General features: G+C 39.7%; 1 protein-coding gene and 1 long non-coding RNA gene across 3 annotated transcripts; both read right to left on the bottom strand.

The window, feature by feature from the left end:
* Positions 1-25,983: 25,983 nt before the first annotated feature.
* PDCD6IP (programmed cell death 6 interacting protein) lies at positions 25,984-114,554 on the bottom strand. 2 transcript variants are annotated; one of them, XM_077865916.1, is made up of 18 exons: positions 114,232-114,554; positions 95,666-95,720; positions 93,509-93,578; positions 89,351-89,478; positions 86,546-86,699; positions 83,522-83,622; positions 81,151-81,282; positions 73,175-73,397; positions 72,034-72,157; positions 69,266-69,443; positions 60,842-60,953; positions 59,093-59,262; positions 42,935-43,183; positions 42,454-42,588; positions 40,760-40,854; positions 32,935-33,058; positions 30,853-31,043; positions 25,984-29,536 (listed from the first exon to the last, which is right to left on the bottom strand). In XM_077865916.1, the coding sequence occupies exons 1-18, from the start codon at positions 114,438-114,440 to the stop codon at positions 29,362-29,364; spliced, it is 2,625 nt and encodes an 874-aa protein (XP_077722042.1). In that variant the 5' UTR covers positions 114,441-114,554; the 3' UTR covers positions 25,984-29,361. The 2 variants fall into 2 exon arrangements, with proteins under 2 accessions (XP_077722042.1, XP_077722043.1); XM_077865917.1 differs by having other exon boundaries at positions 81,151-81,267; positions 114,232-114,553.
* Positions 114,555-137,086: 22,532 nt separating this feature from the next.
* LOC144294390 (uncharacterized) lies at positions 137,087-141,376 on the bottom strand. Its single transcript, XR_013361789.1, has 3 exons — positions 141,306-141,376; positions 137,522-137,688; positions 137,087-137,413 (listed from the first exon to the last, which is right to left on the bottom strand). It is a non-coding gene; the product is annotated as an uncharacterized LOC144294390 (long non-coding RNA).
* Between the last annotated feature and the right edge of the window lie 2,166 nt (positions 141,377-143,542).

Here is a 143,542-nt window from a genome sequence, read left to right on the forward strand (position 1 = left end):
AAAAAGAAAATAGGATAAAAAAATGAAGATAGCTTAAAAGATTTATAGGACAACATCAAATGGAATAATATTTGCATCAAGGGGCTCCCAGAGGGAAGAGAGAGAGAAAGAAAGGGGCAGAAATCTTATTTGAAGAAATAATGGCTGAAAACTTCCCTAACCTTGGCAAGGAACCAGGCATCCAGATGCAAGAAGCCCAGGATATTTTAAATAAGATGAGCCCAAAAGACACATACCATTAAAAAAAAAAAAAAAAGACACATACCATTATAATTGACATGTGAAAAGCTAAAGACAAGGAGATAATATCAAAAGTAGCAAGAGAAAAACAACTTGTTACACACAAAGGAACTCCCATAGGACTACGAGCAGATTTTTCACTGGAAACTTTGCAGGCCAGAAAGAGAGTGGCACGATATGTTCAAAGTGCTAAAAGCAAAAAATGCCACCCCAGCAAAAATGCTCTACCCAGCAAGATTGTCATTCAGAATTGAAGGAGAGATAGTTTTCCAGATAAGTAAAAGCTAAAGGAGTTCATCATCACTAAATTGATCTTACAAGTAATGTTAAAGGGACTTCTTTCAGCTGAAAAGAAAGGGTGCCAATTAGTAACAAGAACACAAATAGGGGCACCTGGGTGGTTCAGCCAGTTTAGCATTTGACCCTTGACTTCAGCTCAGGTCTTGATCTCAGGGTCATGAGACTGCACCCCATGTCAGGCTCCATGCTCAATGGGGAGTCTGCTTGAGATTCTCTCTCTCCCTCTCTCTCTCTGCTGCTCTCCCACTCTCAAAAAAAATAAATAAATCTTTTAAAACAGAACACATATAAAAAAATCTCATTGAAAAGATAAATATAAAGGTAGCAAATTAATCACTTATAAAGCTAGTATGAGGATTAAAGGACAAGAGTAGTAAAAAAAATCATTACAATAATTAGTTAATGGATATACAAGATAAAAAGATGTAAAATGTGACATCAAAAACATAAAAGTTGGGAGTAATAATAACGTTTAGCTTTAGAGTAGGATTAAATTTAAGTTGTTACTAACTTAAAATAGACTATTACAGCTTTATGCTGTTATATGTAAGCCTCATGATAACAACAAAACAAAAACCTATATTATATACCAAAGATAAAGAGAAAAGAATATAAGCATACTACTAAAGAAAGTCATTAAATGACAAAGGAAGCCATCAGAGGAGAAAAGAACAGAAAGGAACTACAAAAAGAGTCAGAAAACAATGAACAAAATAGCAATAAGCACATGCTTAGCAATAATTACTTCAAATGTAAATGGATAAATTATCTAATCAAAAGACATAGAGTGGTTGAATAGGTAAATAAACAAGCCCCATCTAGGGGTGCCTGGATGGCTCAATCAGTTGAGTGTCCAGATCAATTTTGGCTGAGGTATGATCTCAGGGCCCTGGAATTGGGCCCCACATCAGGCTCCCCACTCCATGGGGAGTCTGCTTGTCTCCATCTCCCTCTGCCTCACCTCCTGCTCACACTCTTTTTCTCAAATAAATAAATAAATAAATATTTGTTTTAAAAGCCGTCAAGGCTGCCTACAAGAGACTCACTTTAAATGTAAGAACACATACAGGGACGCCTGAGTGGCTCAGCAGTTGAGTGTCTGCCTTTGGCTCAGGGCGTGATCCTGGGTCCAAGGATCCAGTCCCACATTGGGCTCCCTGCGAGAAGCCTGCTTCCCCCTCTGCCTCTGTCGCTGTTTCTCTCTGTGTGTCTCTTATGAATAAATAAATAAAAATCTTTTGAAAAAAATGTAAGGACACATACAGACTGAAAATGACAGGATGGAAAAACATATTCCATGCAAATGGAAACCAAAAGAAAGCTGGAGTGGCTATACTTACATCAAACAAAACAGACTAAAACAAAGATTGTAATAAAAGACAAAGAAAAATGTTACACAATGACAAAGGGGTCAATCCAGTGAGAAGATATAACATTTGTAAATATCTACAGACCCAACATAGGAGCACCTAAACATAAAAGCAAATATTAACAGACCTATTAGAAGAAACAGACAGCAGTATAATAGTGGATTTAAATACCCCATTTTCATCAATGGATAGATCATTGAGACAGAAAATCAATAAGGAAACAGTAGTTATAAATGGCACATTAGATCAGATGGACTTACAGAACATTCCATCCAAAAGCAACAAAATACACATTCTTCTCAAGTGCCAATAAAACATTTTCCAAGATAGTTCCTATGTTAGGCCACAAGAGAAGTTTTAGTAAATTAAGAGAATTAAAACCATATCAACCATGTTTTCCAGTCACAATGGTATGAAACTAGAAATTAATTACACAAATAAAACTTGAAAATTCACAAATATGTGGAAATTAAATAATATGCTACTGAAAAACCGCTGGGTCAGGGAAGAAATAAAGATAGAAATCAAAAAATACTTTGAGACAAATAAAAATGAAAATATAACATACCAAAATTTATGGGATGCATCAAAAGCAGCTCTAAGAGAAAAGTTCATGGTAATAACTGCCTACCCTTAGAAGCAAAAACAAAAGTCTCAAATAAACTACATAACTTTACAACTCAAAGATCTAGAAAAAGAACAAACAAAGCCCAAACTTAATAGATTGAAGGAAATAATAAAGATTAGAGCAGAAATAAATGAAATCAAGACTAAAAAGACAAGAGAAAATATCAGTGAAACTAAGAGTTGGTTCTTTGTAGACATAAACACAATTGACAAACTATTAGCTAGACTCACCAATAAAAAGGCAAAAGGCTCAAATAAATAAAATCAGAAAAGAAAGAAATGTTATAACTGATATCACAAAAATACAAAGGATCATAAGAACAATTATACACTAACAAATTTGACCTAGAATAAATGGACAAATTCCCAGAAACATGTAACCTACCAAAACAGAATATTGATTAAATAAACAATCTGAACAGATCAATCACTGTAAGAGTATTGAATTGGTAATCAAAAATTTTCCAACAAACATAAGTCCACGACCAGATGGCTTCCCTGGTGAATTCTACCAAACATTCAAATAAGAATTAATACTAATCCTCTTCAAACTTAAAAAAAAAAAAAAGAAAGAAAAAAAAAGGAAGAAGAGGGAATTCTTCCAAACTCACTTTACAGGACCAGCAATACCCTGATGCCAAAACCAAACAGGGATGCCACAAAAAACAAAGATTATAGGCCAATATCCCTGATGAACATAGACATATAAATCCTCAACAAAGTATTAACAAACTGAATTGAACAATACATTGAAAGGATTATACACCATGATCAAATGGGATATATTCTAAGGATGCGAGATAGTTCAATCCCTGTAAACCAGTCAATGTTATAATCATATTAATACAATGAAGACTAAAAATTACATGATTATCTCAATAGATGCAGTTATAGCCTTTGACAAAATTCAATATCCATTTATGATGAAAATTTTCAATAAAACAAGTATAGAGGGAATGTACTTCCACATCATATTCAATGGTGAAAACTAAAAATATTTCCTAAGGTGAGGAACAAGACAAGAATACCCATTCTCACCACTCTTATCCAAGATAATATTTGAAATCCCAGTCAGAAAAATTGAACAAGAAAAAGAAATATAAGGCATCCAATTGGGAAGGAAGAAGTAACATTGTCATTATTTGTAGATGATATTTAGAGAAACCCCTAAAGACTCCAACAGAAAACTGTTAGAACTGATAACCAAATATATTAAAGTTGCAGATATAGGGGCCCCTGGGTGACTCAGTCGGTTAAGCATCTGCCTTCAGCTCAGGTCATGATCTCGGGGTCCTGAGATAGAGCCCAGATCAGGCTTCCTGCTCAGCAGGGAATCTGCTTATCCCTCTCCCTCTGCCCCTCCCCCTGATTGTGCTATCTCTCTCACAAATAAATAAGTAAAATCTTTTTTATAAAGCAGCGATAAAATACCAATACAGAAAAATATGTTGCAATTTTATACACTAATAAGGAACTACCAGAAAGAAAAATTAAGAAATTAATCCCATTTACAATTGCATAAAAAAGGATAAATACCCAGGAATAAATTTAACCAAGGAGGTAAAATACCTGCACCCTTAAAATATGACATTAATTACAGAAACTGAAGAAGACACAAAAAATAAATGGAAAGATATTCCATGCTTGTGGGTTGGAAGAATTAATTCTATTAAAATGTCCATACTGGGGCCCCTGAGTGGTTCAGTCGGTTAAGCATCTGCCTTCAGTTCAAGTCATGATCCCAGGGTCCTGAGATTAAGCCTAACATCAGGCTCCCTCAGTGGAGAACTTGCTTCTCCTCCTCCCTCTGCTGCTCCTCCTGCTTATGCACTCTGTGTGTGTGTATGTATCAAATAATTAAAATCTTTTAAAATAAATAAATAAATAAATAGATAAATAAATCCATACTACCCAAAGCTATATAGAGATGCAGTGCAATCCTGTCAAAATTACAACTTCTTTTTTCACAGAAATAGAACATTTGTATGGAACCATAAAGGACTTTGAAAAGCCAAAAGCAATCTTGAGAAAGTAGTACAAAGCCAGAGGCATCATGCTGCCTGATTTCAAACTGTATTACAAAGCTATATTAATTAGAAGAGTGCCATATTGGAATAAAAACAGATGCACTGATCAATGGACCATAATAGAGAGCCCAGAAATAAACCCACATATATATGGTCTATTAACTTACAATGAAGGAGCTAAGAATATACAACGGGGGAGTTTCTTCAATCAGTGGTTCTGGGAAAACTGGACAGCTACATGCAAAAGAATGAAACTGGAACCCTATCTTACACTATACACAAAAAAAAATCAAAATGGATCAAAGAGGGGTGCCTGGATGGCTTAGTCAACTAAGCATCCAACTCTTGATTTCAGCTGAGGTCATGATCTCAGGGCTGTGAGACTGAGCCCCAATCAGGCTCTGTTCCAAGTGTGGAACCTGCTTAGGATTCTTTCTCCCCTCTCTGTCTGCCCCTTCACTCTCTCTCCCCTGCTCTCACTCTGTCTTTAAAAAAACAAACAAACAAAAACAGATAAAAGACCTGAACATGAAACCTAAAACCATAAAACTCCTAAAAGAAAACACAGGTGGCAAGCTCGTTGACTTAAGTCTTGGCAATTTTTTGTACCTGGAACCAAAAGCAAAGACAAAAAAATGGAACTACATCAGACTAAAAATCTTCTGCACAGGAAAGGAAGCCATCAGTAGAATAAAAAGGCAACCCACTGAATGAGAGAAAATATTTGCTAATCATATACCTAGTAAGGGACTGGTATCCAAAATATATAAAGAACTCCTATAACTCAGCAAAAAAAAAAAAAAAAATCCAATTTAAAAATTGGCAGGGTATCTGAATAGACATTTTTCCAAAGAAGACAAACAGATGACCAAGAGATGCATGAAAAGATGCTCTACATCATTAATCATCAAGGAAATGCAAAACCAGAGCAAGACACCATCTCATACCGATTGCAACAGCTTTTATCAAAAAAGCTAGAAATCACAAGTGTTGGCAAGGATGAGGAAAAAGGGAACCCTGTGCACAGTTGGTGGGAATGTAGACTGGTACAGCCACTATGGAAAATAGTATGAAAGTTCCTAAAAAAATTAAAAACAGAACTATCATATATGATCCCATATCTCTACTTCTGGGTATTTATCCAAAGAAAACAAAAACACTAATTCAAAAGGACAAATGCACCTCCATGTTCATTGCAGCATTATTTACAATAGCTAAGATATGGAAACGACTTAAGTGTCCATCAATGGATGAATGGATAAAGCAGATGTGATATGTATATCAGATACACATACACACATTACTCAACTATAAAAAATGAATTCTTGCCATTTGTGACCATGTGGATAGACCTTAAGGACATAATACCTAGTGAAATAAGCCAAAGAAAGAAAAATACCATATGTCTCTCTTATATATGGAATCTAAAGATATATAACCAAGCTCATAGATACAGAGAACAGATTGGTGTTTGGCAGAGGTGAGGGGAGCAAGGGGGACATGTGAATTGTTTTTGGTTTTTTAGCTTAAATAAATTGACTATTTTTTTAAAAAGAGACAGACTTTCTTTGAGATACCACAAAAAAAATTTAAAAATAAGGGGCACCTGGGTGGCTCCGTGGTTGAGCATCTGCCTTTGGCTCATGTTGCAATCCCAGGGTCCTAGGATCAAGTCCCACATTGTGCTCCCCACAGGGAGCTTGCCTCTCTCTCTGCCTATGTCTCAGCCCCTCTCTCTGTCTTTCATGAATAAATAAATAAAATCTTTTTAAAAAATCAAAAAAGTTGCTTGTTTTCTTAGAACTCCATCCAGCCACGTGAAATATTCATTCTAGCCTTTTGGAGGATAAAATATACATGGCCAAGTCACTCCCATCATGCCAGGTATCCCTTCAACACCCAATAACACATTATCTGACTGTCTAGCTGCAGACCACAGATACATGATTGACTCTAGTCAAGACCAGAAAAATCACTCTCCTGACCCCATCACAAATTATCAATGCACAGAATGAGCTAAATGTATTTTTTAATCACTAAGTTTTAGAATAGTTTGTTACACAGCATACACTAACTGATGACTTGTTATTAAATTGTTACAGTTCTTCTGTATCAGTTAGTAAATATTCACTACCTAATCCACCACCACCAGCAAATGGACCCCTGGACTGTTCTACATTCCAACCACAAAAGAGTTGATGCTTGGCCCAGCAGGGGTTTCCAGGTCTTTCTCTGTTTCCATAGCCTGGTCTATTCTGATTGATCAGTATTAATAACATATCAGTTGTTAAGTATTTTTAAATATTTCTGATCAAAAGGAAATCCCTAAGTCATCTATAGCATATCTGAATATTATATTTTTGCTAAAATAACTATGTTGAACTGTCAGTCCATAAAACCATGTCTATAAAATAATGTTAAATGGAAAAGAACAGATCACTACCAAATGGAATGCACCCATTGTAATAAACTTAAATGCCTATTTGTACAATGACAAAGATGAGAGTTGAAATTACAGTTCCAAGAGCTCGATTTTACTCTCTGTAATTATTTTATTTTAGTGTATGATAAGGGAAGGACAACTATAATCTTTCTAAGTAGATTGTATTTGCAACCTTATCTTTTTGGAATTGAGATCTCTCAGAGTTAAGCCTAATGTTAGCTATAACACATTAAGAAAAAAAACAGCCGGGCAGCCTGGGTGGCTCAGCGGTTTAGCGCCGCCTTCAGCCTGGGGTGATCCTGGAGACCCAGAATCAAGTCCCACATCGGGCTCCCTGCATGGAGCCTGCTTCTCCGTCTGCCTGTGTCTATGACTCTCTCTCTCTGTGTGTCTCTCATAAATAGAAAAAATCTTTAAAAAGAAAAAGAAAAGAAAAAAACTGCCTATAGGCAAATTATCAGAAATGTCTTTTTAAATTTCCAGCTTATTTTTATAGGTCAAAAATTTGCAAAATGAAAACAAATCAATGTGCTCTAGAATGGGTCATACTCGTTTGAGCAAATATTAATTCACTTGTGAATAACTTTGCCTCATCAGCTTCTTACCCCCTTCTCAACATGGAGAAGGGCTCTGTTTTTGCCAGATCGGTCCCCAAGCCTTTTGTAATACAAAATTTAGAAGATGAGTATGCCAGACATTGCCAGCTTCTAACCCAATGTCTAATCTTCCCTTCTTCAGTAACATGACCTTGCTTATTTTTTCAATGCTGCAAGGTGACCAGTTATACATCCCTTCCCAGCTACCCTTGCAGCTAGTGATGATGATGTGACCATTTCTGGCCAATGAGATGTAACTGGAAATCTACAGGATGTGGCTTCTGGAAAAACAACTGTTTTCCTGATAAACAGAACATATTCAGCAGGCACACATCTTTTGCCTTTGGCTATACCCCCCTCCTCTGGCCTTGAATGTAAATATGGTGCCGAAAGATACAGCAACCATCTGTGAGAAAGAGGAAGAAAGCCATACACCATAAATGGCAGAGCAGAGAGGCAGAAGGAGCTGCTGAACCAGCCGTGGAACACCTTCCTATGAACGTCTTGACTGGGGAGAAAAACACACCTCTTATCTGTTTTAAGCACTGTAATGATGTTCCTGCAATATGCAGCCAGACACAGGCCTGACTAATGCAAGAGGAGGGATGGGTCCTGAGAGACGGGAAGAAGGTAAGGAGGCTCTGCACAGAGAGGCCAGCCCCCCATTTAATAAAGAACTAGACAAGAGGAAAGACGGAGCAAGAGAAGATTCAGCTCCAGGCTGTGGACTTAGAGAAGTAGTTTGGGTGTTGGCACAAGAGATCATCTGGAGAAGCTGAGCCAAGTGGAGGACAGAGACTTTGAGAGGCATTACTGTAGCTCATGAATCATGGCCCCGTAAAGCTCTTCAACAGTCACGTAACAAATGGAATTCCTTATCGATTCCTTCTGGCGGCTGGAATTTGCTTCCGTGCACTAGGGGGAGGAGGGTCTCTGCAACGGCTGAGCCATGTGGAGGCGCAGGGCTAACTAGAGTTGTGTAAGCATGAACTTAGGAAAGTTCTACGTGACTAACGCATGGGTTCTGGGAGCAGGAGATGTGAGCTCAGGTCCTCATTCTTTCATGGTTTGCTGTGCAGCCTTCAGCAAGTATTTTGCCATGTCAGGCATCAGGTCCCCCTTTGCGAAAGGAGAAAGCTTCCAGCTCTGTGATGATAGTATTCTACGAGCTACTGTAAGAAGAGGACATCTGTACGCCGAGAAGGATATCTGTTCTTCCATAGCTTCTCCTGGGCTCCGATGGTAATATATGGTATGGAAGAGAGAAGAGTACGCACAAGGAAAACCAAGTCCACCCCAATTCAACAAGCATCATTGGCCAGCTGCTCTGAGTTGAGCACTCAGGTAAAGATGGCAAAAGGACATGGTCTAAGCACCTTAATCAGAGCCACAAGCCCTCCACTTCCAGCCCTGTCTGACTCTTCAGCCTCTCTCTCTGTGGTTCTTCACACACACCCTCACTTCCAGCATCTTGAGCTACTCACAGTGTGTCCTCAGCCTCTTGTGATAGGCGATGTCTTCCTCTCTCTTCTCCAGCTACACCCCTCTCTGCTGGAGTTGTCTTCCCCTTTTGATCGGAAAACTCCTACTCATCCTCCTGTTCCCAGATCAAGCATTTTGAGAAAAGCAGCCCTAAGAATTCTTATCCAGTAGTTGGCCTAGTTGCTACCAGCTAGGCTGTGATACTCCTCTAATGAAAAAGCAATTTCAGAGTATCAACATCAGTGGAGAACTCCAAGAAAACAAAAGCAATATCACTCCATAATCATCCATGAACAGAGATAAAAACGAAGACACTGTCCAACCACAAGAATGACCAAACATCCCCTCCCTAAGCTAACATGAGTCTCTATTGCTTCTTTTCCAGTGATCTTTCTAACCCTGTTCCATTTCTCCTACCTCCTAGATTAAAAGTATTAAGATGGCTAGTTATCAAATTGCTCCACTTTCTAACACCACCATTCCAGAAAACATCCCTTATTTCCTTGCACTCAAATTACCAAACACAAGCCAAGATCCCGTACTAAGCCTCCCCGAACCCAGAGACTCCCTGCTTGTCTGTCATGTGTGTTCTCCTTTTTCATAGCAAGTTACGAACCCAACTTTAACCATATGTGTGTTCCTGGGGACCTTTGCCAAAGTGGCCATTGACGATCCCTTCCTCTCTGACCTTCTCCAATCCAGCAGAACAGAACTTATCCTTCATGTGTTCCTGTGTTACCTGTGTATGCTTCCAGCTGCCTTGAGCCTTATTCAGAACAATGCCCTCCCCAACATTTCTTCCTGTGTTGCACTTCTTGCTATAACTGTCCCTCTACCCCTCCCATAAGACTGTTTATTCCCTGATGGCAGGATCCAGGTACTCCTCATCCCTAAGCAGGCCACTAGGATGCCCGTGGAATAAATATCTCAAGATTCCACATCCCAAAGCCCCTCAGAATCCCAGAACCATGCACCAAATTGTTCTAATTGTTTCTCCTTCTCAGCTCCCATCTGACGTGGAACCACAGGACGAGAATATTAGAAAGTTGCTCTTCATCAGCATTTCAGATACTGCTGCTCATTTTTGCCTTACGTGCTGTTCTTAAATAGGCAAGGTTGCCACCACTGTTGATCATCCACTGAGGCCACCTCTGTGACTTCAGCATCCCCCTACAGTGCTGTGCCACTTTATTGAAAGCAAGGACTGCAACAGCAGGCAAATAACAGGAACACGAGTTAATGAGTTGCTAACACCAAGATCCTTCACCAGGGAGAGGAAAGGAAGAGAGGCCTAAGGTTTAAATCACCTCCATAAAACATCTGCAAAGAGGAGTCGGAGAGGCTGCCAGGAGCCTCGGGTTCCTGTTCAACATGCACAATTAGCAGTTTTAGGAAGCAGCCTTTTGAAGATGAGCATGTCCTGAAGTGTTACCCTTTTGTTTCTTTTTCAGGCAGAATACAGTAGCCTGCAGGCAAGCCCGACCTGCCGGGCCCATGCCACTGACCGCCTCTCAGGCTCTGCAGCCCATCCTCACAGGTGCCCTGGAAGAAATGGCAGCTGCTTTGTTCCAGGAAACTGTGATGTTCCCCAGCTTTATTGTATGTGGAGCCAATTTTTTTAAGCGGTCAAAAATATCAGGTTTGCTTATTACAGTTGTTTTCTCTCCAAAACCATTCCCTATTGGCCAGGGCAGGGCCCGTGCCCCTCACTCAGCCAAGTTTTGGGGTTTTTTTTTTTTTTTTTGGTTTTTTAAGATTTTTTTAATTTATTTATTCATGAGAGATACAGAGAGAAAGAGAGGCAGAGACACAGGCAGAGGGAGAAGCAGGCTCCATGCAGGGAGCCCAATGTGGGATCCATCCTGGGACTCTGGGGGTCATGCCACACCCTGGGCCCAAGGCAGGCGCTAAACCACTGAGCCCCCAGGTGTCCCTTAGCCAAGTTTCAAATGAGAACTTCACGTCTACCCTGCAACCTCCCCCCTGCTGCAGCCTCAGCCCCCCAGCCCTGGACCCTGGTCTCATGAGGAAGGAACTGGGCTCACAGACAAATACACAGGAGACAAGGTGCCCAGTAGGACTCCGGAAAAGGAAAGAGCTTTTCTTTCTCCATAGTTGAGGGGAGGTTGAAATATAATGACATGATCCCATTTTTTTCAACAAACATTAATTCGGCCAGGAAGACTTGTAAACCAGATGCCATTTCTCAATAGTCTAAGAAACATGTGAGCAGAGGCACCTGGAGGCTCAGTGGTTGAGCATCTGTCTTCAGCTCAGGGCGTGATCCTGGGGTCCTGGGATCGAGTCCCCCATCGGGCTCCCTGTAGGGAGCCTGCCTCTCCCTCTGCCTGTGTCTCTGCCTCTCTCTGTGTGTCTCTCATGAATAAATAAATAAAATCTTTAAAAAACAAAAACAAAACGAAACCACAATGACCTGTGATCCTTAATAACAGTCAGGCACAGGGCAGAGTACTTGCTTTGTTTTCTTAGTTCTCACAATAATTTCATGAGGTAGATAATATTACTCTCATTTTATATTTGAGGAAACTGAGACTTGGAGCAGATCAACACCTTGCCTGACAGTCATGCAGCAGACAGATTTGAAATGCCCCTCTTCAGAATGGTCGCTTTTACCCAACATGTGCCAAGCACCCCATGGCACCTGAATGGCCCCGCACTCAGGAAAGCACCTGAACAGGCAGCTCTCAATAGATGAGGTCTTCTGGAGATGTGTGCATGCACACACGAATGAGTGAATGAGGCAGTACTGCCCGTAAGTCAAACTGCAAAAATAACAGCCAACAATCCTCAAAGGTCAGAGAAGCAGGTAAGGTAGCAAATGCTACTTTGAGAGTTGGAACTCAGAGCCAGCTGCAGCGCCGCGGCGACCGGCCCACAGAGACACTTCGCTGTGTCTCCTTCAGCCTGACCCAGTTCAGTGCTTGCGAGGGTTTGCAGAGCTGTTCCTTGGTTCCATGCTGACTTGTAAAAGTGGCTGCTGCCCTTTGCAATTAGACGTTCTAGGCCTCCATTCTGAGCCCTTAAATATATACAGTGACCTGTGTGCTGATGTGGCCAAAGGAGAAGGAACGCGTGAAATTGTTCCCATTAAAATCAGCCCTGGGGGCAGCCACTGCATTAGCAAGTGGCCTTTCTCTGCCTGTTAAATTCTGTCCCCCCCTCCCTCACACACAAACACAACACCTTCTCTGAGCAGCCATTGATTTCATGGAGAACTTTCTGCCACATTTCTGATAGAGGGTCTGTAGCTACGAGGATCACAAAACCAAATATACCGTCCACGTCCGCTTCACGAGGCTGGGATTTGGCGGGTAGGTAGGGCTCTAAGCTTCAGGTCTCTAGGGCTGGGAGACCCACTCTTTCATAGCACAACCACCTGGATTCCCAGCACAAGATCCCTGGCAGCGTATCAGCCACAGAGCCTCACGACAGGGCCCCAATTACATTGCTAGCAGTAAAGAAGCTAACTTGAACCAATTTTAGAACGAGTTAAAAAGGAATACAGAAAAGGCCCTGCAGTGTTCTTTTAAAGCATTAGTTGGGAAATATTTCCCTCTTGTGGTCGAACTGGAAACCGCCGTTCTTACCCAGAAAGTTTTCCACTGCTTGAAATGCATAAAAGTTTTTGTGCCATTAACCATACCAGCTGCTAAGTAAAGCCAAGGGACCTCTTCCCAAATTCATAAGGTAAAATACACAGGATTACAAGAAAAACCAATTAAACCTAGATTTATTTACACAATTATTAAATAAGTGGGGGCTCTATGAATATATGTGCTTCTTTTTCACAATAAATAACAAGGCCTAGTGGCAAGTCTTATTACTATAAATAAAAAGTAGTGATGAGAATAAATGATGTTTTGAGAAATCAGTGACTCTTGGGATGTGATATGCAAATAGGTGGGATTTCCAGAAGTGACAAAGTCACAGGCTCTGACACTACTATAAAGGTCGGCATTTGACCTTTTACTGCCATTTATAATTGAAGGAAATTCTGTATTCCAGTTACAGGTCAAGCTCCAACCTTTCTCCAGTCTAGTACATGGGTCTCCTGAATTCATCCACAGACCCCTTTGGGGTCGCTGGGGCCCAGCTATCCTAACCTAGCTTGATCTACCCAATGAGCAGCTTCTGCACACGAGGCAAGGTTCCCAATTGGTAGTATTGCAGAGGCAAAAATGCTATGGCGATCTCCAGGGTGTATGAAAACATGGGGATCTCAATAAAATGGCCAATCCAATACGTTTAATGTAACAGAAATGACACTGATCCCAAAGCCAGGAGCGCCAGCTTCTGACCCATCCTAGCTGAACATGCACAGAATGGAAGCAAGACCAAGCTCAGATAAGCCAGAAGTCATAGAAAGGCTGACAATCCCACCCAGTTCTCCACAAGTTAGGGGGGACTTTGCCTGTGCTGGTGTGGTAGGATTTCTACTCCATTAGTGCCCATAGTTCTTGGTCACAGCACTTCAACGAGTGAAGACGTAGACCAGACCAAGAGCAGTGGGCAGCAAAGCAAGGTTTATTGAATGATAGTACAAAGCTCCAAAAGAGGGAGGAGACCTGAGAGGGTTGGCGTTTGGGCATTCAAATCTAGGGGTCCTTCTGAGCTCTTTTGCAGAACTATCTTAAGCAATCAGGGTGCGCTGAGTCGTGCCAATCAGGGCTTTGGTCACATGTCTAACTGTTAGGTTATTGTCAATGTGCTGATGGTCTTCTTTTTTGCTGACATCTGGGGGCTTAGGTCTTAACTGTCCTTTACTCGTGATGGTGGCAAATGTTTTGTGGTTGTTTTATTTTAGGACGTTTTGCAGAAGCCATTTCTGCAAAGGCTACAAAACAGTGCAAGTGTGCTCCTGTCTAAGCTGTAAAATGGGATGTTAGTGCTGCTTTAATTGTTCTGACTCCATGTTTTCTTGTTGGGAACCTTGGCCCTGACTTCCTAATTGTCCAACTAACTCCTAGCACTAGGAATCATTGAAACAACCCAGTGTGGCCCCTCCCGGGAGCCAGTCTTCCCGGCATTCTGCCATTCTGAGGAAGGCACTGGTACCTGTTTCATCAGGAGGAAATGGAAGCTAGTGGCAGAAGCGTCTGCTCAGAATCACACAGCTGGCTGGTGGGAAGGCCAGGACTGGAACCCAGGGCAGTCCAGCTCTGGCCATCAAGTCTTCAACCCTGTTGGTTTGCCAAGTCAGGAACTTCCCAGGTACTCACGGGCAGGGAAGACCAAAGAGGGAGGCCACTCCAGATTGGCAAGTGGCAGTTTTAACAAGCAAGGGAAATGACATGCGAGGCTTGTCTTGGGCAGCTGCAAGATGCACAGCTCTCCACACTCACTGCCGGAATCTGGAGGTTTATAGAGACACCTTAATAGGTCGGCCACCTATACCATTGGGTCTCAAAAACACACTGCTCTCTCAAGGCTGCATCCTTGAAAATGGCTCCCACAGTGAGAAAAGTGGGTAGAACATAAATTTCGAGGACAGAGGAGGAGGTGAGGAGCTTTCAAATGCCCTGTTCAGTTCATGGATCAAATGGATGACCTCCTCCAAAGGTTAACCCCTTGTGACCCACTCTTATGATCCTACAATCCCTCTTACTCCACAATGGGCTCCAAGGGGTCACAAGGAGTTTCATTAGCATGGATATGACAGTTTGGTGGTTCTCGGGCTGCATCGGAGGCAGATACCATAGCAACAATCTAGGCACATGTAAGAGAAAACACAGGGTAAAATAATGACACCTCCCACACACAAGTAACAGTTTTTTCCATTAAGAGCTCCGTGGGCACCTGTTCTACCTTTCACCCAGGGCGTGATCCTGGGGTCCTGGGATCGAGTCCCACATCGGGCTCCCTGCATGGAACCTGCTTCTCCCTCTGCCTGTGTCTCTGCCTCTCTGTGTGTGTGTCTCTCATGAATAAATAAATAAATAAAATCTTTATAAAAAAAGAAAGCTCCATAATGCAAACCACTGATTTATTAACTCCCCCAAGTGTAAAGGGGGATCATACCCCTCAGGGTATTCACCTGTGTCCTCATTTAGTAAAGAAAATACAGTAGCAGACTTATCAGGTATGAACACAACACCCTGGATAGTGACACAGGTGCCTTCCTGCAATGCAGCAACTATGTCCAAGGCCACCATATTTTGGAAGACAGCTTTTCTTGTTAAAGACATTTCAGTGTTCCTAAAGATATGTTTTGTTGGCTAGTATTTAAAACTTATTGGGAATAAATAAATAAATAAATAAATAAATAAATAAACAAACAAACTAACTTATTGGGTGAATTTAGCAATGGCTCCTATTTGTGCTATAAAGGCTTCCAGGCCAATGGAGGGAGCACAGACAGTAGCCAGATGGACTGTATCAGTAGAAAACAGAACATCCATCTATCTGGTCTGCAGGAGAAGCAGGTTGGCAGCTTTGGAAATTTTATCAGGCTGTGCATACCATCCATGTTGGCCAGAGGAGGCAGCTGCCAGGCATGAGGAAGTGGACTGGGGCAGGATATGTCACAAGAGAACCCCTACCTTTTCCCATGTTGATGGGGTGTGTTGCATCCCATGTCTAGTGGGTTTCAACAGACCTGGCTACAGCAAGACATTGGGATCGCAGTAGAGACAGAGCAGTTCCCTCTCTCCCAAGAGTGCAGAGCACCCCACCCATACTAGAAGGACATCCCATTGCATGTCCCAGTAGATAACACCTTTCCCAGTCACGATGGGACTCGGTGTTCTCAGCAGCTCAGCACATTCATCCTGGGTGGGAGTCCAGGTGATGGCTGTCTCCCTCAACTTCCATGTCTTTACAGGATTGGGTGCCTCAGCAGGGGTCTCCAATATGGCCTATAGGGCACCAAGCCCTACTGGTTGACCATTCAAATGTATTAAAGCTTGAGACTGTACTTTAGTCCACCCAGCCGAGGTGATTTTCCTGTTAGTAATCTAATCTGCTGCTTTAATATTCCACTGTTTTTCTTTCTACCAGCCCTGCTGCTTGTAGGTTACGGGAGAGATGGCACCTACACTCAATGTCACATTCTTTTGCCCAATCTTACACAACCTGACCTTCCAAATGTGACCCCTAATCACTGACAAATCAGTGAGGGTATCCACACATGGTACTCAGCTTCTCTAACCTCTTGATGGTAGCAGGCTTCGTTTGCATGGCGACAAGGGAAAGCTTGGGTTAGGCTGGCTCCAGTGTCCACACACACCAAGGCCTGTTTAGAACACTCACTCAGGGGGAGGGGGCCAATATAATCAATCTGTTGCCTCAACAGCTGCCTCAGTGGGAAGGACCCCTACCCCCAAAGGACACCAGTGATAGCCACTACTTGGAATGATAAATCGGAGGGGAAGCCAGCACACAGGGCAAACCTCCGTCCCATCAGTGCTTCTGGGAAAGGCAGCATGTAAGCAAGTCCTAACAGGTCAGCTGAGGGCCGACGGCCATGGAGATTGACCCACACAATATGGCAACCAGGGGCCTCCTGGCTAGCGTGCCTGGCCCACTTATCACAAGCCTCTACTCTACCAAGCAATTCCACAGCAAGTCCAGACATGTCCCTTCTCCCCACTGGGCTGTCTAAACTTCATCTGACCACATCACTCCTCTTGGGCCCTTTTATTGCCAGGTGAGGTCTCTCGCCTGCTGCCCTCTCACCTCTGGGACTTCCCACACATTGCCTTCGCCGAACCAGCACCACCTCCCCTGTCACACACACACACATGCACGCACAGGTGAGGGGAAGTCTCTCTCATTCATCTGGACATCGTTGGAAGGAACACCAATGGTTTCTGACTGGCTATACTCTGTATACTTTCCCTGGATCCCACTCTCAGCCATTTCACCAACTACAATTTCTCTCTATGGCTGAAAAGCCTGTGAAATACCTTGTATATCCTCCATGGGCAGGCAGTGCTTCTTCAGGACCATCTTTTCTGAGGATGGGCATAACTGGCTCACCACACTGTCCCTCCTGAGCAAGTCACTCCCCAGAGCAACCCCAATAACAACAGACCGAGGGTCACCCTCACCCAGGATCCAGGCTCCACCACCCATTTCCCAGGGGCCTGAAACACATCGTCATTTGTTGGCCTACTGTATCAGGACCTGCTTTGGAGACACTAAAACCAGCCTTTCTGACTGGTTCCTCTCACCCACCAGTTCCCAGTCTTTACAGCATCAGTGGCCAGGAGGCATGAGGTGAGAGTCTCAGAACTCATATCCCTTGGGTTGGGATATGCCACTCAAGTCTGTCAACTCCTACTGTGAATGTACAGGCCCTGCTTATGAAGTCCAGAACTCTCTTGGGAAGGGCCTTCTACACCTTCTCTCCTCACCTGTAGGTGCGGTCTCAACAGCCAGCCACGTGCTCTTGAGGATTGCAACCCCCTGAAACTCTGCTCTGGCTCTAAGAAGCAGGTCTCAGCAATTGAACCTTTGCTCCAAGAGCCCTGGAGGCCCAGGGCCTCAACCCTGGGATTCCACAGTCTCTCAGCCACCCATCTGCTGTACCTCAAAAATGGGCCCGAGTAAAGCTCAAGGACTTTTCTCCCAGGACCAAGTCATAGCTTTATCTCCCCAGAACACCCATGCCTTTAGTGGGCTCATTTCCACCACAGCAAAATAGGTATCCCCAGAATTTGGGCAACTGTGTGGCCTAGGCCTTATGTGGTATGACCAGGCTGCAGCCATTTAGGATCCAGGCACTACCTCCCACAGGGAGCTGCCTGCTGGGAATGAGAAAAATCAATCTCCTCGGGCCCACCACATAAATGATTTACCTCCTCTCCACTCTCCCAGCCCCCAGACCTGACCAGTGCAAAACCATTTACTCTTTTGAACTCAAACTCATCATGTACCCAGCAGAGGCACTGAGACACCCCCTTATTTCTGCTTGCCAATTCTCCAGCGGGATCTCAGCCAATCCATCAAAATGCATTGCTGTCCTCAAACCATGAGTGTGGCTGCGCACAGCATAAACATTCCTTGCTATCCCAGAGATGGCCCAGATACAGTAGTACAGCACAAGAAACATCCAATTCTTTATTCATCGAAGTCTGTTTCTGACACTGAAGCCCATCCCACAGGGTGATGAGAAGTTCCGTTTCAGCCATTACTGACTCCCCATATGAATGCCCAAGGTAGTGCCTGGTACGGGGTCACTATGCCATGCTGCCCAGCCTCACAGCCCCTCCGGACATAGATGCCCCACTTCATGTGGAGTGAGACACCCTCTGGGAAAGCTGTGATCCCTCTACACCAAAAAGCAATTTTGAGATTTTGCCACTTTCTTCAACTCTTGCTCCCAGCGACTCCAGGGGCAGGAACAAGCAAGGAGCTTAGCTACCCCGCTGGAGCTGCAAACATGGAGAGCACCCTCACACAAATTCACACCTTAATATAACACCCGCCTTATACCCACTATCATTTCCAGGCCAGCTTCACTCTTTTCTGGACTGGAAACTCCTTAGGGGCACAGTTGCCTCCCAGGACCAAGAACAATGAGTAGTCTCTCAACATACAACATTGAATTACTGGGGAGAAGAAAATGAATGGGTAAGGAGATAGATGCATGTAAGAAATGGGGACAAAGGGACCCCTGAGTGGCTCAGTGATTGGGCACCTGCCTTCAGCTTAGGGCATGGTCCCGGGGTCCTGGGATCGAGTCCTGCATTGGGCTCCCTGCGGGGAGTCTGCTTCTCCCTCTGCCTGTGTCACTGCCTCTCTCTCTGTGTGTCTCTCATAGTAAATAAATAAAATATCTTTAAAAAAAAAGAAATGGAAACAAATGCCCTCTTATAAAACATACACTCCAAGCAACAAGGGAGACTTTAGAAACTCTTTAATTTCTCATCTCGATGAGGGCTCAGCTCCATTACATGCCAGCCCCAGGTACTCAGACTCTCCATGCCTTGTTTTCTCCTCTCCTGTAAACTGGAGGGAAGCTAGTGGCCACTTCATAAGTGGCTGCTCAGATAAGTTAGTGGATTTTTGAAAGCCTAGAAAAGGACCTGGAAGCTGACGGACAATCAATGTTAGCTAGTTTGGGCAACAGCAGCAACAGCAGCACAGAAGAGGAGCTCTCGTTAGAGGTATTAAGATCAGAGACAATAGGTGAGCCACCCAAGCTCCAGCTCAACTACTAGGCAGCCATGTGGCCGCAGACAAGTGGTTCAACTTGTCTACAACCAGTGACTCCCATATTTGGAGTGTGAATCAAAATATCACTTTCATAGGGTTCTTATGAAGTGTAATAAATTATTATTTAAACATGAAGTAGAGTGCCTAGAACTAGAAGTGTATAGTGGATGTTGAGCAAGTCACTATTATATGAAATAGAGTAACGACCATGATGTCAATGTGTTTCATTATGGAAGGAAATGTGAGATCCCTGAAGATGGCAATAAAAATACATCTGTGACAGTCCAATTTTAGATGCTTTGGAGATGGTGTGTGGAAGAGTAAATGTTGAAGAAAAATGAATTCTGAATTAGACATCTGTGATAGTTCATGTTACCTGTTGACCTGACCGGGCCAGCGGGTGCCCAGGTTGAGTTTAACATTATTCTGGTGTGTCTGTGAGGGTGTTTCTGAGTAAGATTATCACCTGAATCAGTAGGCTGAGTAAAGCAGACTTCCCTCCCAGATATGGGCAGGCTTCATGGAATCTACTGAAAGCCTGAATACAATAAAAGGCTGAGCCAGAGAGAATCTGCTGTCTGCCTGGGTTCTCAGAGTCAGGCATGTCTTCTCCTGGTTCTCAGGACTTGACACTGTAGATCTTAGAACTGCTCTGCCTCCATAAATATGTGAGCCAATTCCTTATAACTAATACAAAAACCATTTCAGGGCACCCAAGTGGCTCAGCCAGTTGAGCATCCAACTCTTGATTTCAGCTCAGGTATTGATCTCACCGTTGTGCGTTCAATCCCCATGTTGGGCTCCGTGATGGATGTAGAACCTACTTAAGGAAAAAGGGGAAGGGGCCAAATCATCTCAAGAAACTCTCCCAGAATTTAGAAAGAAAAGTTTGAAGATTAAAATAATGGCTAATATTATTGAATATATGCTAGGTACACAGAAAACATATGGGGGGGATTGAGCATCATAACAGTAGGAATGCCAGAGGGCAATCAAAAAGCATGTGGAAGAGAGATAATTCTCTAAATTTAAGAAAGGCTTGAGTTTTGTTGTTGTTTTGTTTCTTAGAGAAAGAATGCAAGCGTGCATGCACATGCATGAGTGGGAAGAGAGGCAGAGGGAGAGGGAGAGGGAGAACCTCAAGCAGACTCCCTGCTGCACAGCTCTACGCAAGTCTCGATCTCACAACCCCTGAGATCATGACCTGAGTCAAAATCAAGAGTCAGAGCTTCACCAACTGAGCCACCCAGGCCCCCTAGGCTCGAGTTTTTATATCAAAAGTTCATTTGATCTCTCGGTTTCTGCTCTGACATGTGTAAAGCTTAGATATCACCACTCCATACACACACAAGAAAAAGGCTGAACAAACTGAAAACCAACCATTCTTTTTAAAGAACTGAGGTCACAGGGGAAACAGACATGCCCCAAACTGGAGAAAGGCAAAGGCAGGAAATCACAGCTCCCTCCCCAGGAGCAGAAGCCACTGGAGCCAGGATCTGGGAGAAAAATACACAGGAGTGGACAAAACGCTGCAACAGAATGTGAACTAGCGCAAGAGCTGAAAATTTCTGGGGGCCAGGCTTAGATGGAAGTGATTCTTTCATGAGTTTTGCCTCCAGGAGCCTCACCACATTTCTAGGGGGGAAGATTGAGAAAAATCTCCTCTGACTTCCAGCAGGGGAAAAGGAAAGGAACCAAAGGAGTGTTCTGTTCTCTGCCTGCCCTCAAGGGGAGCCACTTCATCAGAGGCAAACCAGCCTTGGAGAAGGGGCAATATTCCATTCTGGGGTCCTCTAGCCCCAGTGTCTTCAAAGAGGTCAGGGGAAGGCTGGGCGGCACTTGTGAAAGTTACAGCCCAGGGCCACGGGCTCGGCCTGATCGCGGGATGCTAGCACACTCCTCTCCCTCCAGCCTGACTGCCCCATTCACAGGGCTCCTAGATAATTAGAGGCCCACAGCTGGGAGGACTGGGAGGCCCGGATTCTATTTGAAGAGTTCCTAGGGAAATGCAAGACAATAAAAGAAACAAACAAACAAAAAAAAACCATGGACACTAGAGGGAACTTGTTGTGCCCAAGATTGCGAATCCGAGAAACCGCCAAGGAGCCGACGCCCATGCAAGTACATGAGGGCTTATTTACAAGCCTGAGCTTGGGTCCAAGTATACTCCATACAGCAGAGCAGGGACTTGGACCCCGAGACTAAGAAGCATAGTAGTGTTATAGGGGCCCGTGGCCAATGAGATTGTAACATACATAGAAAGTTGCACAGTCACGTTGGTCCACACGCAGGTGGCCAATTGATTTACGATTCACCCTATAGTGACCATTTGAACTAGCCTATTATTCTGGTTAGAATTGGCGCGTAGGTTTTGGGGGCAAAAGGGGTTTTCATTCCTTGGTGATTAAAGGTCAGAGGTCCCGCATTCCTAGGTGTGCTAGTTTCCGATAAGGGTGTGCTTAATAGCTAAACTAGGGTGAGGGAGAGCCTTCAGCAATAGGCAGGGCGTGTGGGGGGTTAGCACAGAATGGAGTTAGTCCTGCTCTGCTTGTCCAGGGGTAGGGGGAGTTTCTTAAGATCTGATACGGAAAAAAAAAAAGATCTGATACGGGATTCTCTGCTGAGGGCATTCTAAGCTTTATTGTCCTTCCGATATGGGATTCCCTGCCTAGGACAATCTGCAGTTTTTCCTGTAAAGTTCAGCTCTTACTCCCAGGGACCTAAGATGGCTATACTTGTGCTTATGCTAAACTTGAGGTGGAATGGCCTTAGTTTTTCTCGGCCACCACAAACTGAAGTTTACAAACCTACAGAATACCATAAACACAATCTAACTGCTCTCCAGAAAAATATAAACCCTCTCGCTAAAGGCCTATTTTTTTTTTAAAGGCCTATTTTTTAATTTTTTTTTTCCTAAAGGCCTATTTACCTCGGCTTCTCTTACCCAACGGAACATGTCTGCCTCTCAACAAACAGCTATAAGGTGTGCTAAAAGGCAAGAAAAAAAAGACCCAGGTTGCTCATTTTGTTTGCTTTTGGTTTTTGACACTTGGGCCAACATGTCCTTTGAGGAGTCACCATTGTTTGTAAATCTCCACCTTCCTGCTCCCAAGAGAAGCAGGGAGCCCAATGGGGAAACAATTAATAAACCAAACTGATGGGATCCCTGAGTGGCGCAGCGGTTTGGCGCCTGCCTTTGGCCCAGGGCGCGATCCTGGAGACCCGGGATCGAATCCCATGTTGGGCAAATCCCACGTCGGGCTCCCTGCATGGAGCCTGCTTCTCCCTCTGCCTCTCTCTCTCTGTGTGACTATCATAAATAAATTAAAAAAAAAAACCAAACTGATTATAATTCTCTTACTATCGCTGTTATAATGACCATAAACTTAGTGACTTAAACAACACTAATAATCTGATGCTTCTGGAGCATCAGAAGTTTGGTCTCGCTGGGCTACACTCAAGGCGTTGGCAGAACAGTGTTCACTTTGTAGGCTGTAGGGGAGAATCTGTTCCCTCACCTTTTCCTGTTTCTAGAAGCTACAACTTTCCTTGGCTCATGTTCCCACGGCTCCAGCTTCAAAGCCAGCAGCGTTAATGCAGCTGAGTCCTTCTCAGGCTGCCATCTGTTTGTCCCTTGTCTGCCCTCCTTTTCCACGATTAAGACAACCTATGATTACATTGGGCCCACTAGTAATTCAGGATAAACTACCCACTTTAAGGTCAGCAGGGTAGCAAGCCTAATTCTACCAACAACCGTAATTCTCCTGCTATGCAGCCTAATACACACATGGGTCCTGAGGAGTAAGACAGAGATGTGTTTGGGAGGCCATTATATCACAGAGTAAAAAGAAAATTAAATGTGCTTATGATCTGTTCTCTCTCTTAGCTGTAGCTTATCTTCTATGATCCAATGTTAAAAGTTTTCTTGCTAAAAAATTAAGTATCAGGGATGCCTGAGTGGCTTAGCGGTTGAACGTCTGCATTTCACTCAGGGTGTGATCCCAGGTCCCAGGATTGAGTCCCACGTCGGGCTCCCTGCCATGGAGCCTGCTTCTCCTGCTGCCTGTGTCTCTGCCTCTCTCTCTCTCTCTCTCTCTCTCTCTCATGAATAAATTTTTAAAAAATTAAAATAAAAAATAATTATCAGTCTGAAATGTAAATATTGTCAAAAATTATGAGACATACTCTGGGTAATTATGAAAACTCATATAGCATAGTGGGAATAGAGATAAGTGATCATTCAACACATGTTTTAGTGCAAAATAGTGCCAGGTGTACCTGAACTTCGAATTAAGTCTGTGACATTTCCAGCTCTAAGTGCAGGTTTGGTCTCTGTGAAAGAAGGCAAAGCCAGGGCAGACTTTGGTTTTAGATGCAACGGTTCACTGCATCCCTTCCAGCGAAGGTCACACCACATCTGCTTCTGGGAGTTTATGACCTAAAGACAATCTGAACTCTGTGCGTGCTGGTAGCAGAGATTGTTTCTAGGAAAGGGAACTGGATAAGAGACACTTTATCACGTTTTGTTTTTTTGTGTTTTTTTTTTTTTTACCTTTTGAAATTTATACGTATATATAACTATTCAAAAAGTGTATTATTTTTTAAAGAATGTATTATGCAGCCCAGTGTATTGTGGTGGGTGGTGAAGGTTGAAGGGATGAAGGTTCTTTATCCCTTCTTCCAGGTTCCGGTAGAAAAAGAAGGCACTGGCCCCTCAGGGGAATCCCTTGCCTGGCACCACTGGTGCTTACTGGCAACAGAGAGGTCATACAACTGGAGGCACTAAGGGATTTGACGTAAGAGAGAACATCAAACATCCTGAATGCTAAAAGGACACCCCAAAAAGAGAAAAGGAAGAAGACCAAGCTCTGTCATGTTTATGTATTTTGTAAACTGAGTAATATAAAACTGAAGAGAAATAGAAACAAACTGCAAAGGCCAATTATTACAATCCAGAGAGGATGCCTACTGTAAAAATAGTATATTAACAATAATTTAAGTCTAAACCCCACTTATAAAAATATTTACAAAAAAAACAATAAAAAAAGACAAGATTTGGCTGAGGATAGGCGGAGAGGAGTAAGAAAATTAAAGTATTAATGTTCCAAATAACTAGGAGAGAAAACATAATCCAAGCAACGAAAGACAAAAGGAAACAGGACAAAATATACCAAACAAAATGATCAAAACAAAGTATTATTAATGTTAACAAAGCTGCAAATTAAGCTTTCCAATTACCGCTCCCCCCCCCAAAAAAAAAATACCTGATTGGGTTAAATAACTAAATCTGACACCTAAAACCAAGACAAACACACACAAATTATTTTGCTAAAGCATCCAAAAAGAAAACAATGGTGGCAATGTTAATAAAGAAATATATTACAAGGTGAAAAAGGAAGGGTCATTTCATGTTCACAATAGACATAATTAACATGAATATTGAATCACGGGGCTTCAAAATGTGTAAAAAGAGTTAAAATTACAAGAAAACTCAAGAAGAAATAAAATGGTAATAGACTGGAACCTAGTCACCTGTACCACTTGGGTGTTCATTAGCTGAAAGGGACTTACACAACTTTTAAACAAGAAGGAATATCGGGAACCACAGAACAGAAAGAAGCCAGGGCCCCTGTAGGCAGGATGCTAAGGCAGACACCTTGGATGTGCCCGGACTGATTATCTACAAACGCAAGCCTGTCAGCCAATGGGGATGCTGGTTGGCAGTAGCCTGAGGCTCTCGGTGCAGGGTCTGGACAAGTTCCTGCCTGCTCACCACAGTTCCTAAGCCAGCTCCACGTGCCAGAATAAATGCTAACGCCACCCAGGCACACGGAGCTGCTCCTTTCCCTTTAGGCTGCAACACAACCCATTGCCAGGCAGGGGCCCTGAGGCTTCCACTGGCCTCTCATCACAGACATCTTGGTGTCCAAGCCCCTGGAGTGATTTCCGTACTCTCCAACCCGGATGCCAGGTAAGTGAAAACAAAAGTAAGATTTAACTATGCCCATCTGATATATTTAAAATTTATATAAGGGGACACTGGGGGCCCAGCGGTTAAGCATCTACCTTAGGCCCAGGGCATGAGCCTGGGATCCTGGGATCGAGTCCCACATCAGGCTCCCTGCATGGAGCCTGTGTCTCTGTGTGTCTTTCATGAATAAATAAATAAAATCTTATAAATAAATTAATTAATTTTAGATAATAGGGATCCAGACTATTGATTCATTCCTGGGGCCGGCTTGTTCAACAAATTTGGAAGACATACAACATTGACACATTTTCTGATAAATTGTGCATTGTGAGCTACATAATAAAACAGTTGCATCTGACCTTAAAACATGGCAGTAGGAAGAAAATAAATGTTTTAAAAGATGAACACATTTCAAAAAACTTTAAAAATAAGAGATGAACACATTTCACCATCTCCCCTTTCCTAACCGAGTGAAAATATGCTACACATTTCCAAAAATCAACCCCCAAAATTACACTTAAAGCGATTCTTCATCTCAAATAACTAGGGCAAATCATAAGTAATGAAAAACATGGTCCATTCATAATAAAGTATGGGGCTGACCGCTGTAAGAAGACATTCAAACGCTGTCTCATGCATTTAGTCAAAGTGGATATTTTATTTCCCAAACCACCATTTGTCAAATAAACTGCAGAAACTATAAAGCTGAAGGATAAAACTTCAAATAAGAATTCATACTCCAAGCAAGTAAGAATCTTTCAATTTTTATTTCTAGGATACATTCATCTGGAACCTTTTTTGTTGCTTTACAATTTTCCCCCTAAGAGAAATGAATACAATAAAAATATAATCCAACTACCAGCAATGTTTGTAACCAGAAAAGAATCTAAAATCTCTGGTGTGATAATATAGGATTTTTTTTTAAAAAATATAAACTTCATACCAGAAATAAAGCCTGAATATTCTCTTTTTCTTTAAAAATATAATTTTTCCTTCTTAGCTCTTCCATGTAAATCTTATAATCAATCATTTAGTTCTACAGTCTATTTTTTAAACTAGTAATTGTAACACTATAGCAGTTTTTCCCTACTTTGTATCCTGTTCTGTAGTGTGTCATTAACTAATAATTGCAGAAGTGTTTACAAAGAGAGATGCCACTAGGTTGTAGCAAGATTCTTCAAGATATACTGATCATTAAAAGAAAAAAAAAATCCCCATTAGCAAACTGAAACCTACTTAACAAACTGCATTTTATTTATGAAATTAGAAAATGTGTATAAAGCACTTTTGCAAACTTTGTAAAGCTCTAACGGAAAACATTTTTAAAATCTGTTTTAACTACAAAGGCTGCTGACTGAGCTAGAATGTCAGGGACAGAAGGTTCTGTGAAGTCTTTTTGTTGTTGTTCTTAATTACTTACACTTGGGGAAGGAGAGATTATAAACTGCAAAGAAGCTAGGGGGATGGGTACAAGAATATCTCACAAAGATTGACTGGTTTGCAGTGATAGGTGGCTGTTTTTCTTAACCGAGAATAAAGACCAAAGGACATAGGAGTAGACCAATATTTTACACTAGACTGAGAAGTCAAGCCATTTGTCTCCAACTAGGAACCAGAAATAAGAGAAGTGAGGCTTTTCCCCACTTCTGACTAGCTCGATGCAGAGCTTCATTACCTACAGTCCATTTTAAAAACAGTATTCCAAACCCAAACATAAATGGTCTGGGAATGGTTTCTTTAGTTTAGGAAAATAATCAAAAAGCCATAGATAACAACATACCTGAACCAGAGTTGACAGCTTTCCTACCTCTAAATAAATAGCATTGTCCTTAACAACCTTTTAGGGTATTATGTGTGTTACAGAAGTCAAGCAAAGAGCAAATTCTGGTAACAAAAATAATCCCAGGGAGGGCTTCCTTGTTTGCTAGAATGCAAAACAGATGTTAAGAGAAACTTCTTTCCATGAGCTATCCTAGTGAAACTAGAAAGGCTATGAAGACAGCCCCAGCAATGATGGGCTTCAGAAATCTGGTCATCTGTACCCAGATGGGATCAAAATAAAGTATCCTCAATTATCTAAAGGATGAGTGAAGTGTCAAGAGGGACTGGGTCTGCGTTATTGCACTAAAAAAGCTTTGAGCGAGTCAGGCATGCTGGAAGAGGCTACCACTTGGGGCTTTGGAGCCTCCTTTCTAACAGTTTCGCAACAATCTTCTTCCATGGCTCTCTGGGAGCAGGCCTAGCTCAGCACAGGGAATGGGGCTAAGCACCTTATAACCTCTTTTGCCCCTCTGATGAGCTTACTCTTCTTACTGCCTTCTTTCCCCCAAGAGAATATTCAGGCCAATTTGTTTTTGTTTTTTCTGCATTAGTAAGAATAAACTAGCAATTTGGAATACCCTTAACTCTCATTGCGTATTTCATATTAGTATATGATACCTTGAATAATAATGTAGAACTTTAATGTCTTTTACATAAGAATCAAACAAGCCTATGCCATAGTTTGATGATTCTACATTAATAATATTTAGCTATGATATGTAAAAAACTACTTTTGCCAAGGTTTTAACTATTGGACTTTAAACCAATTTCAATATTCCATGGGAAAGGTCATTTATATTAGAGTAACATGCCATGTTTTCTACGTACAACAACAAAGTAAGTTTTTTTTTTAATGTACATATATTTTTTAACCAATACACTCCCTTTTACAGTCACACCTTCAGCCCAACATTTAAAATATAAACCCAAACTGTCAAGGAAAAAAGAACAGTGGACCAAATGACAGTATCATTTAAATGTAACAATAATGCAAGAAAAGGTGAGCATCAAGACTTAAAAAATAAACAGTCATTGGAAATCTGCTCATATGCCTGTGTTCAGACATGAACCTCAAACAAAACAGATCCCACTATTAGACAACTCATTCCTTTCTCATTTACTCACTCCATGATGCATGTCTCACTATTTTTACTGAGGTCTATACAGTGATTAATTATCCTAAAGAGCGGAGATTAATATTCAATATACAGCCTCGTCCAGAACTGGCATATGCTCCCAACAATTGTTTTTGTATGCTCCCTGAATTATAAAACAGTCTAATTTTTTAGGAGCATAAAAAAGAAAGGGCTTACATCTATTCATATACATTGTGCATTAAATGTTACTAAGTTAAGACAGTAAGGTGGAAAAAGGAATAGAAGGGTACAGTAAATTTTCTTTAAAACAATTCCATTACATTAGATAGTACTGTCAATGATACGTATTTATTTTAACCAGGTTATGAAAAAAAGGAAAGAATTATTTATCAGAATTTGTATCCATTTCTTGGAGAAACTAATGATAAAACTTTAAATATACATATTTATTTGTATATTTATTTGAAGAATCTTTGGTAGCAATTGTGTTTCTTCCACATTATAGGACTTTTCAAAATAAATGTCAAAATTTATTTACTAATCAGCATATGAAAGATAAATTATGGTACTATTCTTTTGGTTTTCCTATAAACCCATTAACTTGCACTAATCATGCACTTAAACACAGTTATCTGTTTAACTTATGTACATATAAAATGAGAGACTAATACCAGAAAGACAGTAATGAGAATCAATGACAAAACATAACAATGACAACTGTTCTTAAGTAATTTATTTTTAAATTATAAGATTTACAATGCTTTGATTATGCAAAATAGTATAATGGAAATTAAACCAAACTGATAAACCAAAAGAGAAAGAAAACTTACTTTTCTTGAATATCAGTACTTAAACCATCATTATAAGTATCTGATGTCCCAACCACGTCTTATGTAGACATAAGTATAATTCAAACGTTTCACTTGTGGGTTTAATTTCTCATTTTCAACTTTTATGAACAGAAATGTAATTTATTTCAAATTCTATTATACCTATTATAGTGTTTATACTGCAACAGCAGCATCTCTCAGTGTGCAATCAAATGTGGAACACAGTTTTTAGCTTTCAGCCACAGACAGAAATTATACACTGTGTTCGGTACAACAGAGTACATTATATTAACCAGAGCATAGAGTTTAGTACATTTATTGCAGGGTTGGTACTTCTTTCCATTTGAACTGAACCAGTTGAGCTTCTGAGATGACATATTACTGCTGTGGATAGTAAGACTGCTGTGGGGGCTGAGGGAAGGGGTATGAAGGCTGCTGGGGTCCTGGGTATGGAGCCTGTCCAGGGCTCTGGTGATACACTGGCGGATATGGCATATTATACTGGCCGTATGCGTAAGGATTATAGCCCATGGGCATGGGCATTTGGCAATACCTGATGGAAAGAAAACAAACAAAAAAATGGATTGGTAAATCAAATACTGGAAAATGAAACATAATAATTATTCTAAAACCAAGTTTTTTTTTTTGTTTTTTTTTTTAATTTTTTTTTTTAACTTTTATTTATTTATGATAGTCACAGAGAGAGAGAGAGAGGCAGAGACACAGGCAGAGGGAGAAGCAGGCTCCATGCACCGGGAGCCCGACGTGGGATTCGATCCCGGGTCTCCAGGATCGTGCCCCGGGCCAAAGGCAGGCGCCAAACCGCTGCGCCACCCAGGGATCCCCCAAGTTTTTTTTAAGAAAGTCATTTTCTCTTTTTCTCAGTCCAGCAGACAACAGTAGGAAGAAAAAACAACTATTTCAAGGTACTTATTAGAGAATAGTGTTCCTATCCTATTAATACTTGAGATGAAAGAATATTGAGTGTTTAATACTATCCCAAAAATAATAGTGTTGATGGAAATAAGACTATTCAACCGTTAACAAGGAATAAAAATGGGGATGCCTGGATGGCTCAGTGGTTGAGTGTCTTCCTTCAGCTCAGGACGTGATCCCAGGGTCCTGGAATCGAGTCCCTATTGGGCTCCCCTCCCTGCAGGGAGCTTGCTTCTCCCTCTGCCTATGTCTCTGCCCCTCTCTCATGAATAAGTAAATATCTTTCTTTAAAATTTCTTTAACAAGGAATAAAAATGAGAACCCTCTTTTTAATGTAGCAACTTAAAATTCCTAATTCACAAGATTCAATATTCACTCTTATGCACATAAATTCACTGTTAACAAAGTTTTAATATTAATATTTCAAAGAATGTACTTACAAAGCAAAGTTTGGAGCACATCTTAAGAGGTAGTCAAATGTCTGGATTTTTAAGATTAAAAAATTATCACAAAGAAAGCTTTTCTTTAAAGAAAGCACATGCCATAATTAGATATAGTCATGTTCAACAGTCTTTCAGAATGCCAATGTTTCAAGGTACAGGTACATAAACAAGGCCTTATCTGTCTTGCTATGCTAAGTCCAGAAAAGGTGCCAATCCACTTATCACCAAAATAAAGATGACCAAGGAAACATATACTGCATTCCATAAAGAAGAGATGTATTTAAGATAAGCCCAGCACATAACAATTAAAAACATAAACAAGAAATGGTCAAATTAGTGCCTATAACATTATTTTTATTTGTGTAAGCTGATAATGTAGCTTATTCATTCATGATACCTTCATTCAGAGAAGAGGTGACCCTGTTTTTAAAAGATTAACCGGTACTAGAAACATTAGTCAATTCATTCACATATGCAGTTTCAGCCTTACCCGGGATATCCTGGATAGGTAGGATATGGGGGTCCCTGGGCCTGTGGAGGGGGAGCTGCTGAGCCAGGAGCATGTGATGGAGCTGGTGGGGCTGTGCCCGTCCCCACCGGAGCCGGAGCAGTAGCAGGAGGAGTTCGATTTGCTGGAAGCACAGGAGGTGGAGGCCGGGCTGGGGGTTGGGGCTTAGCAGGCTATAAGAAAAAGTCAACACTGATGACAAAATGTTTCATGTTTCTGTCAAATTACAATTACTATCAGTTAAAATAAATAAGAGCATATGAGAAACTCCAGAATCCAACCAAATATATTTCTAATTTCCATTTTTAAATGTTGACTTATTACTCTAGAAATGTATCATAGCTGAGGAGTAATTCTCTAATTTGTGTATATTCCACAGCTACTGTTCTCTTCCTGATGCCTAATATTTAATCATTTACTGCTTATTACTGCTCCCATCAATGGTTAGACATTTGAGATGGGAGGAAGGAACAAATCAGGTACAGTTTATTACTATAATCTCCTCCTGGCCACAAAATTTTTTTTTTTTTTTTTTGGGCCACAAAATTTTTATACAAACATTTCAAACACCCAAAAACTTAAAAGAATAGTATAATAAACAAGCATAGATTTACCAATTAAATACAGTAATTATTAACATTTGGCCATGTTTACTTTTATAGCTATGGCCATATATTTATCAAACTACATATTTGCAGAACCATGTGAAAGTAAGCTGCAAACTTCATGACTAAAAACTGTAAAGCTAGGGATGCCTGGGTGGCTCAGCGGTTTGGCGTCTGCCTTTGGCTCAGAGACTGATCCCAGATTCCCAGGATCGAGTCCCACATCGGGCTCCCTGCACGGAGCCTGCTTCTCCTCCCTCTGCCTATGTCTCTGCCTCTCTCTGTCTCTCTCATGAATAAATAAAATCTTTAAAAAAAAAAAAAAAAAACAACTGTAAAGTTCTAAAGACTGTACCATACAAGTCCTAATATTCTCTTACATAATCACAATACCATTTCTCCCTAAGGAAATGAACAATTATTTCCTAATGTCATCGAGTATCCAATCCATATTCAAGTTTCCCTACTTGTCACCAAAAAAAGCTCTGAAATGAGTTTTTATGAACCAAGATCCAATAGAGGTTCATGTAGTGTGATTATTATGAATCTTTGCTCTCTTTTAAACCAGAATGCCCCACACCTATTTTTTTCTTTCCATGACATTCACTTTTAGAAAAGACAAAGTCAAATGTCTCACTTGTTTTATCACTATATTTGCTATAAACTGAAAGGTGGTTCTAAAGATTTGACTAGATTCAAGTTAAACCTTTTCTGGCACGAATTCATGAATGATGCTGAGTTATATTACAAAACATCAGAAGGTTGGTCACCTGATGAAAACGGGTAACTACCGGATCTTTCCAATGTAAAGCCTCCTGTTTTATCTTACAGCGAGCAAGCAAACTTTAAAAACTGTGGTTGCGGGATCCCTGGGTGGCGCAGCGGTTTGGCGCCTGCCTTTGGCCCAGGGCACGATCCTGGAGACCCGGGATCGAATCCCACGTCGGGCTCCCGGTGCATGGAGCCTGCTTCTCCCTCTGCCTGTGTGTCTCTGCCTCTCTCTCTCTCTCTGTGTGACTATCATAAATAAATTAAAAAAAATAAAAAATAAAAAAAACTGTGGTTGCTATTTTTTATATTCCCCAAATGAATGAGACCATGTAATGTTTGTCCTTCTCCGATTGACTTATTTCACTCAGCATAATACCCTCCAGTTCCATCCACGTCGAAGCAAATGGTGGGTATAAAAAATAGTGAAAGGGAATAAAGGGGAAAGGTGAAAAAATGAGAGGGAAATATCAGAAAGACAGAACATGAAAGACTCCTCTAACTCTGGGAAACGAACTAGGGGAGGTGGAAGGGGAGGTGGGCGGGGGGTGGGGGTGACTGGGTGACGGGCACTGAGGGGGGCACTTGACAGGATGAGCACTGGGTGTTATTCTGTATGTTGGCAAATTGAACACCAATAAAAAATAAATTTATGAAGAAAAAAAAAAAAAAAAACTGGTTGCTTACTAACCGGCATGGTTCTTGGCGCTGGTGTTGGAGGAGCTGGCGCATGTCCCCCTGCTGGAGAAGACTGGTATGCAGGTGTAGGAATTGAAGGAGCACTAGGTTCTCTGGCGATGCTTTGTTGCAAGTCCCTTATTAAAGACAAAAGTGTTAGGAATTAACAATTTTAAAAAACAACACATAAAATACCAGGTCTTTTAAAAACTTTTCTTCTCTTTACATATGAAACAGAAAATAGACTCAAAACAATGATGGTATTTTAAAATATACATTTCTGTTCTTGACTAGAACTAACTTAAATCTTTTTTCCTAGTATTCAATAAGATGAAGTTAGTTCTTTTTCTATTTCTGAAGGACTAGGAAAAAGGTAAACTTTTTCAGAGATCACAGTTATAGCTGGAGTAAGGAACACATCAAACTGGGAAAGCATTTTAAAAGACTTCCTACTCTCTAGTAAGAAGTCATCCTCTAGATGGGAAACTCCTAACATAACTAACTAGCCTATCTAAAAGTTATCAGAAAACCGCAACTGCTCACAGTCAGCTAGCTATATATAGCATATTGGTGTTTATAGAAAACAAAACACAACAGGTGAGAAAGCTAACCTATTCAAACCATTATGCAAATTTCTTGATGAAAATTTTCTGAAGATATTAAAGAAACGCAGCACTGAGATATTTTATGTTAAAAGATAGATCATGGGGTGCCTGGGTGGCTCAGTTAAGCGTCTGCCTTCAGCTCGGTCATGATCCCAAGTCCTGGGATCAAGACCCACATCAGGCTCCCTGCTCAGCAGGTAATCTGTTTCTTCCTCTCCCTCTGCCCCTCCCCCTGCTCTTGAGAGCTCTCTCTCAAATAAATAAATAAAATCTTTAAAAAGAAGATACCTCATAATCTATAACTAAGGTAAATGCATGATAAGATTGTTGAAAGGACTATTAAAATTTAGTATTAAAATTTAGAAAAATATTTTAAAGTCCCCTCTAATAATACATTGGAATCCATCCCAAAATCTCACTAACCAAAACCCTAAAGTAAAATGCACTCTATGGGGATGCCTGGGTGGCTCAGCGGTTAAGTGTCTGCCTTGAGCTCAGGGCGTGCTTGTGGGTTCCTGGGATCGAGTCCTACATCAGGCTCCCTGCGAGGAGTCTGCTTCTCCTTCTGTCTGTGTCTCTGACTCTCTTTGTGTGTCTCTCGTGAATAAATAAAATATTTTTTTAAAAATACACCCTATGAAACACATGGTATTGATCAACTTCTACCTGCACTGATTCATATAAACAGATAAGTAAATGTGGCAAGCCCTGTGTCTGCAACACCACCTGTTGCCGAAGTAACAATTAACTGCAACTCCCAGAGTCCCCCGGACCATGCTTTCACTCTCAAATTAGTCACTCTCTGTATAAAGAAAGCTAATACACATTTATCAAGAAACCAAAAATACTTCTTAACGTTTGAAGTTTATAATAAGTGCTTACAACATAAAGTTTTTAATCAATATTAAAATTCAAAAAGGTCACATGTTGAAATAATTTATGCATATATCTCATATACACTAAATATATTTAATCATATTGAAATTTTTTATAATTCATATAATTACAATTAGTTATTTAGGTATTTGAGTATATTAAAAATATATCTAACATATGTAATTATATCATAAAACCTTAACATAATATTTTTATCTTTGGTAAACTCCAGAGATGGTTGCAATAGACAACAAACTTACAGGACAAAAGAAAATTTCCTATATAACTCAAAGTTATTAAATCATAAGACTAGTATCATAAACAAAAATACATGAAATAAAATCCTACTAGTATTTCGATGCCAACAACCATCATTACTGACATTAGTTTTAAATCATTAGTGAAAAGAAGGTAAAGTTCAGAGTAAAATATTTATTCTTTTTGCATACTTACTATAAAGAAGACATATAAGTCATGAAGAAAATGAAAATTAAAACCACAATGAAATAACACTACACACCCACCAGAACAGCTAATGGCAAAAATATAGAGCAACCAACTCTCATACACTACTAGTAGAAATATAAATTAGTACAATCACTTTGGAAAACCAGTAGTTTCAACTGAAGTTCAATATGCATATATACCGTCTCACCTAGCAATCTCACTCTTACAGCACCAGGCCGTGAGGAAGAACCAGGCTTGGGGTGCTCAGGCCATGCCCCTCGTACTAGTTCCTCCTCAGATGATTCAAAGAGATCACCCTTGGTCAAGACTACACTGGGACGACCAGCTGCCCCCCCCGTTTTGGCAAGCCAGATGGGCTAAGGGGCCGGGGACTAGGTTCCCCTGAACCAGGCCCACCCCGTACCTGGGCCAATCTATGTCTTACAGCAGCCAAAAAGCCCCAGCTGGTATCTCTGAGGCAGAGGAAGTAGCCTTGCAGCCATTACTGACACCCAAAGATGAAGTACAGCTCAAGACCGCCTACAGCAAATCAAATGGGCAGCCCAAGAGTATAGGCTCAGCTTCCCCTGGCCCAGGCCAGCAACCTCTCAGCAGCCCCACAAGGGGCGGAGTCAAGAGGTGTCAGGGGTGGGTGGTACCACCTATGAGATTTCTGTGTGAGCCTTGGGCACCTCCCTTCCCCCCACGCCTCTGCGCCTACACCAAAGGGCCCCAGGTGGCCACCTTCCTTTCCTCAAGGGGCTCCCTTCCCCTGCATGGACATTTTTTTAAACCACCGATTCCAAGAGGATGAGGAGCGTTTCATAAAATGCAGCGGGGTTGGGGAGTCAGAGAGTTGGGGCCCTGAGACTGGGGTAGCAACCTTTTAAGACCTTCCCCCTCCTCAACCTCTGGACCAGACTCAGTGGACATTTGTGCAATTGCTCGCCCTGGAGGGAACCAGATCATTTTTAAACCAGAAATAATTTTTTTTATTATTGTTATGGATTCTATTTTTTTCCTCTCTGCGTTACCAGGTGTGTGTGTACATATATATATATTATAAATATCAAAGAAATTCTATATCTATCCTGGGATGGGAAAATGAGGGAGGGATATGTAGAAGCAGGGGTATCTTACTCTTCCCATTCCGCAGACCAGCAGGAAAGCAGCAGGGACATCCATCAAAGTCTTCTTTTTCCCAGTGGTTCCCTCTCTTTTGTCCCAGTTAACAACTGAGGAAAGTGTACCCCCTGGTGTGGGTGCGTAGTGATCAGGAAAGAAAGCTCCAGAGAGGCGAGTCTGGGGTCTTGGTCAGAGGAGGGAAGGACTTGGAAAGGAGAGTTAGTTTTCTAGGTTCATTGGCACTTAGCTTCCCCAGGAAAGGGGTCACAGCCCCATGACTTCGGTGGTGGTGGGGAGATTCATAACACTCTGAAAATGACTTTTAACCAAGAAAAATACACTAGTGAGGGATTAATGCACCAATGAGGTATTCATGGTAAAAAAGAAATTGAAAATAAGTTACCAAGATGTGCAAGACAAAAAAGAAAAAAAGGAGAGAAAGATTGAGTTAATGTTTAAACATTACCTGTGAGGAGTGTGACCAAAGATCTCATACTGAGGATGTGTTCAAAGATTTTATGATGACCAAAAATGTGAGAATTAGGAAACTTTGGTCCTTTTGAAGGCTTGTAAAATGTACTTGTTAGTCTCCTGCTTTAGCTACATTTTACCCCCATTCTGCAAACCTCTTGAAAGTTCCAGAATAATAATTTTCTAGAGGGAAGTGGCTGGTGTGTAAACGGCAAGTTGGGTTTGCTGTAATGGCATATGAACCATCCCTCTGGTGTCTTGTCTTACTGTAAAGAGACATTTATTGCTTCCTTTCTCGTAACCACGTCTTCTCTCCTTGATCTTTTCTCATGATACGTGTACATTCTTTTATTCATTGAGCTACCAAATAAAAGTTGAATTATGAAAAAAAAAAAAATCTCACCTAACAGCACCACATGTATCTGCTCAGGATCTAGAACTAGTCCATGTGGCTATTAAACACATGAAATATGGCCAGTGTGAACTGAGACATACTGTAAGGGGAAATTACACACCAAATTTCCAAGACTTAGTCTGAAAAAAGGTAAAATATCTCATATATAATTTTTATAATTATATGCTTAAATTATAATATTTTGGGTATTACCAGCCTAAACAAAATATATTTTTGAAATTAACTTTACCTATTTGGCTTTTAAAATGTGGCTACTGGAAATTTTAAATGGCGTATGTTGCTGCATAGTACTTTCACTACACAGATGAAGCTTTATTTCATCAGCCCTGGACATTTGGTTTGTTTCTCTTCTTTTACCAGCAAAACTGAAGATTTATGTTTTAGAACATTCATGCTCACACTAGTCATAATATAGTGGCCAAAACTACGTACTACTCCAATAACAACAGTAGAATATATATGTAGCTCATGGCATATTCACACAATGAAATATGCCCAAATATGAAAATTAAAGATAAAAAAAAGAGAACTAAAGATATACAACTACACACAACTGTATGGATGAGTCTCACGAACACAATGCTGACTGTAGACTAGTTACAAAAGAGTACATGTGATTCCACTAATATACAGTGCAGAATAGGAGAAACTCATCTACATTCTCAGAGTAAGAACAATGGTTGCCCTGGGGAAAGTAGGTAATGACTGCATGGATGATGCTCCTGTGGTGCTGAGAATGTTCTGTGAATTGATCATTGCTGTATTCAGTTTGTGAAAGTTCAGTAAGATGTACGCTTATGTATACTTTTGTTGTGTTTTTATTTAATACTCAATAAACATGCTTTAAGGAACTTAGGCCCTCAGTATTAAGAGTGATTTTAACAAAATAAACCCTCAGATTTTTAAAAGCTAATGTTATGTCTATTCAGCCTACTTTCCCATCCTTCATTTACCTTTTCATCACCAAGCTAAAACCACTTGACAAGTAGATGACTATCTCAGAACTGATTTTGTTCATAGTATAAATATAGAAATACACATGCAAATAGTAACAACCTAATTTTCAAGCTAGAGATATGAATTATGAAATATTTGAAAATGAAAATATCCCCAAATTTCTTCCTAAGCCATGAACTCCTATTACACTACACAATTCTAAAAACAGGTATGTTAGCCTATAATACACTGAAGATTTAAGTGGAGAAACTAACAGTACATACAACTAGAAAGTATATTATCATGGACAACAAAATGATTCCAACGAGGGGTTGGCAAAACTTTTTGTGTAGAGAGCCAGACAGCAAGTATTTTCGGCTTCACAGAATATAAGGACTCTGTCACACACACAAGAATGCTGCTGTTAGTGCAAAGCTAGCCATAGAAAATACGTAAAACATGAAGAACATGGATGTGTTCCGGTAAAACTTTACAAAAATAAGCAGAGGGCTTGACTTGACCTGGACAGTGTAGTTTGCCAACCTCTAATCTAAACTAAGAAATCTTTTTTGGCTCTCACTTGGTCCTGAGCTACAGAATTTAACGGTCCTATACAGTCATCTCAATGGCAGCTGCTTATCTGGATGAAGGAAAGGAAAGGGGGCAAAAGGTCTTGCTCCAAGCCCCTCACCCTGCTTGCATCTGAGCCAGATCCATCTTTGTTTTACAAACCAGACTTCTCTTTAAGATGAAGCTTGAGCAAAAGGTCCTATAGCTTTTTTTTTTTTTTTTTTTAAGATGGGCAGCAGGGAATGTATCTGAAAATTCGACTGTAGAGTCAGAAAAATAAAAATCAGACTTGGATGAGGCTATAAAAACAGATGAAGTCCCATTAATTCTTTAATTTCACATAACTTTCTGAAAAGGTAATGTGTTCACTTGCTTCAAAAACTAAAAAGTGAGTGAAAGACTCTTATCTGCAAGTTCCCACTCCACCACTCACACCCCCAGATCCACACTATTCTTCCTTATGAAACTGACCAGAGCTTCCTGACATAAAAATAAGCCAATTCAAATGTATATTTTAGTTTCTCCCTTTTTACACAAAAAAAGCATACTTTATACTGTTCTGTACCTTTCTTCTTTACCATAACTATAACAAGAGTAATCATAACAAGACTAAATTTGGAGGGGTTTTTTTAAACCTCAGAAATCATTTAAAAAGCACTTTGAGGGGATCCCTGGGTGGCGCAGCGGTTTGGCACCTGCCTTTGGCCCAGGGCGCGATCCTGGAGACCCGGGATCGAATCCCACGTCGGGCTCCCAGTGCATGGAGCCTGCTTCTCCCTCTGCCTATGTCTCTGCCTCTCTCTCTCTCTCTCTCTCTCTCTCTGTGTGTGTGACTATCATAAATAAAAAAAATTTAAAAAAAATAAAAATAAAAATAAATAAAAAATGAAAAGCACTTTATTTGCTTTTTAAAGGTTTAGTAGAAAAACTGTAAAAACAACACTGCTCTTTCTTAGGAGGTGGAGAGAGGTAGCTCTTTGATAATTTCTCCAACAACTTCTATGAAGAACAGTTTAAATGTGAACAGAGGTGAATAACGGTTGGGTTAGCTGCGGGGCTCAAGAAAGACTTGTGAATAGAAGAGTCTTGAGTTCTTCCCTTTCATGACTAATGAGCATATGGTTCTGTATACACGTGCAGGACAGTCTGACTGGATATAAAATCCTTGGCTCTTACTTGCTTCCCTTGAGCTCCAATAGCGATCACTCCTCTCTCCTCTAGCATGCAGTGCTATGAACCTAAACTTTTCACCTTTTCATAAATGGACTTCATCTTTTTGCCCAATTGCCTAAAAGGATTCTGCCATTATCTTTTAAGGCTAATAATACGCCTTCGTGTTGACAGTTCTTATTCATTTTTCCTGACCATAAAATATATCTTTTCAACAAGCCTTTGCTTATTTTAGGAAAATATTCTTGAGTAATACTGTTAAATATTTCTTCTGTTCATGGTTTTGGTTTCTCTTCTTTCAGGGGAATTCAATTTTGCATATATTTGAATCTTCCTTGTCCATCATCTCGCTAATCTTTTTTAAATTTTTTTTTTTTTTTTGCTTTGGCTTTATTTTCTTTGATTTCCTCTTTTCTAATCTTTGTGTTCCTGTATCTTCTTCACTGTCTATTCTCCTTTTTGCTCCTTCCCATTTCATCTTGTATTAGTGATGGTTTTGTTCTTCTCTCTTCTACTTGTTTCCTGAAACCTGACACTTCACATTTTATCATGTCCTATCTCCTCACCATCTTTTTGGCTCTGGCATTTCTGTGTATCATATTCCTGAGGGTGGTTGCTTCCTAAACCTTTTTATTTTAATTCATGATGAAATATCCATTCAGAATTTTCATCTGTTCTGTGATGTTATTCTGGTGAATATTCTTCATTCTATTAGGTTTTATTAAAATTTGGTTCATTTTTTTCACCATTTTTAAGAATACTGTATCTCTGTACCAATGCTGTGTCAACTCTACTGGTCACTCAGCATGGAATGAGCCCTATCTGGTCCAGCTTTCTCAGCAGGCTCCTTCAGAAGGGCAATAAGCTGATGTTTTCTAAGCTATTCACCGTGTCTACTCAATATTCCGTACCTTCAGTTTTATATGTAAGGAACCTATTTGCTATTTCAAAGTAAACTACTTATGTTTATTGCTATTTCTGAGATCTGATATCCTGAACTGACATGTTATCATTTCTGTAACATCAGTGTGCTTCCGACACCTAAAGTTTCTACTCCTTTTTGTTTATTCTCAGATCATGCAGCTTGCTTATTGCTTTGGAAATGTCCAGGAGGAAAGGAAGGAAATTCCTACCTCATACTGCCAAGTTCATCACCCAACGTCTCCACGAACAACTTTTCAAAAGAAAAGTACTCTACAATTTGATACACAAAATAAACTTACTTTAAGAGTTCATCTCTTTCTGTCTTCCGTGCAAACACTATATCACTGCATTTGTTCTGGAATCTGACCAAGATTTCAGTCAGCTCATTGTAAAACTGTAAGCAAAGAAGAAATACAAGTAATAAACCAGAACAATTTTTTAATCTAAAGAGGAACACAATCTAAAGCTCATTTGTTAATCACGACTAAAGCTAAGGAACTAAAATCCTCTTTAGGAGACAGTCATTACTATGGAGGTTCAACTTTATATTAAATATGATCTAATATTCCTAAAAAAATAAAAATAAATCATTTCTAGAGAACACTTGTCATCAAAAATTAAGTGGAACAAATTGTAAGTTTCATGATCATGAGTATGCTCTCAATCGCTAAAGAAAAGTCAACTACTTAATAAGGACATGAAATCTATTAAGTGAAAGGATTAGATTTGCACGTTCACTTCAGAAATACAAGCATCACTTCAGAAACCCTCAGAAGTACTTCCAAAGGCTCTCTGAAGAGTTTTCTCAGCTTATCTATTTCAACAAAGCGTTTTAAATCAAATTAAAATGGTGTCTTAGGGATGCCTGGGTGGCTCAGTGGTTGGGCTTCTGCCTTTGGCTCAGGGCATGGTCCCAGGGTCCCAGGATCGAGTCCCACACTGGGCTCCCTGCATGGAGCGTGCTTCTCCCTCTGCCTGTGTTTCTGCCTCTCTCTCTGTCTCTCATGAGTAAATAAATAAAATCTCAATAAAATAATAAATTAATAAAATAAAATAAGTGTCTTATTCTTCTATTTCCAAGGCTTTGTAGTATTTCTACCCGCTCTTCAGAGCTTTTACGTTATATCTACTGTATTTGTATCAAGATGACTTTATTCAATAATCATTATAGAGTTGAAACACAAGGTATCATGTATCTGAAAAACTTAAAAATCACTTGTTCCCTCAAAAGCAAAGTCAATGGTAAAAACAAATATAATCATTCCCCCAAGCTATTAAGGAAAGGCAAAAAATAATTAACAATTTAGTAAGCACCCTGAGACTCAGGCAGATCACAAGTCTACCATTATCCATTAGCACCATCAGCACAGAGTATAAAGGCTATATACCCTCTCCTCTCTTCCCCATCACAGATCAGCTTTGACTACTCCCGTTCCCTCATAATCCACTCAAATTACTCAATTTCTATGGTGCCTGGGTGGTTCAGTCGATTAAGCATCTGACTCTTGATTTCAGCTCAGGTCATGATGTCAGGGCTGTCAGATGCCCCATGTTGGGCTCTATGCTCAGCACAGAGTCTGCTTGTCCTTCTTCCTGCCCCTCCCATAAGCCCCTCCCCACTGCTTCACTTGAGCAAGCTCTCTTCCCTCTCAAATAAATAAAATCTTTTTAAAAAAATTTTTTATTAGTCAACTTTCTTTCTTTTCTTTCCCCCCAAAAAGTGTCACTAGCTTCTGACATCTCTATACGAGTTTTCTTTACCTGAAATTCCTATACCCTCTTTCTGCCTGGTAAAATATACAATTCATTCTTCAAACAGCCCCATGAAATATCACCACCTTCATAGGCTTTCTCTCACTTATAACAAGCCTCTCAGAAGCAAAAGTCATTAAAACTAGAAAGTTCAAGAATAATGTCCAACTAGAAACATTAACTTCTCAAACCGTATTTTCCCAGCTGTACTGCTTAACTATTTTTTTTTTGTACTTCATACCTTTGTGCCCTCCTTCAAATTAGCTACAAGTTCAACAAAGTTGTCGTATGCGGTAGCTAAATTCTTCAAAACTTCTTCTCTTAAGTTAGCTTCATTATTAGATTGCTTCATTTTTGAAAATTCTTGGTGTGAGACCTTGTTAAAAGAAAGATCTTTGTATTTACATTTATTTACCAAATTAATAGAGTTCACAATATTTTTCATACTTTTCTAACTATATACAAAAATCATATATGGTTACATGCTGAAATTAGTTGAAATTTACAGAATATAATATTCTTTAGTGGTAACAGAGTACTTTAAACCTTTTCTGAAAGTAAAAATACCACAAATTCAGCAGGTAACAAAACATAACTAATAATGATTAGATTTCTATTAATATGTAGCACTTACAAAAAACAAACTCCTAAACAGGTATTTAGTCCAGGTTTATCCTTCCTGTGATTTAAACATAAATCTTACTAAAGCATATAAATTTTACCTGAACATTTTTAAGAAGTTCTTCCTGTTTCTTTAGAGATTCTTGGACTTTAGTTGTAAGACCTCCATAGATTCGATCCAGTTCAGTGACAGAAAGAGCTTCCTCATTTATGACACCATCTTGAGCCAAAGCAGTCAAAAATTTGCTTGTCATGTCAAAATTCACTGATTTCAGGTCATTCTCCAGCCCTTCTCTTTCCTTCTTTACTTCATCGAGATTTGTCAATAAGGATTTTAAGACATTTACAACCTAAACAGTTAAAATAAAATACAAAAATCCCTTCATTCAATTGCCCAAAAAAACCCAGAAGCCAATTTCCAGAAGCGAATTATATACAAAGGTTCACTTAGGGTCAGATGATTTCTCAGAGAGCCAAGCATCAATTGTACATCAGGTTTACTTAGATACAGTCATTATACCTTTAGTGAACTCAGCTTGGAACAGCAGGCAGCAATTATGATAACAGTAGCAAGCACAATGATTTACTATGTGCCAGGGACTATCCTAAACACTTCACAAATATAATTTAATATAATCCTTCCAATATCCCATCAGGTATGTATTTATTACTTCTACTCCACAGATGCAGAAACTGGGTCTCAGAAAAGTTAAGTTATGCCTAAGGTTACACCGCTACTAAAGGAGCAGAAGCAAAATCTGAGATCTAAGTCAGCCTAACTCCAAAAATCAATCTCTTAACCACTCTATACTATATACCATGTCCCTGTCATGGCTTCAAGGTAGAAGAACATATATTTTTGTGAACTAAGGAGATACCTTATTTTTCCCAACTAAAGAGACACATGGAGAGACTGAAGGAGAGAGATACAGAGACAGACATGTGGATAGAAACAGAGATGCAGTTATATATGGAGCGAGCATCTTAGAGAAAAAGAGCCAGAGATACAGATAAAAAGCTATAAGGTATGTGTTTATTTTATACACTGGGAGAGGAAGAGAGAAAAGAGCTCTTGTACATCTCTTCATCTCTTCTTGTACATCTCTTGTACAAAACTCATTAAGAGTTATGCATCTGATTCAGCCCAGTCTCTAACACCCACATGATTCATAAACAACCCTGTAGAGTAACAGTGTTACAGTGCCCAAGTGCCCTCCAATGCCACTCACAAGCTGCCCCCTTTCACACTCACGTCTCTGCACTTTTGCTAGGACCACCAGGGAGAACAGCAACTCCAATCTCTGTACTGTGCTTTCCCCTGATGATGCTCGAGAAGGTAAGCTGATGGGAAACACAAAGGAAGAAGGGGACACCCATGAACTCCATCTACATCTATCTTCTTACTGTGGCATTTCCAAATCCAATGGATATCCCCATCTACTGCCTGTTTTTAAGCATTTCTGTCCTTTGGAAAGTCTTCCTTTGAGAAAACTAAAGACCTGAGGAAAAATCTAAAATTTCTTCCAAATTTTGGCCTGTTTACCACCCATATCTGCTAAGTGTCCTATCTTAAATTCACCACCTTTTAACATCCAGTGTAGTGGAAAGAACTGTGACTCCTACAGGTCCAGAAGCCTCAAGCCCCAGACCCTCTCAACAGAAGGAAGAAGAGAAAAAAATCACACCTAGATGGAGATGGCAAGTCGGCTTCAGGGATCTAGTGGAATCTGATGTTCAACAATGTACATCAAAATCTTGTTTCCAAATGACTTCCAAGATAGATCATTAAATGAAAATAAAAGGTGCAAAAGCTACATATAGCATATTGCATTCTGAGTAAGAGAGAAAGGAAATCAGAAACAGACATGCACACATAATATATTATGTATATATGTAGGCATATGTGTTTTTTACAAAAGGAAAAACACTAAAGACAAAACCAGAAACTAATAAATAAGGTTGCTTATAGAGAGTGGATGGGAACAAGATGGAAAGAACAGAGATGAGATTTCTCTGCATGCACCTTTTGAATCATGAATTTTTACACATTCAAAACACAAAATTAGGAGGGAGGGGCAAGATGGCGGAAGAGAAGGGTCCCCAAATCACCCGTCCCCAACAAATTACCTAGATAACCTTCAAATCATCCTGAAAATCTACGAATTCGGACTGACATTTAAAGAGAGACCAGCTGGAATGCTACAGTGAGAAGAGTTCAGCTTCTATCAAGGTAGGAAGACGGGGAAAAAGAAATAAAGAAACAAAAGGCCTCCAAGGAGGAGGGGCCCCCGCGAGGAGCCGGGCTAAGGTCGGGGGGCTAAGGCCGGGGCGAATGTCCCCAGGACAGGAGAGCTCCATCCCAGAGAAGCAGGAGCTTCACCAATCTTCCCGGGCGGAAAGACGCCCGCAGGGAGTTAGAGCAGGACCCCAGGAGGGCGGGGGTGCCCTCGGGCTCCCTGGGACACTAACAGACACCTGTGCCCTGGGAGAGTGTGCCGAGCTCCCTAAGGGCTGCAGCGCGCACGGCGGGACCCGGAGCAGCTCGGAGGGGCTCGGGCGGCGGCTCTGCGGAGGGGGCTGTGGGGCGGGAGCGCAAATCCATCAGCACAGGCCCCAAGCACAGGGCCCCGGGACACAGCCCAGGATCCGGCCTCCCCCGGGGCAGGCAGAGGCCAGGAGGGCCCAGGAGAGCAAGGACACTCCTGCCCCGAGCTGAGCAGATCAGCGGCCCCGCCTGGAGCCTCCAGGCCCTGCAGACGGAGGAGAGCTCTGGAGTTACTGCGGGAGCTGAATCCGGGGCTCTAGAGTTGGCCCCGCCACTGGGGTTGTTCCTCCTGGGGCCTCACAGGGTAAACAACCCCCACTGAGCCCTGCACCAGGCAGGGGGCAGAGCAGCTCCCCCAAGTGCTAACACCTGAAAATCAGCACAACAGGCCCCTCCCCCAGAAGACCAGCTGAACGGACAAGTTCCAGGGGAAGTCAAGGGACTTAAAATATACAGAATCAGAAGGTACTCCCCGCGTGTTTTTGGGGGGGTTTTTTTTGTTTGTTTTTTTGGGGTTTTTTTTATTTGCTTTTTGATTTCTGTTTGCTTCCCCCACCCTTTTCTTTTTGCTTTCTTTTTCTATTTTTCTTTTTTTTTCTTCCTTTTTTTCTTTTTTCTTTTTCTCTTTTCTTTTTCTTTCTCTCCTCTCTTTTTCTCCTTTTCCCAATACAACTTGTTTTTGGCCACTCTGCACTGAGCAAAATGACTAGAAGGAAAACCTCACTCAAAAGAAAGAATCAGAAACAGTCCTCTCTCCCACAGTTACAAAATTTGGATTACAATTCAATGTCAGAAAGTCAATTCAGAAGCACTATTATACAGCTACTGGTGGCTCTAGAAAAAAGCATAAAGGACTCAAGAGACTTCATGACTGCAGAATTTAGATCCAATCAGGCAGAAATTAAAAATCAATTGAATGAGATGCAATCCAAACTAGAAGTCCTAACGATGAGGGTTAACGAGGTGGAAGAACGAGTGAGTGACATAGAAGACAAGTTGATAGCAAAGAGGGAAACTGAGGAAAAAAGAGACAAACAATTAAAAGACCATGAAGATAGAATAAGGGAAATAAACGACAGCCTGAGGAAGAAAAACCTACGTTTAATTGGGGTTCCCGAGGGCACCGAAAGGGACAGAGGGCCACAATATGTATTTGAACAAATCATAGCTGAAAACTTTCCTAATCTGGGAAGGGAAACAGGCATTCAGATCGAGGAAATAGAGAGATCCCCCCCTAAAATCAATAAAAACCGCTCAACACTTCGACATTTAATAGTAAAACTTGCAAATTCCAAAGATAAAGAGAAGATCCTTAAAGCAGAAAGAGACAAGAAATCCCTGACTTGGGATCCCTGGGTGGCGCAGTGGTTTGGCGCCTGCCTTTGGCCCAGGGCATGATCCTGGAGACCCGGGATCGAATCCCACGTCGGGCTCCCCGTGCATGGAGCCTGCTTCTCCCTCTGTCTGTGTCTCTGCCTCTCTCTCTCTCTGTCTCTCATAAATAAATAAATAAAAAATCTTTAAAAAAAAAAAAAAAAGAAATCCCTGACTTTTATGGGGAGGAGTATTAGGGTAACAGCAGACCTCTCCACAGAGACCTGGCAGGCCAGAAAGGGCTGGCAGGATATATTCAGGGTCCTAAATGAGAAGAACATGCAACCAAGAATACTTTATCCAGCAAGGCTCTCATTCAGAACGGAAGGAGAGACAAAGAGCTTCCAAAACAGGCAGGAACTGAAAGAATATGTGACCTCCAAACCAGCTCTGCAAGAAATTTTAAGGGGGACTCTTAAAATTCCCCTTTAAGTCCAGTGGAACAATCCACAAAAACAAGGACTGAATAGATATCATGATGACACTAAACTCATATCTTTCAATAGTAACTCTGAACGTGAACAGGCTTAATGACCCCATCAAAAGGCGCAGGGTTTCAGACTGGATAAAAAAGCAGGACCCGTCTATTTGCTGTCTACAAGAGACTCGTTTTAGACAGAAGGACACCTACAGCCTGAAAATAAAAGGTTGGAGAACCATTTACCATTCAAATGGCCCTCAAAAGAAAGCAGGGGTAGCCATCCTTATATCAGATAAACTAAAATTTACCCCAAAGGCTGTAGTGAGAGATAAAGAGGGACACTATATCATACTTAAAGGATCTATCCAACAAGAGGACTTAACAAACCTCAATATGTATGCCCCGAATGTGGGAGCTGCCAAATATATCAAGCAATTAATAACCAAAGTTAAGGCATACTTAGATAATAATACAATTATACTTGGTGACTTCAGTCTAGCACTTTCTACTCTCAATAGGTCTTCTAAATACAACATCTCCAAAGAAACGAGAGCTTTAAATGATACACTGGAACAGATGGATTTCACAGATATCTACAGAACTTTACATCCAAACTCAACTGAATACACATTCTTTTCAAGTGCACATGGAACTTTCTCCAGAATAGACCACATACTGGGTCACAAATCGGGTCTGAACCGATAACAAAAGATTGGGATTGTCCCCTGCATATTCTCAGACCATAATGCCTTGAAATTAGAACTAAATCACAACAAGAAGTTTGGAAGGACTTCAAACACATGAAGGTTAAGGACCATCCTACTAAAAGATGAAAGGGTCAACCAGGAAATTAAGGAAGAATTAAAAAGATTCATGGAAACTAATGAGAATGAAGATACAACCATTCAAAATCTTTGGGATGCAGCAAAAGCAGTCCTAAGGGGGAAATACATCGCAACACAAGCATCCATCCAAAAACTGGAAAGAACTCAAATACAAAAGCTAACCTTACACATAAAGGAGCTAGAGAAAAAACAGCAAATAGATCCTACACCCAGCAGAAGAAGAGAGGTAATAAAGATTCGAGCAGAACTCAACGAAATCGCGACCAGAAGAATTGTGGAACAGATAAACAAAACCAGGAGTTGGTTCTTTGAAAGAATTAATAAGATAGGTAAACCATTAGCCAGCCTTATTAAAAAGAAGAGAGAGAAGACTCAAATTAATAAAATCATGAATGAGAAAGGAGAGATCACTACCAACACCAAGGAAATACAAACGATTTTAAAAACATATTATGAACAGCTATACGCCAATAAATTAGGCAATCTAGGAGAAATGGACGCATTCCTGGAAAGCCACAAACTACCAAAACAGGAACAGGAAGAAACAGAAAACCTTAACAGGCCAATAATCAGGGAGGAAATCAAAGCAGTCATCAAAAACCTCCCAAGACACAAAAGTCCAGGGTCAGATGGCTTCCCAGGGGAATTCTATCAAACGTTTAAAGAAGAAACCATACCTATTCTACTAAAGCTGTTTGGAAAGATAGAAAGAGATGGAGTACTTCCAAATTCGTTCTATGAGGCCAGCATCACCTTAATTCCAAAACCAGACAAAGACCCCACCAAAAAGGAGAATTACAGACCAATATCCCTGATGAACATGGATGCAAAAATTCTCAACAAGATACTGGCCAATAGGATCCAACAGTACATTAAGAAAATTATTCACCATGACCAAGTAGGATTTATCCCCGGGACACAAGGCTGGTTCAACATTCATAAAACAATCAATGTGATTCATCATATCAGCAAGAGAAAAATCAAGAACCATATGATTCTCTCATTAGATGCAGAGAAAGCATTTGACAAAATACAGCATCCATTCCTGATCAAAACTCTTCAGTGTAGGGATAGAGGGAACATTCCTCAACATCTTAAAAGCCATCTACCAAAAGCCCACAGCAAATATAATTCTCAATGGGGAAGCACTGGGAGCCTTTCCCCCAAGATCAGGAACAAGACAGGGATGTCCACTCTCACCACTGCTATTCAACATAGTACTGGAAGTCCTAGCCTCAGCAATCAGACAACAAAAAGACATTAAAGGCATTCGAATTGGCAAAGAAGAAGTCAAACTCTCCCTCTTCACCGATGACATGATAATCTACATAGAAAACCCAAAAGCCTCCACCCCAAGATTGCTAGAACTCATAAAACAATTTTGCAGTGTGGCAGGGTACAAAATCAATGCCCAGAAGTCAGTGGCATTTCTATACACTAACAATGAGACTGAAGAAAGAGAAATTAAGGAGTCAATCCCATTTACAATTGCACCCAAAAGCATTAGATACCTAGGAATAAACCTAACCAAAGAGGTAAAGGATGAATACCCTAAAAACTATAGAAGACTTCTGAAAAAAATTGAGGAAGACACAAAGAGATGGAAAAATATTCCATGCTCATGGATTGGCAGAATTAATATTGGGAAAATGTCAATGTTACCCAGGGCAATTTAGACGTTTAATGCAATTCCTATCAAAATACCATGGACTTTCTTCAGAGAGTTAGAACAAATTATTTTAAGATTTGTGTGGAATCAGAAAAGACCCCGAATAGCCAGGGGAATTTTAAAAAAGAAAACCATATCTGGGGGCATCACAATGCCAGATTTCAGGTTGTACTACAAAGATGTGGTCATCAAGACAGTGTGGTACTGGCACAAAAACAGACACATAGATCAATGGAACAGAATAGAGAACCCAGAAGTGGACCCTGAACTTTATGGTCAACTAATATTCGATAAAGGAGGAAAGACTGTCCACTGGAAGGAAGACAGTCCCTTCAATAAATGGTGCTGGGAAAATTGGACATCCACATGCAGAAGAATGAAACCAGACCACTCTCTTTCACCATACACAAAGATAAACTCAAAATGGTTGAAAGATCTAAATGTGAGACAAGATTCCATCAAAATCCTAGAGGAGAACACAGGCAACACCCTTTTTGAACTCAGCCACAGCAACTTCTTACAAGATACATCCACGAAGGCAAAAGAAACAAAAGCGAAAATGAACTATTGGGACTTCATCAAGATAAGAAGCTTTTGCACAGCAAAGGATACAGTCAACAAAACTCAAAGACAACCTACAGAATGGGAGAAGATATTTGTAAATGACGTATCAGATAAAGGGCTAGTTTCCAAGATCTATAAAGAACTTATTAAACTCAACACCAAAGAAACAAACAATCTAATCATGAAATGGGCAAAAGACATAAACAGAAATCTCAAAGAGGAAGACATAGACATGGCCAACACGCACATGAGAAAATGCTCTGCATCACTTGCCATCAGGGAAATACAAATCAAAACCACAATGAGATACCACCTCACACCAGTGAGAATGGGGAAAATTAACAAGGCAGGAAAGCACAAATGTTGGAGAGGATGCAGAGAAAAGGGAACCCTCATACACTGTTGGTGGGAATGTGAAATGATGCAGCCACTCTGGAAAACTGTGTGGAGGTTCCTCAAAGAGTTAAAAATAGACCTGCCCTATGACCCAGCAATTGCACTGTTGGGGATTTACCCCAAAGATACAGATGCAATGAAACACCAGGACACCTGCACCCCGATATTTATAGCAGCAATGTCCACAATAGCCAAACTATGGAAGGAGCCTCGGTGTCCATCGAAAGATAAATGGATAAAGAAGATGTGGTTTATGTATACAATGGAATATTACTGAGCCATTAGAAACAACAAATACCCACCATTTGCTTCAACGTGGATGGATCTGGAGGGTATTATGCTGAGTGAAATGAGTCAATCGGAGAAGGACAAACATTATATGGTCTCATTCATTTGGGGAATATAAATAATAGTGAAAGGAAATAGAAGGGAAGGGAGAAGAAATGGGTAGGAAATATCAGAAAGGGAGACAGAACATAAAGACTCCTAACTCTGGGAAATGAACTAGGGGTGGTGGAAGGGGAGGAGGGCGGGGGGTGGGGGTGAATGGGTGACGGGCACTGAGGGGGGCACTTGACGGGATGAGCACTGGGTGTTATTCTGTATGTTGGCAAATTGAACACCAATAAAAAATTTATTATTAAAAAATAAAATAAAATAAAAAAACACAAAATTAAATCAAAACTAGAATAGAGAAAAACAAGTACCTAGTTATCCATCAAAGTGAAACAAAATTTCATGCAAAAAAATATTTCAAACCTCACTATATTCCCTTAATGGACATATTAAGACTCAGTTACCATGTAACCAAGGATACTTTACTACCTGGAAAACTCAATTTCATTATCTGTAAAACAAGAATAATAGTACCTATCCCAGAACTGTTGTGAAAACTGAAATAATTCACATAAAGTACTCAATGTAATTTCTAATACAGGGTAAGCACTCAATCAGTTAGAGCCAGTATTATTAACTGGTAGGGTTTATGGTTTAACTCTATACTTTGGTACAGTATAAAGAGGCTTAGGCATCTAAACATTAACATAAGAGAGGAACAATGAGGAATAGAAAAAGAGTTAAAGTATCTTTTATTTTGCTAAAGTGTAACTATTTCTTTTGTTTGTTTTGAATGATAACTATTTCTTTATTTTATTTTTTAAATATTTAATTTATTTATTCATGAGAGACACAAAGAGAGGCAGAGACACACAGGCAGAGGGAGAAGCAGGCTCTATGCAGGGATCCCGATGTGGGACTCAATCCTGGGATCCCAGGATCACGTCCTGAGCCAAAGGCAGACGCTCAACCGCTGAGCCACCCAGGCAACCCAAATGATAACTATTCCTGTAATTATGTCACATATTTTGTGTGTGGGGGGGGGGGGTACAAAAGGATATAATTTTAAAAGGTTGCAGCAAGGGGCACCTGGGTGGCTTAGTAGATTGAGCACCTGCCTTCACCTCAGGCCACGACCCCAGAATCCTGGGATGGAGTCCCACATTGGGCTCCCTGCTCTGACAGTGCCCTGCTTCTCCCTCTCCCTCTGCTGCCACTCCCCCTGCTTATGCATTCGCTCTGTCAAATAAATAAAATCTAAAAAAAAAAAAAAAAAAGGTTGTGATAATATTAGCCTGATAATGGAACTTCAACCATGACTGTGACTGTATGTGAAGGTTGTTTAGCTACTAAAAAAAAATCCCACCTTTTATCTTTCAGTTATGTCCAAAAAAAGCTAGAAAGAAAAAAAATAAAATAATCAACTAAAAATAAAGCTCAGGGAGAAATAGGAATATGCAGAACTGGCTTTATTTTATTTTTTTTTTTTTATTTATGATAGTCACAGAGAGAGAAAGAGAGAGAGAGGGAGAGAGAGAGGCAGAGACACAGGCAGAGGGAGAAGCAGGCTCCATGCACCAGGAGCCCGATGTGGGATTCGATCCTGGGTCTCCAGGATCACGCCCTGGGCCAAAGGCAGGCGCCAAACCGCTGCGCCACCCAGGGATCCCCCAGAACTGGCTTTAAAAAAAAAAAAATCTTGGGACGCCTGGGTGGCTCAGTGGTTGAACATCGGCCTTTTGGCTCAGGTCGTGATCCCCGGGTCCTGGGATCAAGTTCCACATCAGGCTTCTCCGTCTGCCTATGTCTCTGCCTCTGTGTGTCTCTCCTAAGTAAATAAATAAAATCTTTTTTTAAAAAATTTTAAAATTTAAAAATAAATAAGTAAATAAGTAAGTAAGTAAGTCTATAAAACAAAGCTGAAAGTCAGGGACACTAACACTATTATCTAGAAATAGATTGGATGCTTCTTCCATAGTAGAACTAGGAACCTCTCATCAAATAATGGGTCAAATTACGGTGATAATACCTCAAGTTAGCTAATAAGTAATACGAAAAGACAGACATGGCTCACATGAATAAAACCTCCTCACCAGTGAAGAACTAACCATGCACATGGCAGAGAGTAAGGTGGGAAGAGAATTGCAGCAGAATTTATAGAACCACAAGTTCTAATGTCAGCTCCACTATGGAGATCAGCTAACTTCCTTTTATGGTAGTTGGTTTTCTAATCAGTGATAAAAAGGACCAAATATGTAATTAGTAAGTCCTATTGTATTCCAAAATGGTATGATTCTAAATCTCTGAAAAACAATGACATTTGAAACAATATATAAATGAACTTTTAGACCACCACAGAGAGTCCTTGTATGACAAACATCCTTTTTTTTTTTTAAACGGTCATATATACTAATTTAACCATATTTTAGATTGTATGATACTGGCCTAATTTTAACAGAGTGACTAGAGCAAAAAAGGAATTAAACTGCTTCCACAAATGAATGACCAGAATAGTAAGAAAAGTAAACCACAGCCTACATTTTCTTATATACGCTCAAGTCTGAGGCTTAATGTGTTATCAAGTTACAGTATATATAAATAATTAGAATCTCTACACCCCCATGTTTGCTGTAGCATTATTTACAACAGGCAAGATATGGAAACCTAAATGTCTGTCAATGGACAAATGAATAAAGATGTGGTATATATACACAAACAGGAACATTCAGCTATTAAAAAAAAAGAACAAAATCTTGCCATAGGTGTCATGAATGCACCTTGAGGGCATTATGCTAAATGACACAAGTCAGAAAAAGACAAATACCCTATAATCTCATTTATATGTAGAATCTAAAAGAAAAACAAGCTCACAAATAGATAACAACAGATAGATAACAAATAATAGATAACAGATAACAAACTGATGGCTGCCTGAGGTGAGGGACAGGGGTGGGCGGTAACCCAAAGGTACAAACTTCCATTAATTAAATAAGTAAGTCATGAGAATACAATGTGCAGCATGGCACCTATAGTTAATAATACTATATTGTGGGACTCCTGGGTGTCTCAGTCAGTTAAGCATCTGCCTTCAGCTCAGGTCATGATCCCAGGGTTTTTGGATGGAATCCAGCGTTGGTCTCCCCACTCAGCGGGGAGCTGGCTTCTGCTTCTCCCTCTCCTTCTGCCTCTCCTCCCCAAACGTGCTTTCTCTCACTCACTCAAATAAATAAAATCCTTAAAATAATAATATACTGTATATTTGAAAGTCACTGAGAGTAAATCTTAAAAGTTCTCATTATAAGAAAAGAATTCTGGAACTATGTGTGATGACCAACATTAAATTTAATGTGCTCATTTCACAATATATACAATTGAATCATTATGTTGCACACCTGAAACATGTTTTATGTCGATTATACCTCAATTTAAAAATGTTTTAAATAATAATTAGAATGCTGTGTTTATTTCTATGTTTTAAAAACAGCTCCAATTAGTTTTCAACTGCAATTAATTGCATCCCTTTATTAAGTGAGGCTGCAAGTAGTTCTATCATTCCATCAACACTGAATCCTTACATACTGAGTACTATTCTAGGCTCTAAAATACAACTATTTACTAAAGCAGAGTCCTTCCTTCACGTGGGGGACAGGGGAAGAGAGGGGAGAATTAAATACACAAAAATAGAGCAACATAGTAGACAATGACAAAGGAAGGGAAAGGGTGACTGACATCTGGAGCTTTAAAGAAAAAGAAGCAGTAACCATACAAAGGAAAGAAAGACTCCAACAGAAGGAAAGTAAATGTTAAAGTCCTGAGGCAGGGACACCTGGGTGGCTCAGTGGTTGAACATCTCTGCCTTCAGCTCAGGGCATGATCCCGGGGTCCTGGGATCGAGTTCCACATCGGGCTCCTTGTGGGGAGCCTGCTTCTCCCTCTGCCTATGTCTCTGCTTCTATGTCTTTCATGAATAAATAAATTAAATATTTTTTAAAAATAAAAAATAAAGTCCTGAGGCAGAAACAACGTTTGCATGTTCAAAGGGGAACAAAAAAAAAAGGCAAGTATGGCTGAAACATAGTAAAAAAAGACAGAAGGGAAGGAGATAAGGCCAAACAGAAAGACAGGAATAATGATATCACCTCAGCTGTCTCTACTTCACCTTAAGCCTAAGGGCTGCAAACTTTTCCTGTAAAGAACCAAACAGAAGGGGGAGAAAAAAAAATATTTTTGGCTTTGTGAGCCATAGTCTCTTTTCCAACTATTCAACTCTGCTTTTCTAGTGTGAAAGCAGCCATAGACAAAATGTAAAGGAGTGTAACCATGCTCCAATGAAAGTTTATTTATGGATACTAAAATTTGAATTTCATGTAACGTTCACATGTCATAGAACATTATTCTTTTGACTTTTTTCAACCATTTAAAAATGTAAAAGGCATTCTTGGCTCATAGGCCATACAAAAACAGGAGGCAGGCTGGATTTAGGTCATAATTCGCCAGCCCTGTTTAAACGATAAGGCTCTCCATAGCATCTAACAAAACCAAACACATTTAGTCACAGAACAAATACTCTCAATAAGATTTTCAGCTTTACTTTTCAGACTGTGCCATTTTATTTTCAGAAAAGGCAGACATGACAATATCTCAACAGAACAGCAGGAACCTGATCACACTCACCCTACAAAAGCTAACCTAGAGTTTTCCATCTCTCTCTGTTAGGGACCATAGTGCCATGGGTTCCTGGCATATAGGAGGTCTTCACAAATGTTTGGTGAACAAATGACTAAAGAGATGCCAGGCAATCTCGACACCTGTCTAGACACTTCTGTTATGAAAAACTAAGAATAAAAGCTGCATATATAGATCACCCACTAATCTAGAAGAGGACTTTGTGAACCGGGAAAAAGCAAGTCCTAGAAGGGCACACAGCTTTGGACAGTGCTACTTTACACACTATCTCTGGGGAGATGGGAGATTTTTTTCCAAAGGGACTCCTCCATTACCCCAGGTAGATGCAATACTGTGAGTGTAAGTGGATATACTTATACTTATGTCCAAAAAAAAAAAAAAGGCCCGTTCCTCTGGGCCCTGCACTAGGGCCAAGGTTTGGCCGGCCAAATGTGACTAGATTCCATACCCCTGATGATCAGAGGTGCACAATCACAAGCAATGGTCCTCCGTATTTAAAAAAGGGTCTTTAAATATAAATTACTCTTAGCTTGTAAAATTTTTCATAGTCTTTCAAAATCTTAAAGACAGATGCCCAAAGAGACCAGAGATAAATAGTAGGCCCTTTCATGATAAAAAAAGAGCCCTTCCATTAAGATCAGACTTCTTAATAAAAAGTGTACTCTGAAGAAAAAAAAAAAAGTGTACTCTGTATCACTTTAATAATCAGAATTCAAATGACTATGCTTTTAATCATTAAAAAACTCTGGCTAAAATGTGTCATCAACAACTATGACGACTATCTGAAATAGCTTTGATAAACATATGATGTTAGTCTTTTTTGACAAAGGCACATGATGAGTGGACAAATACAGCACTAAAAAATTTTTGGTTGTTTTTATCCAGAAAATCTAGCTTCAGTAAAATAACTTCATATTGACTATAAATGTTTTCTTCCCCTATGTAATACCACTATGAGTTAACAAAAGCAACTGTGACTATAACTGTATAAAATAAAAATGTAGTGCATGCTTATTCTGATTTGCTCAGCAGAAACCATTTTTGCTTTTCTAGGGAAAGCAGGAGAATCAAAGGACAAAAGCCAGAGAAATTCTGAGTCATGTACAAGACACCAAAAAGGAGAGGAAGCGCCTGGCTAGCTTAGTCAGTAGAGCATGCGACTCTTGATCTCAAGGTTGTAAGTTCACGCCCCACGTTGGGTACAGAGATTACTTTAAAAAAAATGAAAGAGAGAGAGAGAGAGAGAGAGAGAGAGAGAAAAGAGAATACTAAACAGGGATGTTCTTTGTCCTAAAATTTAAAAAGGGCCAGACTTTGTTGCCATTCTATGGGTCTGCCGTCTCTGTTCCTCACAAATTAATCTAACCACCTTCCTTCTCCTTTCCTCTCATTTCCTTAAAGCATCTAATTGATATTCTTTGTTTTTATTCAAGTTCCCCCCACCTTTAGAGATTTGGGTTCTGCACACATTAAACTATGTAGTCTCATAGGGGCTCATTTCCACAGAACCTCTAGTAGCATCTCTGACATGCCACTCACTCCATCATCCTCAGATTTTGTGTGTGTTCACTTTATCTACCTATTTACTGTTCTCGTCCTGTGCCAATCCCTTAAGAAGCCTCTTAAGAGAGAAGTTCCAAAATGCTAGAATTTAAGTGCTTCATCATCTAAAACCTCATAGCATAATTTTTTTTAAGATTTTATTTATTCATAAGAGACATACGGGGGGGGGGGGGGCGGTGCAGGCAGAGACACAGGCGGAGGGAGAAGCAAGCTCCATGCAGGGAGCCTGACACAGGACTCGATCCCAGGTCTCCAAGATCAGGCCCTGGGCTGAAGGTGGCACTAAACCACTGAGCCACCCAGGCTGCCCCCATAGCATACTTTCTATAGTCACAACACTTCTACATGTCTACCCTGTATAGTAATCCTTATATAGGTCTAATCTTCCACACTGGACCATAGGCTGTGTATGATTCATTTGCTGATTTTTCAAAGTACCTAGCACAGTGCCTTACAGAGTAGGTATCCAAAGTCTTGGTGGAAGAAATACATGAAATGCTTCTGTGGAAAGGCAAGGCATGGAACGCCTGGGTGGCTAGGTGGTTGAGTGTCCGCCTTTGACTTGGGTCGTGATCCCTGGATCCTGGGATTGAGTCCCACATCAGGTTCCCTACAGGGAGCCTGCTTCTCCCTCTTCTAGGTCTCTGCCTCTCTGTATCTCTCATGAATAAATAAAATCTGAAAGAAAAGAAAGAAAAAAGAAAAGAAAAGAGAAGAGAAGAGAAGAGAAGAGAAGAGAAGAGAAGAGAAGAGAAGAGAAGAGAAGAGAAGAGAAGAGAGAAAAGAAAAGAAAAGAAAAGAAAAGAAAAGAAAAGAAAAGAAAAGAAAAGAAAAGAAAAGAAAAGAAAAGAAAAAAGAAAGAAAGGAAGGCAGGCAGGCAAGGCACAAAATTGGTAATTTTTGAGATCTACTATCCCAGGAAATTCACCTTTTTAAGAAGTTTTCAGCAAATACTTCTTGCCCTTGGCTTATTTTCCTATGCACTTCAGGGTCTATCTTATTCTACTACCTCTACTACAGTGATCAGCCACTAAGGCATATTTGCATGTTCTCCTCTTAGTACTTTCTGACTCACATGACCTATTATTAATTTTCCCCTTCCTGCAACAAGCAGAAATGTCATAATGATGTTACCCACTTATTAACATGCACAGCTGGGTGATTTTCCCTCCAGAGATTAGTCCTAGTGGAATACAGTAGATGGCAGTAGAGAATGATGTAACAAACAACAAAGAACAGGCTTTCTGCATGGAGCCTGCTTCTCCCTCTGCCTCTCTTTCTCTGTGTCTCTCATGAATACATAAATAAAATCTTTAAAAAAAAAAATTTATGGTCAGAAGAGCACCTGGCGAAATCCAATTCTTCCACTTCAGGGAAGTTTCTATGCTTCCAAGCCTTTCTTTTATAAAACCTGAATTAAATACCAAACTTATAAAGTATCTAGAATACATTACTGAGCTCATAAGAAACATTCAATAAATAGAAATTATTACAGGATAGTAATATTACTAATGTAATAACCTATTATATTACACAGCATCTATATCATGCTACTTCAAATATAACAACATCAATTTACATCTGCATTTTTAAAAGGAAATTGGCAATTCATTGTGTTCATTATAGCTTGAACATTGTTTAAGATTTTATTTATTTATTCATGAGAGACAGAAACACAGGCAGAGGGAGAAGCGGGCTCCATGCAACCTGACATAGAGCCTGACGTGGGACTCAATCTTGGGACTCCAGGGTTACCCTCTGGGCCGAAGGCAGGCACTAAACCACTGAGCCACCCAAGCATCCCATTGAACATAGTTTTTATAAATAGATGACCACTCACATCAAAATGTATCTTCTTACCTCACTGCCCTGCATGGTCTTTGCTGGGTTAGCAGAAGGGATGGCAGCATTCAGCTCAGGCTCGGGCTTACACAGAAGAGCAATGGTGTCACGGTGAGACTGATAACGTTCTTTCACTTGCGCATCTGCTTGCACAGCTTTATCCAAAACTGCTCTGAAGGTGGTTCCCTCTGCAGGGGGAAAAAATGTTACCAAAGCACAGTAGTGACTTTAACCAGTAACATTTATAGGCTACTTATAGTAATTTTAGTTCTGCTCTCCAACTTTACTTTTTCCCCCCTCTTCCATGGGTCCTCATTCACTATATAATAGAAATTGAGCTCCTGTCACTTTTTTGTTTCTGGTAAAATGCAGTTATACCTTAAAATACATTTGTGGTTATTGTCTACCAAATAAAAACTGACATTAGTCTAATCCTTTCCTATAACTCATTAACATAGAAATAAATCATTCACTATAAAAACTGTTATAGCTTACTTTAAAAAGTATTCCCCTCTCAAAGAATCACTGTTTCAACCGGACTTAAATACATTTTTAGGGAAAAAAAATCTCAATAGTATTAATTCCTTTTACAGAGAAATAAAAGAAGTCTCAAAGGCACTTAATCTTAACAAGCACAAATCTTAATAATTAAAGTATTAAAAAATAATAATTTGACTTCAAATTAACTGGTAAAACTCATCCTCTACCAACCACTACTAAGTGAAATAAAATTATAAACCCATATGCATGTAATATGACCTTAACATATAGGGGCACACAAGTGGCTCAGTCAGTTGAGTATCCATCTGATTCCTGGTTTCAGCTCAGGTTATGATCTCAGAGTTTGGGATGGAGCCCTGCACTCAATGGAGAGCCTGCTTGAGACTGTCTCTCTCCCTCTCCCGCTGGCTCTCTTCCAACTCGAGGACACAAGAGTGCAAGCTCTCTATGTCTCTCTCTCAAATTAGTAAAATAAAATCATTTTTTTAAAAATGATCTCACTTATCTTTTAAAAATATGCATAGAGCTTAATAGTTCCTGGAACCACTGTTAGCTAGTGGTCATATAAATGTTCTTAAAAAAAGAAAAAAAGTACAGGGCTTGGAAAAGGAAAGAAAGTTACAGGATCATTTTAATTTTATTTTTTAAAGAATTTTTTAGAATTTTGGGGGCACCTGGGTGGCTCAGCCAGTTGGGCATCCAACTCTAGATTTCAGATCAGGTCACGATCTCAGGGTCATGAGATCTAGCCCCACATTCAGCTCCACGATCATCAGGGAATCTGTTGAAGATTCTCTCCTCCTCCCTCCTATCCCCTAACCCCAGCCCCCACTCCCTGTGCACAAGCATGCATGCACATGCACTCTAAAATAAATCTTTTTCAAAAAAGAATTTTTTTTAGAATTCTTAAGAATATGAACTTCTTAGAATGAACATGGATTATCTCTGTTATTTATTTTTTTAATCTTACAAGGAACTAAGGAAAAACACCTGTGTTTTCACAATAGCAGTTAGAGCAAAAAAGGGTTTTACAACTGACTCTATTTTTTTTTTTACTGACTCTAATTTAATCAGGCAAAAATGTGGATCTAAATTGGGAATTTACAGGGGTACCTAGCTGGCTGGGTCAGTGGAACATGCAACTCTTGATTTCAGGATTGTGAGTTCAACCCCCACACTGGGTACAGAGATAACTTAAAAATAAAATTTTTTTAAAAATTGGGAATTTCTTCATGTGAAAGCCATTTATGCACATCACATTTTTACCTGCTCTTAAAGGCTTATAGAGTTCATTAGATGGTGTCCTTTGCCAGCGTTCCTTGAATTTTGCTCTTAAATCATTGTCAGTTGCTTCTTCTTCATCCAACAATCTTAATGACTGTTAAAAAAGAGGCAAAGCAACAATGAAATATCATTTCTGGTATAAAAAAATTTAAAACATTTTTAAATGGTCAGATTTAATATAGGTGAAAATTGATGAGATGGGAATGCCCCTACTTTACTGGCTGGAATATAAAATGGTACAATTTTTGTTGCACAAATCCAAGTTAAATGTATTTAACAAGGTCTTATAAAATATAAAACTGTTAGCTATTACCTTGCTCAGAAAATTAAGAAGAAAAACTAAAAGATTATATGTATATCCATATATCAAGACTACTTTAAACAAAGATTCTTTTTAAGATTAAAAGAAACAGGAAGCCTTTAGACCTTAGATATATACAAAACAAGGAGAAAGATACTAATCTAACTATATGAAAATAAAAGATTTAGACTCTAACATATAAAAAGTGACTTCAAAAAATAAATAAATAATAAATAAATTAAAAGTGACTTCTAGGGCAGCCCGGGTGGCTCAGTGGTTTAGCACCACCTTCAGCCCAGGGTGTGATCCTGGAGACCCGGGATTGAGTCCCATGTCAGGCTCCCTGCATGGAGCCTGCTTCTCCCTCTTCCTGTGTCTCTGCCCCTCTCTCTCTCTCATTCTCTGTGTCTCTCATGAATAAATAAATAAAATATTTTTTAAAAAATGACTTTTGAATGTATATCTGAGAAGACAGAATAGTAGGGGGCAAGAAATACAAGAAAGTGCTAATAATCTACCAGAAAAAACAAGTGCTAGAGTACTGGTACCTGTTAATCCCTGGCATTTTAGAGCAGCGGTCTGCAAACTTTTCTGTCAAACACTAAATATTTTAAGCTTTGTGGGCCTTTGTGGACCATCTCTGTCATAGTTTTTTAAAAACCCTCTAAAAAAAGATAAAAATCATCCTTAACTAGTGAATCATACAGAAAATAGGCCATAAGCCAAAACTGGTCCACTGTCCACAGTTCACCAAATATACAATTCACTACTGGCTTAGAGTGTAGATGTAATGGAACAGTAGGAGACAAGAAACACAGGTGGGGCTGCTATGAGTGGAGGTCACATCAAAGACTCAACCCTCTCTCAGACTGGGACACTTCAAAGGGGTGACACTCAGTGGATGAATCTTTAAAAAGGATATTTACTTGTCTTGGCTCTAAATAAAAAAGAAGTATCACCTAAGATTCCTAATCAAGGGACACTTGAGTGGCTCAGCTGGGATCCGGGATCGAGTCCTGCATCCGGGCTCCCTGTGAGGAGCCTGCTTCTCCCTCTGCCTATGTCTCTATCTCTCTCTGTGTGGCCCTCATGAATAAATAAATAAATAAATCTTAAAAAAAAAAAAAAAAAGATTCCTAATCAAAAGCTTAAACTTAGGACTGGAAATCACACTACCTGTGTGACACAAAGCCCTAAGATGGACTTCTAATAAAAAGATAAACCACAACAAATAAATAAATAAAAATAAATAAAAATTCTCTCTAGAATTCACTTTAAAACCCAGACCCCAAAGAATTCCCACATAAGTTCAGGAAATGTGAATTCACAATTTAAAAAAAGAAAATCATTAAACATTAAATGCACTATAATATTTTGGATTGGATCTTGAAATAGAAGGGCGCTGATGAACTATGTGGTAAAATCTGAGTAATAATATTGTACCAATGTTCATTTCTTAGTTTCAACAAATGTACCATGGTTACATAAGATTTTAGCTTGGTGAAGGAGTTCTCTGTACCAAACCTGCAACTTTTCTATAAGTCTAAAATTATTCTAAATTAAAAGTTTTAAAAATTAAAAACAAAGACCAAACCACCAAACACAAGAGGAAACAAACAATTATGAGCAAGAGTTGGCAAAAGGAACTGACCATCACAGAACCAAACTATGAGGATCAGAGATACTGGAATTATAAGATAAAGAATATAAAATATATTTAATATCCTTTTAGAATAAGAGATAAATTAAAAGTATGACATAGGAGAAAGAAAACAGGAAGAAATGAAAAAGGACTACGTTAGAATTTCTAGAAATAAAAAGTAACAATAAATTAGGAAGCTAATGACAAGTTAAAAGCTGCTAAGGTATAACTGAAAAGAACCACTGAACTAGGAAGATAGATCAAAAGAAATTACACACAATAAAGCACAGAGGAAGAAAATAAGAAGGATTAAGAGACATGGAAAATAAAGTTAAGTGGTATCTAGGTGGCTCAGTCAGTTAAGCATCAACTCTTGATTTTGGCTCAGATCATGACGTCGGTCATGGGATCAAGCTCCACATCAGGTTCTATGCTCAGTGAGGAGTCTGTTTCTCCCTCTGCCCCTCCCCCTGCTTGTGATCTCATTCTTTCTCTCTCAAATAAATAAATAAATAAATAAAATCTTAAAAAGAAAAAAGAAAGTTAAGAAGATTCAACTTAAATATAATCAGCAACCCAGAAAGAGATAATAACGAAATAGGGAAAAAGAAATATTCCAGGAAATGTAAACTAAGAATTTTCCAGGATGGATGAAAGATAAAGTTCCTCAGATTCACTGGATCCAATAAAATATCAACATCAAGCAATTGAAATGAAAGAAAATCCTTAGCCAGACACAACATAATAAACTTTAAAGAAGAAAAGCACAAGTATACAACGAGTTTATAAGGAAGGAAGGAAGGAAGGAAGGAAGGAAGGAAGGAAGGAAGGAAGGAAGGAAAGAAAGTAACTAACTAACTACTCAATAAAACCAGGAAAAGGTGGGGGGAAGGGGGCAGGGAAGAACAAAGAAAGAGAAGGAAATATACAGAATGAAAAAGAGACAAATAGAAACTACAAAATGTAGTAGAAAATGATTCTAAATATATGAATAATAAGTAAATATAAATGAATTTAACCCTCCACAGACAACAGATAAAGGCTGCCAAACAAAATTAAGACAAAAACTCTTGCTACATGCTATTTACAAAAGACACAGCCATAAGGATACACAAGTTAAAAGTCAAAAATATTACAAAACTATAGACCAGATACATAAATACAGATGGAAAATGCTAAAAAAAAATTTTAAAAATACTACCAAACCAAATCCAGGAGCAAATTAAAAGGATTATATGCCGCTACACCTGGGTGGCTCAGTCAGTTAAGTGTCCCACTCTAGATTTCAGCTTAGGTCATGATCTCAGGGTCATGAGATAGAGTCCCCAGTCAGGCTCTGCACTGGACATGGAGCCTGCTTAAGATTTTCTCTCCTTTACCCTCTGCCCCTTCTCCCACCTGCTCAAGTGTACACACCCTCTCTCAGAACAAAAGCAAAGGATTATATACCATGACCAAGTAGGATATCCTAAGGATGCAAAGATGGTTCACATTGAAAATCAATTAATATAATACTCTGTATTAGTAGGATGAAGGAAAAAAAACATAAGATCATCTCAAGATGCAGAAAAAAATATTTGACAAAATCCAATGCCCTTTTATGATTAAAAAAGCAAAAACACTCAACAAATAGGAGTAGAATTTCCTCAACCTCATAAAGTACATCCATGAAAAACCCAGAGCTAAAACCACATAAGGAAACTTGAGAAGCTTTCACCCTGAGATCAGGGATAAGACAAGAGCATCTGTCTTGTCATCACTTCTATTCAACACTACACTGGTTACAGCAATTAAGAAAAAGAAACAAAAGGCACTCAAAAAAGGAAGAACTATCTCTACTTGTAGTTTACAGGACCTTATATAAAGAAAATGCTAAGGAATCCACAAAATAGCCATTAGAGATAATAAACAAATTTAGTAAAGGTACAGAATACAAAATCAACATACAAAATCTATACTCTATATCTATACTCTAGCAACAAACAATGCAAAAAGAAAATTAAGACAATTCCATTTACAATAGCATCAAAAAGAATAAAATACTTAAGAATAAATTTAACCAAGGAGGTGTATGACTTGTATACTAAAAGCTACAAAAACACTGTTGAAGACCTAAATAAATAGAAAGACATCCCATCCATATTCTTGATTTGGAAGATTTAATACTGTAAGAATTGGCAATACTCCCCAAGTTGGTCTAAACATTCAGTACAATACCTATATCAAATTATTAATTTTAGGATTTTCTATATATAAAGATTAAACCAGAACCATGAGATACCACTTTATACCCAGAAGGATGGCTACAATTTAAAAAAACAGAACCTATGGGTTGGCAAGGATGTAAAACTGTGAACTTCACACACTGCTGGTAAGAATGTCAAATGGTGCTGCTGCTCTGGAAAATAGTTTGGTGGTTCCTCAGAAAGTTGAACATCGAATTCCTGTATGACCCAACAACTCTACTCTTCTATATATATTCAAGAGAATTTAAAACAGGTGCTTAAGAAAACTTGTTCACAAAAAGCATTATTAATAAACAAAAAAGCAAAACATCCCAGTATCTATTACTGATAACAATTCCTTATAAACAAAATGTGATACATCTATACAATGAAGTGTTAGCCATAAGAAGAAATGAAGTGCTGGTGCTACAACATGGATGAACCTGGAAACATTATGCTAAGTGACAGAAGGCAAGAGTGTACACACTGTTTACAATTTCATTTACATGAAATGTCCAAAATAAGCAGACCCACACAAACAGAATCAGAGTAGAGACTGCCAAGAGCAGGGGCAAAGGAGAATGAGGAGTGACTGCTAAAGAGGATGGGGTTTCCTAGTGGGTGATGGAAACACTCTGAAATTAGACAGTGTTGGTACTTGCAGAGTATCACAAATGTACTAACAGCTTCTGTCATGTACAGTGTAAAGAGGTTAAAATGAATTTTATGTTATGCAAATTTTACCTCAAAAACAGACAGACACACAGTTGTGAAATAAATACAGGAGATTTTTAAGAAGAATTAGTTAGGTATGCTGAAAACAAAAGGTACTGGGTGACTGGGTAACGGGCACTCAGCGGGGCACTTGACGGGATGAGCACTGGCTATCTGTTGGCAAATCGAACTCCAATAAAAACATATACAAAACAAAACAAAACAAAAGGTATCAATAAAATGAAAAACAAAACAACTCAATAGGATGGCTGAAAAACACAGCTAACTAACCAATTACTGAAACGAGAGCACAAAGTAAAGAAGTAAAAGAAATGTTGAAAGTTATGTAAACTGATCATCATCAAAAGAACCACCACCCATCTAACTGAAATTCATTAGAAGAAAGCAGAGAAAAAGAAATAACTGAAAAAAACAGAATCCATAGACATGAATCAAAAATTAAAAGGGCTCAACAGGTCCCTAGCAAAGATAAATGGTATTATTTTAAAAATAAACTGGTGGATACTTCAAAATTTCTGAAAATCAAGACTAAATTTCTAAAAGCTACCAGAAAGATGAACACTCAAAAAGAAGACTAACTTCACGTTACTTCTCAACTCACAACTTACTTAAAATGAGACTCTCCAATACAGCTGACAGAGTAACAGTGACTACTTCACAAGGCTGTTAGAAATATCCAACAAGATAATTAGGATAGTCTAGGTGTCTCAGTTGCATAAGCATTTGACTTCAGCTCAGGTCATGATCTTGGGGTCCTAGGATCAAGCTCCACATCGGGCTCTTCGCTCAGCAAGGAATCTGCTTATCCTTCTCCCTTTGCCGCTCCTCCCTGCTCATTCTCATCCTCCCTCTTTTTCTCTCTCACAAATAAATAAAATCTTTTTTAAAAAAATTAAATAAAAGTACCTCATTTTTAAGATAGGCAAAACAACAGATAAATGCCATACACACTAATGCCAGTTTTTAATTATAAGCTTTTTAAACATTAAAATTTCTAGTGAAGATGCTCCTCACAATTGACATACAGTAATGTTCTTTTTCTGTAAAGCTGGTTTCAAAAATCAAAAATGCATCTTCTAATCAATGACATCTTAAAATTAAGTAATATTTAAATAACTACTAACTAGCAGGCACATGCATGATCCCACTTCACGGCTATCTTATGTGGTAAATACTACTATTTCTTGGATAAGAAACTGAGACGTGCAGATGTTAAGTAATCTGCCCAGGGTCACAGCTAAGAGTAAAAGCTGAGAATCAAGTCCAAATATAACTCCAATATTAAAAATGGTTTATTACTATAGCTTACTGACTGCCCCAGTCTACTATTTGATTTGATATACCTGCATCTTCCAGTGTTTGTCTTCTCCCTATCAATGACTACTTGTTGCTTTCACGTACGTGTGATCTTAAACAACACTCTCCACTTTCTTCTCCCTCTGCCTCTCTACTATTCTAACATCCTTTCAAGTGCAACACCAGATAACAAGCTTGTGTGACCCAAAAATCAACAGATTTTAAAGGACTATAAGGCATTCTCATGAATAAAGCTAAGACCTCTAAGAGCAGTGTCTGTCAAACATTAATGGTGCATACAAATCACCCTGGGCTCTTGTTAAATGCAGATCCTGATTCAGAAGGTCTGAGATGGGGGTCTGAAATTCTGCATATCAAACAAGCTCAGTACAGCAAGGCTTTGGTACTGAACTATATAACATCAATTCTGCTTGCTTTCAATTTTCTGATTATTGACTACATAATCAGAAGAGGCTGTAACACTGACAGTATAATGTGGAACCCTTCATGAATCAGATTCCCCAGGCCAATACTGCAGTAAGTTTTCATTTAAGTTTCCTGACCTTTTTCAATAGCTAATATGCCACCACCACCATGACCAAATCCGTTAGTATAATCACAAAACCCTCATCATCACAGTAACAATAGCTGTCACTTATTAAGCAATACCATGTGTTCCATAGGCTACAGGTTTCACTGTTTTAGTTTAGGTAATCCTTTTTAAAAACCCTAGAAGGAGGACGCCTGAGTGGCTCAGTGGTTGAGCATCTGCCTTTGGCTCAGGGCATTGTTCCTAGAGTCCCAGGATCAGTCCCACATCCGGCTCCCCGCGAGGAGCCAGCTTCTCCCTCTGCCTGTGTCTCTACTCTCTGTGTCTCTCAGGAACAAATAAAGTCTTTAAAAAAAAAAAAAACCCTAAGAGGTAAATATTCTCATCCCCAAGGTTCACACTGTCTTAAGTACAGATGAACCTTGAAAACACAGATGTGAAATTTGTAGGTCCACTTATTAGTGATTTTTTTACAGTACAATAGTATAAATGTATGATTTTTTATAATTTTATTTTCTTTGATTTGAATAACATTTCCTTTTCCTAGCTTACTTTAAGAATGTAATATATAATATATATAGTATACAAAATATGTGTTAATCAACTGTTCATGTTACCAGTAAGGCTTCCAGTCAACAGCAGGCTCTAAGTAGTTATGTTTGGGGGAATCAAAAGTTATACTCAGGGACGGATGGGTGGTTCAGTGGTTGAGTGTCTGCCTTTGGCTCAGGGCATGATCCTGGAATCCCGGGATCGAGTCCCACATCGGGCTCCCTGCATGGAGCCTGCTTCTCCCTCTGCCTGTCTCTGCCTCTCTCTGTGTGTCTCTCATGAATAAATAAATAAAATCTTTAAAAAACAAAACAAAAGTTATACTCAGATTTCCAACTGCATGGGGATGTTGGCACCCCATGTTGTTCAAGGGTCAACTATACTTAAGTACTCTATCCTGTCCCAAAGTACTTGGAAATGATGTAAATACAATATCCTGAGAAAGTTAACTGAAAAATTAAAACATCATGGATTAAAGCACTGTTAACAGAAGTCACCTAAAAGATATGATTCCTAAACTGATAACACCCAATATAACCATTTTGAATGCATTAATCATTAAAGAAAGAAATGAGTCAATGAGGAGAAAGAGCTCAAGGCACAGTAAAAGAATAACATTGTCAAACTATGGACTTTAGCCAAAAAACTTTAGTGTTCCATTCCTATTGATAAAATCCCCTCTCTACTGGAAGACAGATGCAGTGAGCTTATAAAACATTTGATGGCCTAACTTCCTTAGTCCAAGTCCACATTTACCAAGAAATCTAATCTTTCACAGAAATCATTAGTTATGAAGGCTCTGAACAGTTTGTGTAATAGTAATTTCTCACAGTTTATCAATATTACATCATGGTCACATGATTGTTATGTATGATTGTTGTATGATTGTTATGTCCATTTATATACCCATAAGACATGTATGAACTCATTCTCAATCAGAATGCCTCTAAAAGCTGAAAGGCAGTTCCAGGCCACAGTAAATTCATCAAGATGGTGAGTATTACCCTATGAAATCCAACAGAAGAAAGCATCCAGTCCTAATCCCTGCTGGACACCAAGGGGTAAAACAGTTTTTACTTGAAAAAACAAATCTCTTAAAACATACCTCATCTAATATTTCTCTATTTCTTTGTAGTAGTTCAGGTAGCTCTTTGATCAACTGATCAACAGTCTGGATGCCTCCTTGTTCAATCACAGATGTAGACTTAGTCAATATAGACTGAGGTACAGTATCTCCAGATACATCTTCAATTGCTGCTGGAAGATTAAGGGAAGCTAACACCCTGAAAAGATGAGATACTGTGTCATCTAAAAGTCTAAATCATCTTTAAAACATTCATCTCCTATGTATCGTAATTAATAGCAAGAATTAGCACCCCAAAAAGTGGATTACCCTCATCAATGGAAAAATAAAACAAAGATAAAGGAAAAAGTAGAATATCAGTGTCTGACAAAATTAAAACAAAACTGTTAAGAAATAAGTGCACAATTCAGAATTTAAAAACAAAAGTAGGGGCGCCTGAGTGGCTCAGTTGGTTGAGCATCTGCCTTTGGCTCAGGTCATGATCCCGGGGTTCTGGGACCAAGCCCCACACTGGGCTCCATGTTCTACGGGGAGCCTGCCTCTCTCTCTGTCTCCCTCTCTGTCTCTAATGAATAAATAAAATCTTTTAAAAATAAAAAATAAGAGCAAAAAGTAAGAAATAAAAATTAAAAAATACTAGCTACCTTGGACTCACAGCTCAAACTTAACTTCTTCCAGTCTAAGTAATTAAAAGTCAAAAATTCTATCTTAAAAAAACACAACCTTTTAGAGGCTGGCTCTAAAAGGTTGGTTGCTCGGATGGCTTAGTTGGTTAAACATCTGACTTCAGCTCAGGTCATGATCTACAGTTCTGGGATTGAGACCTGCATCGCACTCCCCACTCAGCAGACAGTCTGCTTGTCCCTCTGTCCTTATTCCCCCCTACCCACTGCTCATGTGTGCATTCTAATAAATAAATAAAATCTTAAAAAAAAAAAATTTAGGGGCTCCTGGGGGGCTCAGTTGGTTAGGTGTCTGCCTTTGGCTCAGGTCATAATCCCAGAGTTCCGTCACCAGGTCAGGCATCAGGCTCCCTGCTCAGCAGTGAGTTTGCTTCTCCCTCTGCCTCTCACCCTGCTTCTGCTCTCTTTCTCTCTCTCAGATAAGTAAATTTTTTAAAGAAATTTTTAAAAATACAATCTTTTATCATACATCTGATTGTCCCATTGCCACTGACAAGTCAGAAACAACATACAAAATAGTTGTAATATCATGTCATCTAAGCAGAATGTCAAAACTACACAGTCGAATCTAGGTATTAATCACAGAATCTTCATCAGATGTTCTCAGTTTTACAACACAGTAATAAATATTCTGTCATTACATTTACACAATGGAGGGGATATTAGAGTAAACTTAAGTTTTCTTTCTAGAAAAAGAAAAATGAGGTCAAAATCTATGCATTCATCAGAATTAAAAACATGAAAAAGGAAAATAAACTAGGGAAAAAATTCTCAATGGCATATATGTGACAAAGGACTTGCTCTAAAATATGTAATGAACACAAAAGACTCAATTTAAAAGAATGAGCAAAAAATTTCAATGGACACCACACAATGGACATATGAATGACTAATAAAGCACATGAAGAGTTGCTCAACGTCATTAGTAATCACCGAAATGTAAATTAAACCCCAATGTGATACTGATACACACACTAAAATGGCTAAAACTGAAAGGACTGACAATGCTACCAAGTGTTAAGGTTTCCTAAAAAGTGCAGGTGGGAACATGAACTGGAACCACCACTTTGGAAAACAATCTGACTATTCTGCATGAAGTTAAGCATACACCAACCACACAACTCTGCAATTCTAATCCTAAGTATCTACCCAAAGGAAATAAAACACATCCACACAAAAATTTGTACATCAATGGTCACAGCAACTGATATGTCTACCAACAATGAATGAATTAACAAACTGCTATTTAATCATAAAACGAAATACTGCTCAGTAATAGAAAGTATCAAATTGATCCAACATAGATGAATCTCAAAAATATTATGCTAATTCAAAGAAGCCCATCACATTTTGAGTATATGCTGTATGTGCTATATACACCATAAGTGTTGCATACTACATATACTATAGCAGTACTACAATGTACTATATACTGGAATATACATATAATGTAATACATATACTATAATAATTATATTCATATTAAACTGTATAAAAAGTAAAACTAAACCTAGAACAAGAGGGAGCAAACAGCAGTAGCTAAGGGCCAGGGGAAGAAGGACTATGGTGAAAGAGGTATGAAGGATTTCTTAGGGTGATGGAAATGTTCTCTATCTTGATCATAGTGGTGGTGGTTACAGGAGTATGAACACTTATCAGAAAGAACTGAACTACACACTTAAAATGCGTGTATATTCAGTTGTATTTTATTGAAAATTCTACTTAAGATATTTTAAAAACCAATGAATTACTTTTTAGCCTTAATCCACAAGAAACAAAAACTGATTCAGAATACTGAATGTACCATGTATCTTAACTTAGAAGTTCATTTCTACTTCTCATCTCTCTCAAATAAATACCCCCTAAAATGCAAATTAGTGGTCAAAACTTCTCAGTTCATTTCATTAATCAAATTTATTCCAAATACATTTGCTAGGGCTCACTAAATATCCACAAGAAGTGTGTATGTGTATTTGCTATTTCATATTCCTTGATGTACAGCTCCGAACTCAAAAAAATAAAATGTTCATAAACTAGTTACAGAACAATCAAACAGAAAACATTAAAACTTTAGAGACATATTTATGGAAGTTAAGCTCTACGTACCCATTTGCCAAAGTGGTGGCTTCTCTCATCTGAGCAATTGATCTATTAACCAAGTCAGCTTTCCTCTGATTATAGGCAGCCAATGACTGCTGTACTGACACAGGAACCATATTTTCAAACAAATCTAAAATAAGGAATGAAAATTCCAACAAAATTTCAAGACAAAACTCCATCTGTAAAGTGAATACTCATATTCCTTTTCCAATATTCACATATAAAGCCTATAAATATATAAAAATCAAAACCATTATTAAAGGTACAATGAAGAGAATTTTTAGATGACTATATTCAAGGACAATGACAATGAAAACTTTCTTTTTCTCTGAACTTAATTTTCTTAACTTTTTAAGATGTGTTTGTCATTGACGTTTAAAGACCTTTGGTAAAGAAGACTTACACATAAGAAAATAAACTGTTCATCTGTTGATTAAACTGATTAAGTAGCCCACAGTGCCATGGATTAATTTCCATGTCCTTCCACCACTTCCTAGCTCTGCAACATTGGATAAATTACTTAAGCATTCTGTACATCAATAACCTCATCAGTCAAATGCAGATAATAATAGTACCTATCTCATGGGACTATTGTAAGAATATGAATTCTGAGCTAGTATCTGTACTTAGACGAGTCCCTGGCACATGGTAAACACATCTTGTTTGCTAAATAGAAATAAGTAAAATAATCACCCTTTCCCAATAACTTAAGAGTATTATTCTTAGGATCTCAATTAGAGACTATACATTGAATATATCTACAATATCCAAGGATATTATAACATTTATCTCATACAACCATGACTCCATAAGTTTATGTTTAAAATCATATTTATGAATGTTTACTTTTAATGGCAGAATCTTAACAAATGTTAACAAAATGACAAAAGCTTAAAGTCCAACATTACTCAGTTTCAAATTCTGACTCTGTTGTATACATATACATTATTACCATTTACTCTCCATCTTGAAATTTCACTATAGATACAACACTTACTTCATTTTTATTCTCATAATCATTTCAAACAACATGAATACAAATCATACTCAAGTATGCAATAGAAGTTATATGATTTTAGCTACAAAAAAAAAGATTAAACTGAGGAAAGATAAGTAAGATTAAAGCGTATCTGAATACTTGACATACCAGTGAATTTCTGGCTGATAGGTACACTGACTGGGGTAGATTTCACAAGTGTGGCTTTGCCAATAGGATCTAGATCTTTAAGGTCTGGAACTCGATCATGATAAATGAAGTCATTATCCTTCTTTGCTGCAGTAAGAGCACGGCTGATTTTGTCAGAAAAATCTTTCACATTGACATATTCATCATAGCGAGATGCCACTGTTTTAATCAATTCTGCCGCATGCTAAAGAGAAAATATTAAAAAAAAAAAGTTTTTTTTTTCTCAACCAAGGATCTAATAAGCATTGGTTTTTCAAAACAATCTCTAAGGACTTACATTTCCAGCAATGTCGTCACCAGAATAACCTAAAAATTATCCCATCACAAAATATAACAAGAATAAAAAATAAACATAGCAGGCATTCCTCTAAATACATGAGTGGATTCCAAGAAAGTAAAAGAAATCCCTGAGCCAATAAGTATAAATTGACACTGAGGGAGGCTGGCTGTCAAATACTTCTGTAATCCAAAGGACTAGTAATTAAAACACATTAAAAGAAGGGTGGCTAGGTGGCTCATTAAGTTAAACGTGTGAACCTTATTTTTAGCTCAGATGGTTATCTCAGGGTCATAGGACTGAGCCCAATTGTCAGGCTCTGTGCTCAACAGGGAATCTGCTTTCCCTCTCCCTCTGCCCCTTTCCCTGCTTGTGTGTGTGTGCTCTTTATCAAATAAATCTTTTAAAAACCCACGTGCATACACAATCACACACTCTAAAAGCTATCACGGAAACCTGAGACAGGAGTCTCGAAACACAGAGACATACCTATCTACTGACAAACATTCCCTTCACCACCTCACATGGAGGCAGGAACCTCAAATAGCTACTCCAACAGTGAAAGGATGGATCAGAACAAAATTATTCAGCCAACGGAGGAAGGCAACAAAGAAGCAGGTTTTTTTTTCAAAAATAAAATAGTATCATCAAAAACAACTGTAGAATAAAAAAATGAAATCAGACACAAAATTTAGAAAAAGAAAAAATGGTCATTTACAGGGGATGTATTTATATACCAAGAAAACCTTAAAAAAGTCAACTAAACTATTCTAAATAATTAGAGTGCCAGCTTAGATGCAAAATCAACAGAGCAAGGATGCCTGGGTGACTCAGTGGTTGAGTGTCTGCCTTCTGCTCAGGGCATGGTCCCAGGGTCTGGGATCAGGGATCGGGTCCTGCATGGGGCTCCCCACAGAGAGTCTGCTTCTCCCTCTGCCTGGGTCTCTGCCTGTCTCTCTGTCTCTCATGAATAAATAAATAAATAAATCTCTCATAAATAAATTTTTTTTAAAAAAAGAACACTACTAGAGGACCATTTCTCAAATCGGAAGCCTCTTGCGGTTCTTTTACTAAAATCAATCTCATTCAAATACAAGTAACCAAAAAGGCAGCCCATCTGCCCCAACACAAAGAAACCAAGAGAAAAAGGATGAAAATGAGCATATAACTTTCCAAAAGGTATTGAAAATTCACCAAAGAGATGTTGTCACAAAGCAGATGAAAACAGCATACTGAAAATACTAAAATACACTAAAAATCCTAAGGATATAATCATAGTATTGAAAGAACACACAACATGAACAGAGGACCAGATGGCCCAGACAGCAGTGGGTGAATAGCAAGAGAATGTGGAACAGGAACTGACAGAACTCAGGCAAGAAAATGAAGAAAAATTCAAAATCATTTTTAAAAAGATTGAAATATTTACACAAGTAACAAAAAAGGATAACAGACATCTTTTAAGAAACATGTAAAACAAGAAATTGAGGAAAATTCAATATGGCAGTCGGGGAGAGGGAGGCCATTATAAGTCAAAGATTTATTGAACACCAATAAAAAATAAATTAAAAATAAAAAAATAAAAAATAAGTCAAAGATTTATAAGACACATTGACCAAATAATGCAATGTGATGACCTGCATGGATCCTGATTTCCACAGACCAACTATGAAAAAACTAGAATAGAAAAAAATCAGGGAAAAACTAAATTAGATTTGGATATTACATTACTAGTATTAATTGTTAATCAGTATCAATTTTGTTGGGTGAGATGACATTGTAGTTTTAGGGTTTTTGTTTTTTTAAGCCTTATCTATTAGAGATAAGTAGTAAAGTACTTAAGAATGAAATAGGTGGGGATGCCTGGGTGGCTCAGCCGTTGACTTCTGCCTTCACCTCAGGGCGTGGTCCCGGGCTTGGGGATCAAGTCCCACATCAGGCTTCCTGCATGGAGCCTGCTTCTCCCTCAGTCTATGTCTCTGCCTCTCTCTCTCTCTCTGTGTGTGTTTCATGAATAAATAAATAAAATTTTTTAAAAAAGAATGAAATATGTGAAATACTCCAAAAAAATTAGAGGGGAAGGGGAAATAAATAAATGAAACACAAATAACAAAATACTGATAATCACTGGAGCTGGACAATGGACATATGATGATTCATACTTTATATATTTTTTTCAAATTTCCCATAGTAAATATTTAAATAAAAGAAAATTTATATAGAAGCATAAACAAGTAAGAACAATCGGGAAAATTCAGAAATGAGAAATAAGAGGTATCAGAAAATGAGAGATGATTATCAGGCATTAAAACATTCTAAAGAGTCAATGACTAAAATGGTGTGGAACTGAAGCATGAACAGACAAGCCAATGAAACACAATAAAAAGTTTAGAAATAGACCCAAATATATATGACAATTTTTTTTTTATATGACAAATTTAGTATGTGACAGAAGCAGACTCTCCAATCAGTGGAATAAGAAAGTCACTATAATAAATGGTTTGGTGACAAGTGGATAGCTATTTGGAAAAAGAAAAAATGGGATCCATACTTTACATATGAGGATAAATTTGAAGTGCATCAAAGATCCAAGTATAATATATAATAAATTACAGATGTATTATTCTATCAGCAATCTCATTTCTAGAAATTTAAGATAAACCTGCTGCTATATTCTAAACTGTGTCACCCTGCCCCCAAAATTCATATGTTGCCACTCTAACCCTCAAAGTGATGGTACATGGAGATGGGACTTTGGAAGATTATGTTTAGATGAGGCAGAGCCCTCATGATGGGATTAGTGCCCTTTTAGGAGGATGAGCCAGAGAACTTGCTCTCTCTCCTCCCCCCAACCCATGTAAGGACACAGAGAGAAGATGGCCAACAGTCTGCAAACCAGGAAGAGATCTCTCACCAGAACCTAACCACGCTGACACCCTGTTCACAGACTTTCAGCCTTCTCAACTATGAGAAAATAAATTTCTGTTGTTCAAACCCTCAGTCTAGGATTATGGAAGCCAGAGCTAAAATATGCACTGAAATACAAAATGCCATGTGTGCATAATTATTCACTGCAGTATTACTTGTAGCAAATCTTGGGAACATGCAAGTATCCAGCAACAGGGGACAGCAATGAACTGCTGTTTATACAATGAAATATAATTTAGCTCTAAATAAGAGTAAAGAAGGTATCTCTGTGGCTATTGTTATTATTATTATTATATTATTATTATATGCTACCAAAGCAAGCACTCTATTGCTATATTAAAATGGAGAGGGATGCCTGGGTGGCTCAGTGGTTGAGCCTCTGCCTTTGGCTCAGGGCATGATCCTGGAGTTCCGGGATCAAGCCCCGTATCAAGTCCCTGCATGGAGCCTGCTTCTCCCTCTGCCTAGATCTGTGCCTCTCTCTCTGTGTCTCTCGTGAATAAATAAAATCTTAAAAAATAATAAAAATAAAAAAATAAAATGGAGAGATCTTTAGGATATGCTGTTACATGATTAAAGCAAGACACATAATACTGTATGTAGCACAGTACCTCACATGTAATAACATGCATTGTGTGTATTGTGTATGCATGTGTATTCATTTGCTTGTATTTCAAAGAAAAAAACTGAAAGGATTAAATGAGAATCTAATGGAAATTACCTTTGGGGCAGTGGGAAAAAAGGATGGACGGAACAGGACGGAAGGGAAAGAGAAAGGGTAAAGTGTACACCTTATATGTATACCTATTTTTCCCAATTTTTATTTCAAAAACTTTCAAGCCCACAGAAAAATTGAAACAAAAGAACAATGAGTAACAACAGATACACACTTAGGTTCAACAAGTGTTACCAATTGGCCATATTTGCTTCATCACTCTTTCCCACTGTCCAGGAAGGGCAGTTCATGAGCCCTTCAAGCCCAGATACAATTTTTCTTGCCCCAAAAGAAAATCCCAAGCAAGTCTTATCTTCATTACTATTTTATCTGTTTTGATTTTTCCTGACTCTGTGGTTTTGCTTTTGTTTCTTATTTGCTCATGACCAATATTTCTTTTCCCCATTGCTGACAGCAATGATTGAAAGCTGGTTTCATAGTGTGACCATCTAATGATCTCTATCAGGTTCATGGGGTACCTCTGAGCCACAAACTAGAGAGAATATGATTGACTGGTCATTTTTTTTTAATCTATTTGTTCTGCCTACTTCTGAGCTCAAATCAAGTTAAAAAAAAAAAAAAAAAAAACTCACACCTGGAAAGAGGAACAGCCCTTTGAGATATGAATTTGTGTCCATATTCTATGGTTAACTCTTGACCTAGGACTAAAGCTAAAACCAAAGTCACAAACTTTTATATGTCTATAACTGAAAAAAGTCTATCTTTCACTGTTCACATTTGAAACAGTTTGCTTTTTCCAGAGGGGATTTTAAATGTTAAAATTTCTTTTTTTAAAAAAAGGTTTTATTTATTTATTTGGGAGGGGAGCATAAGAGAGAGAGAGCACACGCACACAAGCAGAGGGGAGGGGTAGAGGAAGTAGACTCTTCGCTGAGTAGGGAGCTCACTGTGGGACTCAATGCCAGGACTCCAGGATCAAGACCCAAGGAAATGCAGACATTTAACCAACTAAGCCACCCAGGTGCCCAACTATTAAAATTTCAAAAAGAATTCTAATGTGACTGGTTCATAAACACTAAAGAAGAGCTCACTTGAATAGTCCTAGAATTCCCAGAAAATAAAGGAACTAAACTTCTAATACTTACAATATGCTAGCCTGAAAAAAAAAAAATCCTACCCACAAAAACCACTTATTCAAAAAGCATTTTTTTTAAGATTTATTTATTTATTTATGATAGACAGAGAGAGAGAGAGAGGCAGAGACACAGGAGGAGGAGAAGCAGGCTCCATGCAGGGAGCCCAACACAGGACTCGATCCCAGGACTCCAGGATCGCGCCCTGGGCCAAAGGCAGGTGCTAAACCACTGAGCCACCCAGGGAATCCCCTCAAAAAGCATTTTTATGTAAGAATCTAAGTTACTGGGGACTGCCTGGGTGGCTCAGTGGTTGAGCGTCTGCCTTCAACTCAGGTCGTGATCCTGGGGTCCTGGAATCAAGTCCCGCATCAGGCTCCCTGCAGGGAGCCTGCCTCTCTCTCTGTGTCTCTCATCAATAAATAAATAAAATCTTTAAAAAAAAAAAAAAAAAAGAATCTAAGTTACTGGAATCAAAGTGAACTCTGGACAAATGAGATTATGTTTGAATCTGTGTTTTATTAGGAAGTATATCTTTCTCTGATTTTATCCGGGAAGTACATACATTTTCTCTTTTATGAGATTTAGGTTTCTTCCCCCATGAAAAGACTAATTAATCTGAACTTCCTAAATGTTACCTGTAGAATATCTTCTAATATCCACCCATATTTAAAGTTCCCTAATAGTCCTCTTCCTATCCTCTGCTTACCAATACTCAAAATACAAACAACTCATAGCAACAGCCGTTATTCCTGTTGTGAAATTGACCCAGATGTTACAGCAAGTTTCTGACAACCCCAATGCTGACAGTATGGACAAGTGCAGAGAAGACACTCTGTTGTTTACAAAATTTATAAATACAGTTGACCCAGGGCAGCCCCAGTGGTGAGAGCAATTTAGCGCCGCCTGCAGCTGGGGGTGTGATTCTGGAGACCCAGGATCAAGTCTCACGTCGGGCTCCCTGCATGGAGCCTGCTTCTCCCTCTGCCTGTGTCTCTGCCCCTCTCTCTCTCTCTCTCTCTCTCTCTCTCTCTCTCTCTCCCTCTGCCTGTGTCTCTGCCTCTGTGTGTGTTTGTGTCTCTGTGTTTCTATGAATAAATAAATAAAATCTTAAAAAAAAAAAAATACAGTTGACCCAGGGCACCTGGGTGGCTCAGTGGTTGAGCATCTGCCTTTGGCTCAGGTCGTGATCTCAATGTCCTGGGATGGGAGTCCTACATCGGGCTCCCCACAGACAGCCTGCTTCTCTTCCTCTCTCTGTCTCTCATGAATAAATAAATAAAATCTTTAAAAAAGTAAAAATAAAAAATAAATACAGTTGACCCTGTACAACACAAGGGTTAGTGGCACAGACACCCACAACACAGTCAAAAATCCACTATAACTTTTGACTCCCTCAGAGCTTAACTACTAATAGCCTACTGTTGACCAGAAGCCTTACCCATAAAATGGGGCACCTGGGTGGCTCAGTCTGTTAAGTATCTGACTTCAGCTCAGGTCATGATCCCAGGGTCCTAGGATAGAGCCCCACATCAAGCCCTGCATCTGGCTCCCTGCTCAGTGGGGAGTATGTTTCTCCCTCTCCCTCTGCCCCTCCCCCAGCTCATGCACTTTCTGTCTCTGCCTCTGTCTCTGACAAATAAAATCTTTAAAAAAAAAAAAAACCTTACCCATAAAATAAACAAATAACACATATTTTGTACATGTATTTTACATCATACTCTTAAAGTAAGCTAGAGAAAAGAAAATGCTACTAAGAAAATCACAGAGGGGTCCCTGAGTGCTTCAGTCATTTAAGCCTCCAACTCTTAAACTTTGGCTCAGGTCATGATCTCAGGGTTGGAGATGGAGCTCCTCATCAGGGCCCTGCACAAAGCAGGAGTCTGCTGGAGATTCTGTCTCTATCTCTCCCTCTGTCCCTTCCCCCAAAATAAATAAATTTTTAAAAATCAGAGAGAAAAGATAATGCATTTACAGTACTATAAAATATCTGCTTAAGTGGACCCACACCATTTAAACCTGTGTTGTTCAAGGCTCAACTGTATTACCACTGTCCTTCAAGCTATGGAACTGTATGTCCCAATTCAAACAAAGGCAAGGCCTCAAGTTAAGCACTGCACAGCCTTTCAAAAGTAATGGTAATTTAGATTATTTTATATTAAAACAAACACAGATAGGGATGTCTGGATGGCTCAGTCAGTTGAGTGTCCAACTCTTGGTCTCAGCTCAGGTCATGATCTTGGGGTCATGGGATCAAGTCCTACATTGGGTTCCATGATCAGTGAGGAGTCTGCTTAAGATTCTCTTCCTTTCCCTCTGTCCCTCCCTCTCTCACTCTAAAATAATTAAATAAATAAAATCTATAAAAATAAAAATGAATAGCAACCACAACACAGCCAAAAATTTGCTGACTCCCCTGGAGCTTAACTATTAATAACCTACTGTTAACCAGAAGAAGCCTTACTCACGAAATGGGAGTGCCTGGGTGGCTCAGGCTTAAGTGTCTGCCTTCAGTTCAGGTCATGATGCCAAGGTCCTGGGATCAAGCTCCACATTGGGCTGCTTGCTCAGTGGAGAGTCTGCTTCTCCCTCTCCCTTTGCCCCTCCCTGAGCTCATGCTCTCTCTCACTCTTACGCTCTCAAATAAATAAAATCTTTAAAAAAAAAAAAAAAAAAGGGATAAACAAAAGAACTGAATGCAAATTCTGCATGAATTTTTTAGATATATTTTACATGAAATTTCTAGATAAAATATAAGACTTCAAAAAATACCCAGCAAGTAAAGCCTAAAGATAAAAACAATCACTTTTCTCTGCTGATAGGGGCAATGAGTGGGAAAGTTTTTATGGGCAAACTCAGAAATCTCACTAAGGAAAAAAACAGAGAGCCAAGTTACTTAAATATCTATTCCTAAAACACTCACCTGTAATCTTGCAATCTCTTCTCCAAATTTCTTCTGCTGTTTTGCCAGGATAGACTGGTGGTACTCAGCATTGGCCTGCATGATACAGTGCTTTGCAGCCAAGACAGGGAACACCTCCTGGAAATAAAAATACTGACCAGGGGAGAGTCCAACCACACAAACCACCACAGACAACATGGGATGCAGGAAGAAAAAGGAAAAGGAGACAGAAATTAGAATTACCCCATTAATGGTTTAGAGATAGGTTAGTCATTAGGTGTAAACAGAGAAGACCACATGATTTTGCAGGAATTGAATTCAATGAGTTCAATTTTGTTCTTCCACTTAAAATTAAGAGGGTTTTTTCTGAACTGTTAAGTGAAGCCAATTTAAGTCTTCAATCAAGCCATGAAGTCAACATTTTGTTTACAAAGAAGAAAGAAAGGAAGGCATGCATTAGAAAGAGAAGGAGAACAGACATTCACAGAGGAATAACAAAAGCACAGGGCTTTAGAAGCTTTCATATGAGTCCTTACCCAGCCCTTAGAGTTAACTAAACCACCATTACTCACATATACTAATGAAAATGCTCTATAGCTGACTGTTTCATCATGTTTAAAAGACAAAAGATAGTAAATTAAGTTCCCACTTGAATTTATATCCCAAGATTTTTTAATAAAAATTCTTTCTAGCCATATAAAAATTATTTAGTATAAACACTAACATTTCAGATCACTCAAAAACACATAGCACAGACAAATGCACTAATATCTAACATGATAAAGTGTTATTTTGCCCTAATTTGTTCTGAAAAAAAGTCCAGTCAAAATCTATTTTAAAAGATCCAAACACATGAACCAGAGAAGCACTTATATTGGTAGATGCTCTTCCAAAATGTCAAATCCTAGCCTGCAACCTCGCTATTTTTAGGAAATACATGACATATGAAATCCAAGAAATATACTAAGCAATCACAATCTAGACGAAAAAAAATAAGACAATCAAAAACTCAAGTACTACCTGATCTGCTTTCCTGTCTCCCAGTGAATAATTTCCTAGCTTCCTGGATCTCTATTTGCAGATATTCCAGTTTTATAACTAGAATACGAAAATACCTTATGAGCTTTATTAGTAAAAAAGCAAAAAAGACATCTAAATCTCAAACTGTACTCATGCCAGTTCTCAAGGTAAGGCTGGAGCAATTTTGTATTTAAACAGGAGATTTTCAAGGAATACCAGGAATGCTGCAGAAGTAGTTTCCAAGTCTTTGAAGGTGACATTCTTCTCTCCGTGACACGACTGAACTAATGGCCCAACAGGATGTAACGGTACACTGTGCAGCTGAACATGAGGTCTTTCAGATGAAAAAAAGGTGAGAGAAGATCCCAAGGCTCTTTTCAGGAGTAACAGTATTAACATCCAAGAGTCCTGGGCAAATTTCTACTGATCTCTTGGTGTATTTTAAATCTCCAGGAATTCCTTCACATTAATTCCTATTCTCTGACTAAACTAATTTGTGCTATTGACATATTTACATGTTTTACTTCACTACAAAATTGTCTGCAATTTTATAATTTACAAAGATTTCTGAATGACTTATATATCAATAAATTCTATAAAAGATCATCTAACAAAAGCCATATGCTATTATACACATAAAACTAATTACCTGAACATTTCTGAAAGAGTAGTTAAAACATACTACATTTCACTCACTGAATCTGTAAATTCCCTTTTTTAACCATTCTGAGTTTGTTACTCTAATCATCTACTTTGTCAGTTACAAATGATCATCACTGACTAGTCTTTTCAAATGCCACTTTGGAAAAGTTTACATTAAAACAATTAATACTTCCCGTGATGTGTAGTTTAAGATGGTTGTTTTCCTTAGCTGTCCAATAGCAGCCCAATTTTCTATCCCTGTTGGCAAAACTTAATTCTAATCAAAATACTGGATGAATTTTTCTTTTCCTTTTGTCTTTATGTCTGTTTTTGTGCTTTAAGACTCATCTTTAAGAAAACAGGACAATAATTAAAAGTGTGACTAATCAACATGCTCAAGTATTCATGCTCGAACCAAATCACCAATGCATCAGAACTACGCAATGCCTTCATGTAAAAATTATTGGAGACAGAGGTTCAAAAATTTCCAGAAAGAGTTTTAGCTTGGAAAAACAAGTTTAGTAAAGAGTATAAACAAAGGCATCCCCTAAATATAAAAGAATTTTTATGCATCTTAAATTTAAAAATTATTTCTGCATTCTCAAAAAGCCTCTCCTAAAATTTCAAGTTTCTTTATAAAACATAATTTTCAACACACCTTTTATACACAAAAACATCCAAGTATTTCCACATGCAAATTAACCAAGTGTTTACAAAAACAATAACTGACCTTGGGGAGAGTATCTTTGTACTGACACTGTTTAAAAGCATCACCAAAGTAATCTGCAGCCTGATTAGCCAATTTCGCTATGATGGCATCTTTCATTTTATCTGGAATAAAATATTAAATTGACCGTTATAATTTAAATAAATATAAAATAGTCTGATATATCATGATAACTTAGTGTAACACTGAGATCACAAGTTTGTACATTTGCCTTAAAAAATATCCTTATCGTTGAAATCAATTCTTCTACATAAAATTTAACTAATTCATAAGCAAATCCAGGGTCAGAAAATAGATTAGTGGTTGCTACAGGCTAGGAAAAAAGGGGGAATGGTGACTTGAGTTTGGAGTTTGGAGTTTGTTCTAAACTAAACAAACAAAGTTTGTTCTTTGGTGATGATAATATTCTAAAATAAGAAATAGTGGTGATCGAAGGCAAAAGAAACAAAAGCAAAAATGAATTATTGGGACTTCATCAAGATAAGAAGCTTTTGCACAGCAAAGGATACAGTCAACAAAACTCAAAGACAACCTACAGAATGGGAGAAGATATTTGCAAATGACATATCAGATAAAGGGCTAGTTTCCAAGATCTATAAAGAACTTCTTAAACTCAACACCAAAGAAACAAACAATCCAATCATGAAATGGGCAAAAGACATGAACAGAAATCTCACAGAGGAAGACATAGACATGGCCAACATGCACATAAGAAAATGCTCTGCATCACTTGCCATCAGGGAAATACAAATCAAAACCACAATGAGATACCACCTCACACCAGTGAGAATGGGGAAAATTAACAAGGCAGGAAACAACAAATGTTGGAGAGGATGTGGAGAAAAGGGAACCCTCATACACTGTTGGTGGGAATGTGAACTGGTGCAGCCACTCTGGAAAACTGTGTGGAGGTTCCTCAAACAGTTAAAAATATACCTGCCCTACGACTCAGCAATTGCACTGCTGGGGATTTACCCCAAAGATACAGATGCAGTGAAACGCCGGGACACCTGCACCCCGATGTTTATAGCAGCAATGGCCACGATAGCCAAACTGTGGAAGGAACCTCGGTGTCCAACGAAAGATGAATGGATAAAGAAGATGTGGTTTATGTATACAATGGAATATTAGCTATAAGAAATGACAAATACCCACCATTTGCTTCAACGTGGATGGAACTGGAGGGTATTATGCTGAGTGAAGAAAGCCAGTCGGAGAAGGACAAACATTATATGTTCTCATTCATTTGGGGAATATAAATAATAGTGAAAGGGAATATAAGGGAAGGGGGAAGAAATGTGTGGGAAATATCAGAAAGGGAGACAGAACGTAAAGACTGCTAACTCTGGGAAACGAACTAGGGGTGTTGGAAGGGGAGGAGGGCGGGGGGTGGGAGTGAATGGGTGACGGGCACTGGGGGTTATTCTGTATGTTAGTAAATTGAACACCAATAAAAAAAATAAAATAAAAATAAAAAAATAAAAAAATAAAAAAAATAAAAAAAGAAATAGTGGTGATGGTTTCAAAACCTTCAATATATTAAAAAACAATGATTGTAAATTTCAAAAGGGTAAATTTTATTATATATGAATTCTATCTTACTATAAGCTGTTATTTTAAAAGAAAAAAAAAAACTATTCCAGGGGTACCTGGTGTCTCAGTCGGTTAGGCATCTACATTCAGCTCAGGTCATGAATCCCAGAGTCCCTAGAATCGAGCCCCACATCGGGCTCCCTGCTCAGAGGGAAGTCTGTTTCTCCCTCTGCCCCTCACCCTGCTCATGCTCTCTTCTTTCTCTCTCTCTCAAATAAAATCTTTAAAAAAAAAAAAAAAGAAAGAAAGAAAGAAACTATTCCAGTTCATATTCCTTTCACATGATGACTGCTCTCTTATTTTCAATTCCTCTGTACTTACATATTCAGACCATATCCCAATATCTCACACTAACTTACATGCCTTCTAAGAATTGTTTTTATTCCCTCATTCACAGGACCAGGGACTCTGCCCAGATGCTCCTTCTTATTAATTACAACTAGTTTAAAGGAGATCTCTTCAAAGAAACTCTTCTTGACTAATTAATCTAAAATTAGCATGACTTCCCCTACATATATCCTTACTCAGAGCCAAGCCACCAGTCATTATCACATAATCTACCTTATTTTCTTTATAGCAATTACCTCTCTTTAAGGGGTAGCCCAGGTGGCTCAGCAGTTTAGCGTAGCCTTCAGCCCAGGGCCTGATCCTGGAGACCCCAGGATCGAGTGCCATGTCAGGCTCCCTGCATGGAGCCTGCTTCTCCCTCTGCCTGTGTCTCTGCCTCTCTCTCAATCTCTCTCCTCCTCTCCGTGTCTCTCACGAATAAATAAATAAAATCTTTTAAAAAATAATATAATTAAAATAAAATAAAATAAAATAAAATAAAATAACCTTAGCCGGGATCCCTGGGTGGCTAAGCAGTTTAGCGCTTGCCTTCACGCCTGGGGTGTGGTCTTGGGGACCCAGGATCGAGTCCCACATTGGGCTCCCTGCATGGGGCCTGCTTCTCTCTCTGCCTTTGTCTCTGCCTCTCTCATGAATAAATAAAATATTTTAAAATAAATAAATAAAATAAAATCACCTTAGCTTATTTCTTGCTTATCATCTTCCTCACACTAATGTAAGCTTTCTGAAAATAAGAATCCTGCTTGTCTGCAACCTTCATCTAGAGGCTAGAGCAACGACTGGCACACAGTAGGTACCCAATTAATATATGCTGAATGAATGAATTTTTGAACCATTACAAACCTACATAAATACTATACCAGAGTTTAGTGGTGTAAGACAATAACTATGTACTTCATAAAATGCTGCAAATACAGCCTACATTCATAAATGTTTATTTGTACCACCTTAATTTCAGAAAAGGAAAGTTGAAAATTTTCAATAACCTATGTGTCAAGTTCAGAGAATAAAGCTCTACATTGAACATATTATATTCTAATCACCTTCCTTTCAAATGCAACAAAATTGAAGAAAAATTAGAATTACCTCTTGTGGCTTTTAAAAAAAAAACTTCTTGGGCCTGTGCCAACATTATAAGACTGAGGGTCCCAACAGTATCTGGAGATATGTCCACAGTCGGCTCTCGATTTAAGGCAGATAAAACTGTCTCCTTAATATGTAAAAAGGCACCACTAGCAAACTAGAGGAAAGAAAAAAGAACTTCTTTAAAATCTACAGAAACTCAGTAAGACAATTTTCTGTTACACACAAGTCATTTCAAATGTTAATTTAGTTGAACAGTTACTTTTTTTAAATTCTTATATTGTTACAGATCTAAAACATCTGACCTACAGACAACAAGGGTATCTTTCTAAAGTGCTATATAGTTAACAGAAGATCTAACAAAGATTAAAAGTACATTGCAGCAAAGAATACAGTAACTTTAGAGACAAATTGATTAAACTTATTTTTAGATATACTTCCCCAAGCCTAACATGAGAACAGAGGCACGGATAAAACATTATTAAATGCATTTAGTACTTACTTCAGTCCCAAACAAACTCATCTGTCAAATAATTAAACATGCCATACTTAGGGAAAACCTCAGATAGTATAGGTACCTAGTACTCTGAAGAAGAGCATTATTATCCACTACTAATGATTCTTATTTGGCTTTCAAAGGTCCCTAGTGAAATGTTCCCCATCAGATTTCTTATTCCCAATTATATTTTGCTGAGATTAACACAAAAGTAACTGCTTTTACTAAATAAATGATTCGGGAAAAAGTAAGACATCAGCCTGGGATTAAAAGATATTGTGGGTTATATAAAGAAGCAACACAGAGATGACTCAAGGTTAACTGTATTAAAAGTGAAAATCATGTTTTCTACAGTCATGAAATATCTTATAAAACTAGAACAACTGCAAGAGGTAATGACCTGAACTTGCTCAATCAACTAAGAAAATCACAGACTAGAACAGCAAGTCATCCAGTCTCTCTCACAAATCTTAGAAGTGAAGGCCCACAGAAGTTATTAAAGAACATAGCCAAGGACACACATCTTGATGGAAAACAGCCTAAACAAGCCTAGGGTCTAGGTGTTCTTACTAATATCACTCCTCCATTTCCATCACACTAGATGACCTGCTATGAATCACAGAAGTGACTCCCAGAATGGAATGTCCTTAGTAATTGAGAATGCCCTCTAAGATATCACATGCCAATTAACTGAGTTACAGTAATAGAAAAGTAAATAATTAAATTTACTTCATTTTAACATTTTAAATGTTTGAGGCCCTTTACAGCCTCAAAAAGAAAAGGTACATGCATCATGTTTGTCATCATGCCCATTCAAAACTGCATGGCAAGCCACAACGTGGGGCATCTTGTTTGCTTAAAATGTATTTTCACTTTCTTAGAAGAGCATTCCTCATCTCACCCATAAACTTAAATAACAGGAAAATTCAGACTCTACCTCTAGGACAAGCAAATTCCAGGGTCAATGAAAACACTGGAAGCACCACTTGGAATTCTGTAAAATTTGGAATCAGAACACCTGAAACCCCAATGAACCACTTTATTAACTCTCTGACCTCTCAGTCTCCTTGCGTGTAAAATGTGAATGACAATATGTAACATGAATTAACAAGGTTTATCTGACAGTAATGTACATGAGCACACTTTATAAATTACAACATAAAACATGAAAATATAATCATACATATCACTTAGCAGCAACTGTTTATACTTTAAATGAAAACCAAAATAAAAGTTAGTTATATACTGCCACAAAATATGCCATATTAGTAAATAATAATACCTAAAATCTAAATTTAGCTAACTTAAGAACATTACATATCTGAATACATTTAAAAAAAAATATGACCTCTCCAAGTCTCAGAGTTAAAATTTTCTTAGTAAGAGGTCTTAACTTTCACGACAATGGTGAAATTTTAGATGTGTCTCACTCTAAGAAAAAAAAGTATTAAAGTAATGTACATTTGACTCTTGAACAATAGTGGTTTGAACTACACAGATCCACTTACATGGGGATTTTTTTCAATACAGTACAGTACTGTAAAAGTATTTTCTCTTATGTATTTCTTAATACAATTTTTTCTCTAGCTTACTTTTTTTTTTTTAAGATTTTATTTATTTATTGATGAGACACACAGAGAGAGAGGCAGAGACATAGGTAGAGGGAGAAGCAGGCTCCCTGCAGGGAACTCGATGTGGGACATGATCCCAGGACCTCAGGATCACACCCTGAGCCAAAGATAGATGCTCAACCACTGAGCCACCCAGGTGCCTCTTCTCTAGCTTACTTTATTGTAAAAATAAAATATATAATACATATAATATACACAACACATGTTATTGGACTGTTTGTATTACCAGTAAGGTTTCTGGTCAACAGTAGGCTATTTAGTAGTTATGTTCTAGGGGAGTCAAAAGTTACAGTGTATTTTCGACGGTACAGGGGGTTAGCACCCCTAACTCCCACACTGTTCAAGGGTCAATTGTACAAAATTTTTAAATGAGGTCAATTATTTAAAGGGGATTTACCAAGATCTTCATCTCATTCAATCATTTGTTCTCCCAACATTTGCTAAGCCCTTATTATGTGCCAGGCACTGTGCTAGGTGCTGGGTATACAATGGTGAGGAAAAATAGAGCTAGCTATAGGTAAGTAGTTTAAGGGTTTTAAAGTATTAATCAATTCATTAAAAAGGGCATTATTTTTCAAGGAAATATCTGTGTATAAAGAAACATCTACAAACCTAAATACAAATTATTTTCAATTTAATCCAACTTAGTGTTGATCATTACATGGTTACTTTTCTGCATACCTGGTAATGCTTAGCAGCGATTTTCAATCCTTCATCATTATCCAGGTTCTGTTCTGCTGCAATCTGGCTAGCTAAGGCTGCACAATTGAACAACACACAGCTCTTTTCATATCCTAAGCTTGCAAGAGCTGTAAAAAATTAAGAAGGAAAAATTTATCAGATTATTTTTCTAAAGAAAATGAATGTTTCAGAGATTGGCTCTCACAAAAACAAGTTTCCAAATCTGTTTTCTCACCCAAAATAGTGCCCATATTTCTAATGTTGTCCTGCCAGGCACTTATTTCCACAACAATATTCCCATCATCTAAAATTCAAAAGGTCAATGAGTTATTCTTTTCCTCCCTTTAAGTCCACAATGCTGTTAGGTTCCAAATGAAAAGTCATTCTCTGTCAATTGTCACTTAAATTCAAATAAATTACTTGTTTTCTCATTGCCTCCCTCAAAATTCTATTCTCACCACATTCAAACCAGTTCTTCACTACTACAAACCTAACCCAATGCAAGCACCTCCAAGTCTCACTCCCTTATGCCAATACATCTCTCAGAAGGCCAGCAGATTATGTTGTTAAAATACAACTCTGATCAAGAAACTACACACTTCACATCCACTGGGACAGCTACTATCAAGAACAGTAACAACAAAAAACAATTGTGAGCAGACATGTGGAAGAAGTGGAACTGCTGTGCACTGTTGGTGGGAATGTAAAACACTGCAGCTGCTGTGGACAACAGTATGACAGTTCCTCAAAAAATTAGAAATAAAATTCCCATATAATCCAAAAATTCCAATTCTGGGTATATACCCAAGGAACTGAGAGCAGTCACAAAAAGGTACACCTGTACACCTGTAATCATAGCCAAAAGGTAGAAGAAACCGAAGTGTCCACTGATGGATGAACAGATAAAATGTGGCATCTACACATAATAGAATATTATTCAACCTTAGAAATGAAGGCAATCCTGTCACATGCTACACCATGGATAAGCCTTGATGACATTATGCTAAGTGAAATATGCTGATCACAAAAAGACAAACTTACAGGCATACCTCATTTTATTGTGCTTTACTTTATTGGGCTTTGCAGATAATTTCATTTTTCACAAATTGAAGGTTAGTGGCATCAAGAAAGTCTATCAGTGCCATTTTCCAGCAGCATTTGCTCATTTTGTAGCTCTGTGTCACATTTGTTAAGTCTCACACAATATTTCAAACTTTTTCATCATGATTATTATATTTATTATGGTGATCTGTGATCAGTGATTACAAGTCACAAAAGCTCAGAGGATGGTTAGAGTCTTTAGCAACAAAGTTTTAAATCAAGTTATATACAGCTTTTTAGACTGCACACAACAATCTGCAATATAGTATAAATAACTTTTATGTGCACTGAGAAACAGAACAGAGCTTTACATGTGAACAAAAATAGATTTCCATTCTCCTTCTTAGTACCCTAAAATTACACAATATTCCAATGAGTGGATAACCCAGGCTTTATTTAACCAACACATTCCTGAAGGATACTTAATCCCAATACTTGCTACTGGAGATGCCTTGATGAACTACTTCCTGCTCTATTTATGCTGTTTTTTGCTTCCCACTTCTTTCAGAAACTTGGTTCATCACTTAATCTATTTCACTTAATACCTCCTAATTCTGCCATCTGCACCTTATTCTCAGCCTGTCCATTTGGCATTAAAAATCCTTTTTCTTGATCTGGTCTCCCTCTCAGCATAATGCTCCATTGTCCTTAAATCTTTACTGCAAATTTTCTGAAATGACCAATCCATATTTGCTGTTTCCATTTCTTCACTTCTGTTCCACCCCTCAACCTCATGCAATCTGGCTTCTTTAACATGCACCTAGTGGAACGTCTTTCATTGCCAAATCAAATGACTTCTCCAACCTTACAAGATTTTACCTCTGCCACAATAATTCTGTCAATGATGTTCCAACCTGAATGAATATTAGTGACCTGGAGGTATTTTCAAAGATACTAATTCCACTGACGTACCTTGAAAATTCCTATCATATCTGGCATTTTGTATCTTTACATCTGTATCTTTCATATAATTCCTCAGGTAATTCTAATGTGCAGCCAGGTTCAGGAAACCATTAAACTACCTGACCTTTGAACCCCTTCTGGTACTCAATTCCATGTCTCTATTTTTCCCTGGTTCCTCTGAGATCTGAAAGCTTTTTCTCATCCTCCTTCCCAGGATGCTCATCCCCTGTTTCCCTTGAATGTTATATTCCCTAGCTCTGGCTTTTACATTTTCCCCAATCTATAGACTAAAAGAGGAGATAGATTTATTATCATTTAATGATAATTGTTCCTAAATCTAGGGTCTCTACCACTTTTGAGTTTTAAATCCAGTTTCCAAATGCCAAAAAAAATGTCTACCCAGATATAACACAGAAAAGTCTAACTCAACTTGTCTACTGGAAGGAATAAATATTCAAAGAGTCAAATCAAGTTATAAATCTGAGAGTCAACCTTCAACTACTACTCTTTTCTGAAAGATAGCAGACCCAGTTAGTTTCAAACTCTGAAATGTCACTCACACCCACTCCTTCTCTGACCCACATATAACCACCTTGTCTAAAAAAAAAAAAAAAAAAAAAAAATAACCACCTTGTCTAATCTCATTAACTCTCACCATGTACCTCACTGGTTCTGTCTGTATCCTCTAGTCTCTAGAGTTACGCTTTCTGGAGTCACATCCCACTTCATTAAATCCTTGCCTTATGACCTTAAAAAGTCACTTAATCTTTCTAAACCAGTATGTTCAACTAGTAGTAACAGTGCCTTTCTTCATTGGGCTTTTGGAGAATTCAGTAAGATAATATGTGTGACGCCCCTTCCATAGTGCCTAGGCGGAATAAGGACTCAATGAACATTAGCTATTAACATATAAGAGAAGAGTACAAATTCATAGTACATTTCCAATTCTTCATAATCTACTTTTCAATGTCTTCACCCTCCATGATCCTCTATTCAACCTATAGTTTTGAGCCTTAACAATAATTACATTAATATACATTATATATAATTTGTACTGTAGGTTATTATATTATATACTCTATAATGCATACATACTATAAATGTTACATGTAATTATGTATAAAAAACAATATTACTATTATTCACTGCAGCTAATATTTATTGTATACTCTTCTAAAGACTTCATGTGTATTCACTCATTTAATCCACACAAGGACCCAATGAGATAAATAGTAGTTCACAATACTATTTATTCCTCACTTCAAAAATGAGAAAATTAATGCACAGAGAGGTTTTTTTTTTTAAGATTTTATTTATTTATTCATGAGAGACACAGAGAAAGATGCAGAGACATAGGCAGAGGGAAGAAAAGCAGGCTCAATGCAAGAAGCCCAATGCAGGACTAGATCCCGGAACTCCGGATCACGCCCTAAGCCAAAGGCAGATGCCCAACCATTGAGCCACCCAGGCGTCCCGATGCACAGAGAGGCTAACCAGCCAAGCTAGTAGATCAAAAAAACCTTCACTCTTCTGACCTTTGGTTATAATATTCTACCTGTAATGTTATTTCCTAGCTGGGAAAACAAATTCATCCTTCAGAGCCTAACTCAAACATCATTTTCTTTCAACAAGCAGAATTCATGTCTTCCTCATCTATGTTCCCATAACTTTGTTCATATACACATGTATACTACACACTATATTTTAGAATGATCAGTTGTCTTCCTAGACAGACTGAATACAACTGTCTTATTCATTTTTATTTTTTTTAATATTTTATTTATTCATGAGAGAAAAAGAGGCAGAGACATAGGCAGAGAGAGAAGCAGGCTTCATGCACAGAGCCCGATGTGGGACTTGATCTCAGGACTCCAGGATCACGTCCTGGGCTGAAGGCAGGCGCTTAACTGCTGAACTGCCCAGGCATCCTTGTCTTACTCATTTTTATAACTAGGACAGTGCCTGGCAAGGCATAGGCTCTCTACAAATATTTGGAAATAACATTAAAAGTTGAAATGAAAAAGAAAATAAAATATAAAAATTTTTATTATTTGCACAGAGTTGTTAGGAGAGCAACTTCAAAAATATTGAAATATTCTAAAATAACATGTTTAGACCAAGTCTCTTATTATTTTTATAAAAATAATTACATACCCAATTTTACAGATCCTCCAAAAAGTGAACCTTTATCAAAAGCATCCTTCCAGGTAAATGTCAAGCAGATCTTGATAGAAAGAGAGAAAACAGAAAATTACCTTACCTTCCTGGATCTTATTAAATATTAGGTCTTTTGAAGAAAAATACACAATGAAGAAAAGGATCAATCTTGTCAAAATATTATCCTCTCTAGCCAAGTAACTCCTTTCCCTTTTCTGGGACCATAAAATTTACTTTTTTAAAAGTAAAATACTGGCACTAAGATATCTCTAATAGCCATTCTGCCTCAGTAATTATACACACATTATTCCCTCCAGAAAACAGTATCTTATTCATCTTTACAGCATACAATGGCTTGAACAGAACAGAAACTTAAATGACGGTAAAATAAGCCAAGAGAGGCAAAGGCAACAAAGTCAGTACTACAAGTTTCCCAGAAGATAAAATTAAAAACTATTCCATGATGACAAAGTAGGAAAAGCATGACCTTTGGGAGAATAAGAGGAGATAATATTTCTTGATTTGGGTTGTACTTATACATATATATTCAAGCTATACACATGATATAGTCACTTTTGTATGTATGCTATATATAAATAAAAAGTTGATTTAATTAAAACTGCATCTCACTCTGCTTCTAAAATATTCCAAACATAAAGGTTAAAGAGAACCTACCCCCTTTAAAATTATGTACTGGAATCCCACACAAAAATTTTGCAACTCAGGATTAGAGAAATTTTCTATATACACAAAGCTAGAGAGAATAAAATAATGAACCCCATATAGCCATCACCAGTTCTGACCTTTCGTCCTTCTTGGTTCACCTGCCCCATCCCTAGCCCCCAAACATGTTTTTCCTCAAATATTTTAAAGCAAGTTTCAAGATATTATATCACCTGTAAAACTTCAGTACAAGAATGTTCACTTTTCATAAACTACATATTTTATTTTTTTTAAGATTTTATTTATTTATTCATGAGAGACACAGAGAGAGGCAGAGACACAGACAGAGGGAGAAGCAGGCTCCATGCAGGGATCCTGACGTGGGACTCGATCCCAGGTCTCCAGGATCACATCCTGGGCAGAAGGCGGTACTAAACTGTTGAGCCACCCAGGATGCCCTCATAAACTACATATTTTAAAACTTAGAAATGTCACACAAACTAAAAACTTTAAAAAAAAAAAAAAAAAAAATTAAAAAAAAAAAAAAAGGGATCCCTGGGTGGCGCAGCGGTTTGGCGCCTGCCTTTGGCCCAGGGCGCGATCCTGGAGATCCGGGATCGAATCCCACATCAGGCTCCCGGTGCATGTGGAGCCTGCTTCTCCCTCTGCCTGTGTCTCTGCCTCTCTCTCTCTCACTGTGTGCCTATCATGAATAAAAAAAAAAAAAAAAAAATTAAAAACTTTTAACATGTCTCTAAAAAAAAAAAAAAAAAAAACTAAGAAATCATCCATTTTCAATAGCTGGCTTTTAAGAGAAAGCATTCTTACCATGTAACATCTAATCATATCAGAACTTGCAACTTTATATGCAAACATAATTTGTGTCAAATTTTAAAACACATCAACTAAAACTAACACTTCCTCAATTATAGTTTCTTCCTTAATTCTGTAAAAACCAAAGGGAAGGACATTACAGATTGTTAGTCAATAAATCATACTGATATGATCATATTGCAGGAAAAAAAAAAAACAAAAAACACAGTCCAATGCTCCACAAAAATCCAGAAGTGACTACAGAATGACAGGAATAGAATTCCACAAGACTCTTCAAAAAGACACACAATTCGGGACACCTGGGTGGCTCAGCTGTTGAGCGTCTGCCTTCAGCCAAGGGCATGATCCCAGAGTCCGAGGATCAAGTCCCACATCAGGTTCCCTGCATGAAGACTGCTTTTCTCTCTGCCTGTGTCTCTGCCTCTCTCTCTCTCTGTGTCTCTCATAAATAAATAAATAAAATCTTAAAAAAAAAAAAACCCACAATTCTTATCAGATGTGCTTACAAGCTTCTAGCTTATATCAAAAGGTCTCATAAAAACATAAAAATAGTAAAGTGGCACCATTTATTTTAAAGACATACCATGTATGGGAGAAAACAGGTGATTTACCATTATTATTATATAACGTTAAAACAAATTAAAATCAATAACTTACTTGATTTTCAGAGAATGGGAATTTGGGTTCAATGGAACAAATCTGATCATAATATCTAAAAAACAGAAGAGAATTTATAATTACCAGAGCTAAATATTATACATATTTATATATATACAACTGGCTTAAGAATACATGAAAATTATTCATGCTTACTCTGAGTGGTCCACACACAAATTCAGTCATCTTAAAGTTCATAAACACTTTTTAACGTGTAAAACAGAACCTAAAATGCATGCAATAAAAAAAAACTGTGAACAAAAGACTCATACCACTAAAGAAAGATACTTACCAAGTATTATTGGCTAAAAGCAAACTAACATCTGGCGAGAACAAATATATTTCTTAAAATACTATTTCTTATTAAGGTAACTGTTTATATTAATTGGGCAAATTAATATATCTGGTAAAATGACTTTTTTCGAAGATTTACTTATTTATTCCAGAGAGAGCACACATGCAAGGGGGGAGGGAATGGCACATAGGGGAGCAGAGGCCAGAGGGAGAGGAAGAAGCAGACTCCCCACTGAGCCCAGAGCCCAAAGCAGGACCTGATCCAATGACCCTGAGATCATGACCCAAGCCAAAATCAACAGCTGAATGCCCCCACTAAGCCACTACACACCCCTAAAACAGGTTTACTAAGTTTCAATTATGCTTTGGTTATGTCCACTTCTATCTCTACCACTGTCACAACAGTTCATCAAAGCTTCCATCCTCCCTAGAAATAAACCCATGATTATATGGCCAATTAATCTTCAACAATGGAGGTTAGAATATCCAATGGAAAAAAGACAATTTCTTCAACAAATGGCATTGGGAAAACTGGATAGCAATAGGCAAAAGAATGAAACTGGACCACTTTCTTAGAGGGGGGATAGTGAGCGATGGGGGACAAAGGTGATGATGAGCACAGGGTGATGTATGGTGTTGAATCACTGTATTGTACACCTGAAACTAACACTGTATGTTAAATGGAATTAAAAACTTAAAGAAAGGGCAGCCCCGGTGATGCAGCGGTTTAGTGCCACCTGCAGCCTGGGGTGTGATCCTGGAGACCCAGGATCGAGTCCCCCGTCGGGCTCCCTGCATGGAGCCTGCTTCTCCCTCTGCCTGTGTCTCTGCCTCTCTCTCTCTCTATGAATAAATAAATAAAATCTTTTTAAAAATTTAAAAAAATTAAATAAAAAAAAAGAAAAAAGATAAGTGTACTCTATCCCCTTCACCTACTTCATCCATTTCTCCACCCACCTACCCTCTGGTAACCATCAGTTTGTTCCCTACAGTTAAGAGTCTGCCTTTTGGTTTGTTCTTTTGTTGTTGTTGTTCATTTATTTTGTTTCTCAAATTCCACATACAAGTGAAATCATATGGTATTTGCATTTTTCTGACTTATTTTGCTTACCATTATACCCTCTAGATCCATACATGTTGTTGCAAATGGTGAGATTTCACTCTTTTTTATGGTTGAGAAATACTCCATTGTGTGTATTGTGTGTGTACCATATCTTCATTATCCGTTCATCTATCGATGAACAGTTGGGATGCTTCCATAATTTGGCTATTGTAAATAATGTTTGAATAAATATAGCAATGCATATATTTTTTCAAATTAGTTTTTCATATTCTTTTGGGTAAATACCCAGTAGTGTAGTTAATGCATCATATGATAGGTCTATTTTTAATGTTTTTTTAAGTGAATCAGGAGAGGGGCAGAGGGAGATAGAGAAAGAGAAAGATCTTAAGCAGGCTCCATGTCAAATGTGAAACCCAACACAGTGATTTCATGACCCTGAGATCACGACCTGAGCCAAAATCAAGAGTGGGATACATACTTAACTGATTCAGTCACCCAGGCACCCTTATTTTTAATTTTTTGAGGAACCTCCATACTGTCCTTCACAGTGGCTGCACCAGTTTGCACCAAAAAGTACACGAGGGTTTCCTTTTTCTCCACATCCTCACCAACATTTGTTGTATATGTTTTTTATTTTAGCCATTCTGACAGGTGTGGGATGGTATCTCATGATAGTTTTACTTTTTAAAGATTTATTATTTGAGGGAGAAAGCATGCATGCACACACTTGAAGAAGGGATGGACAGAGGGAAAGGGAGACAAGCAGACTTCCCACTGAGCAGGGAGCCGGTCACAGGGTTCAATTCCCAGGACCTCGATCATGACCTGAGCCTAAATCAAGAGGAGGACACTTAACCGACAGAGCCACCCAGGCAATACTCATTATAGATTTGACTTGCATTTCCTTGATGATGTGTAATGCTGAGCATCTTTTCATGTGTCTGTTGTGCATCATGTCTTTTGCCCATTTTTTAACTGAATTATTTTGGGGGTGTTAAGATTTATAAATTCTTTATACATTTTGCACACTAATCCTGCACTGGATAGATCATTTACAAGTATCTTCTCCCATTCCATCGATTATCTTTGAGTTTTATAGATTGTTTCCTTTATTGTGCAAAACCTTTTTATTTTTATGTAGTCCTAATGATTAATTTTACTTTTGCTTCCCTTGTGCCTCAGAAGACACATCTAGAAAAAAATTGCTAACTGTCAGAGAAGTTAGCCTATGTTCTCTTCTAGGATTTTTATGGTTTCAGGCCCACATTTAGGTCCTTAATTCATTTTTTTTTTTTAAGATTTCTTTACCCAGGGCGCCTGAGTGGCTCAGTCAGTTGAGCACTTGCCTTTGGCTCAGGTCATGATCCCGGGTCCTGAAATAGAGTCCCAGATCAGACTCCCTGGCTCAGCAAAGAGTTTGCTTCTCCCTCTACCACTCTCCCTACTGCTTGTGCTCTCATGTGCACTCACTCTCTCAAACATAAAAATACATTTAAAAAAAAAAAAAAAAAAGATTTACCAATTTGAGAGAGAGAGAATGCGGAGGGGAGGAGCAAGGATAGAGAGAAAGAATCCCAAGCAGATTCTAAGCTGAATGCAGAGCCCAATGCAGGGCTCGATCTCATGACCCCAAGATCACCACCCAAGGTGAAACCAAGAGTCGGATGCTCAACCAACTGGGCCACCCAGGCATCTCCCCTTTAATCCATTTTGAATTTATTTTTGTGTATGGTTTAAGAAAGTGGTACAGTTTCCCAAACATCAATTGCTGAAGAGACTTTTTACCAACTGATATTCTCGCCTACTTTGTCGAAGATTAACTGACCATATAATTGTGGGTTCATTTCTGGGTTTTCTATTCTGTTCAATTGATCTATGTATCTATTCTGTGCCAGTACCAGACTGTTTGGATTATTACAGCTTTGTAATAGAACATGAAGTCCAGAATTATGATGCCTCTAGCATAAGATTTCATGTTTATTTGAGAGAGAGAGAGAGAGAGAAAGAAAGCGAACGAGCACACATAAACAGGGGAAAGGGCAGACAGAGAAAGAGAAGTAGACTCTCTGCTGCTAAGGGAGCAGACAGCCTTACCCGGGGCTCAATCCCAGGACTCCCAGATCACAACCTGAGCCGAAGGCAGATGTTTAACCAACTGATCTACCCAGGCACCTTAGTTTTTCTTTTTCAAGATTGCTTTGGCTATTCTGGGTCTTTTGTGGTTCCATACAAACTTTAGGTTTGTTCTAGTTCTGTGAAAAATGCTGTTGATATTTTTTTTTTTTTTTTTTTTTTTTTTGCTGTTGATATTTTTGATAAGAACTACAATAAACGTGTAGATTGCTTTGGGTAATATAGATTTTTTTTTTTTTTTTAATTCATGAGAGATACGCAGAGACACAGGCAAAGGGAGAAGTAGGCTCCATGCAGGGAACCCAATATAGGACTCGATCCTGGGACTCCAGTACCACGTCCTGAACCAAAGGCAGACACTCAATCACTGAGCCACCAGGCATCCCAGTATAGATATTTTTAACAATACTTGTTCTTCCAATCCATGAACTTCCCATTTCTTTGTGTCGTCTTCAATTTCTTTCATCAGTATTCAGAGTACAGATCTTCATCTCTTTTCTCTTTAGGTTTATTCCTAGATATCATATTATTTTTGATGCAATTGTAAATGGGATTTTTGTGTACGGGATGGAATGCCTTTTATATCTCGTTGTTGTTGACTGCTGTGGCTAGGACTTCTAATACTGTGTTGAATAAAAGTGGTCAGAGTGGCCATCCTTGTCACGTTCCTGACCATAGGGGAAAGAAAAGCTCTAAGTTCTTCCCCATTAAGAATATACTTATCGGGATGCCTGGGTGGCTCAGTGGTTGAGCCCCTGCCTTTGGCATATGGAGTGATCAAGGAGTCCGTGATCAAGTCCCATATGAGGCTCCTTACATGGAGCCGCTTCTCCCTCTGCCTATGTCTCTGCCTCTCTCTCTTTTTTTTTTTTTTTTTAATTTTTATTTATTTATGATAGTCACAGAGAGAGAGAGAGAGAGAGGCAGAGACACAGGCAGAGGGAGAAGCAGGCTCCATGCACCGGGAGCCTGACGTGGGATTCGATCCCGGGTCTCCAGGATCGCGCCCTGGGCCAAAGGCAGGCGCTAAACCACTGCGCCACCCAGGGATCCCTCTGCCTCTCTCTCTTTCTGTGTCTCTCATGAATGAATAAAATCTTTACAAAAAAAAAAAAAAAAAAAGAATATACTTATCTTGATGAGCACTTAGTAATGTACAGAAATGCTGAATCACTATATTGTATACTTGAAACTAACACTGTATGTTAACTATACTGGATTAAAAAAAAAAAAAACCTTTGGGGGCACCTGGGTGACTCAGTTGGTTGGCCCTCTGCCTTCCCTCAGGTCATGAGGCCAGGGTCTTAGAATCAAGCCCTGCTTCGGGTTCTCTGCTCAGTGGGAAGTCACTTCTCCTGCTGCCTTTGCTCCTCCCTACCCCCCCCACTCCCCCCCCATGCGCGCTTCTCTCTCTCAAATGAATAAAATCTTAAAAAAAAAAAAAAACCTTCTATCCTCGTTTGAATTAGACTAAATCAAAACGTCTCCTAGCCAACCTCCCTTGTCTCTTTGAGTCCTTTCTCATTTTTTGTTTTAAGATTTTATTTATTTGAGAGAGAGAGAAAGGGCATGCACAAGTGGAGGGAAGCAGGGCAGAGGCTGAGGGAGAAGCAGACTCCCCACTGAGCTAGGAACCCGAAGCAGAACTCGATCCCAGAACCCTGGGATCATGACCTGAGCTGAAGGCAGACATTTAACTGACTGAGCCACCCACGAGCTCCTTCTCATTCTTTTCAATCTGTTCTCCACACAGCAGCCAGAATAATCATCAAACATGAAGGAGTCTTCTCTCTCATCAGGATGACCTTTGAGCTAGCAAAGGGGGATTGCGAGTAACCAAGGAAAAGCCTTCTAACTGGCCTGTAATCTTTCCTCCTTCCCTTATCTTCTTCTCTTATTATGTTGAGGCAAATTTTTCAGGGGGAGGGGCAGCACATCTGAGACCAAGTTTTTGGCTGACATGGCCATGAGTTTGGTTACAAACAGAAAACACTTAATTAAGCAATTAAGTAAATACACTGAAGATAATGTAAGCTAAGTTTCTATCAGAGAAAGGAGTTACAAACATGGGAAGAGAGATGGCTAGAATAAATTCTGTCGCTTCTGCTTGGAATTGGAGATATCAGTGTGAACTTATTTTTTAATATAGTGAAGAAATACAAAAACAGGTATAAATGTGTGTGTGAGTGTATTTCCTAAACGTATATACTGAAAGGGCCTCGAAGCCCTGTTATACCTCAGCAGCAATAAGCACACCTAGAGCCCAGATGAGTAATATTCTGCTTTAGGAGCTAACACTCCTTTAAAAAATGGCAGATTCTATTCCTGAGACCAAGAAAATTCAAGATTCAAGCCTAAAGCATCTTGCTATGTGTCAGAGTTAAGGAAGCACTAAAAAAAAAAGAACATGTCAAAGACACAAGAACTAGCTTTAAGAGGCCCCTGCTAGCCAAATCCAGAAAATTTTAAATAAACAAATCATAACCCATAAAATCGCCAGTTGGCACCTTTCAGAGTATAATATGTTTTAGGTAAGATACATCACTGGCTGCTAAAGCAAAAAAGTTTGATGGAAATAGGGTATTACAAAGACTCAAAATATCTCCCCATGAAATACTAATTATCAATATACTTATTAACTGTAAGGTCAATGGCCAGCCGAGGTGGCGCAGCAGTTTAGCACCGCCTGCAGCCCAGGTGTGATCCTAGAGACCCAGGATCAAGTCCCACGTCGGCTCCCTGCATGGAGCCTGCTTCTCCCTCTGCCTGTGTCTCTGCCTCTCTCTCTCCCTCCTCTCTCTGAATAAATAAATAAAATCTTAAAAAAAAAAAAAAACTGTAAGGTCAAAACTGACAGATATCATCTTGACCAAGTGATAAAGTTAAACATTAGCAGCACAGGACAAATCAAAATCAAGTTCTTCCTGAAAGACACCAAAACAAAAAGAAAACACAAGAGCTGCATTTTGGTGGTACTACTGTCCAAAAATGCAAAAATGACAAGAAAATATAAGACAAACCCTAACTGAGGGACAGTCTACAAAGTAGCCTGTACACTTTAAAAATGTCAAGGTTGTGAAAAACAAGGAAAAACAAAACTGTTCCAGACTGAAGGACACTAAAGAGCCAATTATTTTTTTTTAATTTTTTTTCTTTATTTATTTATGATAGTCACACAGAGAGAGAGAGAGAGAGAGAGAGAGAGAGGCAGAGACACAGGCAGAGGGAGAAGCAGGCTCCATGCACCGGGAGCCCGACGTGGGATTCAATCCCGGGTCTCCAGGATCGCGCCCTGGGCCAAAGGCAGGCGCCAAACCGCTGCGCCACCCAGGGATCCCTAAAGAGCCAATTAAATGCAATGCAGGATCCTGGATTAGATACCACACGTGTAAACAACATTATCGGGGGAACTGGCAAAATCTGGATGTGTTTTATGGATTAAATGGCAATTCAATGTTAACTTCCTGATTTTGAAAGTTGTACTATGGTTATGTAGGAGAGTATTCTTCTACTTAAAAAAATGAACTCTGGAAAAAAATGAATACTGAAATATTAAATACTTAAACTCTTTAATGGATTCCTATTATTCTTCAAATTACATACAAAATTTTTGACAGAGTCTGGAATTATCTAGCCATCACTCAACTATTCAGCCTCATCTGAGAATATTCACTACACATTCTAGTCATTAGTCTATCTATGCTCACTCCTGGCTTAGGGCCTTCACCTATTTTTTTCTCTGAAAACTTTTTTTCTCTAGAAGTTTTTCTCTTTGCATGAGATTCTTTCCGTCCGCCCCTCCCCACCAGCTCACATTCAAGCTCCCTCGAATGAGTAAATCTTTGAAACAAAAAAATAAATAAATAAAAATAAAATAGATTATAGAGAAAAAGAAGGAAGAAGGACAAGGTGTTATAGGGGATGATATGAGAAAACCGGGGTCTTGGGATACCTGGGTGGCTCAGTGGTTGAGTGTCTGCCCTAGGTTCAAGGTGTGATCCTGAGCTCCCAAGATTGAGTCCCTCATCGGGCTCCTCACAGGGAGCCTGCCTCTCCCTCTGCCTCTGTCTCTCATTAATAAATAAATAAAATCAAAAAAAAAAAAGAGACTGGGGTCTTGAATCACTATATGTGGTTACTTGTAAAAATCTAAAACATCATAAATAACAAAGAAAGCATGAAGGAGGTGATGTGATGAGGCAAGTAGATAAGTGAGATAAAAGCATTACCAGTCAATGGAAGATCAAGTGCCAAGAAGCTGGGACAGGAGTATCACTGAAAATATCCTGCCATGACAAGCAGGCCAGTAAGGTCATAGAACAAGTGCAGGAGAAAACAGTAAGAGATGGAATCAAAGTAGTAATGAGTCTTGAGTACAACTCTAAGACTTTGGCTTCTACTATATACAGTAAGAAGAGGAACCATCAGAGAGTTTGGACAAAAGAATAACATGAGCTAACCTATTTTCGCAGAGTCATCATCCATGGCTGCTGTGTGCAAAACTGATGTGCAATTGTGCAAGAGCAGAAGAGAGATCAGTCAGGAAGCTATTACTGTAATCCAGTCAAGAGATGATGGTAGCGGGGTGCCTGGGTGACTCAATTGGTTGGGCATCTGACTTCAGCCCAGATCATGACCTCAGGTTCCTAAGATCAAGCCCTGTGTCAGAGCCCCACATCAGGCTCCCTGCTCAGTGGGGCGTCTGCTTCTCCCTCTGCTCCTCCCCCCTGCTTGTACACTCTCTAGCAAATAAATAAATAAAACCTTAAAAAAAAAAAAAAAAAGATGATGGTAGCATGGACCAGGGTGTTCTACAGTGGTGGCAGAAGTTATAAGGGCAGGGGTGCCTAGGTAGCTCAGTGGGTATCTCTTCGTTTTGGCTCAGGTCATGATCTCATGGGTCTTGGGATCAAGCCTTGCATCAGGCTCCCTGCTCAGCACGAAGCCTGCCTAAAAGATTCCCTTCCCCTGCCCCTGCCCCTTCCCCCACTCATATGTATCTGCCCACACTCTCTCATAAATAAATAAAATCTTTAGTAAATAAGATGAAATCTTTAAAAATATATAGAAAAAAGTATAAGGGCAGTCACTCTAACTCCTGTTTTAAATTAGTTCCCCTCTCCCTTTATAATCTCTTAAGCCTCTGAACTCTGCCTTCATAGAATTTATCACAGTTTGTAATATATTTACTTGTAAAATTATGTTAAATGTCTTTTCTCTCAAAGGATTCTAAGCTCCCTAAGAGTAGAGACTGGGTCTCTTTGCTCACCATTTTATTGCAAGCCTCAAACAAATAAATCAGTAAAATGCAAAGTTTTTAAAAAGTAACTTTTTTCCTTATCTCTGAAAAGTAAAACTCAAAATTCTGTTTTGATAATGAACAGGAGCTACTAAAGAAAATGCCCAGGACAGAATAGCAAGTACCACGGGCCTGAGGCATTAGAAGGCAACGGTGTGCCTGAGGGTATGCATGGCACAGTAAGAAGGCCCATATGGCTATAGGGTGGGGATTTACAAACTTTTTCTGAGAAGGGCTATTGCAGGCTTTGCCAAGCAAAAGGCAAAACCAAGGATAATGTGTAGGTTCTTATATAACAACAAAGAAAAGTCCTGCCTGACCTATAGCTTCTTTATCTAAGTTAGGCCATCTTAGGGGGCACAGTAGGTCCAACTGTCATTAGCTGGAGCCGTTTCCAAAGGAAGAGTATCCAGTCTGGTAAAGAGGGTCCCAATACAGTCAGCTTCACTCTTGGCCCTAGTGACACCCAAATTCCAGCACACCCTTGTCTTCTCCCAGAGAGCCGTCATCTCAACTTGGGCAGCTGGCTCAGCAGCTGGAGACAAGGCAATTTGCTGAATCACCAATTCCCAGTCTGAGATTCTACATTCACTGCCAAGTGTAGGTGGCACCAAAGCAAACCCTGGGCAGCAGTGAGATGTGACCAGCGGCTAGGGAGGAAGGCGCTGGGAATAAAGGGGATCCAACAGAAGGGAACACTCCAGCAAGGTCTCCAAGGCTCACAGCCCTAGTCCACTAGAGAAGTGGCTGTGGACAATACAAAAACAGGCAGCTGGGCAGGCCTTAGTTTGCTGACTTCTGTTCTAAAGAGTAAGCAAGAAGCTACTTTCTCTGCAAATGGATCAGGAAAAAAAGAGAAAGGCAACAGAATGTCCAAAATTTTTTTTAACTACTCTATTCAAAGTTCTGGGGGTCAACTCTCAAAACTTAAGTTGTGTAGAAAAACAGTGCATTTACAGCCTATACTTGAGTGACCAGAAGTTATATGGAATCCTCAAAAATTATAAAATTTATATAAAACTTATTATAAAGTTTATATTAAAAAGTATAAAATAAAGTACTATGGGACAGCAGTCATTGGAAATCAACAATATCTGACTCACATGGAGTAAACTCCAAGAGAGACCAACTAATGCTTTTCAAAGAAAGCAGCCATTGATAACTGCAGTTACCACAGGCAAAATGCTGTTCCTACAGTAGCACTAAATACAATGAACTACTCCTTAAAAAAATTCCATCATACCACCCCTTGTAATTCAACCTTGATCTCAGGTCTCAAAATTCCAAGAGAGGGAACAAGAACAGAAGCAAAAGAATCTACCCACCTCTCTATCATTTAAATATGATTTACTAGATCAGCAGATTCTAGCTCAGGCTATACCTCTAATAAAGTAGGAAGAAAGCAAACCAGGGTCCTATACCAGAGGGGGAAGGGAAGGGGGAAAGGGGGAAAGGGGGGAAGGGGGAAAGGGGGGAAGGGGGAAAAGGGGGAAGGGGGAAAGGGGGAAAGGGGGAAAGGGGGAAAGGGGGAAAGGGGGAAGGGGGAAGGGGGAAGGGGGAAAGGGGAAGGGGGAAGGGGGAAGGGGGAAGGGGGAAGGAAAGGAAAGGAGGCAGTCCCAGTGGCTCAGTGGTTTAGCGCAGCCTTTAGCCCTGGCGTGATCCTGGAGACCCTGGATGGAGTCCCACGTTGGGCTCCCTTCATGAAGCCTGCTTCTCCCTCTGCCTGTGCCTGTGTCTCTGCCTCTCTTTCTCTGTGTCTCTCTTGAATAAATAAGTAAAAATCTTTTTTAAAAATGGAAAAGAAAAGAAAAGAAAAGAAAAGAGAAGTGTTATGGGAAATAATGCTACAAAGAACCCAAACATACCTTTAATATTTTAGAAGTAATTTTTTTTATCAATTATAAAACCCTAAACTTGCTTGGGCTTGCAAGTCAGACGACCCTGAGCTTGAATCCCAACTCCACCAACTTAGAGCTGTTTTGACTATGTGTAAGTTATGAATAACCTCTCCAAACCCTTCCTAATGTGAGGTAATAGATCAGTGAATTTAAGCATGTGGAAAAAGATTATACAATACATGCTAAGTACTTAAAATAGTGTTGATGTATATGTGACATAAATGATAGCTATAGATTATTATTTTGCAACTATTCAGCAGTACCTTTATACATTCTCCAATAACTTTATAAACTTCAGTCACCTTAGAGCAAATATCCATAGCTCAATTTTTAAAAGCTCACAGGGGAAAAAAAAAAAAAAACCTAGGAAATGAATTCATCCTTTTGAACATACAAAGGGCAGGTATAGAACAAACTCCCATTAGAAATTCTAGTTTTAGGGGCACCTAGGTGGCTCAGTCAGTTGAGCCTTCAACTCTTAGTTTCAGCTCAAGTCATATTCTCATGGGTGATGGGATCAAGCCCATGTTAGGCTCTCTGCTGAGAGTCTGCTTGAAAAGTCTCTCCCTCTGCCCCTCTCCTGACTTGTGTGTGTGCACAGGTTCAATCACTTGCGCGCGCTCTTGCTCTCTAAAATAAATAAATAATCTTTAAAAAAAAAAAAAAGGAAAGAAATTCTAGTTTTGAAGTTTAAGGGGAACATGTGAAGATTGAGAACAACCAATCCACAGTGGCCAAAGCGATACTGCAATGCATATTCACATAACCTATACAGCTCCAGTCGCCACTGACTACCGAGAGAACAAGAGAATACAAAGAGCTGGACCACGTATTAGAGTTAATAGATCCTTCTGGAACCTCATTTTCACACATCTTTCGTCACCTAATTAATCACATGAAGAATCATTAATAAAGCATTTTGCAGCACAGTAGAAAGTAACTAGTCAGGGAGTCAAGAGGTCAGGATATTTGTCTAATTCTGCCACAAAGTCAACTATATGGCCGTAAATCTGTGTGCAGAAGATTCTCCTTTAAGGTTGCACAGAATAAAGACAGTCCTAAGAAGCTTTTTTATTTAACAAATGTTAGAAGTCAGAACACAGAAAAACTAATCAGATTTTTTTAATCTTCCTTTAAATCATGTCTATTCAGGGGAGACTGGATGGCTCATTCGGTTAAGCTTCCAACTCATAGTTTCGGCTCAGGTCACCATCTCAGGATCATGAGACTAAGCCTCTAGCTGGGCTCCACACTCAGTGAGTGCCTGTTTTGAGATTCTCTCTGTTCCCTTCTCCCTCCCCTTCTGCCCCTCTCCTAGCTCACACAAGCTTCTGTACAAGCTCAACCATGCAGACAAACTCATTCTCTCCCTCGAATTAATAAACTCTTTAAAAAAAAGAAAGAAAGAAACCATATTTATTCATCTATGGAATAAAATTACTGAGCCAAATCAAGGTCAGCCAAGTACAGATACTTTTTGAGATGAAGGGCCAACTATTACATATCTTAATTTCCTCCAAACAGTTTGAATAACAAACTTCTAATAATGTCATTAGCACTAAAAATTATCTTAATATATTCCTCCCCAAACTAACAATCAGAATGTAAGCAACAGTTGTGAAGTAAAATGGAAAAGCAATATTTTCTTTCCTGATCTATAAAACACTAGTGCTTGAAAGAAGAATTCAGAAATTTTGAAACTAATTCCATCACCTTTACTTATCACAAATGAAAATATTACCATAACACAACAAACTAAATATTAACCCACAAGAGAATAACAAATTTAGAATTTTTACAAAACCTACATAAATGACTCTTGAGTTAAGGAAAACAAAAGCTACAAACTCTTAAAAAAATGTCAATGAAGGGATCCCTGGGTGGCGCAGCGGTTTGGCACGTGCCTTTGGCCCAGGGCGCGATCCTGGAGACCCGGGATCGAATCCCACATCGGGCTCCCGGTGCATGGAGCCTGCTTCTCCCTCTGCCTATGTCTCTGCCTCTGTGTGTGTGTGTGTGTGTGTGTGTGTGACTATCATAAATAAATAAAAATTTTTTTTAAAAATGTCAATGAAAATACTAATATCAAAACCTATGGATGTAACCAAAAGACTGAGAAAAAGCATATAGTCCTTAAAAAAAAGGTATTAGAAAAACAAAAGATGAAAAGATAATCATTCAATACAAAAAGGGGAAAAAGAAAAATGAGTAACAAACGCAGAAAACAAACCAAAAAAACATACACTAGGTTAAGGTTTGTATTTATTTATTTGAGAGAGAGGGAGGAAAGACAAGCCAGGGGAGGGGCAGAGGGACAAGCAGGGTCCCCATGGAGCAGGGAGCCGGGCTCTAGGCTCTATCCCAGGACCCTGAGATCATGACCTAAATCGAAGTCAGACAGTTAACCAACTGAGCCACCCAGATGCCCCTCGATTTGTTTTGTTTTTTGTTTTGTTTTGTTTTGTTTAAAAAAAAAAAAAGAGGGATCCCTGGGTGGCGCAGCGGTTTGGCGCCTGCCTTTGGCCCAGGGCGCGATCCTGGAGACCCGGGATCAAATCCCACGTCGGGCTCCCGGTGCATGGAGCCTGCTCCTCCCTCTGCCTGTGTCTCTGCCTCTCTCTCTCTCTGTGACTATCATAAATAAATAAAAAAATTTAAAAAAATAAAAAAAAAATAAATAAAAAAAATAAAAAAAAAAAAAGATAGGGCCCAAGCCCTTAGCAAATTTGACCAATGGGGAAAATCACATGTAACACATGCACATTAGGAATAAGAAAAAATTACAACTACTGATTATAAAAATAAAACATTTCGCAAGCATTTCTGTATGACAAACAACATCATAAAAACAATTAAGAAGCAAGACTTAAATATGGATATTTACAATACACATGACGGGAAAAGGATAAACAACCAGAGGGCAGCCTGGTGGCCCAGTGGTTTAGCGCCACCTTCAGCTCAGGGCGTGATCCTGGAGACCAAGGATAGAGTCCCATGTCAGGCTCCCTCCATGGAGCCTGCTTCTCCCTCTGCCTGTGTCTCTGCCTCTCTCTCTCTCTCTCTCTCTCTCTGTGTCTCTCATGAATAAGTAAAATCTTAAAAAAAAAAAAAAAAGAATAAATAACCAGAAAATGTAAAAGCTCCTAAAAATCAGTAAGGAAAGAAAAACAAGCAACCCAGAAAATGCACAAAGAAAAAGAACAGACCATTCACATTAAAAGAAACTAAGTGACCAGTAAATATAAGATGTTCTACCTCAGAGAAATCTGGGCAATGTAGCGAAAACAAGATACCATCTCTCACCCATCATTTCACAAAAAGCAATAATTTAAATTATTAACTAGCAAGTATCAGCAAAAATGTGGAGGAATAAAAAATTCACATATTCCTGCTGATGGGAATGCAAGTTGATAAAACCACTGCGGAGAGCCTGTTAACTGTCTTCCAGTTAACCGGAGATCTGAATAAACATCCTTCTCTGTTTCCTCCCAAAACTCCATTTAAAAAAGGAATAAAATATTTAAAAAATGTAAATTCACGAGGAGAGACAATGGGATACAGCACAATAGTATACAAGAGGTTTCAGGAAATTTTCTAAAAGGTGAGAAGTGGATGAATGAAGCAGAGAGAGAGAAAGCAGAAAATCTGACTGCCTAGAGGGGAGGGTGCTAACAAAATATAAACCAAATCATGCCAGAGGAGCCAGAAATTAAGAAACATGAGATACTCAAGGAAAGAATCTAGCATGAGTCTGGGAAGAGAAGGTATGCCTGAAAATCTTTGAAAGACACCTTTAGTCTCCCAGCTCCACTCCTCTGAGGAAAATGTTAGGGATATCTAGCACAGCTAAGGTGGGAAGAAGCAGACCAAGAGGCTATGGTTGGAGTGCTAACTGCCTGCATCATTCTCTCTCCTCCCTCACTAATAGAACCCCAGATTTCAGGTGGGTATATGACTGCCCTTAATAAAAATTCCTTTTTCTATCCTTCTAGGAGATGTGAACATATATGAACAGCCAATAACATATGAGTGGGGTGTTGGAGGCAGTTTCCAGGAAATATTCCAGAAACTGAGCCTTCTGCCTCCTTTCTCCCTTCTTCTTTCCTACTTTCTGAAACTTGGGTATGACTAATATCTGGGCCTTGAAAACGACTCTTGGTTTACAGAACAGATAGCTGGAAGACACTCAAGCCTGATGAACTTCACAGAACCACTATACCATCCCCACAACCAGAATTACCTCCAGCTTTCTACACAAGAATACAATCGTTATTTAACTCACTGATAATTTAAGATCTCGTACTTGCAGCTAAATCCAACCCTAATACAAGTATCACACTAAACTAGGTGGTATAAGACTGCATATATGATTGCTAAAATCCCCAACCTCCATTCCCCTGGATCAAATTTCAGAAAGCTGACAACCAGGCTTTTTCATAGAAGACTGGAAGCTTTCTCTAAAAAAAAACCTAACTGCCACAAAAGACACAGGCACTGATATCTGAAGTTTCCTTCCCAAAAAAAAAAAAAACAACAGCATGGTTTCCCTCTGATCACCCTAAAGTTTACCAAGGCTCTTCTATCAATTTTTAGTTAAATAAACTTTGTAAAAGATAATGTCCATTCTCAATATCATACTTACAAGTACAAATGGATATTCTAGGAAATTTTAATAGATCTCTATGAGTTAGTAATAATAAAAAGACAAGTCCATCACAGGACCTCTATATTGTGCTGGGTACCAGGACTTATCAAGCTAGCTTCTATTCTTCAGAAATTAGCTCCAACCTTCTGATTCAAAAATTTTATTAAAAGTTCATTAAATTAGGAGCACCTAGGTGGTTCAGTCACTTAGGCATCCAACTCTTGATTTCAGCTCAGGTCATGATCTCAGGGTCATGGGATGAGCACTGCTCTGGGCTCCATGCTCAGCTGGCTCAACAGGAAGTCTGCTAACATTTTCTTCCTGTCCCTATCCCTCTGCCCTTTTACCAGCTTGCATGCACATGTGCTCTAATAAATAAATAAATTATTTTTTAAAAAAATAAAATAAAAAATTCACCAAGTTCAAAAAATGTAAATTAACATTCAGTTTACACAATTGCCGAAACATAATTATTAATTATTGAAGATTCAAAAAATTAAAAAAATAAAAATAAAAATAAAGTTAGAGATTCCAGAGACACCTGGCTGCCAAGTATGCAACTCTTGATCTCAGGGTCATGAGTTTGAACTCCACGCTGGGTGTGGAGCCTACTTTAAAAAAAAATCAAATTCTGAAAACACCTGGGTGGCTCAGCGGTTGAGTGTCTGCCTTCAGGCCTAGGGCGTGATCCTGGAGCCCACATTGGGCTCCCTACATGGAGCCTTCTTCTCTCTCTGCCTATGTCTCTGCCTCTCTGTGTCTATGAATAAACAAATAAAATTAAAAAAAAATAAAATAAAATAAAATGTGAGGGTGCCTAGGGTTATTGGGTTAAGCATCTGCCTTCAGCTCAGGTCATGATCCCAGGGTCCTGGAATCAAGTCCTGCATCAGGGTCCCTGCTCCTCGAGGAGTCTGCTTCCCTCTCTCTCTCTCTACCCCTCCCCCCTTGCTCATGCTCTCTCAAGGTTTCATTCTCTCTCTCTCAAATTAATTAATAAAATTTTTTAAAAATAAAAATAACAAAATTTCAAAAAATAAAGATATTCTTCTTGCGTGACTGTCTCACAACTGTTTCATTTTTATAGCATACATGCTCAAGGAAATTTTATACACACTTTCGTGTTAAAATTTAACAGAATGTAGCCTATCTATTAGCTTATCCTAACACACTAGAAGGGCAAGAAATGAAAAAAATACATAGTTGTTAAATGAATGGGCTAGAAAAGGATAATACAGAGGTGACTGATGACACATGGTTAGTTTCAAAGACACTATCTCCACAACAGCCCTAGTACCTAGGAATAGTTCTCACATTTATGCCTGAGAAAAGAATAAGGACTGAACAAATGAGTGACGATTTTAAGGTTCACAGCAAAATCCTATTGAAACCGCCATCCCCTCTTTTCTTTTAGCCTTAAAATTGTGCACCAATTGTCTCTGAAAACTCCAAGCTCCTTAAGAGTTAGGGCCAAATTTAATCTACTTAACAAGACTGTTATCACAATGTCATAGCGCCGTCATGCTTTTTAATACTAGTGGTAGAAAACTCTCATTGAATATTATTTTGTCTACATAAAAATCACTTTGGAGATTTTCTTAAAGTATGTTAGTTCTAAAAAATGGCTAAGAATTCCTAGGTTACCTTAACAAAGTGTTCAAACGAAGTACCAAACTAATGATCTTTGCAACCAACAGTCACATCTTTAAAAATGACACCAAAGGGTCACAATCTCTCTGAGCAGTCTAGTCAATATACTCCTTTTGGGGAACCAGCCCTTTCCCAATCCACATTAATACTGCTCTGATCCATGTGGGATGGAAAAATTAAACCAGCAACGTGACTCAGGCAAGAGCAATTAAATTAGCCTATTTCCCCTATTTCCCATTATCATAAATGGGCACAAGCCAATCCAATCAGAGACCTCCCACGGACTTTTTTTTTTTTTAAGATTTTATTTATTCATTCATGAAAGACAGAGAAAGGCAGAGACCATAGAAGCAGGCTCCATGCAGCGAGCCCGATGCGGGACTCGATCCCAGGACCCCGCGATCACGACCTGAACCGAAGGCAGATACTCAACCGCTGAGCCACCCAGGCGTCCCCTCCCATGGACTTTTGCCAGAGATGAGAAAAGCACTGTCCTATTTAAGATCCTGAGTATTCCAGACCACGGTAATTACAGTAGAGCTGCGAGGGGGCATGTCTCCAAAACAGGGACAAAGCTCACCTATACTGAGGGAATCATCAGGGATGCAAGATGATCTCCAGTGATGTTTAAAGCTAAAGAAGCAATATTCCTAGACTTTTCAGACACGAGAACAAACTAGTTGGGCTTCTCTTTGCATCCTAATACAGCTGTTTCCCTGTGAAACAAGCAGAACATGTTCCACATAGGAAATGAGACACACTACCAAGTAGGCAAAAGGAAGTTTTTTACAAAAAAAGTACTAGAAGAATGTCGTCGTCCTATCCTAAAAGTACCACAAACGGAACCCTCGTAAAATACAGCAGGAGTTCGTAGGCGTCCGTTTTTGTTAAGGTAACAAATCCACTCCAGGTGCATACCTGCTTGTGAACAAACGGATTTTAAACAACCGATCTTGAACACTCTGTCACTGAAGCTTAATTTCAAATAATTGTAGCTCCTAACCTTTGTGATTTTCCGTCATTCGATCATGATGAATCTAAGAAGACCGCTCATCTCAAATTAAAAGAAATGTAGTAAGTACTAGACGTTCGTTCCAGGGCCCCAAACCCCACTCCTTCAAGCAACGAGTATTATTACGAAAGCTCAACCTGGCCAAGAAAGTTTTCGCGGTGATGCAAAAATGGGGGTAGGGTGGAGTCCCGAAGACCCCAAAGAGTGAGAATTCCTTCGAGGAAGATGTGGCCAGAGGGTGCAGTCGGGGCCGACCGTGCGACCCGGGTGGACGGTGGCCGAGCCCCAGCCGACCGGGGGCTGCGGCGCTGCGGCGTGCGGGGCCGGTAGGGGAGCGGCCCGGGGAGCCGCGGAGCGGGAAGAGGGGAGCAGGGCCCGCCGGCCGCTCCCGCCCACCGGGAAGGAATGCGGGCCACACCTACGCCGGCCGGGGCGGGGCGGCGCGGGGCGGCGCGGGGCGGCTCCGGCTCCGGCTCCGGCCGCGGGGGCGAGGGAGGCCCCGGAAAGGCGCAGGAAGCCGCGGGGCAGCCGGGCCGGACCACCTTCCCGCCGCCGGCCCGAGGCCCACCCACCTCAGGAGCGTCTCGAGCGCGCCCTCGTGCTTGTCCAGCGGGCGTCCGAGCGCGGCCCGGCGCAGCTTGCTGAGCTCCTCCGCCGCGCGGCAGTACTGGGCCTGCTCCTCGCCGCCGCTCGGGTACGTCTGCTGGATGAACTTCACCAGCGGCTTGGCCAGGTCCACCTCCGAAGTCTTCTTCAGCTGTACCGAGATGAACGTCGCCATGGCGAGCACCTCGGCCGCTGTTCGGGCCGCAGAGACCGCGGGGCGGTGACGAGAGGCGGGCGAGCGGGCGGGCGGACCAACTAGCCGACGGACGGGATCTCCGCCGGGGCTTTGGGTCCGGCCACTTCCGGGAGCCCCCACGCAGGCGCAGTCGGCGCGCCGCCGGGGTCACGTGAGCAGCCGGCGCGGCAGCGTCGTCGGGCCCGCCCGGCGTGGGCCGCGCGGCGAGGAGCCGGCTCTTCCCGCAGGTGCTGTTCGGGTTCCCAGCTCAGCGCTGCGGCGGCCGGCCGAGCGCTTTCGCGTGCAAGTCCCTGTTCCTCCCCTCGCACAGCTCTGAAGTAGGTGCTGCCGCCTTGCAGTCTCGGCTATTGTGACCTACGGCAGTTCACTGTAGGGACTGCTAAGCACAGAGCCTGAGGGCGCCGCGAGCCGGCTGAGCCATCCTGCCACTGTGCAGCTCACGGTCAGGTCAGGGCGCAGGTGCGAAGGTGGACAAGGCACGGCGCGCAGCACAGGGTGTTGGGATGTGCGATAGTAGGGTCCCGTGGGAGAACCTGGCTTAAACAAGATGATTAGAGAAGGCGTCTCGGGGAAGGTTAACGTACGACCTGCGGTGTGACAGGTGCTTGGCATTACAAGGGAAGAGTGGCGAGGGAGAGCCTCCCAGATCAAGTGAGCGCAAGCGCAAGCGCCCCAGGACGCAAGCACCGCCCTTGTTCTGGGAGTTGAAGCAAACTGTGGCAAAACTGTAAAGACCCTATGGGGAGTGGAATGAAATAAAATCGGGGGGGGGGGGGTAAGCAGGCATCCATCAATCACAGCTTTAGAGGCCTACTTAAAGAATTTGTATTATAGAATAAATGCAAAGGAAGCGATAAACGGAATTTAAGCAATACTGGCATGATAGAATTTTTTTTTAATTTTTATTTATTTATGATAGTCACAGAGAGAGAGAGGCAGAGACACAGGCAGAGGGAGAAGCAGGCTCCCTGCAGGGAGCCCGACGTGGGATTCGATCCCGGGTCTCCAGGATCGCGCCCTGGGCCAAAGGCGGGCGCCAAACCGCTGCGCCACCCAGGGATCCCGGCATGATAGAATTTATATTTTTTTATCAAAGATATTTTTATTTATTTGAGAGAGACAATTCATAAGCGAAAGAGAACAGGAGCAGGGGGAGAGGGGGAGGGAAAGGGAAAGGAAGAAGCAGGCTCCCAGCTGAGCAGGGAGCCCGGCACAGGGCTCGGTCCAGGGACCCTGAGGTCATGACCTGATCCCAAAGCAGATGCTTAACCCACTGAGCCACCCAGGGGCCCCTAGAATTTACATTTTTAAAAAGCCACCCTGTGTATCAACCTGATATTGTACCTCTTGATGGGGTGTAGTATGAAGTACATAATAAATATCATCTATGATATATTCCAAGCAAAAATGTTTAACTTGAGTCACAGAATAGTATATGTTACAGTATCTCACTTTGATTACAAATACAAAATATGTGTATCTGTACTACAAAAAAAAAATCTAGAATTATACTGTAAGGTGTTAGCAGTTGTAATCTTTGGAAGTAGAAATATATTTTTTTATTTTCTTATTTTTACCTTTTTTTGTAATAGTTGAATTTTGCTACATTTTTTAATGTTTTTATTGAAGCGTAGCTTACCCACCATGTTACATTAGTTTCAGGTGTACAACATAGTGATTTACAAGTCTGCAAATTATGCTCTGCTCACCACAAGTGTAGCTACCATATGTCACCGTACAATCCTATTACAATACCATTGACTATATTCCCTGTGCTGTACCTTTTGTCTCCATGACTTATCCATTCCGTAACTGGAAACCTCTCCCACTTCACTTCACCCATTTTGCCCATCCCCTGACAGCCATCAGCTCTACTTATGGGTTTTGCCTATCTTTTTTGTGTAAGTTTTTTACAGCACAAATGCTACTTTTGTTATAAAAGTTTATTTCACCAAATATTGTGGGTTTTTTTATTAATAAAAAATTCTAAGTTAAAATAGCCACTTTGGCTGCTAAGTAGAGAATGTATTAAAGAAAGGCAAAGTGGAAGTAAGGAGGCAAGTCATGAGATCATGCCAGAAATCCAGGCAAGAGGTCAAGAAAGCTAACATTAGCAGGAGTGAGCTAAATTTATGTGTTTTTTGAGTTACAAATTGAAGAATTTACTGATAATCAGGATAGGAAGGTGAAGAGAATAGAGTGACCACGGATGGCTCCTGGCTTCAGTGCCTGAATTTCTGAGTGGTCAGTAGAATCATTTACTAATACAAGGAAAACTGATCATCCACTGATGGGGGCAGGCGATGGGGAGTGTTTGGACCTAGCCATTCAGATGGAGTCAATAAATTCACAATTGGGCTTATGAAATTAGAGCTTCAGAGAGAGGTCCTGTTTTGGAATCAGCAGTCAGCCTACAAATTATTTTTAAATCCCTGGGACTATAAAGGAACACAGAGAGATAGAAATAGGTCAGAAGCTATCAATGAGGAAAGATAGGATCAGAGTAGGTATATTATTAAGCCAGAATATGATGGAGTATCTTATAGGTTGGTTGACAAAAATGATCCACTGGAGAGAGAATGAAGAATCAGAAGAGCCTAAGGCGCAAAGCACATGAAAGGAGGAGAAGAAAGGGTAACCATAACTGGGAGGGTAGGAGAGAGGGATTAACTGTCAGAAAGATGTGGGATAAATCATTTGTTGAGGCAGATGGGGAATGAACATAGATGTGGTTAACTGTATGGCATCGGTAAAGGAAAGATTAAAGTGATCCTCTGATGGAATTTAAAATAAAATCCAAACTCTTTACTATAGTGTGATCTATTTCTGCATTATCTCTTCAATTTCATATTTTGTCACTTGTTCCTCATTTATTACTGCCCAGTCACATTGGTCTTATTTCAGTTCTCAAAATCACTAAGATCTTTCTTTCCAAATATGACAATACTCCCCCCCCCTCACTTTCTTCATATACATACGTTGAAATGTCTCCTCTCCATCATACCATTTAGATTCTCCCTTTGTTAATGTCTAATTCAGCCATTGTTTATTTCCTTCAAAACATTTATCCGAACTAGCAAATATTTTTGTTGTTGTTGATTGAATTTTTGTCTGACTTCCCCACTAGAATGTAAGCAAATTGTGTTTTCTTTTTAATACTGTTGTACCCAGCACTTGGCATGTGGTAGGCACTCAGTAAATATTTTTAAATCAGTTTCACTGCTTTAAAAAAAATTTGATTTCTACTATCAAAGTAACACGCCTTTCTCAGTAATATACCCTCATTAATTTGGCATAAGCCAGGGACGCCTGGGTAGCTCAGTAGTTGAGTGTCTGTCTTCAGCTCAGGGTGTGATCCCGGGGTCCTGGGATAGAGTCCCTCATCGGGCTCCCTGCAGAGAGCCTGCTTCTCCCTCTGCCTGTGTCTCTGCTGCTCTCTGTGTCTCTCATGAATAAATAAATAAATCTTTGAAAAGAATTTGGCATACGCCAGTGTTGTTAATTAGGCAATAATCATTAATTAGGCAGTAGGCCAGTGGCCAAAGAAGGACGGTATATTAGGATAGGCTACCTTTGTGTTCCGATAATAAACAATTTCAAAATCTTAGTATCCTAACAAAATACACATCTGTCCCTTATGCACACAAAGACCTATATAAGACAGCTAATTATCTCAACATGAGATGCCACTTTCAAAGGGGAAGAAGAAATCTATGGCATCGTGCAGCAGCTATTCAATGCCTCAGCCCTCACTTCCACTCAGATCTAACTGGCTAGAACCTCTCACATGGTCCCATCAAACTGCAGTGGGACAGGGAAAGGTAGTCTTCTCCATGCCCATGAAGGAGGGGGAGGCTGGATATTAAGGAGCAACAGTGATCCATTCCAAGAATGAGTTTCACTTGCTTCCAAACTTAATGGTAACATTGATTTTCCATCTGTGTAGTGAAACTCCATAAAATGCATTCATAGAGTATAGTAGTCTCAGTGTAATGTTTGGGGAGGGAGGATATTAAATCAGTAGATTTTCCTCCCTGATAATCTGTAGTTCCGGTAAACCCATCATTATCCCCACTGATTGAACCAATGGAAATAATCGCCTCTTTAGAAGGATAGAACCCCACTGAAAACAGGTAAGTTTCAAAACAGTTTTTGAAGTCCATATTGAGACAATAGCCTGAAATTAAGCACCTATGATTTCTAGAGGAGTTAAGCTTTGCTGATGTTGTTTAAGATTTATTCATTTATTTGAGAGAGTGACAGCGGAGGGGGAAGGGCAGAAGGAGAGAAGCAGACTCCCTGCTGGGCTCAATTCTAGGAACCTGAGATGATGACCTGAGCTGAAATCAAGAATGGGACACTTAACCAATGGGCCACCCAGGTGCCCCTGGCATCAAGATTTGTTGAGGAAAAAGAGGCTTATGGTAGCCATGCCCAGAAGGCCACAAAAAAGAGCTTTTTAAAGGAATAAGAGAGTAAATAGGTTTGATGGAAGGAAAGTTCCCACAATGTAAGAAAGAGAAGGCCTTTGGGTGCTGAGAGGAAGGGTCTGAAAGAGAGTGAAGGGCAGAAGGTTAATGCAGTGTCCCACTTCCTTACTCCACACTCTAGAGTGTTGGGTAGCCAGGGGACAGGGGACGGCCTCAGGGGAGGAGATGAGTAGAAACAAAGAGACAAATCAAGAACAGCAAGAATGGTACCCCTGTGTCACCTGTAGAGACACATCCTGTGTAAGGAACGGAAAGCAGGGAATGGTGCTGGGCAGAGGCACTGTGTTTTTTGCAATATGTAATAAAGAACTATTTGTCTCTTTAATCTATTTGCATATTTAACTTCTAAAAAAATTTTAAAATGTATGCAAAAAAAAAGTCATTTTTTCCACATACAGGAGTGTAAATTTTGTCTACATAGCACCAAAATTTTTTAGTTTAAATTCAATTAATTGGGACGCCTGCGTGGCTCAGCAGTTGGGCGTCTGCCTTTGGCCCAGGGTGTGATCCCAGGATCCAGGTTCGAGTCCTGTCCCCATCGGGCTCCTTGCGGGGAGCCTGCTTCTCCCTCGGCCTGTGTCTCTGCCTCTCTCTCTCTCTCTCTCTGTGTCTCTCATGAATAAATAAATAAAATCTTAAGACTGCTAACTCTGGGAAACGAACTAAGGGTGGTAGAAGGGGAGGAGGGCAGGGGGTGGGGGTGAATGGGTGACGGGCACTGGGGGTTATTCTGTATGTTGGTAGATTGAACACCAATAAAAAATTAAATAAATAAAATCTTTTTAAAAATAAATAAAAATGAATTCAATTAATTAATATACAGTGTATTATTAGTTTCAGAGATAGAGTTCAGTGATTCATGAGTCTTATATAATACCCAGTCTCATTACATCACTTGCTTTCCTTAATGCCCCTCACCGACTTACTCCAACCCCCTACTCCCAACCCCTCCATCGACCCTCAGTTTGTTTCCCATGATTAGGATTCTCTTATGGTTTGTCTACTGCCCTGATTTCTTGTTTTATTTTTCCCTCCCTACCCATATGATCCACTGTTTTGTTTCTTAAATTCTACATATGAGTGAGATCATTTAATACTTGTCTTTCTCTGATTTATTTTACTTAACATAATACCCTCTAGTTCCATCCATGTCATTGCAAATGGCAAGATTTCATTTTTTGATTGCTAAGTAATATTCCATTGTGTATATATACTATATCTTCTTTGCCCATCCGTCAATGGACATCTGGGCTCTTTCCATAATTGGCTACTGTGGATGTTGCTGCTATAGACATTGGGGTTCAGGTGCCCCTTTGAATCACTACCTTTCTATCTTTGGGGTAAATACCCAGTAGTGCAATTGCTGGGGCAGGGTACCTCTATTCTCACTTTTTGAGGAACTTCTATACTGTTTTCCAGAGTAGCTGCACCAGCTTACCTTCCTACCAACAGTGTAAGAGGATTCCCACTTCTCTGCATCCTTGCCAACATCTGTGGTTTCCTGACTTGTTAATTTTAGCCTTTCTGACATTTAAGGTGGATTTCATTGTGGTTTCAATTTGTATTTCCCTGATGCTGAGTGATGTTGAGCATCTTTTCATGTGTCTGCTTGTATATCTTCTATCTATTTGTATATCTTCTTTGGAGAAATGTCTGTTCATATCTTCTGCCCATTTTTTGATTGGATTTTTGTTCTTTGGGTGTTGTGTTTGATAAGCTCTTTATAGATTTTAGATATTAGCCCTTTATCTGATAAGACATTTGCAAATATCTTCTCCCATTCTGTTGGCTGTCTTTTGGCTTTGTTGACTGTTTCCTTTGCTGTGCAAAAACTTTTTATATTGATGAGGTCACAATAGTTCATTTTTGCCTTTGTTTCTCTTGCCTTTGGAGACTTGTCTAGCAAAAAAGTTGCTGCAGCTGAGGTCACAAAAGTTGCTGCCTATGTTCTCCTCTAGGATTTTGATGGATTCCTGTCATACATATAGGTCTTTCATCCATTTTGAGTCTATTTTTGTGTGTGGTGTAAGAGAATGGTCCAGTTACATTCTTTTGCATGTGGCTGCCAATTTTCCCAACACCATCTGTTGAAGAGACTGTCTTTTTTCATTACATATTCTTTCCTGCTTTGTCAAAGATGAATTGACCATAGAGTTGAAGGTCCATATCTGGGTTCTCTATTCTGTTCCATTGGTCTGTGTTGTCTACTTTTGTGCCAGTACCATACTGTCTTGATGATTACAGCTTTGTATTAGAGCTTGAAGTTCGGAATTGTGATGCCTCCAGCTTTTTTCTTTTCTTTTTTAAGATTTTATTCACTTATTCATGAGAGACACAGAGAGAGAGAGAGGCAGAGACACAGGCAGAGGGAGAAGCAGGCTCCATGCTGGGAGCTCAATATGGTCCTGGGACTCCAGGACCATGTCCTGAGCTGAAGGCAGACGCTTAACCAGTGAGCCACCCAGGCGTCCCTGCTTTTCTTTTTCAACATTCCTTTGGTTATTCGGGGTCTTTTTGGTTCCATACAAATTATAGGATTATCTGCTCTAGCTCTGTGAAAAAAGTTGATGGTATTTTGATAGGGATTGCATTGAATATGTAGATTGCTCTAGGGAGCATAGATATTTTAACAATATTTTTCTTCCAATCCATGACCATGGAACATTTTTCCATTTATTTGTGTCTTCCTCAATTTCTTTCATGAGTGTTCTATAGTTTTCAGAGTACAGATCCTTTGCCTCTTTGGTTAGGTTTTAAATTTTTCTTTTTTTTTTTTAATTTTATTTATTTATTCATGAGAGACACACAGAGAGAGAGAGAGAGAGGGAGAGGCAGAGACACAGGGAGAGGGAGAAGCAGGCTCCATGCAGGGAGCCTGACGTGGGACTCCATCCCAGGTCTCCAGGATTAGGCTCTGGGCCAAATGCAGGCGCTAAACTGCTGAGCCACCCAGGCTGCCCTGGTTAGGTTTTTTTTCTAGCTATTCTATGGGTTCTGGTACAATTGTAAATGGAATCGACTCCTTAATTTCCCTTTCTTCTATCTCTTTGTTATGGCACCAAGATTTTTAAAAATAAATAGGGACACCATTAAGTCTTTTATCTAGAATGACTCCCTAGGTAAACCTGCTCTCATCCTATATATTGCTGCTCATATTTCCATCAGTTGCCACTTCTCTAATACCATTCACATTGAAATAACTACTGCTCCTTTCCACCAGAGTATCTCCTAGATGACAGTCATTTCACTTCAGTAAGATAACTTCTAAGAATAAAGTATCCAAATTATTTTTTAAATGCTTTATGGAATAGAAATAAACATTTCTGGAGAGCTGAAAATTATCTTGTGGGCATCTGAACACTGAGAGCATGTTTCAAGACTCCTATTTTCACTAAAATCCAATATTTGTTTAAGTATTTCAAGTTGAAAAAGGAGCATGCCCACCCTTTCACCCTGACTTTTGTTGTTAATTTGCTTTTACAGCTATATAAGAATATGTCTTTAGTCTGTTTCCTGAAACATACGTTAGCTCTGTTTCAGATTCAGGGAGCAGTTACTAAGTGTTATTAGTGTCTCTTCATATTAAACATACTTGTGTTTCTTCATAAGAAAATTATGTATTGGGATCCCTGGGTGACGCAGCGGTTTAGTGCCTGCCTTTGGCCCAGGGCGTGATCCTGGAGACCTGGGATCGAATCCCACGTCGGGCTCCCGGTGCATGGAGCCTGCTTCTTCCTCTGCCTGTGTCTCTGCCTCTCTCTCTCTCTGTGTGACTATCATAAATAAATAAAAATTAAAAAAAAAAGAAAAAATTATGTATATACACAGAGTATGTGTAATTTCAGTTATCTTTGGTTACTTAATATTTATGATCTTGTACTAAAAAACGAACCCTGTAAGCCTTGTGGTACAAAGCATCAATAACATTAGGATGACCATACTAAGTTATTCAGCAAATATCTCTGAATTCCACTGTATGCCAAGCAAAATTTAAATCAAGAGAATTCTGTAACCAACCTATCAATCTATTATTGTATATATTGTATATATGTACAGAGGTCTTGATTCCATCCTCACAGAGGATAGTTTGGGAGATAATTCATAGGGAGAGGTCTAGGAGTTAAGGAAAGCCCTAAAACAGCAGATGTGCAACAGACCTACCGAGTAGCCAGGGATGAAGGGCTCCAGAAGGAAGCTCCCCAAGAGAAAAAAAGAAAAATAGATGAGATTAGATACACTACCTGATATGATAGAGGTTTCAAGAAAAAATATATTATCAGGAAGAAGGAAAGAATTGACAGTGATACTCTAAGAAAAAAGACTGAGCAAGTAAGGATATAAATATAGCACATAGTCTAGTATGCTATTAACAAAATTTGCAGTCTTAATAAATACTAATTGTTTAAAGGTTTTATTTTTAAATAATCTCTACCCCCAACTTGAATTTACAACTCTGAGATCAAAAGTCACATGCTCTACTGACTGAACCATCCAGGTGCCTCTAAACACTGATATTTTTAAGGTTATGTCCATGAGTTTTTCCTGAAAAAAATTACTATTTTGTCTTTGTAATTAATTTGTTGTAATATACTGGGAAACTGTACAAATATATTGTTCCTCATTACAAATTTTTCCACTGTTTTTTTCATGCTTTGATGATTCTTGCCTGGACCTATTATTTCTATGATGGTTGCAAAATGGAAACTTTCTTATCCATCATTCCTCCTATATTTATTAGTTGGCATTATTTAACAAGAATTTTCCTTTTTCTCCCATTATTTATTCATTCAGTTATATATTTGTTTATATCATCATGGACTCATGGATTTTTTTTTTTCGGTAGATCATAATCTTTTCCTATCATGATGTATTTTGATACTCTATTTCATCTAAGATTTGACCAATGGAAGCACCTTCAGTCTGGCTCCTATGTTCTTTTACCCCCAATAAGTGAATTTAAAATTTCAGGGGTGCTTGGGTGGCTCAGCTGGTTGAGTGCCCAGTCTTGGTTTGGCTCAGGTCATGATTTCAGGGTTGTGGGATCTAGCCCTGTGTGGGGCTCAGCAGAGAGTCTGCTTCTCTCCCTTCTCTCTCTCTCTCTTTCCCTCTGCCCCTCCCCCCGCCTGCACACACTTTTTCTCTCAAATAACTAAATCTTTAAAAAGTGAAAAAAATAAAATTTCAAAACACAGTATAGAATTTTAAAGTGAACATCTCCATATCTACCACCTAGATTCTAATATTAACATTTTATTACCACATGTATCTATCTTTATCACACATCTACCTAATCTTCCCTCTATCCATCTATCCATTAATCTATCTTACTTTTTGGATATATTTCATGGTACATTGAAAACATCAGAAAGGAAAAGTAGAATAAGTAATTTGATAAATAGGTGATGAGAATCAAAAGATTTTTAAATGATATCATCAAATGTCATTTAAAGCTGACAAATCATGAGTAGCTATGAATAGCGAAAGGATTTAAAAGGAATATTGCTCAGGGATGATCCAAAGAAGATGCATTTGGAAGCAACGTAGGTGGATTAAAACTAATAATGTGTAATACTAACCTCATTATGAGAGATGTTGCCTTACAAATTATAGGGCAGACAAAAAAATATATTTTACTGTGTTGTTAGGCTGTACTCTGTCAAAATTAGTATTTGTCTTACTGTTGATGATTCAACAGTAACATGCAGCACCTGTAAAAGAACAAAGTGACTCATCTACCTACTTTTTGTGGCCTGGGTAGTCAAAGTTCCCCACTCAAACTTGGACTATGAGTGGACTTCAGTGCTTTAACCCATCACAGTCTCCCCAGGATATTGGTCCAGTGGTTCTCAATGAGAGGTAATTCTGTCTCCCAGAGGACATGTTGCAATATCTGGGGATATTTTTGGTTTTCACAATTTGAGGGGGCGGAGAATGATGGGGGAGGGATGCTACTGGCATCTAGTCGGTAGAAGCCAGTGATGCTACTTACAATTCACAATGCGGTGCCCCACAACAAAAACTTATCCAGCCCAAAACATCAGCAGTAACAAGAGAGATTCACTCTTGAGAAATATACTGTTCAGAACAGGCTCCAAATTTTGAGGAATATACTGCTAGGAGTATAGTCCAATCCATTCGAAGGAGTGGGTTGTTCCAAAGAATGAATGAAGACTTTGAGACGTGAGAAAGAAGCATTGTTTAAAGAGACTGGTGGCTAAGAAAAGGGGAGAAAAATCAGGACATGGAGTATAACAATGAGGGTTGAATTTCATCAGGACTTTTCCATTAAACTAAGGAGAAAGGGTGGTGCCTGGGTGGCTCAGTGGTTGAGCATCTGCCTTTGGCTCAGGGCATGATCCTGGGATTGAGTCCCACATGGGGCTTCCTGCATGGAGCCTGCTTCTCCCTCTGCCTGTGTCTCTGCCTCTCTCTGTGTCTCTTGTGAATAAAAAAATGAAAATATTTTTTCAAATAAAATAAATTCAAAAACTTAGGAGAAAGGCATTGTCATGTTTGTTGTATTGTTGCCCCAATTCTTACTAAATGGAGAATGAAGGAGCAAAGAACTGGCCCCTCATTCACACCTCTGCTGTCCCCAGGAAGAAGGACTGTCTTGGTGACTGTGTCTAGGAGTTCCAGGTGGTGACGAGGAGCAACATGACAAGTGTTCACATGGAAATGAGAGCACCAAAGAGGAATACATGTGCAAGGGCAGGGTACGAAGTACAACTAAAGGGTTTAAGATAAGTTGCTTTATCTGGTAAATGTCAAGGTCCTCCTACCTCCCATATACCTTCATTTATTCATCCTCTTTAAGTATTCTAATCTTCACCTGGTTGTCCTCACTTCTCTCTCTGTCCTTTATTTTAAGCTTTAAGGAATAAAGATGTGGCTTGAGCCTTAGATCATTAGTGTAATCCCATCCTCAAGCCCCAGTAATTCAGGGTGGGGGAAAAAGACCCAACTCTGGCTTTTGAGAGATAAAAAAGGTTTGCCAGAGGTCTCAGAGAAAGAAACATCTTTTTGTTCTTTTAGGATAATTTGTGAATATGACCTTCCTTACTTTAGATCTGATGCAGAAACATTTCTCTGTATGTCAGAGTTCTTGCTTTCACAATTTAACTGTGAATAGTGTAAACAGAAAATAAATGTATTGATGGATATCAGGGAGTTCACAGAATTTCTGAGGAGGCCAGAAAATCAGGCTTCAGGGCCATACAGCAGAATATATCCTATTGCATAATTGCTCTAGGGAAAATATCACTGCTGGCCCACTGAGCACAAATACTCCACAGGCAAAGGGTGCTGGGCCCAGGGGGCTTCTGTCTGAACCTCTACAACTGTAGCCTCTGGAGATAGTACCTTGCCATAAGGCTTCTGCATGGTTCTTGTACCTTCGTGTCACCAAGTTCCATCTGAATGCCCAGAAAGGGCACTGACCATGCAGCAAGCTGGAAAACAGAATTTCTAGATTCCATATTAGTGAATTAAGGACTCATACAACAGAGAACTCCCTATAGGAAGGGTTTTTAAAGTTGTTCTTTGGCATAAGGAATGCACATGTCAACTATGCCTTGGGAGTTTTTACTATCTTGCAACCTTGATGGGGTATTAGGCTTTGGATGAAACTGACATGCAGAGAGTCAGAGATGGAAAGCTATAAAGAAACTAATGGCATCACTGAGATGCTGAATCAAACCAGAGCTAAAGCCCACCCTGTCTATGGGATGGAGGTCCGCCACCCTATTGTTATTTGAACCTGTTTGAGTTGGATTTCTATTACTTACAAATGAATTCATCTTGAATTATATATAAACAAAAAATAATTGTAAAACACTGATAAATTTTTAACAATGGAATTATTATTTTTTTTAGATTTTATTTATTTATTCATGAGAGAGAGAGAGAGAGATGCAGAGACACAGCCAGAGGGAGAAGCAGGGTCCATGCAGGCAGCCTGATGTGGGACTTGATCCCGGATTCCGGGATCATGCCCTAAGCCAAAGGCAGACGCTCAACCACTGAACCACCCAGGGATCCCTAACAATTAAATTATTGATTATAAATTATGTACATTTTAAATTTGTATTATATTACTAAATTACCTTCCAAAATTTTGCACTGTTTCCATTAGCAGTTTGTGAGAGTTTCTTCACACCTCACCCTCATACTAATTTTAATTTTTAGTTAATTTTTTATTTTTTACTTCTTGCTTTTTAATATCTTTTACTTTAAAAATTTATATTTTTGATTTTTAATTTTAATATTTATTTTTAATATTTTATTTTTAATATTTATTAACCTGTTAGATGAAGAGTAGCATTCACTATGTTTTTAATCTTCATGTTCAATAACTTGATTATAAATAAAATAAGAGCTCTTTTTTTAAGACTTATTTATTTATTTGAGAGAGAGAGAATCTCTAGCAGATGCCTCGCTGAGTGTGGAGTCTGATGTGGGGCTCAATCCCATGACCCATGAGATCATGACTTGAGCCAAAATCAAGAGTCAGACACTTAACCAACTGAATTACCCAGGCATCCCTAACAACTATTTTTAAGTGTCAGTTGTTTGTATTGTTTCTGTAGCTGCTTATTTTATCCTTTCACCATTTTCCTATTGGATTGTTCATTTCTTTCCTTACTGACCTACAAGTGCTCTTTGTTTATGAAAAAAATATTCTTTTGTCATATATTTTATATCACCATTTTGTCAGTTGTTTTTTTGTATGTATCTATTTTTAACATTCACTTTAAACAGGTGTGTCTGTGCCCAAACTGCCTGGAATGTACCTGATTTCAAAAGATAAGCAGGGTTGGGTCTGGGTAGTACTTGGAGAGGAGACTGCCTGGGAATATTTGGTATTCTAAGCATATATAATATACAAACATATAAATTATAGGTTCCAACATATATATATTTAGCAAGTATACATGATACATTGTATGTACTGTATGTTTATGTCCTTCCATGGTAGGCTCAGGAAGAGAATCCAAAGGATCCAATGATCCAAAGGATCAACCTTGCTTTAAGAATGAAAGATGGACAATTTAATAAAGTTGAAAAATACAAAATATTAAAAATTCAACCTCATTCCTACACACTGACAATGAACTTTTGGAGCAAAATTAAGAAAACAATCTCATTTATAATAGTATCAAAAATAGTAAAATACTTTGGCATAAATTTAACCAAGAAAATGAAAGATCTATACGCTCAAAACTATTAAACACTGGTGAAAGAAACTGAAGAAGATACGCAAAAATGTAAAGCTAGCCTGTGTTCATGGATTGGAAGAGTTATATTGTTAAAATGTCCATACTATGCAGAGCCATCTATAGATTTAATGCAATCCCTATTAAAATTCTAATGGCATTTTTTACAGAAATAGAAAAACAACTCTAAAATTCTTATGAAATTACAAAAGACCCCAAATAGCCCCAAAAATCTGGAGAAAGGACAAAACTGGAGGCATACTCTTTCTGATTTCAAGCTATATTACAGAGTTATAATAATCAAACCAGTGTGGTATTGGCATAAAAACAGATACATAGATTGATGGAATAGGATAGAGAGCCCAGAAATAAATCCATGCATATTTGGTCAATTAGTTTTTGGCAAAGGAGCCAAGAATATACAATAGGGAAAGGATAGTCCCTTCAGTAAATTGTATTGCAACAATTGTATATCCATCTGCAAAAGAATGAAACTGGACTCCTATCTTACACTATACCCAAACATCAACTCAAAATGGCTTAAAAACTTGAATTTAGGGATCCCTGGGTGGCACAGCGGTTTGGCGCCTGCCTTTGGCCCAGGGCACGATCCTGGAGACCCGGGATCGAATCCCACGTCGGGCTCCCGGTGCATGGAGCCTGCTTCTCCCTCTGCCTGTGTCTCTGCCTCTCTCTCTCTCTCTGTGTGACTATCATAAATAAATAAAAATTTATAAAAAAAAAAAAAACTTGAATTTAAGAAGAACTCTTAGAAGAAAACATAAAAGATAATCTCCTTGACATTAGTCTTGGCAATGAGTTTTTGGGCTTGACATCAAGAGCAAAAACAACAAGAAGAAAAATAAAGAAGTGGGACTACATCAAATTAAAAAGCACAGCAAAAAGGAAAGAAAGAAAGAACCATCAACAAAACAGAAAGACAACCCATGGAATGGGAGAAAATATAAACCATATGTCAGGGCAGCCCCGGTAGCTCAGCGGTTTAGCGCCGCCTTCAGTCTGGGACCTGATCCTGGAGACCTAGGATCGAGTCCCACATCAGGCTCCCTGCATGGAGCCTGCTTCTCCCTCTGCCGGTGTCTCTGCCTCTCTCTCTCTGTGTCTCTCATGCATAAATAAATAAAATCTTTAAAAAAAAACTGCAATGAGCTATCACCTTCACACCTGTTAGAACAAGTGTCTTATCAAAAAGACAAGAAATATGAAGCACTAGCAAGGATGTGGAGAAAAGGGAACCCTTGCACATTTGGTGGGAATGTAAACTAGTACAGCCACTCTGAAAAAGAGAATGAAGTTTTGTCAAGAAATTAAAAATAAAACTACCGTATGATCCAACAATCCTACTTTTGGGTACATAGCCAAGGTAACAAAGTAATTATCTCAAAGAGGTATCTGTACCCCAGTGTTCATTGTAGCACTAGTCACAATAGCCATGTTTTGGAAACAACCCAAGTGTCTGCTGACAGAAAATACACAATTTTATGTGTATCTAAGTCCAGCCATAAAAGGAAGCTAACCCTGTCATCTGCAAAAACAGGAATGAACATGGAGGGCATTGTGCTAAGTGAAATAAGCCAGACAGAGGAAGATGAATACAGTGTTGTACCATTTACATGTGGACTCAGAGGGAGAAAAATTAAAGTCAAACTCACAGAAACATGGTAGGATAGTCGTTGCCAGAGGCTGGGGACAGGAAATAAGGGAAGGTTGGTAAATGGCATAAACTTTCAGTCATAAGATGAACAATAGAGGATCTAATGAAAGCATTGAAATCTGCTAAAGAGAACTTAAGGTTCTCACACACAAAGGTGAAGGAAGGTGGGAATACTTTCACAATGTATATCAAAATATCACATTGCACAATTTAAAGAGATCGCAACTTTGTCACTTATACCTCCATAAAGTCCAAGGGATAAAAAATAAAAGCAAGTTGGAAACGAAGTAATGAAAGAAAACTGCTCTAGTTCTGAGACCCCAGTGTCTTCTATCTCTGCCCCACAAGGTATCTCTGTTGAAACACAGAAGGGCTATGTCAAGACCACTCCCAAGCTAGAGCTATTACTGAAACCAGTACTCTGATTTTTTGTTTTTAAGATTTTAATTATTTATTCATGAGAAACACAGAGAGAGAGGCAGAGACATAGGCAGAGGGAGAAGCAGGCTCCATAAAGGGAGCCTGATACAGGACTTGATCCCAGGACCCTAGGATCATTAACTGAGCCGAAGGCAGACACTCAACCACTGAACTACCCAGGCATCCTAGAACAGCTGTATTCTCGGGACAATCCTGATCACCTATCTATGGTGACAACACAGCTGAAGTAGAGTAAATACCACACATCCTAGTGGCTATGATTCCTTAGTCAGCTATAGAATTGGATTACTGAAACCAACTGAGGAAACACGACATTGAGTTTCCACACTTCGGTGGTTCCCCAATATCAAAAAAGAGAGTGGAGCCTACAAGCCTCTCATGACAGAAGGAAAACATATTCCTAAGGATATGTTGGTGAAAGGGAACAAAATACCTTTATTACTGTTACACCTGTGCCTACACCTCTGTATAACCTCTGACCATGGCCTTGATACTTCCTCAACCAGTTATACCTGAGTTGGAAAACTGGTCCAGGAAAGTACACCCTCCACCAGCCTCACACTAATCTATTGCAGTCAAAGGAAAACCAAGGAACTCAGACGGTGAAGCATATAAAACTAAAATAGACAATGGGTGTGACAGTAGGAGGAAAAAACGCCATTCAAGGTTAAAGAAAATAAAGGAACCTAAGATGTATTTCACGTTGGACTTTTGAAAGTTAATGTAGTAAATGTAAATTATACATTGGAAAACTGAACACAAGAAAAGAACATTTTGAACTAATAAAGTCAAAATAATTTTGCAGGGATTGAAAGGAGAAAAAAACACGCATTCCCTAAAATAATGATAAACCTTGGATTCTGATGTTTTGGCAAAGGAATGCATGCTTGATAGTGCTATGTAAGCTTGTATCCTGGAAGCTCTACTTGGAAAAGTAATTGTCAAGGGAGTTGCACTGAGTGGTATAAGGCACTTAACGTCTGGTGAGTTGGTGATTGCACATGGTCCCATGTTGAAGAGCCTCCTTTTTCATGCTGACAATGATAATATTAGGAATGTGACTGCTTATACTGGTGATTAACATATGGTGTAAAAGAATGTGCATCAAAGGAGAAACAGTCATAAAATATGATTGTGTTTGATTAAGATTGCAAGTGATATAGATTCAGAGGGTGAGGGATGCCTGGGTGGCTCAGCAGTTGAGTGTCTGCCTTTGGCTCAGGGCCTGATTCCACATTCCTGGGATCAAGTCCCACATCGGGCTCCTTGCATGGAACCTGCTTCTTCTCCCTCTCCCTCTGTCTCTGCCTTTCTTTCTGTATCTCTCATGAATAAGTAAATAAAATCTTAAAAAAAAGAATCAGAGGATGGACTATATTTTTATGAACTTGGATTGATTAGGGCATTAGGCCCTAGCATTCATTAGTATGTGAATGACTTGAAACCACAGGATAGATTGTTGTGGATTGATATTATTTTAAACCCACTCAATTTATGGCAAAAAAAAAAAAAGTGGTTTTTAGTAGTAAAGTTGTTTCGGTGCAAGAACAAAGTGAGTCGTGTCAGGATTTCATCATCTCTTCTGTTCTCACCCTCAAGAACTCAGTAGTAGCTCTATGGCAAAGGGACCCCACTGTGGGCTTTTTTTTTTTTTTTAAGATTTTCTTTATTTATCCATGACACACACAGAGAGAGAGAGAGAGAGAGAGTGATAGAGAGGCAGAGATACAGGCAGAGGGAGAAGCAGGTTCCATGCAGGGAGCCTGACGTGGGACTCGATCCCGGGTCTCCAGGATCACACCCTGGGCTGAAGTCGGCACTAAACCACTAAGAAGCCACCCGGGCTGCCCCTACTGTGGGCTTATTAATGGAAACATAGGAAGAAGCCGCTAGACAGACAAGAAGACATTTAAAGCATGAATCCTGGGAGCTGTGAGAACTATCCAAGAGAGCCTGACTGGCGAAGCTACACTTTGCTGATCCAAAGTATCTTTCCAAAGATCTTGAAGCAATTAGCTCCTGCTACAGTAAAGGAGACACTTACAAGCAGTGGTAAAAGCCATGCAAAGGCCTCTCAGCAAAAAATATCTCACCCACCAACCCCATCACCCTCCTTCCCTGGAAATGTGCTCTAGTAATCCTGAACTTTTACTCTTGCTCTGGCAGCTGGAGATGAGATCTTGTTGACTAAGATGTCTCTCCAATTACCAACTGTTATAAAAATACACCTCAACTAAATTTGAATTTTATTCATTTCCTCTCTCCTTGCTTGGACAAGAGTGTGATTAATGGAATTGATCTAACATGGAACTATGTTATTTAACCAACTATTTAATGGTCAATTTAAAAACATGATCCTGTATGCTGTTGGCTTGAGAAACCACACGGGGAACCAATGTTAAAGACACCATTGGGAAAACAAAACAAAACAAAACACCATTGATAATGATAAAATCAGTGTGAACACGTTACTTGCCCCCCCAAAAAAACCAAGCAGACATCAGGGGGAACATGTGCATTTGTATACTTTAGGGCTTGGGTTTAGGGATGGGTTTAGGCAGGTACCCCCAAGAGTACCCCCAAGAGTCTGCTACTGTGACCCAATCTTCCCAACATGGCCCAGGCTACTCTGCCCTGTGAGGCTCACACATGAGCAGTACACAGCCTGTCAACTGCCATGGAGCTGGGGCCTGTCCCTAATCACCTGCATTGCCTCAAGTGTAGAAGGGGCCCACCCCTGAAATTCCCTTTGAGGCAGCCACTGAAATGGGTGCCAGCCATTCCCCATGTGTAGTTACTGTGTGCTGCAGTCTCCGGCTTCCACAGCAATCAAAGCTCCCAGGTGTCTTACAGAGGAAACCAGTCAGGGATGCCTGGGTGGCTCAGCAGTTGAATGCCTGCCAGAGGAATCCAGTCAGCAAGTACAAATCAGCCATTGCCAGCTTCCAGATTCCCCCCACCTCTGCCTTCGGGGAGTATACGCAGGTTCATGTAGGTTAGCGGTTGGAAACAGGCAGATGGCACGCACCCCACCTGCCCAACCCTGTGAACAGACTCGCAGACTTCGCCTTGTACCAGGTCCCTGACACATTCACCTGCCCAGATGGCGCGTGTGCACTTTGACAGCCCACCAAGGGCACCTGAAAGGCCTCAGGGGGGAAGGGAGACCATACCAGGAAACCGTTTCTGAGCTACACTGAAAATGGAGACAGTGGGCATTTGGGTGGCTCGTGGCTGAGCCCAGGGCATGATCCTGGAGTCCCATGATCCTGGAGTCCCAGGATCGAGTCCCTCATTGGGCTCACTGCATGGAGCCTGTTTCTGTCTGTGTCTCTGCCTCTCTCTTTGTGTCTCTTGTGAATAAATAAATAAAATCTTAAAAAAAAAAATGGAGATAGAAAGTCACCAATAAGACTGACTACCTGACGCGTTCTGGGCTTCTCCAGCAATCAAACCTCCTCAGTTTCTATTTTTGGAGGGGAGCCTGACCTTTCCAAAGGGCACCTACCCTTCAGGAAAGTCCAGATTCTTTCTTACACATCTGCCTTCAGGGAGAATATGCACTTCAGTGTGGGTTGTGCCTTGGAATTATGAGGATACCACATACTTAGGATAGCCCACTAACAGGACACAGCCTCTCCTACAGCTGCCCTGCCTCAGATCCATAGACCCACTGACACGAGCAGCTCATCCATGTCCAGTGGGCACATCGCCAAGCCACCAGGGTGCAGCTGGCAGGGTTCAGGCCAGTACAGTATCCACTCTACCCCAAACCTTCATGGGGCTGGGAGAACTCCCACAAAAAAATCTTTCTGAGGCTGCAGTTTTAAATGGCAGTGCCAGTCCGCATACCAAGTGGACAAGCTGCCTGATAGAATCTCCAGCTCCATCCAGCCTGCAAGGTGTCTCCTGTTGGAGGTAGCCCAACAGCCTACCAAGTGCCTAGTAAGGCAGTCCAGCTAGGGGTAATACACACATTTGTGTAGGTCAGGGCTTGGATGAGCGGCTGTCAGAAAACACCAGCAGCAGCCCCAACCCGCCTGTCCTGTTCCACTAGGCCTCTTCCCAGACTCTGGCCACAGGGTGCTTGCCTGTCTCCTGCATGTGCTCTAAGCACCCCATCTGCTTTTTGGGTGCAGCCAGACCCTGGGAGCCTGAGCAGCTCCCTGGGTCCCAAACCACCTGCTGGGGCTCTGGGCAGCAGATGAGGAAACCCATCTTTCTGAGGTGGCAGCTTGGAACCGCCCCCACTCAGTCGCTGTCTGCACTGACCCGATGGGGTCCCAGGCCCCCTGGTGACCACCGTTTCCAGGTGTTCCCCGTTGGAGGAGCCCCAGCTGCCTGAGACACCCCCACTGCGCAAGGCGGTCCCTGCTCCTCCAGCTTCACCTTCCGAAGGAATAGGTATGTGAGTTTGTGTAGGTGAGGCCTTGGAAGGGGGTGGATGCTTGTACTGCCAAGTACAAGCACTCCCCCCCTTTTTTAATTTACTTAATTTTAGCAAGACAGTATGTGCAAGACAAGCAAAAGGAGAGAGAGAATGTCAAGGAGACTCCCCACGGAGCATGACCTGAACTGGACTTGAGTCAGATGCTTAACCACTGAACCACCCGGGTGCCCCTCCAACAGTCTGCTCAAGGATGGTCCTTCCTGACCCCTTGCTGTCAAGCATTTGTGGTTTCCCTTTGAGAGGACAGTCCAGACAAGTGGGCTCAGCCCCACCTCTGTTAGGGAGTCCCATCTTGCCAAGGTAGTCCAGACTCCTCCTGCTTTATTTGTGGAAGGAATCTACATGTGTATTTGTATTGCTTAGGGGCTTGGAAGGAGATAAGTGTTTTGTCTGTTCAACAGCCTGCTCTTGTGACCTGGTCTCTTTAGACACTTGTTCTGTTGGGTCACTGGTAACCCTCATTGACTTGGCTGGCACACGCACAATATGTACCCTATCAGCTCATTTGAGGTAACCTGGTCCCTCAAGGTTGATGGTACTAGGTGCCTTTCAGGCTTTTGGAGCTCAAGATGTATATTGTAACACCCTGAATAGCCCTTCTAGGAGGCTGTTCCTTGTGAAGTATACCCCCCCCCCGGCCCAAGAAGAAGGGCAGATGAGCCAGGGACCCATCTGGCAGCTAGTCCACCTGGGGACTGTAGGTCCCCAGTTTTAAATCTACTGCCTAATAAGGAACCTTGTGGGGGGAGGGTCCCTCTGCTCAACGCTGTGCAGGTGTTTAAGAACCAAACGATCTCTTTAGGCCTGTGGGGTCTTGGCTATCCATCCTACAGTATCAAAATTCATAGTGCTCATTCAGGAGCATTGCAAGTCAGAGTAGCCGGGGACCTGCAATTGGGCAAAAGTCCAGATAGGCTGATCAAAGGATGAACTGTTGGGGTACAAGGCATCTGCTTATTTCCAAGGTCTAATATACACCAATGTACATACTTATTCCATCTTATGATAAAGCTGGAGAGTCTGGATTGTCTTGCCAAGGCGGGTTCTGACTGGCTGCAGAGATAGTCTGCCACGAGAAGCACCTGGGAGCCTTGATCACTGGAGAGCATGGGACTTCATCAGGCAGCCAGTCCAAATGGGCACTGTCACCAATTGAAGAATGTTGCCTTAGAAGGATTTTTGTGGAATGGGCTTTCTTTGCTCTGGAGGTGATTCTCAACTGACACCAGGCAGTCTGGAGGTCCCGGTGCCCTTACCAGACTGATGGGCTACATACTGTGCCTGTTCAAGCTGCACAGGTTAGGGTGGCCAAGGTCCTAGAATAGGACCATGTATCTTTTTTTTTTAATTTTTTTTAAATTTTTTTATTTTATTTTATTTTTTTATTTATGATAGTCAGAGAGAGAGAGAGGCAGAGACATAGGCAGAGGGAGAAGCAGGCTCCATGCACCAGGAGCCCGACATGGGATTCGATCCTGGGTCTCCAGGATCGCGCCCTGGGCCAAAGGCAGGCGCTAAACCACTGCGCCACCCAGGGATCCCAGGACCATGTATCTTGAGGCCGTTTTGTGGAGGGGGGCTGTTGGGAGTACCTGATATCTATCTAATTCCAAGTCTTAATCTACACACATGTGTATATCCCCCACTGCTGGGCAAGGGGGATGCTCAAGTACCCTCTAGTAACAGATATCTGGGAGCCTTGATGGTTGAGAAAGCTTGGGAATGCCTCAGGCAGCCAGTCTAAATGGGAACAAACTATTATCACTTAAACCTGATACCTCAGAAAGATTTTTCTGGGCATGGGCACCCTCTTCTCCAGAGGCTACGTGGGTTTTAAGGACTGGTCTGAGCCCCACAGACCTGAAGGGCCCTGAGAGCACAAGGCTGGTAGACAGAGTGCAGATGGTCTCTGCATGGGGGGCAGGGAGGGCAAGCATCCGAAACAGGGCAGCTACAGGGAGAGGCCTGGTTGGGGAGTGAGCTATTGGGGGTACCCACATCTGCCTAATTCCAAGCCATAACCTACACAAGGCACATATTCCTTCTGAAGGAAAAGCTAGAGAAATCTCAAGTATATTGCCAGGGCTGGGAGGGGATGGGGCCTTGTACAGGATGGCCCCATCTGCCCTAGTTCCAAACCCTAACATATACACATGAGCATAGGCATCGGCTTTTCCTCCATTCCTGTTTTTACTCAAGTTGCCTAGGATCACATCCCCAAATAAACAACTTGCATATAAGTTTTAATGGTAAGGTCTGATTTCAGGGAGATCAGGCCATAAAATTTCTTTTTAAAACTTTTAAATTTAAATTCAAGTTAATTCATGTATAGTGTAGTATTAATTTCAGAGGTGGAGTTTAGTGATTCATCATTCATCAGTTGTATGTAACATCCAGTGCTCATTGTATCACGTGCCCTCCTTAATGTGTATCACGCAACTGCCCCATCCTTAAAAATTCTTTTTTTTTTTCAGATTATAGAATCAGCTTTTCAAAGATACACAGTAAAGGAAAGGAATAAGATTTACTCCAGATTTGTGAAGATTCATGTAAGAATTCCTTCCTCCCATATGTACTCCTTCTCTCAAGGCCACCTGCCCCAAATTCCATTCCACCATCACTTCTTGTAATGTGGTCTTAGGTGAGACCACTCCAGTGCAGTAAGTCACAGCCACTTCTCTCTGCAAAAAGCCCAAAGTAGACGCAGATGGCATATTACTAATGTATGGCGGGGGCAAAGAGTTGCTACTATGGAAATCTTTTCACTCTGAATAATCTCAGATACAAACCTGGCCAATAAAATTTCTGTGGCTCAGTTGGTTAAGTATTGGCCTTCGGCTCAGGTCATGATCCTGGAGTCCCCAGATCCAGCCACAAGTTGGGCTCCCTGCTCAGTAAGGAGTCTGCTTTTCTTCTGCCCCTTCCTCTGCTCCTTCTTCTCTCTCTCAAATAGATTCTTAAAAAGGAAAAAGAAAAAAAGCTTGAAAAAAAATTTATGTTCAGAAAGCACCTTCAACCACAAGTTCTACTTAACTCAAAGCAGACACCTGGAGTATTTGATAAACGCATTTTTCTTTAGCACTTGATCTCTTTTGTCCATATTCCTGGTTATAATTATAACATGGACTAAGTTAAGCAACTTGGGAAGCAATTTATCACTTTTACCATAGTATTCTACTAAAAATATATATATATGGTTTCTTGACCAAATAATTTGTGATCATTGGACTTTTTTTTTCTTAAGATTTTATTTATTTATCTGAGATACAGCAGAAGCAAGCATAAGCGGCAGGGAGGGGGCAGAGGGAGAGGGAGAAGCCGACTCTCCACTGAGCAGGGAGCCCAACTCAGGGCTCAATTCCAGCACCCTGGGATCATGACCTGAGCCAAAGGCAGAGGCTTAACAACTGAGCCACCAAGGCACCCCCACATTGGACTTTTGAGCAATTGTTGCTAACAGCTAGTGTTTTACAGAATAAATTCCTGACTCTCAAGCAAATATAAAATAGAGTATAGGTCAAAGATGTTACTTAACTCACTGACAAGTTAGAGAACTAAGATATTACAATGGTTCAAAGAATTATTCAAAGATCCACATATATATAAGCAGTCAATAATGCTGAAATGTATTTACAAATTGGGGCAAAACTAGAAGAACTTGAGGAGATAGGGAATTTGATTGCATTTGCACATATAGAAATTTATCTGCATGTCTGTGGGCAAGAGCCATTTGCTTTGCTCTCTACAATTCATAGACTTACAAAAGTGCTCAAGGACAAGGATTACCCAGTGAGTTTGGTTAGATAGATCCACTTGTTTTTCCATTGCACACACTCAGTCATTAGTTGGCTCTGTTTCAGCATCTTTCACATCTCTCCCTACATTGTTTTATTTAATCCTCTCATTTCATAGATAAAGAAAAGGAGGCCTAAATGAAAATAGCAGCCATTGTCTTATATTTGTGACAAAGAAGGGCAATTCAAATTTGAAGTTCAGGCCACTTGCTTTTCCAGGACAGTGCTGGACCTGTGCTTTTTTTTTTTTTTAAGATTTTCTTTATTTATTTGAGAGAGAGAGCAAGCATGAGCAGGGGGAGAAGCAGAGGGACAGGGAGAAGCAGAGTCCTTGCTGAGCAGGAAGCCTGACACAAGGCTCAATCCCAGGACCCCAAGATCATTACCTGAGCCTCATGACCTGAGCCAAAAGCAGATGCTTAACCAACTGGGCCACCCAAGTTCCCCTATTTGCCAAACTTTGAATAAAGTCAGAGCCTTATGTTGTTTCTGCACTGTGTGCACAAATTACTATCCACAGATAATCGTGAAGTTTGTGATCAGAAAACAAGAATTGGGGATCCCTGGGTGGCGCTGCGGTTTAGCGCCTGCCTTTGGCCCAGGGCGCGATCCAGGATACCCGGGATCGAATCCCACATCGGGCTCCCGGTGCATGGAGCCTGCTTCTCCCTCTGCCTATGTCTCTGCCTCTGTCTCTCTCTCTCTCTCTCTCTCTCTCTCTCTCTCTGTGTGACTACCATAAATAAATAAAAATTAAGAAAAAACTTAAAAAAAAAAGAAAACAAGAATTGCTTTGAATTTCACAAACCAAAAATAGGTTAACCCTACATTGCTGGTTTCTCAGTTTCCGTTTTCTCTCGAAAGAGTTAAAGGAAAATACAAACCAGCAGGGGATTCCCACCTCGGTAAACAGGGCTGTGATCTTTCACTGAAACTAAACTGTCAAACTCTTTCTCCACTTTCCCTACTTTAAAATTCTCTGCATCTTCTAATACTTTGCCAGGGACAAAGTTCTTCACAGAGTGGCCACCATATAGTTCAAAAAGGGATCTTGATATAGACTATGGGCTGAAAATGCTTTGAATCAACAATGGTAGAGACATGAAATAAAGCAAAATGCCATCACAGGGAATCAGATAGTTTTGTCAGTTTGCAAGTACAATGGGATAAGATGGAAGGACAATTGGGTCAGATTTCCCAGCATCTGGTGGCACTAAGCAAGGTTCAGCTGCTTGAAGGGCTTATGACATATGACTACAATCATCCAAGGAAGTTAAAAAGTAACAAGGAACCAGAACAATCAAAGTTACCTACAATAGAAGGTATCTTGATTTATTTCCTCTTGCCTTGCTTGCTATACTATTATATGGCATTGGCTTCCTTGTACTCGCGTAGAGAAAGGATTTGTGGTCCTATTGTTCTTCCTTCTGTATTGCTGATAAGTGAAAGGGCAAAGGTGGAAGGTTATGCCCAGTTGGCAAGTTCTGACACTAAACCAGTTGAACTAAGGAGGAGACACATGAGATTGTCATGGACAGAGATATCTGGCAGTCCAGTTAGAAGTAAATAATAAGGAAAAAAAGGAAGCAAGTCATAAGACTTATTTCTACAGAGAAGCAGTGACTAATCCATAGTAGACACTCAATTAATACAGAATGAACAGGGGAGGAGCAGAGTTAGAGACCACAGCCAATTTCACTATCTGGTTACTTGTTATAAGGTTCTTTAAATTCATATTGGGACTGGATCCACAATATTTAAACTTGACACTCCAGAGGGAGGTCAGACGAGACATTCTCAAAGAAAGCTGTTTTTTTTTTTTTTTTATTATTTTAAAGATTTTTATTTATTTATTCATGAGAAACAGAGAGAGCGCAGCAGAGACATAGGCAGGAGAAGGAGGCTCCATGCAGGGAGCTCGACCTGGGACTTGATTCTGATACTCCAGGATCATGCCCTGGGGCAAAGGCAGACTCTCAACCACTGAGCCACCCAGGCTTCCCAAAGAAAGCTGTTTTAAAATGCCTACCCTGGGCAGCCCAGGTGGCTCAGCAGTTAAGTGCCTGCCTTTGGCCCCAGGGTGTGATCCTGGTCCCAGGATCGAGTCCCACGTCAGCTCCCTGCATGGAGCCTGCTTCTCCTTCCGCCTGTGTCTCTGCCTCTCTCTGTTTTTCATGAATGAATAAACAAAATCTTTAAAAAAAAAAAAAAAAAAAGAATGCCTATCCTCAATGTAGTATTGTAGTTTGGGATATGGTGCCACCTGTTGGTCAATGGTAAATTTGTTTTCAAGTTCAGGGTAGATAAGCAAAGTCAAAGGTCCAGACAGGTACTGTCCAATTTATCTGTTACTCAAGCCACATACGTGGCAAATACATAGAGAACTGAAGACCATGTGAGTGCTAGCAGGTGTTAGCAATTTCTGTAGAAATGGGCAAAGACCGTGGGAGGCATTTCTTGAGAATAGAGATGATGAGGGGCACCTAGGCGGCTCAGTGGTTGAGTGTCTGCCTTTGGCTCAAGGCGTGATCCCAGGGTCCTGGAATCGAGACTCCCATCAGGCTCCCTGCTCAGTGGAGAGTCTGTTTCTCTCTCTCCCTCTCCTTCTACCCCCCATCCTGCTCGTGCACTCACTCTCTCTCAAATAAACATTTTTAAACAGTGATATATATATATATGTATATGTATGTATTTTAAAAAGTGATACATATATATATATATATATATATATCAAGATGTTGATTGTAACACTGAAATGGTAAAAAAAATCGGAAGATACCTCAGTGATTATTGTGGAGTATTGGCTATGTAAATCAAGACACATCCAAACCATGGAATCCTAGGTAACCTTAAGGAAAAGTTAAAGAGAACAACAAAAGAACAAAAATGCATTAAAAAATGGTTTTCAAAATATTGGACATCAGGTAATAAAGGACAGTAATCCTTATGGGACTCTATAATATGGCTTGTATAGCCAGGCACAGTCTAACTCCTCCCTGCCTCATGGACCTCATCTTATGCTTTGTTCTCTCTGCTCGAGCCACACTGAGCATGTGTTCATCCCTCACACCAGGATCCCTCTCACAACAGGGCTTTTGCACGTGCTCTTCCCTTTATCTTTTTTTTTTTTTTTAAGATTTATTTATTGGTTCATGAGAGGCACAGAGAGAGGCAGAGACACAGGCAGAGGGAGAAGAGGGCTCCATGCAGGGAGCCCGATGCAGGACTCGATCCCAAGACTCCTGAGATCACACCCTGAGCTGGAGGCAGACGCTCAACCACTGAGTCACCCAGGCATCCTTTCCCTTTACGTTTTTAACTACCACCCAGCTTTCAGATCTCAGCCTCCTCAGGCTCTCCCTGTTCTTCTGACTAGGAACCCCTAATCTTTAAGCTTTCCACTCCTACAAATATGTACTCTCAGAACAGCATTTTTCTCATCCTTCGACCTCTCATATTCATGTGTATAGACACGTACAACTGTTTTGATTAATGTCTTTAGCCTCATTGGTGTGTAAGTAGACAGGGCCTGTGTTCATTTTCATTCTCTATTGCATCAACACCTAGCACAAAACATTCCATAACTGTTTGTTAAATGTGTGTATCCGCGAATGCAATTCTTACTTGTGATTTTCAAAATGCTTACCACTAATATGATACAGATACTTCTCATTCAGTACTTGAGATAGCCATATATTACCAGCATAAGTGTACATGTCAACACCAACTATATATTAATCCTGACTGTATTATGATACCAAAGGTTTTGTTTTTTGTTTTTTTTTAAAGTAATCTCTACACCCAAAGTGGGGCTTGAACTCACAACACCAAGATCAAGAGTTGCATGCTCTTCTGACTGAGCCAGCCAGGTGCCCCCACAATACTATAGGTTCTAACATAAATGTACTGCTTTCATTCTGACCTGGTACAGGATTTACATGGGACTGTAAATAATTAAATATAAATTTAAAATAACACAAAAATCAAATCAGATCTAGATCTATTTGCTTAGTTTGATTTAGACATTGAACAGTTAGGATTAATATCAGCTGCATATAATAGAAAATACAAATTAAAAATGAATAAGTCTTGGGGTTCCTGGCTGGCTGAGTCAGAAGAACACGTAACTCTGGATCTCAGTGTCGTGAGTTTGAGTCCCACACTTTATATACAAATTACTAAAAAAGATAAATAAACTTTAAAAAATGAATGTCTTACATATAATAAGGTTTCATCATCACACATATACATAGATACACAAATCCAGTTTGGTATGGAGACTCTAAAATATCATCAGGAACATAAGCTCTTTAAGCTTTCCACTTCTCCATTCCCAGAACTCTTGTCTTTATGGTCTAAGATGGCTGTTGGAGTTCTGGCCATCACATTTACATTCTAAGCAGCAGGATAGAATACTAGGTGAAAAGAGAGAGAGAAAAAAGATATGTATCAATCTTTTAAAGCAGTTTTCCCAAAGGTACCAAATGAATTTTAACTCCTTGCATCTCACTGGCAAGAATTTAACCATGTGGTTACACCCAGCTTCATGGGAGACTGGGAAAATGGAACCATATGATCCAGGTCATTATGTGACCAGCTAAAATCAGAGATTATATGACTTTGGAAGATGAAGACAAGTTGAAATAGGTGACTAATGGTGTCTATTTCAGACAGACTCAAATATTACTATTTTTTTAATGGGAGGGAATGCGTAGAAATTTAAGAAATTGGTTATAAGGAGTGGTTGGAAAGGGGTAAAAAGAAGAGGAGAGGGATCCCCGGGTGGCGCAGCGGTTTGGCACCTGCCTTTGGCCCAGGGCGCGGTCCTGGAGACCCGGGATCGAATCCCACGTTGGGCTCCCGGTGCATGGAGCCTGCTTCTCCCTCTGCCTGTGTCTCTGCCTCTCTCTCTCTCTCTCTGTGACTATCATAAATAAAAAAAATAAAAAAAAAAAGAGGAGAATGGGAAGGGAGTAATGCAGATGAGGACAGAGTTATACCTCTTTGGGAATACCT

This window comes from Canis aureus, chromosome 22 (assembly GCF_053574225.1).
Source record: "Canis aureus isolate CA01 chromosome 22, VMU_Caureus_v.1.0, whole genome shotgun sequence".
Lineage (NCBI taxonomy): Eukaryota > Metazoa > Chordata > Mammalia > Carnivora > Canidae > Canis > Canis aureus.

Excerpts from the sequence above, each read along its gene's own strand:
- PDCD6IP (XM_077865916.1), bottom strand. The coding sequence starts at position 114,440 with ATGGCGACGTTCATCTCGGTACAGCTGAAGAAGACTTCGGAGGTGGAC. Across the intron at positions 95,721-114,231 it reads GCGCTCGAGACGCTCCTGAG|ATATTATGATCAGATTTGTT; the intron begins GTGGGTGGGCCT and ends TCTGTTTTTTAG. Across the intron at positions 73,398-81,150 it reads AAGAGATTGCAAGATTACAG|CATGCGGCAGAATTGATTAA; the intron begins GTGAGTGTTTTA and ends TTTTCTCTTTAG.